The 144,179-nt window shown below is 44.8% G+C and overlaps 2 long non-coding RNA genes, 1 pseudogene and 4 gene segments (V, D, J or C); 5 read left to right on the top strand and 2 right to left on the bottom strand.

Annotated features, from left to right (window-relative positions):
• The first annotated feature begins 14,664 nt into the window (after positions 1-14,664).
• On the top strand, positions 14,665-19,309 carry LOC140588147 (uncharacterized; annotated as a pseudogene).
• A 1,308-nt stretch (positions 19,310-20,617) lies between these two features.
• LOC140588264 (uncharacterized) lies at positions 20,618-22,124 on the bottom strand. The gene is made up of 2 exons (XR_011989625.1): positions 21,932-22,124; positions 20,618-20,935 (listed from the first exon to the last, which is right to left on the bottom strand). It is a non-coding gene; the product is annotated as an uncharacterized lncRNA (long non-coding RNA).
• A 26,274-nt stretch (positions 22,125-48,398) lies between these two features.
• On the top strand, positions 48,399-50,459 carry LOC140588265 (Ig lambda chain C region-like). The segment is given in 2 exon segments: positions 48,399-48,976; positions 49,911-50,459. Coding segments are annotated over 2 exon segments (372 nt in total).
• An 11,824-nt stretch (positions 50,460-62,283) lies between these two features.
• Positions 62,284-78,928, top strand: LOC111851104 (immunoglobulin kappa light chain-like). The segment is given in 3 exon segments: positions 62,284-62,596; positions 76,814-76,849; positions 78,380-78,928. Coding segments are annotated over 3 exon segments (555 nt in total).
• A 16,849-nt stretch (positions 78,929-95,777) lies between these two features.
• Positions 95,778-115,831, top strand: LOC140588259 (Ig kappa chain V-III region MOPC 321-like). The segment is given in 4 exon segments: positions 95,778-95,843; positions 106,393-106,701; positions 114,403-114,444; positions 115,374-115,831. Coding segments are annotated over 4 exon segments (717 nt in total).
• On the bottom strand, positions 101,862-103,189 carry LOC140588262 (uncharacterized). The gene is made up of 3 exons (XR_011989623.1): positions 102,510-103,189; positions 102,097-102,384; positions 101,862-101,958 (listed from the first exon to the last, which is right to left on the bottom strand). It is a non-coding gene; the product is annotated as an uncharacterized lncRNA (long non-coding RNA).
• A 12,288-nt stretch (positions 115,832-128,119) lies between the features above and the next one.
• The window catches only part of LOC140588260 (Ig kappa chain V-V region MOPC 21-like), a 19,910-nt gene continuing 3,850 nt past the window's right edge, over positions 128,120-144,179 (top strand). Inside the window, 3 exon segments of the V gene segment in view lie at positions 128,120-128,191; positions 128,322-128,646; positions 139,294-139,296. Coding sequence covers positions 128,146-128,191; positions 128,322-128,646; positions 139,294-139,296 — 374 coding nt within the window.

The raw sequence follows: 144,179 nt of genomic DNA, 5'->3' as shown, positions 1-144,179 counted from the left end.
AAGGTACTCGTCCAGCAGCTATGGAATAAACAGAGAGATTGGGATGATCCCAACCTCCCCGAAGGACTCTTCGCAGCCTGGCGTACCTGGGAAGATGAGCTTGAGTTCCTACCTCTAATACAACTGCCTAGATGCCACACTCCCGCCGACATGGACCTCTCTGACACTAAGAGAGATATACACATCTTTTGCGATGCTTCCGAAAGATCCTATGGATCGGTTGCTTATCTACGTTCCGAGGGAGCCAGAGGAGCAATCCATGTCACCTTCCTTCTTGCCCATTCCAGAGTTGCACCTAGGAAACAGCTTTCCATACCCAGGTTGGAACTATGCGCAGCAGCAATAGGAGCTCACTTAGCGCAATTGCTGAAAACTGAACTCACCTTCGAGATTCACCAGCTTTGGAGTGACTCAACCACAGTCCTCACGTGGTTACACTCTGAGTCGTGCCACTTTAAAGTTTTTGTGGGTACCAGGGTGGCAGAAATACAGGAGCTCACTGATCCCGGAACCTGGCGATATGTGGACTCCGCTAGCAACCCAGCAGATGATCTTACTAGGGGTAAGACCCTACAAGAGCTAGCAAGACCAAACAGGTGGGATCAGGGGCCAGACTTTCTGCACCTAACACCAGATAAGTGGCCCACTCATCCCTCATCGACCCGCTCTGAGATGGAGGATACCACGGAGCTTAAGCGTTCAGCATTTTGCGGACTGAACACCACCTCTGGTACACCGAGGACAGATAGACCCATCTTTAAGACCTGGGAAGAGCTGGTTGCCTCGCACGCCCAGGAACTACAGAAGGCAGCTGGTCTAGCTGGACCCTTTCCTGCCAGTACATATCAAGCAGCCGAGATGTCAGTGTTTAGGAACGCCCAGCAAGATAGCTTCGCAGAGGAGTATGAGCTCCTTAAGGTGGGTAGTCCAGTAGCACCCAATAGTCGACTACATTGTCTTTCACCTGAATTTGACCTGGCTCATCAGATCATAAGAGTTGGAGGACGTCTCCGTAGGGTTGAGGGAATGGATCCAGCGACAGTACACCCCATTGTACTCGATCCTAGTCACCCCTCAACAAAGTTGTTGATACAAGAGTTCGATGCCAAATTGAGTCACCCAGGACCTGAACGAGTTTTTGCGGAGGTAAGGCGCACTGTATGGATCCTAAGGGGTCGGGAAGCGGTAAAGCGTCACCAACATGGATGCTTTGAATGCCGTAGGTGGAGATCCAAACCAGCTGTTCAGAGGATGGCTGATCTACCACCGCCAAGGCTAAGGTTGTTCAAACCGGCATTCTATTCCTGCGGTATGGACTGCTTTGGTCCATTACTGGTAAAGTTGGGGCGGCGGAGTGAGAAGAGATGGGGTATTATTTTTAAGTGCCTCACCACAAGGTAAGTGTTATCATCGATCAGTCTTGACTCATTTCTGATGGCTCTTCGAAGGTTTATAGCTCGGAGGGGCAAACCAGCAGAGATATATTCGGATCAGGGAACCAATTTCCGAGGAGGTGAGAGGGAGATGAAGGAGGCTTTCTCTAGTTTGGCTATCAGTGTCCAGAAGCAACTTGCTCCACAACAGATTTCCTTCCATTTTAACCCACCTGCTTCACCCCACTTCGGTGGTGTGTGGGAACGGGAAATCCGGTCTGTGAAGGCTGCTTTGTATACCACCATTGGTTCCCAGACAGTAAGCGAAGAGGTGCTCACAACTGTTCTCATTGAAGTTGAGTCTATATTGAATTCTAAACCATTAGGCTACGTGTCAGCGAATGTAGCTGACTTGGATCCAGTCACACCAAATTATCTGCTTATGGGGCGGCCTGACACCTCGTTGCCTCAAGTCATTTATCCCCAATCAGAGATGCTTGGACGTCGGAGGTGGAGACATTCTCAAGTGTTAGCTGATAGGTTTTGGACCGCCTTCGTGAGAAACTATTTGCCCAGCTTGCAAACTAGAGGGAAATGGAGGATCTCTACTCCTAACATAACAGTTGGATCAGTGGTGATGATGGTGGACCCCCAATTACCACGGTCCCTTTGGCAGATTGGGAAGGTGGTGAAGGTCTTCCCAGGTCCTGATCACTGTGTCAGGACAGCAGCTGTGCAGATCAACGACAGAATCTATACTAGGCCCATCGTTCGTCTCATTGTCTTACCCGAGCTCCCTGATGACGAGGTCAGCGAGGAGTGACAATCAAGGGATGGTGGTTGGCCTTTCCAGTCACCCCATTTGGTTTCAAATGGGGGGGGCGGCGATGTTGGAAAGGCCGCCTCTGAAACGGAATGCTGATGCGCATGCGTCTGGAACAGTGTCAGGAGTGTCTTTGGATTTTCGGCGTGCATTGTCCCTTTGTGCCGCACCAGACCATCTTATCCAGAGCCGTGGGATCCTGGCCAGTCAGTTACTATGTTCAGGGGTGCAGTATTGTGCGTCACTGACGAACCGTAAGTGACAGGTTTTGGACTGATTGCATTTGGTGTTGGAATGTTCAGTACGGTTACTTACTAAGTTGTTAGTGTAACTTTGAGGAGATTTGTTACTAATGTATCGCGAGCAGACCCTCTGTATTCTGCGTTCAGTGTTGCTATTGTCTATCCTGTATGTCAAATTTGTTTGTTAATCGGTTCTCGTTAACTGCGAAATATTTAGGAGAGACGGAATAAGATATTAATCAAAGATAGTGGTATCACGGTTATTCGTTATGTACCAATGTTAACCTGTAGATGGCAGTAATGTTATGCGATTGCTGATCGTATACAGTAAGTAGGTATATTTCTGTTATTTAGCTGAGCATATCTCTTATTGTTTCAGTCATTTATATAATTTTGTTTCCTTCTGTAGACCACATGCACACCCTGTGTTCAACTAAATCAGTGCATCTGTAGGCCAATCAGTGCCAACCTGTGAATTTCAATGCAAACCATACTGCCTGATTGAGTGTAGTAAAGTCTGGAATTGCATCCGCCTTCCCTGGTGTTCTTACCGACGCCATCAGAGTGGTACAACCTTACCGGCACCTACCTTATACAGTCCACGCTCTACCAATTTTCAATAGTGCCCATAGCCTATGGGATGGGCTCCGGACCCCCCGCAACCGTAAATAGGACAAGCGGATGGATGGTATTACAAATACTATGCTTTTGTGTCTTTGTACAAAATTTTCACTTTAAGATATTTTACCTATATGTCCCTCTACTGTCACAAAGCCTCAGAAATATCTCTTTCCTCCCAATATTTGGATATAAAGTAATCAGTCTCACTGTCACACTAGTTGAGTGAGGTAAAATGAGATTTACTTACCCAGTGCACATTGGGGGAACCTGGCACAGTGCCAGTTGCAAAAATGTGTAAATGTGTAATAATTACAGTAGAGTTTGGCTTATCCGACATAAACGGGCTGGCAGAACGTCGGATAAGTGAAAATGTTGGATAATGGGACGTGTTAAGACAAAGCCTATTAAACGTCAAACTGTTATAATTTTACACATTACGAACCTAAATAATCATGTTTCACAACAAGATAACAACGTTTGTCAAAATAACACACACAGACACATACGCATGTAACAGACGATAAACCGATCCGCATACAATGATAAACTGCCCTGCACTGAGTAGTGAGTAGTGACAGTGAGAGAATGAGGTTGGGGCGAATGACAGACACATGAGTCAGTCTAGACGGACGTGCCACTGTACAGTCGGGGTAAGTAATTAGCTGCGGTAGAGTCGGGAGCAACATAAAATAGACTACGCTCACGCTCGCAACTTGCTGTTCTTGTTGCCGGTTTTTTGTTTGTTTTTCGCGGTGGGACGTTGGATTATACGGAATGTCGGATAAGGGAATGTCCTATAAGCGAGACTCTACTGTAGTTTTAAATAGTGTGTATTGTGCTGTACTTATAATGTCATGTGTGTGAACTTGTTGTGCTTCATAATTATTGTGCTTGATGGATGTGTTTACATGTCTACCGTATATATGGGGCTAAGGGGGCAAACCCAGTGGGACTGTTGGTTACTGTCACCGGCAAGAGGGTGAAATTCTGGCTTCACTTGCAGCTGATCTCCAGTGCTATGTGTAGCATTGATACCCCAAATATGCCTGCAGAAATCAACCATACTGACCGTGGTGGTGGAGCAAGCAGAAGATGCAGAGGGAATCCTGGCTGTGTCACACTGTGCACCATGGAGTCATGCTTGCATCAGGGAGTGTCCAGAAGTGGAAGACAGGGAGACCGTGGGCACTGCAATCCCAGCAGCTGGACAACGGTGCCACCCCCAGTGGGCACCCTCTGCTATTGCTATGGAGAACCAGAACCATACCACACGCTATCTCAGCCCCTGTGTGGACACACCAGGTGGGCCAACTGGGAGAGAACCATGGGTTATATATCAACTGCCACAGTGAGGACCTGATGGGGGAGCATAGAACCAGCTCAAAAGCCTCCTGAGCTCTTATCAGAACATCATCTCTGCCATGGACAAAGGCTGCTGCCCCACCTCACTCATGCAGCACAGCATCGACATGGGAGGGGCCCTGCCCATCTGCCTGTGACCTCATCGACAAGGACCAGAGCAGTGGATCAAAAAGAGGCTGCAGCGATAGGAGCGATCAAGCCTTCTGACAGCCCATGGGCAGAATCCGCAGTCGTCATCAGAAAGAAGGATGTCCTGGCGTTTCTCTGTTGACTACTGGAGGCTAAACCCTGTCACTCAGAAGGACTCCTACCTGCTGCCACGAATTGATGACGAACTGGATTTCCGGGACAACATGGTTCAACTTCTTGTACCTCTGTATTGGGTACTGGCAGGTCGAATTGGCCCTGAATGCCTGGCCCAAGACCGTCGTCATGATTGGTCAAAGACTGTGGCACTTCTGGCCAATGCCGTTTGGCCTTGCATCCTGTAATGCATCCTGACTCATGTGCCCCGGTCCGAGTGCGTTGTTACCTCGATGACCTGTTGGTGCATTCTGCTGATTTCTCTGGGGCCCTGCAGAACCTGTAGACAGTGTTCACGATGATCCGCAAGGCATGGTTGCAGCTAAATCCCCGGCAGAGCTCTCTTCTCCTACGTAAGGCGGACTTCCAGGGTCATGTCACCAGCAGAGAAGGCATAGCTGCTGATCCCGGAAAAGCAGTGATGGTGACAGACTGACCTCAGTCACCTTGTGTTGTGGAGCTGCACAGTTTCCTGGTGTTTGCTTCATACTACCGGCATTTCCTGCAAAACTTCGGCAGTATCATGAAGCCTCTTCATCATCTTACAGAGAAGGGTTTCGAATGGACGGACGCCTGCACTACAGCTTTCGACCAGCTTCAAGCAGCGCTCAATGACACCATGGTGCTGGTTACCCAGACCCACAGCTCCCTGTTTTAGATGTGCTGGTGGTACAACTTCGAGGTGCAGCACCGTCCCAGGAAACTGCACAGCAATGCGGACGCCCTTGCTGCAGGCGGAAGCTGTCAACTGCCGCCATTGTGGAGGACAGAGGAGAAGGACTGTCTCTACACAGTGGTGGCACCCCCACCGCCCTCGTGTTTGGCCATGAGCTGCGGACCCCGATGGAGCTGCTGTTTGGTTTGTCCCCCTGCACTGAAGCTGCCGGTGCCACCGTGTCCGGACATGTTAACGTGCCCAATGTGCTTGTGGAGGCGAAGGGATGGAAGGAAGATGGCGCATAGAGGATGAGGATCCAAAGAAAGAGCAAAAGCATCATTTGTGTGGAAGCACTTACCATTAAAAGTGAATGTTAAAAGTTAAATATCAGCACAGCACAATGCAATACAACTACATGTTAAAAGAAGATATTCAGGTTTGACAGACGCACCCAATAATGTGAGGTTAGCCATAGATATATGCTAGTTAGCTTCTCGGAGTAGCCTAGCCTGTCTTTGTCATCACTTTGACTTTAATTATTTTACTTAACTTACTTTCTGTAATTGCTGTATATCAAAATAATCACTGAAAACTAAGGTTATTAATTAAAATTCACTCTTTTTTGTGTGAATGTATTGTGTGTTGGGAATGAACAATACTACAAAATGTTCACATTGCGATATTTGTAGTTTTTGTGTTTATTTAGGAGTTGAAAATTAACTATATATAGCCAAATTGAAATTATCTAACAAAGCCTCGCAAAAAAGTCCATGTATCCATGATATAGCTGATATACTGTATGTGATCCAAGCATTTCAGAAACTATGGCTAAATATGACCTTGAATTTGAGGATAAAGAGAAAAGACAAACTAGAACAGGATAAACTTTACTACTGCTGAATATATAATTGCAACAGTATGCATAGTACTGCTGCAGTAAAGCACAAACATTCATTGTTGCTGCACAAACCAGAACAGACAAACAGAAGTCATTTTATTATTTTCTGATCATATGGGTGCCAGTGTCATGCAGGTATTTGAAACTGGCTGGGATGAGAATAGACTGAGTTCCTCAAGAGAACTTTCTGAGTTCTACCCTTGATCAAAATGAAATGCTAAAGTTGAGACTATTTGATGAGATCTCTTCTGAAACTTAAAGGAGGCTGTTATGAGATTGTGTGTGTATTTTTGCTGTGGAAAAAATGAGAGACAGGAGAAACTAATCATAGTCTGATTTTGGTGTCACACAGACCTCATAGTTGTCTAGGAAAAATAAATAATCTCTTTTCTGATTGTCTTTTCCTCAGGGTTGGCATCCTTAGTTTGAAATACTGACACCACCATGTTTATATGAATGTGCAGAAACTAAAATTAAGACATCCCAAGTCAACTTATCAAGCTGATAATCACCTTCATAATTCCATTTTAAGATGAGTGCGACAATCAGGGTTTGTTAACCTGGCTCTGTCAAGTAAAGTCTGTGGATGCAAAACTCACTTCATACTGCTCCACACAGGAGGGTGCACATAATTCAGGGGATTAACTGGAAAGTTTAGGCATGGGGTGCGGTCAGGGATCAAGCCCATCTACACACCTGTGAGCAACTGTTAAGATTATGAAGACAGAGAGAGAGCAGGAGCAGTGGTCCAGTCCTCTGGGGGGCTCCTGATGGATGCTGTCTATGAAGAATTATTGCTGGAGATGAGATCAGCAGTAATCTTACCCAGGGCCAGGAAACCTCAGTCACAGCATCACTGGTGGCCCTTGCTGCAGCCAGTCACAGTGGGTCTACAGTTAGATGTGGCCCCTGTGGACACTGCTGATGGTCAATTCCATCTAACAGTTCAGTTTTATTTTGATTCTCATTATTTCTGTTACCCATGAATTCATGACGATTGTTCAATTTACAACTGTCTTTTTTCAGACATGAAGTTTACACCTTCTGTTAGTAACTACATTTGATCTCCTACAATTATTGTTTTGCATATTTTTGTACATAAATTAAAATTAACTTTATCTCAGGGGAAATTCTTCATAAAATTTATTATGAAATTAGAATATTTTATGCAAGGGAGAGGACAGGAAACATAGATATTCTATACAAGCATCCTCAATATATAATTTACAATGAAATAGATCATATCTGTGTGTATTCAGTCAGTCACACTGGTTTAATCTGCCCTGGGGGACTTTAGTTTAACTTCCCCCTCAGCATCTGCAGTGAGTCCCAGCTGCAGCAGTGCAGTCACTGTGCAGTCTGACTGAGGGAGGTTTTTGTACGGCTCTGTATCACTGTGTGAACAGCCAGCTACCACCAATGTTATGTAAACTCTGACAGTAATAATCTCCTGCATCTTCAGCCTGGACTTCACTGATGGTCAGAGTGAAGTCAGTACTAGATCCGCTGCCAGTGAATCGAGAAGGAGTCCCAGAGTTGCGGTTACTTGCATAATAGATCAAGAGTTTAGGAGCATCTCCAGGTTTCTGTAGATACCAGGCTAAGTAATTATTGCCATGTACAGCTGGACTGACTTTACAGCTCATAGTGACAGTCTGACCAAGGGGAACAGCTTTTACTGCAGGAGTCTGAGTCACAGTGATCTGACCACTAGATTCTGAAAATAAGATTAAAATGTAAACATGTTAGTAAAAAAACAGCAAGTTAAATACTAATAAACCTTGATATTAGCTTTTGCATATCTAAACATGAATGACTATGTATGCAGTCGATCAACTTAAATTATCAATAATAAATGAATAAATGTATTTAACCTGAAAACAGTGAGTTTATTAGTTATATTGACTCGCACATGTAATTTTTGAATTTCTAAACGAGTGACTAAAACTGTAATATATTTCCCAATAAAAAGCACAGAATATTACCTTGAGTGAAAAAAGCAAAGACCACAATGAAGATGCTGATAGACGCCATAGCTGTGTTGGTGTCTGTCGCTGTGAAGTACAGACAGCTGTCAGTCATGAAGTGTTATGAACAGGATTATAAGCACCATCAAGGCACTGAAGCATGTGCTGCTTATGCAAAGTGTCTCCTCTATGCAAATTACCATCCTGGGCCATCAGGCCCATAGAGTGAAAGTTAATGGGCCACGCTGGACCCAATCCAAGCTCAAGTGGATCTGTAATTAATATAATATAATATAATATAATATAATATAATATAATATAATATAATAAAATAAACCATCTCCTTTTTTTACTTTGGCCCAGCGCATCCTCATCAAACATTTCTTGGGTTAGGATTATTGGTATAAAGTGGTATTTAAAGGGCAGTTCAACGGAAAACTGAAAGCGACGCTTTTGTGCTACAGTATGTATCCATCAAGATTGTTCTTCTCTCGAATATAAGCAATGTCTCTTACCAGAATTCATGACCTGGTTAGTCAAGATAATCCACACTTTCTAGTGAGCCGTTTAGTGTAGGAACTATTTTCTTCTAACCTCCACACACCAATCGTATCATTGCACCGAAGACATCGCCGAGGTCTATCTATCAATCAATCAACCAATCAATCAATCAATCAATCAATCAATCAATCAGTCAGTCAGTCATCTATGGCTCTTCCCACATTCAACATCTCCATTATTACATTTTACTCCTGATGCATCTGTAGTTACTAACCTGTAGCAGAGATAACAACTAATGCACTAGGTAACAACATGGGCTCGTAAGTATATGGCTGTTGGACCATAACCTGTAAATACAATATGGTGAAATATGCGATTTAGGATGAAAAAGACTGCCAGCTACTACCACTAGAGGGCAGCAAAAGAACGCATTTTTAGTAATATGTAAACGACAGAAAAATGTCAAACCACTAGAGGGAAATAAAATTGCATTAAAAACATTTTTTTAATTGTTATACAACACAAACCTACATAAATTAATTAATGGCAGAAACAAGGTGTTCACTCTGCAGTCACAATATGGCATAACAATAAAGGTTAATGACATAATTTATCAACACTGTAAATTCTTCTCTTACCACAGATAATGTCTCCAGTTAAATTAAAGAATATTAAATCATAGACAACAAATCACTTAATTAAGCTTTGTGCTGAACTTTGGGGATTTAAAAACTCCGCAGTTGGATTTGCCTTAGCACAATGCTATTTCATGCCATCATAAACAGTGAAAAAAGCTTGGAGATGTAATATTTGCTTGATCCGACACTTGAAGGAGCTGAATATGATAATGGAGCCCTTTTAGAAGGAGCCCTAAAATGAACCCTGTTGTGCATGGTCTCCTGCCAGCTTCATTACCAACCTTTTGCAGACCCAAAAGGCAGCACATTTTATCTGATCTGACACCCATGAAGCAGGGAGAGGGAAGCTGATTGAACCACTGCTTCACAAATATGTGAAGAGCATGTGGGCTCCCAGATGTTCCCAGATCTGCACTACAGCATTCAGGAGATCTGTACAGTTACAGACTTTCTCAGTCTACAGCACAGCCAATAAAAGAACAAAACTTAAAATTAAAATATGCCAATAATACAATGAAACATAAAATGTGCAAATAAAAACCTTATACCTTTGTTTGATAATCAGCAACAATGTGTGGTGGGAAGCAGCCTAAGACATCGGGAAACAGCACAGATAGTCACTGGGGAGCTTTTACTGGCTAACAGCCCATGTGGATATGAACTGTAGCATGTCTGGGGAAGACAGGCTTAGCAGCAGGGAGATGGATGTCGCTCTTCGCAGCGTTAGCCTGCAATAACATCACAATGTCAGAATTTTAAGTTGCTCTTTGAATAAATAAATGTGGGTTTCATTAGTCATTTTTCTCTTGATGATCTCAGATCTTTAGTCTTTCAGAAGAAGAAATGATTTAAAAATGTTGCCTAAAGTTAGGAATGCATGTTATATGCATTGATTGTTTAAACCAGTGTTTCCAAAGCCAGTCCTTGGGGAACCTCGGACAGTCCACGTTTTGGCTTCCACTTAGCTCCCAGCGCACCTGTTCCAGGTATTCAGTGTTCCTGATTGGCTGGGGGCTGGGACCTGGGAGGGAGCAAAAACGTGGACTGTTCAGGGTTCCCTGAGGACTGGCTTGGGAAACACTGGTTTAAAGGAATGCACTACTATTGTTAAGAATTTCCTGCGTTATGTTTAAATATACAGCCATGGGGAAAAACTCTACATATTTAATCAAATCTGCATTTTTAAATCGTGGTCTAACAGTAGGGGGCAGTATGGTGGTGCAGTGGTTAGCACTGTTGCTTCACACCTCTGGGACCTGGGTTCCATGTGTGGACTTTGCATGTTCTCCCTGTGTTGTCGTGGGGTTTCCTCTGGGTGCTTTGATTTTCCCCCACATTTTCCCCCCCTGAGGTTGATTTGAGTTGCCAAATTGCCCATAGGTGTGCCTGTATGATTGAATGGTGTGTGAGTGACTGGTGTGTGACTGTGCCCTGCGATGGGTTGGTGCCCCATCCTGGGTTGTTCCCTGCCTTATGCCCATAGGCTCTGGCCCCCCTGCAACCATAAATAGGATAAATGGATACAGGAAACGGGTGGGTGGCTCCTAGAAGCAGGACTGAACTCCCATTAAGCAAGGAAGACGCCCTTCATTAATAAGAAGCAGAGAAGAACCAGGAGTTTGCAAGAAATGTATATTATTCACAGATGCACAACCACAACCGTCCAACTCTGACTGTCCAGGGTCTCAGTTCTGTATTAAACTGTGTGTGGTTAAAAAACAGCTGTTTTGGGCAACAAACTGCAAATTATCATTAATGCTCTTTTATTAATGGTCACGATCAAGGTCGAGTCTTCAATCTAATATAAAGACATTTGACAGTCAAACAACAATAATTCCATCTACAGGTATCATCCATTCAGCCTTAAGAGGTCTGAGAAGGTCTTCTATAATATTAAAGCACAAAGATTGTAGTTTAATGCATTTGTTCTGCTTGTTTGTCTCTTACACCCATTTCACCTACAGTTCTACTATGGTCATGTTGAGAGGTTTTCATAAATTTAAACAACACAAGTTTCATGTTTCCTCTGTAGTTATGATGTCAGTCAGAAGATACTTTGCATTTTCATGCCTCAGTGCTCTGGGAGGGTTTATATTCCAGGAGGTTTAACACTTCATGACTGACAGCTGCCCTTCATCACAACAGACTCCAAACAAACATGACTTTGATCAGCCTCAGCATCTTGCTCTTCATCCTCACTCACGGTAAAACAGAACAAGCTTGATGATTTAGCAACATATTGCTTGATGAACTTTGCTAGATATTTGAAATAGACATCTTGTTTAGACTGCTGCCCCCACGACCCGTCCCGGAAAAGCGGTAGATGATGGATGGATGGATTCAGTATTAAACATGTTCTTATTTTGTTTTCTTTTTCAGAATCCAGTGGACAAGTGACTGTGACTCAGACTCCAGAGCTGATATCAGCTTCCTCAGGACAGACAGTCACTATAAACTGTAAAACCAGCAGCTCTGTGTATACTTATAGTAATGGCCCCTGCATGGCCTGGTACAAGCAGAGACCTGGAGAAGCTCCTAAACTCTTAATATATCTAGCAAGTACCCGTAGCTCTGGGACTCCGTCTCGATTCAGTGGCAGTGGATCTAGTACTTACTTCACTCTGACCATCAGTGGAGTCCAGGCTGAAGATGCAGGAGATTATTACTGTCAGAGTTACCACTACATCAGTAGTAAAGCTATGTTCATACAGAGCCGTACAAAAACCTCGCTCAGTCAGACTGCACAGTGACTGCACTGCTGCAGCTGGGACTCACTGCAGGTGCTGAGGGGGAAGTTAAACCAGAGCTCTATAAAGTTGACTTTTCAGTGAGTGTAACAGGGTTGAAATATACAGTACCTATAAAAGACATACAGCGAATGGAAAATCAAGAAGATTGCCAGGTATTCTTAGAAAAGTAACCAAAGATTAATTTTTTTTTTTTAGACTCAAACCCAAGAAGGAGGATAGAAAACCAGAGCCTACCCTGCTCCTCCATTTAAGTTTACATTTTAGAACTTAACAGAATACAAAGGCTGTTGCATAAGCACACATGTCCATCACTCATCCACTACATAAGCACACATGTTCATAAATGTGTCCTATTCCCAAATGTCCATCCATATTTTATAACCCACAAGAATGCAAACCTTTCTTTTTGTTTAAATACAACCACGGAAAAAATTACCACAGCACAATTTTTGGAGGGTCTGAGCACTATCTCAATATATGGGTCTGCATCTGTGAATATTTTTTTTCTTTTTGCAAACTGCAGCCTAGTTCTTCTCTGTTTCTCATTTATGAAAAGCTTCTTCCTTGCTTTATGGTATTTCATCCTGCTTCTAGGAGCTTCGTACAAACTGTCCTAGCTGTGCACTTCACACCTGCACTTAATGTTTCCAGTTATTTTTGAAGGTCATTTGATGTCATCCTGCGATTCATGAGAAACTGTCGGATAAGTTAATGGGCATCTCTGGCATTAGAAAGTTGCTTCCACCTTCCACCTGGCTGGATTCTGGTCATTCCCAGTGTCTCCTAATTTCCCTTGTTCTAGGGTACTACTGTTTTAGAAATTTGGAACCAGGAAGCAACCTGCTGCTCAGTATAGCCTTCTGGCAGCAGAAGAACGATTAAGTCAGGATGTAGAAATGCAAATTAGTTTAAAAATATAAAGTGTTCTCTTGATTTTTTCCATGGCTTTATGTAGTGACATCAACAGATCACACATTGCAGCATGTTTATTCATCATTAATGAATCGTAACACATGTTTTATCTCAAGTAGCGACTACATTTGTTCATTTGACCATTTATACTTCAGTAGAAACTGAGTTATTACTAAGTATCTGTGCCCCATCAAGTAAGGTATTACTGTTAACACTTTACTTGAGAGTTAACAAATAGTTACTCAGTTATTATTCAAGAACCAATCATGATCTAATATCATCCCTGCATGAAATACATGAAATGATTGATTAATTATGAATGAACATGGGGATCAGTACGTTTGTGGTGCATTTCTCTTATAAGTAAGATACTTTGCATTATTTCAAACAGAAGTTTATGGAAAATAAAATGTTAATGATAAACAATATGATTATTATATAAAGTTGCATCACAATATCCAGTCGAGAGTAATAATCAGTGATAATAGTTATTATAAATAGTACAGTTTTAGGGTTATATACTTCATGTGTATTTGAAATGTTCATTTCAAAAATCTGTGTAAAAAAGGAAGAAGTTAAGCTGTGATTCAGGACTAAGAGAACATTATTTACTGTAGATTTTGTGAAATGTCTGTTTTATCACATGCAGAAATGATAGATTCAATCGATTCACATAGATTCAATTCACTATGTCATACTGCACTTAGTATATACTGTTATACAGAACTTAAAGTTTGCCCAGAAAGTGAAACTGATAAGTCACCATGTCTATCCTAAGCAGGGTCTTAAATGGGAATAGCTTCTGTGATGGGACATGGAGCCTTATGTCCTGGGGGGACAGTCAGACTCGCTGTCTTGGGTTTTGAAATTAGTAAAATTTTAATTAATTATTATTTAATGCTGATTATTTAATTATTATGCCGAATGGTTGGTTCCTCCATTTTTTAATAAACTCAATTGCGGTGTACCCGTGAGTCTGTTAATGTGAGACTTACATGAGATTCACTAATTACCAGTATCGCTTAGTAACCTGGGTTAGAAGGCTCGTCCACCAAGTTGCATCACCAGGTAATGTAAACGATTGGTAGCGAAGCTCCCCTCACGGCCGATGAGAGAGAGTCTCACGATATTTCAGGCGAGTTTGAGGTTTCAGAGCATGTAGCTAGATCGCACAGAGGAAGGGACTATTGTGAGCACTCAATGAACGGAGGTTGAAGTTGTGTAAAAGACATGCATTTATTCCTAACTAACACTACAACTAACATAAGACTAATGTAACCCAGTAGGAACACCTGTGTTGCATAAAATAGATAAGGGTATATTCATTATTTGGAAGAGGTTTTAGTTTGTGCATAGTTTAAAGTTGTATATTTTTTTATTTCGTTTAGGGGAGCTTTATTGGGTTTTGTTAGTTGGACAGTTTATGTGGCGCGATTCCCTTAAAAAAAACTAAAACACTAGCTCCGCCCCCTTAAGATGAAAAAAACCCAGGGTGAAGCAGGAAAAGAGAGCGCAGAAAAGAAAAGCGGTTTGCTGGCGGGAAAGGAGTATCAGAGTTTTGCGATTTGACTATAGTTTAAGCACATCATTTTATTTATTTTTTTTTTGCAACAAAAATGCTGTGGACGCTTACTTGGAGTCTTGGTGAGTAATTTTTTAGTTAGTAAGTGTACCTAATGCTAGGTAGTAGATTCGTAGCGAGATGCTGATTTATTAGTTTTATCATTTTCGTTTCACTGTAATGGTATATGGTTTATTCATCGTGATTATGCTTTGTTAAAGCCATTCAACTGAGGTTGTTCATCTGTACATGTTATGCAAATCGGGGAGCAATGGAGGTGTAGTTGTTAGCTTACAGGTTAACTGCTGGCCTGGTATTAGGGTGACGTCCTACTTTGTTCGTCACTGTAGTCATTTTTTTTCACGAACAATGTTGTATTTTGGAGTTTTATAATTGAACTAGGGTTAAGAAATCATTGGAGCACATTCTGAGCTGCTGCCCCCGGGCACTTGGAGACGGGCGTTACCGCTGGCGCCATGATCAAGTGCTGCGGGTCATCGCTGAGGTCATCAGTACAGGGATCTCCAGCAGCAAGTACCAACAACCAATATGGCAGCCCATTGCCTTTCTTAGGGCTGGGGAGAAGCCACAACAGCACCGGAGCCAGGCAGGGGGGCTGCTGGCAACAGCTCGGGACTGGCAGCTGAAGGTCGACCTAGGGAGACAGCTCAAGTTCCCAGAGAACATCGTAGTGACCAGACTCAGGCCAGACATAGTCCTGGTCTCTGAAACAACGAGGCAAGTGGTCCTACTGGAGCTGACTGTTCCCTGGGAAGACCGGATGGAGGAGGCCTTTGAGAGGAAAAGGGCCAAGTATGAGGAGCTGGCAGGTGAATGTCAGAGCGCAGGATGGAGAATCCGAGTCAACCCCATTGAGGTCGGGTGTAGAGGCTTCGTCGGCCAGTCTCTCGTCAGGGCACTCAAGTTGTTGGGAGTGAAAGGGTTGTAGAACAAGAAAGCCGTTAGAAACATCTCTGACGCAGCAGAAAAGGCGTCAAGATGGCTGTGGATCAAGCGGGGGGATCCGTGGGCTACACAGGCTACTTAGACACAAGCCGGGGCCTGATCAACCCCGGCTGGGTCACCTGGGCGAGGGTGTCTGTTGTGAGACCCGAAACACCCAATGAACCCAGGATACAACACTGACGATGTGTCTAAGTTGCACCTAGAGTGTAAGTGAGAACTAGTTGATCTGGCTATGCCAGTGACCTCCGGGAACAGGCCGGATGACGACCATGAATAGTATGGCGACTGCTGGAGAGACAGCCGACAACTGGAAAGACAGTAACCGGGGCAGGGAGGGTTAGCAACCCAAACTGCAGCTCCCGTGAGGGGGCACCCACAAGCAAGCTACGGAAAACTCTATTGGATTATACCCCCAGGGGTGCCCGAGAGGGGGGGAGGATGAGCACCCTAACAGGACGGATAAACAGGCAACGAACTAGGCTAACGGAAAAATGACAACGAGGGCAGTCTGTTCATGTGGCAAAGTCTGCAAGAACCAGCATGGCTTGAAGATCCACCAGGCCAAAATGAAATGTCAGATGGGGAAGCAGGTGGAGCATCGCACAGGTCCAGTACCTGGTGAGACGCAGGAGGAGCCCGGCCAGGAGGCAACCCATAGTGCTCAGACCCTCCATGCTCCACAAGCCCCAACCCATGTCAGGCATTCAGAACATCGTCGGGTCTTGTGGCCTGCTGCCAACAAGGAAAGAGAGTGGTCCCAGTTTGATGAGGACCTGGACCAAGTCCTCAAAGCTACTGTAAAGGGAGACGTAGACCAGAAGTTGCGAACAATGGCGGCAATGATCATCAGCATTGAGGTGGAAAGGTTCGGCATGAAGGAAGAAAAGCCAACTAGAGGTCGAGGGGAGCCAAACAGAAGGGAGGTGAAGATGAGCCAGCTTCGACAGGAGCTTAGACTGCTTAGGCGGCAGTTTAAGCAGGCAAGGGAGGAGGAGAAGGCCGGGCTGGCAGAGCTCCGCAGTATCCTCAGGAGAAAACTCACCACCCTCCGTCGAGCCGAGTGGCATAGGAGGAGGGGTAAGGAAAGAGCCAGGAAACGTGCAGCTTTCACCTCAAATCCTTTTGGCTTCACCAAAAAGATCCTTGGCCAGAAAAGAAGTGGCCGTCTTGCCTGTTCTGAAGACGAGGTGAACAAGTACCTCAGTGCCATCTACAGTGACAGTGCAAGAGAGGAACAGCTTGGACCATGCAGGGCTTTGATAACTCCGCCAGAACCCATCGTGGCATTTAACATCAAGGAGCCAACTTTGAAAGAAGTGGAGGAGATTGTCAAAGCTGCTAGAACCAGCTCAGCCCCAGGTCCCAGTGGAGTGCCATATGTCGTCTACAAGAGATGTCCCAGACTCTTGAAGCGACTGTGGGCAATCCTTAAAGTCATCTGGAGAAGGGGGAGGGTAGCACAGCAGTGGAGGCATGCAGAGGGTGTCTGGATTCCAAAGGAGGAGAGCTCCAGTACCATCGAGCAGTTCAGGGTCATCTCGCTCCTCAGTGTAGAGGGCAAGATATTCTTTAGTGTCGTTGCCCGGCGCATGACTGAGTTCCTCCTGAGGAACACCTACATCGACACCTCAGTGCAGAAAGGTGGAGTCCCAAAGGTTCCAGGGTGCATCGAGCATACAGGAGTGGTCACCCAGCTGATCCGGGAGGCACGTGAAGGCAACGGAGACCTGGCAGTCCTGTGGCTCGATCTTGCCAATGCCTACGGGTCGATTCCACACAAGCTGGTGGAAACCTCGCTTGAACGACACCACGTTCCGGGCAAGTTCAGGGACCTCATACTGGACTATTACAGTAGTTTCAGTTTGAGAGTCACCTCCGGAATAGTAACATCTGCATTTCATCGGCTTGAGAAGGGCATTATTACTGGATGTACCATTTCGGTAATACTGTTTGCCTTGGCCATGAATATGGTGGTGAAGTCAGCAGAGGTGGAGTGCAGAGGCCCACTCACCAACTCCGGTATGCGGCAGCCCCCTATCAGAGCATTTATGGATGACCTGACAGTGACTACAACATCAGTCCCGGGCTGCAGATGGATCTTGCAAGGCCTTGAGCGTCTCATCAGCTGGGCACGGATGGTCTTCAAGCCAGCTAAGTCCAGGTTCCTGGTAGTGAGGAAGGGTAAGGTCACAGACCAGTTTTCCTTCACAATAGGAGGCATCCGGATCCCATCTGTGACAGAAAAGCCAGTGAAGAGCCTTGGCAAGATCTACGATTGCACTTTGAAGGACACCGCAGCACTCCAATTAACATCAGAAGAGTTGGAAACCTGGCTGACAGCGGTGGATAAGTCAGGGCTCCCAGGCAAGTACAAAGCCTGGATTTACCAGCACGGCATTTTGCCACGACTCCTCTGGCCACTGCTGGTCTACAACGTGCCATTGACTACCGTTGAGTGCTTCAAGAGGAAGGTCAGCGCTTTCCTTCGGAAGTGGTTGGGCTTACCACGAAGCCTCAGCAGCATCGCCTTGTACGGGAGGAACAACAAACTAAAACTGCCCTTCAGTAGTCTGGCAGAGGAGTTTATGGTAACCCGAGCTAGAGAGGTGCTGCTGTATAGGGACTCCAGCGACAACAAAGTCTCCTCGGCAGGCATAGAAGTAAGAACTGGCAGGAAGTGGAAGGCGCACGAGGCGGTCAATCAGGCTGAGGCACGGCTGCGACACAGCGAGCTGGTGGGAACAGTGGCAGTCGGACGGGCAGGCCTAGGGAGCAATCCAAGACCTCTCTATAGTAAGTCCCAGGGAAAGGAAAGGCGACAGCTGATTCAGGAGGAGGTCCGAGCAGGGGTGGAGGAAGCCCGCTGCAGTAGGACAGTAGGGATGTTACAGCAGGGTGCATGGACTCGATGGGAAGAGGCAGCTGACCGAAAGATCTCGTGGACAGAGCTATGGAGATCTGAGCCACACCGGATCAAGTTCCTCATACAGTCAGTGTATGATGTACTCCCAAGCCCGTCCAACCTCTTCCGCTGGGGCTTAGCCGAGACTCCGTTATGCCCTCTCTGCCAGAAAGCCGGATCATTGGAGCACATTCTGAGCTGCTGCCCCCGGGCACTTGGAGACGGGCGTTACCGCTGGCGCCATGATCAAGTGCTGCGGGTCATCGCTGAGGTCATCAGTACAGGGATCTCTAGCAGCAAGTACCAACAACCAACATGGCAGCCCATTGCCTTTCTTAGGGCTGGGGAGAAGCCACAACAGCACCGGAGCCAGGCAGGGGGGCTGCTGGCAACAGCTCGGGACTGGCAGCTGAAGGTCGACCTAGGGAGACAGCTCAAGTTCCCAGAGAACATCGTAGTGACCAGACTCAGGCCAGACATAGTCCTGGTCTCTGAAACAACGAGGCAAGTGGTCCTACTGGAGCTGACTGTTCCCTGGGAAGACCGGATGGAGGAGGCCTTTGAGAGGAAAAGGGCCAAGTATGAGGAGCTGGCAGGTGAATGTCAGAGTGCAGGATGGAGAATCCGAGTCAACCCCATTGAGGTCGGGTGTAGAGGCTTCGTCGGCCAGTCTCTCGTCAGGGCACTCAAGTTGTTGGGACTGAAAGGGTTGTAGAACAAGAAAGCCGTTAGAAACATCTCTGACGCAGCAGAAAAGGCGTCAAGATGGCTGTGGATCAAGCGGGGGGATCCGTGGGCTACACAGGCTACTTAGACACAAGCCGGGGCCTGATCAACCCCGGCTGGGTCACCTGGGCGAGGGTGTCTGTTGTGAGACCCGAAACACCCAATGAACCCAGGATACAACACTGACGATGTGTCTAAGTTGCACCTAGAGTGTAAGTGAGAACTAGAAACTTTGTGGAATTTACATTGTTAAACTCTGAACCGGTATGTTGGAAGATTGCTAATACGAGTTAAGCAGATAAACCCTGCTAAAATTCAGCCTCATGTTAGAAAAGGGAGTGAGGAAATATCTATATGTATGTATATGTATATATATTTTATGGTTAAGATTATATAATCACAATAAATTATTATAGAGACTTAAAGATCACACTTTATGATCAATGTTTAACATTACTATACATTGAATTTGATGTATGAAAGTATGCTGATGCAGTTATTGTGAGTTTTTGTAATATTAGTCTTGTAAATATGCAGGCTAGGTTTTTTTTGGGATCCGGAAGAGCCCCATAATTTGGATTCTCTCCTTGAGGAAGGAGATGGTGAGCCAACCACCGAGGAATATTTAAAGAGAAGAAGTGCTTGTGGATTCTTCTTACCCCGACCCCGTCGGTCTGGTAGGATTGTGGGTGCCACCCAGACTATTGTGGAAAAAAAAAAAGAGGAAAGAGAGCTCTCGTCTTGACAGTCACACACCAGGACTATTCGACTGGGGTGTTGGTGTTCCATTTTTCCCATTTTATTTTGAAATGCCGGTTTAAATCTAAATTGTGTATGTCTTTGAGTTGCTGAATTATTATTTCTTTGTGTCTTGTGAATATACTATTTGAGGTTAACCAAGACCCTTGCTACTCCCCAGATAGCAAAATTCTTTTGGGCCAGATCTGGCCCACACTATTCATTTTCCTTTGGCCCAGATACCGCAAAGAATGACGGCCCTGTGACGGCCCAGACCTGGATTTTCTGATTTGGGCCATAACAGGCCCAGTGACGGCCCAGACATGGTTCTTCCTGATTTGGGCCATAACAGGCCCAGTGACGGCCCAGACATGGTTCTTCCTGATTTGGGCCATAACAGGCCCAGTGACGGCCCAGACATGGATTTTCTGATTTGGGCCATAACAGGCCCAGTGATGGCCCAGACATGGTTCTACCTGATTTGGGCTACAACAGGCCCAGTGACGGCCCAGACATGGATTTTCTGATTTGGGCCATAACAGGCCCAGTGATGGCCCAGACATGGTTCTACCTGATTTGGGCCATAACAGGCCCAGTGACATCATAAAGCACAATGGATACACAATTGATATCAATAAAGTTTATTTTTACTTTACTATAAACAACATATAAATGCTTTTCAACAAACCACTGATTGATATTTAATTACACTTTACTTTGTAACATCAACAGACAGATGAGGCGTTTAAAGCACTTCACAACATACAAAATATCTAAGAACATGGCCCTGTAAAACTGGTTAATAAAATGTGAAATTTGGGTGGTCAAAAACACACACAAAAAAATCCAAATACAAAACAAGTAAATACATCACAAACAATGGAATTAAGTGTCATTTGCCCTTTTTGCATGTTCCTTCATTCCTCCATCCCTGTCAGGTGCCAACTGAAGCCATCTTTGAATGTTTTTCTCTGCCTCCTGGTCCGTTGCACTCCTAGTTAAGGAATTTTGCAGCCACAACACACAACACAAAACTATTAATGCCACCTGCTTCTAAGGCATAGAACATAAATCATACCATCAAGATCAAGACAGCACCCAACATTTATAGTATAAAACAATTCCAAAACACATACAGTAGTACACAAATAAGGAGATATGAATCATTATGTCCATGACAGAATATCATGAACAAGTAAACAATATTTAAACAGGGTTGTTAATTTCACCATTTAATTCACAACACGTCAAAGTTGTATGCATATATGTATGCAATCTGAAATGTAATATCTGTTCTGATCTGACATAAAAAACACTCATTGCTGAACTGTAACTGTCCAGAAGGCTGCTATATCCAATACTGCACAGAATATATGATTGTTCCATATGAATTTCATCCCTGTTTTTTTTTTACTGTGACTTCAATATGACACACAACTTTACCAACTTATGATCATGCATAACTGATAAATCTGTCGATTGATCAATTAGACGCATATATATATAAGGATATATTTCCATCACTAGGAATTAAATGCACAAAGTCGTAAATTGGAACTTGCGGTGCTCATTTTTAACCAAACAAGTTTCAGATATCACCAGCAACAAAGGAGCAGTGGACTGAAGTGACATGTCCCCCATGAAAAGAAAAAAATAGAAGGTACAGGTTTGGATTAGCTGTGGCGCGAGCTTTATCACTTCTCAGACAGAGAAATGTCGTTTGGCGTGGGAGATTGTTGTGTTAAATGCGTGTGTCCCACACACAATACGTGAGACTTGAGAGCTCTGCAGATGTAATCTAACGTTAAACATCTGATTTAAACTCGAGAGCCCTGTATTTAATATTATGTCAAGGCGTGTGACTTGTTTGAACCGACTTTTTAAAATGAACGATCATTCCCAACATACCGTTCCGACAGAATCTTAAGCTAAAATCTCTGACTAAAAAGGTTAAATGGAACTTTAAAAGTAACTGAAATATTTCACTTACCACAATTCGCTCGTTATTATTCAAACTGAATCAGCCATCTAAAGTCGATCGACGCCGTCAACAGCCTCAAAGTCCGGTGAAGTTGCAGTGACGTCTAAAGGACATTGATTGGTCTAAACTGAAACGTTAACGCCCACTTATTTCAGGATTGGTTGTTCAGCGTAGATGATCAAATACCGAACGGTCAATAGAAAAGCCCTATGCACAAAGTATTCCAAACGGGTTTATATTTTTAAAAGACAAGATTTTAGAGAAGATAAATTAATGTTTTCATTTGTTTTTACTTTTCCTTTTTTAAGTAAACATGTCAGATGAAAAATAATGATTGACGATATACCGTAGTTAACAAAAAATATCCAATAAGTTTTAATGGTTTTCCAATGTTAAACAAAAAAATTATCATATCAGTGGGACTGTACTATATCAACAGCTGGTGCTTGGAGTCTTTTTGTATGTCAGCCATTGGCCCTTTATTGTGTTTCTCATGATCTTTAGTATAGGCTTTATCCCAAACAGACAGTGGTTATGATATAATAGAGAGCAGAGCCTTCAGCCACAATTTTATGCCAGATGAGGGTCAGGTATGGGACAAAGCATTACCAATGCTCGAACAGACCCAGGTGACATCTTGCAGATTTACATATACAACATAATGAAATGAGAACCTCATATATATTGCCTTAGAAAAGGTGCAACGAGAATGATTCCTGGTCTTAGAGGAATGTCTAAGGGCTACCAGTTTGATACATTTTTCTTAAATCATGTATAATAAACGCGTTTTAAATGCTTTCTTTTAGATATTGCCATTTTCAAATCTATATAAATGCAAATGTGATTAAAGAAGAATATCAACAGGATAAAATTTAATTTTAGACGCCATGCTCAATGGTGAGTTGTGCTATTTTTAGAACAGTCACAGTGGGCAACTCATGTGGTCCTTGGGGGCGCCCTGGTGCCCACGGGCACCATGTTGGTGACCCCTCCTATAGACTGTAGTCAGAATGATCTTCCATGTTAAGACTAGTTCTGGTTCGAATTTTTTTGAGAATATTTATCTGACATCAGGCCAGAATTTTACGCCAGGTGAGGTCTAGGTACGACACAAATCATGTTACCAATGCTGAAATGGATGACTGTCAGCCAAAGTCGTCCGACACGCAAAATGCCGACTGTCAGCCAGAAACGCTCGCCGCGCTCAGAACGGTTCTGGCCCAGATTAAAAATGCCGACAGTCAGCCAGAAACGCTCGCCGCGCTCAGAACGGTTCTGGCCCAGATTAAAAATGCCGACAGTCAGCCAGAAACGCTCGCCGCGCTCAGAACGGTTCTGGCCCAGATTAAAAATGCCGACAGTCAGCCAGAAACGCTCGCCGCGCTCAGAACGGTTCTGGCCCAGATTAAAAATGCCGACAGTCAGCCAGAATCGTTCGCCGTGCTCAGAATGGTTCTGGCCCAGATTAAAAATGCCGACAGTCAGCCAGAATCGTCGCCGTGCTAGGCCCACAATCGGCCCGCAATTTTTTACCGTTGCTGACAGTGAACCGAATGTGCCACAACTCAGCGAGAATCGGCCCACATGTGCTTGCTAACTGGGCAGCAGTGCCGGCTTGACGCCAGATCTGGGCCAGACCTGTCTTCTATGTGCCTGGGCCACATAGACCAAACCACAATCGGGCCACATCTGGCATGCCATAATGTAAACAGTGCCATCATTGCCAGACCTGGCCCATATCTGGTTGACATACCACTTGCCATGCCAGAACTCAGCCAGCAATGCCGGCTTGACGCCAGATCTGGGCCAGACCTGTCTGCTATGTGGGATCATTGTGTTTGACGCTCAAATCTTAACCCCTCCCTACAAACCTAGACACTGGTCCACTGTAATCTACCTGCATAATCGGGTTGTTCCCATTGGTAGCGGGTTACACTAACATTACACTTAACACAAACAACAAACACAAAAATAATGGAATAGAAACAGGCAGAATGTTATTATGGAAATGCAATGACCGGATTTAAATGAGTAACCTTAAAAGGGAAATACTGTTCTGCAAAGCAAGCAATGGCTGACCATCCATTGGCAGGCTTTCGGAAGGGTGTCTGTGGCAGTCCTTTTGGATTTATGACCAGACTGATTCCCCTTTACTGATGATTTTCAGTAAGCTGGTGTAAGTTTTGATACATGCACTTTCATGGTAACCACTGGCCAGATTTGGAATCAGGAGTGATTGTCCATCAGTTTGACACCAAACATGCCATACCAGCTTCACAGGTTCACACCTCATACCATGTATTAATTAATTAACAATTACTTATATTATGTATGTTATTGACTCACATCAGTATATGATACAGGTGTTTTGGGTTGCACCTCAATAGATGTTACACTTAGGGTAAATTGTACAGACATTACATTACTTATTCACATTCAAACAGCCTATCTTACCCTTAGATAGGCATGGCCGTCAGTTTGTGGTAATACCAATTTAAATTGCACATCTGGGAACAACATATTTTGGTTGGTGTGGCTTATTCCAATTGGTCTGCTCTCCAGAATGGATAATGAACACCTTAATTCAGTTCTTTTAATGCAGCATTGTGGAGCACAAAGAGCTTTCTAATGGGCCACAAAGATCAGATATGGGCCACAGAGGAATGTAAAAAAAAGGGGGGGGGGTGTTAAACAAAGAAAGAAGAACCTCTGAAAGTTAGGACACACTAAGATACCTGGTTACACTATTTAATTTTGAAGATTCTTCTAGTATAACCATGAGAACATACCTGTATATGCAGTGGTAGCTATACATATTTATTTATTCAAATTTATATAAGTGTTTAAGTGTGAGTGGTAAAATAGGTGATACTCCATGAACATGGTTATAAGGGTGGCACACAAAACACTAAGATTGTCTAAGGACACATACAAACATAACCTATCTGTATATTGAGACTAGTAGTCATGAGTAAATCAATATACAGGGTATACAAAAGCCAAACTTAAATTAAACTTTCTTTAGGGTGTTGGTCTGTTGGGTGAGTGGTATGTAAGGCAGGATGTCTGGGGAGGGGGTTGCGTGCCAAGTCGAGGGACCCCTGTCCTTGAAGTCCACTCTGCTGTCCGTAGGTCCCTAAATGTTTGGGCCATAAAAGTTGGAACGCTGGCTTCCCTTGTTATCTGTGTGTGTGTGTGTGTGTGTGTGTGTGTATATATATATATTTAAGTGTGATTGTGTGTGTGGGGTCACTAACCCCCCTTTTGTGCCTAGGCCAGCAAGTACCTCTTGTACCAAGGTAGGCCTTGTCTCAGGCCACCTGGAATTTAAGCTCTGTCATATGTGCATGTGTGATCCTACAGTGGAGGAGCAGGGGTGACGATGATGTTTGTTGCTGTGTTTTGGTGTGACAGCGGCACATGTGCGGCTTCCCGTATCTGATCGCTCCTCCTGAACCATTCGGCAACTGCGGGGACATCGGTGAGCTCCATCTAGCAGGGGAAGAGTGGAGGCTGGTAACCTTTCACACACTACAGCTGCATTAGGAGCAGAGAGGCATGAAACAAGGAATTCTGAGCATATTCTGCCCACAAGAGACACTGACACCAGTCTGACTGATTATTTGCACATAATGAGTAGTGGAACCAACCGAGGTCTTGATTCAGATGCTCCCATTGTGTCACGTCACAGGTAAGAACGGAAGCGGAGGCAGGCGTGGGGAAATCCGGAAGGGGCTTTATTAAATAAAATTACAGGCAGGGCAAAAGGAAATAGATCACGTGGGGTCAAAACGGAGTAGGGAGGGCACAGGGCACACGAGACACTGGGCACACTGGGGAGCACAGACAGACAGCAACATCAATGACTGGACTAGGGAGCTCGAGACAAGGAGACACTATATACATCACTGATGAAGGAGCAGTATAGGGGTACCTGGGGTGATCCACACAAGGGCTGTAACAATATTTGAGATTAAACAAGTATGGAGAGAATGAAGGGGAAGGGATGCAGTGTGTGACACATTGACTATTGGTTTGTGGGTGGGAGTCAGATGACAAACTCAAGGCAATCCCCATCCTATAACAAAATGTCTTCCAGATTCTTGCGTAAAATGCGGTCCCCACTCGCGTACAACGTCTTCTGGCATACCATAAAGGACAACGATGATGCACTTCTATACAACCATCATCGAGTTCATCTTCACCCGCTCCATCACCCTCTGGTACACTGCTGTCACTGCCATGGACAAGGGCAGGCTGCAGAGAAGGTGATTGGTTGCAATCTGCCATCCCTACAGGACCTACACACCTCCAGACCTCCAACACGGGCAGGTAAGATTGTGGCTGATCCCTCACATCCTGGACATGGACTGTTTAAAAAACTACCTTCTGGCAAGAGACTCAGGCCTATCAGGACCAGAACCACATACTACAAAAACAGCTTCTTCCCTTCAGTAGCTGAACTCATCAACATGCCCCCTGACCATCTCTGACACAGTCTCATGTTCCCTCTGCGGTTATGATGTCAGTCAGAAGATACTTTGCATTTTCAGCTCATGCCTCAGTGCTCTGGGAGGGTTTATATTCCAGGAGGTTTAACACTTCATGACGGACAGCTGCCCTTCATCACAACAGACTCCAAGCAAACATGACTTTGATCAGCCTCAGCATCTTGCTTTTCATCCTCACTCACGGTAAAATGGAACAAGCCGAAAAAATTAGCAACAAATTGCTTGTTGAATTTTGCTAAAGATTTGAAATAGACACCTGGAGCTTCATTGTGTGACTTAATTTTAACTGTTAATTCAGTATTTAACATGTTCTTATTTTGTATTCCTTTTCAGAATCCAGAGGACAAGTGACTGTGACTCAGACTCCAGAGCTGATATCAGCTTCCTGAGGACAGACCGTCACTATAAACTGTAAAACCAGCAGCTCTGTGTATACTGATAGTAATGGCCCCCGCATGGCCTGGTACCAGCAGAAACCGGGAGAAACTCCTAAACTCCTAATATATTTAGCAAATAGACGTAACTCTGGGTCTCGATTCAGTGGCAGCGGATCTAGTACTGACTTCACTCTGACCATCAGTGGAGTCCAGGCTGAAGATGCAGGAGATTATTACTGTCAGAGTTTACATAACATAGGTAGTACTTTCAGTCCTAGCTGGGTGTTCACACTGTGATACAGAGCCGTACAAAAACCTCCCTCAGTCAGACTGCACAGTGACTGCACTGCTGCAGCTGGGACTCACTGCAGGTGCTGAGGGGGAAGTTAAACCAAAGCTCTATTAAGTTCACATTCCTGTAAGTGTAACAGGGTTAAAATGCATGTATACTATATAATTTTCACCAAAATTAACTCTCATTATTTGTATAGGCCTATGCAGGGACGGATTACGGACCGGGCCAGCGGGGCTGCTGCCCAGGGGCCCTTGGGGTGCAGGGGGCCCGTGGGGTACACAGGTGCTTTCAGGGGGCCCCCGGCCCTGCTATAGGAACTTTAAAGGGAAATGGGTGCATGGGAGCCTACTTTTAGAAGGCCCTCTTAGGCCCTCCTATTATGGTCCTGGCTTCTGGCTACCAGGGGGTCCTAGGGAGGATGAGGGCTTTGGGGGCTTTTAGAGGGCCCTCTGATTATGAGGGCCCTACTAGGAGGCCCTAGGGAGGAGGGTGTAGTGTACCTTTAGAGGGCCATTTGATTACAAGGGCCCCTACCATGGGGACCCTGGCTTCTGGGGGGAGGGGAGGGGGTGTGTTAACAGCCTTACAGAAGGCCCTCTGACTAGGGAGCGGTAGCATGGTGGGATGGAGGCGGTTAACCTGCCCGCTGAGTGGCCCCCAGACCAGTGTAGCAGTGTAAGAGTTTGACCAGTGTAATCACTCCCAGGGCTGTAGTGGAGGCTAAACGCAAGTAAGCACGGTTTACCCACCTCTGAAATTTCAGAATTAGAGTTTACCCACTTCTCAATTGATCTAAATGCACATCATAGTATAGTTTATGCACAAAATGTGATCACAGAATTCGTAGTTCACCCACCTCTTATTTTACCACTACACCCCTGATCACTCCGTTCTGTAAGGGGATATGGTACACAGGTGGATTCTGGCATGGTTCAGCTGGACACGGTACGCCACACTAGTTTGGACCCACAAGTGGCATGATGACGTAGCAACTAGCCATCCCAGACAATGCTGGCGTTTTTTTTTCTTTGTTTTTTTTTTTGAGGGGGGGGCCCTCGCGAACGTTTTGCCCAGGGGCCCACACAACCCATAATCCGTCCCTGGGCCTATGCACCTATATTTGGTTCAAATAGAAGCGACATTGATACATCACAACATTGCTGTTACTTACTTTGCTCTTGTAAGTTCGTGCCCCTTTAATTGTTCAGCAGGGAACCCAGATTATCCTGAAGTGGGAAAATCGAGCAGATTGCCAATGACACTGATAAAAATGAAAAGAAACTGAAGATTTTTTTAGAATTAAACCCAAGACAGGATCATGAGCTGAACCAATTCCTCCGGTCTGTCCATTTAGTTTAAATTTTAGAAGATAAAACACGTTACATAAGCACACATGTTCATCTTTTATATAACACATGTTCATCACTTTGTCCTACTTCCAAACAACCATCCATATTTTATAGCTGCAGATCCAGTGCAGGGTCACTCTGGCCTGGATCACATCCCAGGAAGCAGAAGGTACTGGGCAGCAGACACTGTGTATAAGATGCCAGTCCATCACAGGGCACAAGGCCATATTATTATTATTTTTTTTACCAAGGTTGAATGTATTTTTTTTTAATGAATTTTGGTGATAAATATCCAAATCATCCACACATTCACAGCAGAAAAAGAAGATTTTGCAGGTGAACACAAGTGCAGCTTATGATGAGCGATAAATTCAGACTAAATAATCCATCTGAAGGACATCAGGTTTGGGCCTGACCAGTACATGGGTGGGAGACCAACTAGGAAAGCTGGGTTGCTGCTGGAAGCGGTGTTGGTGTGGCCAGCAGGTTAACCCGTCCTGTGGTCAGTGTGGATCCCAATGCCCCAGTGCAGTGACAGGGACTCTGTGCTGTAAAAATGGTGCCGTCCGTCAGATGAGACGTAAAACCAAGCTCTTGATTCTCAGAGGTCCTAAAAAAAACTCCTGGGCATATTTCTGAAGAGTAGGGGTGGTACCTTGATGCCCTGGCTAAATCTGCCCACTGTGGCCCTATCAAATCTGGTCTAATCATCCCCTGTATCTGATTGGTGAATTCTCTCCTGCCCCTTCACCACCTTAGCTACTGTGTGGTGAGCGTACTGCTGCAGAATGGCTGCTGTCGCATAATCCAAGTGGGGGCTACACAGTGGTGGGGGTTGAAGTGGCTCCCCATTGCCTCTGTATTGTCTATAAAGTGTTTTGGGCTAAGAAATGAGGGATTAAAAAAGTGTTGTTAAAAACTGTGACCTCACAGTGTGAATGAGCACCAAGCTTTGCCTTCCCATCACCACAGAAACATGCATCACATGTATTTGCATGAAAGACACACTTTGCATTGGCAGCACGTCCCTCAGTGACATGTGGCAGCTTATAAACCTGTGAGATTAACACTCTGTTACTCACAGCCGTCCTGCAGAGCAACACAGTGCACAGGAACAATGACTTTAATCACCATCTTCATCTGGATCCTCACCCTCTGCATCCAAGGTCAGTCTGAATGCATCATCAATATTCAAATTGAAAATCTCAAGTTCATATACAAACTAGAACTATGGTAATTATATGATCATATTTGTTCAATATTTCAAATAATGTTATTTCTGTTTTTTAGAATCTAGAGGCCAGATTACTGTGACTCAGACACCTGCAGTAAAAGCTGTTACTGTAGGAGAAACTGTGACCATAAGCTGTAAAACCAGCAGTCCTATATCAGGATGCAGCAATTGTGTGTCATGGTATCAACAGAGGACTGGAGAGCCGCCTAAACTCCTCATCTATTATATAAGCAGCCGTACGTCTGGAACTCCAGATCGATTCACTGGAGGTGGATCTAGCTATGGGTCTGACTTCACTCTGACCATCAGTGGAGTCCAGGCTGAAGATGCAGGAGATTATTACTGTCAGAGTTTACATAACATAGGTAGTACTTTCAGTCCTAGCTGGGTGTTCACACAGTGATACAGAGCCGTACAAAAACCTCCATCAGTCAGACTGCACAGTGACTGCACTGCTGCAGCTGGGACTCACTGCAGGTGCTGAGGGGGAAGTTAAACCAGAGCTCTATAAAGTTCATTTTTCAGTGAGTGTAGCAGGGTTAAAATATACCTATAAAAGACATACAGCGATGGGGAAAACAAGCAGATTGCCAGGTATTTTTTAGAAAAGAATCCAAAGATTTTTTTAAATCTTGTTTTTAGATTCAAACCCAAGAAGAAGGATCGAAAACCAGAGCATACCCTGCTCCTCCATCCTGTCCACTTAAGTTACAGTTTTAGAACTTAACTGAACACGAAGACTGTTGCATAAGCACACATGTTCATCACTCGTCCATTACATAAGCACACATGTTCATCACTCGTCCATTACATAAGCACACGTTCATCACTCGTCCATTACATAAGCACACATGTTCATCACTCGTCCATTACATAAGCACACATGTTCAAAAATATCCATCCCATATTTTATAGCTGCTGATCCAGTGTAGGCACAAGGCCCTATTTTTTTTTTTAACAAAGCCCTGTGTATGTCTTGTATAGAGGCTGCTGGGATTGCTGCACTGTGAGGGAGTGGTGTAGACGCTGTGTGCACTTGTGTTGTGCGCCTGTAGAAGCGGTTGATAGGAATTATTTGGAAGTATATTTGAGTGTTTGTGTGCCAGTAGGGTTACGTGGGTGGTTGTTGTTACATTTTTCTTTTCGGTCGGCATGAGTGCTTGTCTGTGTTTGTTAGTAAACAGTGTGAGTGTTACCGACAGCTGCGGGTGTCGCGTGAGCGGCGTTTCTGTCCGCGTACCTTCGCATCAGACCCCCGCGGGGGTAATATCTAATATCGTTAATGTTAACTCGGAAAAGAACAGCTGCTCCTGAGCTTTGCTCAGTCGCCAGTCGGGGCCCGAAGAACGTTTTCCACTTTTTCTCCCCAGTTCAGCAGTACCCTGCTATGAGAATGTTTTTTGTGGTTTTTTTGGCCTCCAAAAGAGCAACTTCGCTTTATTTTATTTAAACATGATTCAGTAGGAAGTTATTCTTGGGTAAGTAATTATTCATTTGGTTATTTTAAAAGTTTAATTTCTAAGGTTATCTCTGACCCTATCGGATACTTTAAAAAGTTCAGTTTTAACGCAAGTCTTAATTTAGTGTTTTATTGTACTCTGCATTTTATTATATTAACTATATGTTAATTAAATCATGTAAAAGTTAAATACGCTATATGAAGATACTGGGCTGAGAATGAAGGCCAGAGAGGTCGAGAGAGCTGGGTGCTCTGCAAGATAAATTTATAGAAGTCGCAGATAAGCTTAGAAGCAGAACGGCTATGGAAGGAAAATTGGACAGAAGGAAGTTGAGAGCTCCCCTAGTGGCTATGGGAGGGCATTTCCATAGAGCAGATATTATGGCTGGCAGCCTCATTGCTTTTAGATCACAAGTTGGGAAATCAATTTGCTCATTTAATGTTTAATTTTTTTTATTAGGCTTGATTTTTGGAAGCCCATATTTTGAAACCCACCACAACTGAAAATGGAATGCCACAGATATTAGTCTGTCCTATCGTATTCTTAAATATGTAGTAGCCTTGAGTGATAGCTCTTAGGCTGGGGATCTGTATCAGTAATCATAATGTTGCTGGTTTAAATCCTGTGAATGCCAAGAGTAATCCTGCTCCGTTTGGTCCTTGAGCAATTTCTCTGTCTTGTGTGTGATGTCAATCATCATCCAGCCTAGTAGGCAAGTTCAACATACAGAGAAAAATGAGGGACGGTAGCAGGATTAACACTCCAGCCACTACACTCATCCATAGGGAAGAGTATAGTTCTTGTGCCTGAGACTGTTTGTTACTGGGAGAGTGCAGAAATATTGATTTTTATTTTTCGTTTTACTCCATTCATATCCATCTTTAGAACTGCCGCCCAACAAGTCCTCTCCAAGGAGCACAAACCAATGGATCCTACTAGGATCCACTACTGTGGCAGCAGCCCCAGTGTGTTGTCTCCGGGGTATTTATACTGTTGCCCTATTCAACACCATCAGGGTTAAAAGTGTCTCCTCTATGCAAATTACCATCCTGGGCCAGCAGTCCCATAGAATGAAGGTTAATGGGCCACCCTGGTCCCAGTCTGATGTATATATATGCAGTCTTCAGTTAGAGAGACACACTCTTCTTTATTGTTAATAAAGCCCCTCATTCCCAAGCTTCAATACATAAGCATGTCACTCTAAAAGAAACCATTCAAAGATCACAAAAGATTAGCCTTTCTCTAGGGCATAAAGAAGTTTAAAAAATAAACTGTCAGTCAGAAGATACTTTGCATTTTCAGTTCATGCCTCAGTGCTCTGGGAGGGTTTATATTCCAGGAGTTTTAACACTTCATGACTGACAGCTGCCCTTCATCACAACAGACACCAAACAAACATGACTTTGATCAGCCTCAGCATCTTGCTCTTCATCCTCACTCATGGTAAAACAGAACAAGCCTGATCATTTAGCAACATATTGCTTAATGAACTTTGCTAGATATTTGAAACAGACAGATAGAAAGCTGGAGCTTCCTTGTGTGACTAAAATTTAACTTTTGATTCTGTTTTAAATTTGTTTTTATTTTGTATTTCTTTTCAGAATCCAGAGGACAGGTGACTGTCACTCAGACTCCTGAAGTGAAATCAGCTTCCTCAGGACAGACAGTCACTATAAACTGTAAAACCAACAGCCCAGTAAATGGTGCTGGAGGCTCTTATCCTGATATGGCCTGGTACCAGCAGAAACATGGAGAAGCTCCTAAACTCTTGATCTATTATGCAAGTACCCTTAACTCTGGGACTCCATCTCGATTCAGTGGCAGTGGATCCAGTACTGACTTCACTCTGACCATCAGTGGAGTCCAGGCTGAAGATGCAGGAGATTATTACTGTCAGAGTTACCATAGTGGTTATGTGTTCACACAGTGATAGAGAGCCATACAAAAACCTCCCTCAGTCAGACTGCACAGTGACTGCACTGCTGCAGCTGGGTCTCACTGCAGGTGCTGAGGGGGAAGAAAATGACTTTAGCCCTTTGCTAAATAGTCAATACATTTCGCGGAACCAGTTGCACCAGCAAAATAAGTTTTTACACCCTGATAGTGCTGCTGATGGTTAGAATAGAATCACCTGGTATTTGGTATATTTAAATATAGTATATATCTTAGCCTTGGGCCCATAGCTTCCAGGAGAGGCTCCGGACCCCCCACAGACCTGAATAGGCAAGTGGGTACAGAAAATAGATGAATGGAGGGAAAATATTTTATAGGTGCAGCACTGTTACCTCACACCTGCAGGGTTGGGGTTCCTATCCTGCCTCATGTCTTTGTGGGGGGGTTTGCTTGCTCCCCCCATGCTGTGTGAGTTTCCTCTGGGGGCTGCAGCTTCCTCAGCCACCCAAAGACATGCAGTTCAGCTCCTTTGCTTCTGTAACCTGCATGTAGTGTTTCAGTGAGAGTGTGTGTGCGGCCTGTGCAGGTGTTACACACGTCACGATGAAGCATTGATTGGCGTGTAACAAGTTGGTTTTATTTCGCCTGTAATCACAGAAAATAACAGTCACTCCTGATCGCTATACGCTGTGCTGACTGCTGTACCAGCTCGCGCTCGAACTGAGCTGCTTCTAAGACTCGCAGTCAGCCTGTCTCTCATGCAGTGTACAATTAAGAAAAACTTGTTCATCTCCATACAAAATAAAGTTGGACCGGACTTGCGAAATTACAAGTATACATTTCCACTCTTATACTTATTTTACCAATGGACCAGTACTTCGATAAACCCGTATCGGATGGACCATGTAATAACATATTTAACATAAGCAACAACCATCTAATTGTTTAACATCTTTAAACACGTTCCCGAACAGTAATTAGCATTAAGGCTAACGGCCGCGAACAGTTACTTCCGACGTACAAAACGATCTAGAAGTACAATCTAGGCCAATTAAACATAGTAATTAAACGTACCAATACTACTATACTACTAATATTACCGTTCTAACGCTTGTGCACTCGCCTCACCTGTAATCACAGAAAATAACAGTCACTCCTGATCGCTATACGCTGTGCTGACTGCTGTACCAGCTCGCGCTCGAACTGAGCTGCTTCTAAGACTCGCAGTCAGCCTGTCTCTCATGCACCACTACTGGCGTAAATCGGTATAGCACCCGAGGTTACTGGTCAATGTCGCGAGTCAATGTGAGGGAGTGCCACACAGCAAAAATCATTTAAACACCAGAAATGAACCGAACAGTTGTTGGGGGGGTGCCTTCTTATGATCAAATAGTCCTGGGTGCCACACCCTCCCCTGCTTATTAAAAGAAAAAAAAACTTTATCAATTTTTTTTTTAAATATCAACCACGCTGTACTATCCAACACAGTGTCCCTTAAGCTTATATGGTGTGTATAAATATATATATATATACACATACACATCCTCCTTCTGGTACCACTGGTAAGAAGTAACTTTTCCCCATACCATATAACACCAAAGGTACTGTAGGAATAACCACATGGAGTTTCTCCCAATGAATAAACAAGTTCACCTTACAGTGATCACTACTTATATCTCTGTAACCAGACACATACACAGCCAACTTTGTCACTCTGTCTGTTACCATATTACCACATTGTTTAAATGGAGACACTGTTGACATAAGTAATATACTCCACTTAGTCTCTATGAATTGCACTTCAGTGTCCTCTGAAACATTAGCATTTCTCATCACAGTCTTATAGAGTGCATATCACTATCTTAGTCTTCCATACGCTGCTTGCATGGTGCTTGATGTCCACGGTCTCCAGAGGCTCTGTGAGCATGGGGGTGGAACACTCACATCGACGCAGTCCATACCCACTGGTCTCCTGGTAGGATGTCCGAGCTGGTCGTAGGAGAGGACCTGGGGCCGCCGCCGCTCTCTCTGTGGGTGGATGTGGGATGAAGATGCTGGCCACGGCACACCATTAGAGTCTCTGTCTCTCTGCTTGGGCGTGTCTCCATCCCGAGGATGGTCGCTGAGCTGCTCCCGATGTGCTTCATCCTCTGCTGCCGGCGGGCCATCTTCGTCTGCTTCCGGGGTCCAGTCATCAAAGTGATGAGTGTCCCCTGCTCGGGGTTGTTCCGGCTGCCGCTCTGGCTCAAACTCGGAAATGTGCCCCTGAGGTCTGCTGTCCTCACGGATCTGTAGGCGAGGAGACCTCCAGACAAGAGCACCTTCCTCATCACTGTCAGTATCTACGGTCTCTTGTAATGTCTCTCTTTGTCTCCGTATGTTTGTTTGTGTCTCCTTCTTCTGGTTGTTTTGCTGTTTGTCATCCGGTCTTTCCACCGGTAAGCCATCACAGGGGAGGAGCAGGTTTCGGTGTACTGTGCGGCTTTTACCCCCTTGTTCTGACTTTATTTCATAAACAGGCATGTCCGGGCTTTTCTGGGCAACTATTACATACACAACATCTTCCCAGTATGAACGGAGTTTACCAGGCCCCCCCCTCTCTTTGAGGTTGCGAAGGAGGACTCTGTTGCCTGGATATAGCCGAACACCATGTGTCTTTTGGTCATAGTAGTGTTTTCCCCTCGAAGCTTCTTTCTGTGCTGTTTTTGAGGCCACCTGGTAGGCCGCTCTCATCTGTGATTGCCACTTTTCCACATACTCCTCATAGCTGACTCGTTGTTCTTGATTGGGCAGGTTGAACAGGATGTCCACTGGGAGTCTAGGAGTGCGGCCGAAAAGCAGATAGTATGGCGAGAACCCAGTGGCTTCACTCTTAGTGCAATTGTAGGCGTGCACCACTTTTGCCAGCGATTCCTTCCAGTCCGCTTTTTCACTGTCTGTGAGTGTTCTCAGCATGGAGAGCAGGGTCCGGTTGAAACGTTCTACCTGCCCATTCCCCTGTGGATGATACGGCGTTGTGTGGGAGCCACGTAGACCACAAACTTTCTGGAGCTGGGCAAACAGTTGGTTTTCAAATTCTCGGCCCATGTCGTGGTGAATTCTCACAGGAAAGCCATACTTCAAAGCAAAGTGGTTAAAGATTTTGTCCACCACTGTCTTCGCTGACTTGTTCTTTGTCGCAAAAGCTTCCGCAAAGCGCGTGAAATGATCCATTACCACCAAGATGTATTCGTACCCATGCTTGCATGTCTCTAAATGCAAAAAATCGATTGAAACCAGTTCAAAGGGGTACGTTGTGGTAATAGACGTTAGTGGAGCTCTGTGGGTTCTATGGGGTCGTTTTCTTTTCAGGCACTCACAGGCATGCATCACAAAATGCTCCACATCTTTTTGCATTCTTGGCCAGTAAAACCTTTCCCTTACCAGTCCCAAAGTTCTTTCCGCCCCCAGGTGTCCCATATCCTTGTGCAGCTCTCTAAAGACAGTACTATGGTGTTCTTTTGGAAGTAGGAGCTGGCCTCTACCCTTGACTCGCCTGTAGAGGACGCCATCCTCATTTACATATAGTTTGTTCCACTGTCTCAGGAGGATTCTAACATCAGGTGGCTCTTTCTTAAAGGCTTGGCCTTTGGGCAGGTACTCACTGTTTTTGTAGTGCAGGACAGGCCCAATAACAGAGTCCTTTTTTTGACTGGCCCTGATTTCAGCTTGTGAAAGGGTCTTGCCTGGGGGTGCCGCCGCATCTTGGACTAACCTGATGGCATTTTCGCTGATGATATAGTTCTCTGGACCAGTGCTCTTTTTCTGCAAGCAAACACTATCAGCAGCTGCTTTAATGGCATCCTGTTCCACTTCAACTGTGCACTGTGCCATGTACTGGTTTATATCAAGAGGTAATCTGGACAGGCCATCTGCATCGGCATTTCTTTTTCCAGGCCTGTATCGTATTGTAAAGTTGAAATCGGCCAATTCCCCTACCCAGCGGTGACCAGTTGCATTCAATTTTGCCGTGGTAAGAATGTACGTTAAGGGGTTATTGTCCGTATACACAACAAAATGAGGGGCATAAAAAAGGTAGTCACGGAAACGCTCACATATCGCCCACTTTAAGGCTAAGAATTCTAACTTCCCAGAATGCATATGATAGTTCTTTTCTGGGGGTGTTAGTGTGCGCGAACCATAGGCTATTACCCTCATTTTGCCCGTTTGATGCTGATACAGTACTGCCCCTAAACCCTCTTGGGAGGCATCACAGTGCAATATGAAGGGCTGCGTGAAATCGGGATACCCTAAGATGGGTGGCTCTGTTAAACAGTCTGTGAGCTTGTTCAAAGTCTCTTGGTGGCTTTCCGTCCATGTTATAGGTGTGCTGGGGGGTGGTCGCCCTTTGTGTTTTGCACTGACCTTTTTATTCTTCGTCTTCAGTGGTGGTGACTTGTCTGCGGGCAGGGTCAGGAGCTGGTAAAGCGGTTTGGCCAGCTTGGAAAAGTTTGGGATGTATGACCGGTAGTATGACAGGAAACCCAGGACTCGGCTCAGCTCACCTACAGTGGCTGGGGGTTTATCTTTGAGTGCCTGGACAGGGGCTATTTCCGCTGGATCCATCGTGTACCCCTGCGCTGACACCATCCGCCCCAGGAACCGGACCTGCCTCTTAAAAACACCACATTTGTGAGGAGTGAGTTTAACACCATGTTTTTGATACCTCTGTAGCACATCACGGATATGTTGGACATGAGTTTCGAATGATGGTGAATGCACTAAGTTGTCATCCAGGTAGGGCTGACAGACGACATCACGCAACCCCTTCAAACAGTCTTCCATACTCCGTTGGAACTCTGCTGGAGCTGAACTGAGACCAAAAGGTATGCGGTTCCACTGGAATAGGCCCCATGGAGTAATGAAAGCTGTCAGTGGGCGGCTCCCCGGATCCAAGAAGCCCTGATGGTATGCTTTGCCCTGATCAAGCACCGAAAACCAGGAGCTGCCGTGCAAAGAGTCCAACATGTCCTGAATTCTCGGGATAGGGTGCCTGTCTGGTACTGATTTCCTGTTGAGTTCTCTGTAGTCACAGCACAGCCTCAATTCACCTGACTTTTTCCTGACACAAACGATCGGCGATGAGTAGGATGACCTTGACTCAGAAACCCACCCCCTGTTTAACAAGTCTTGGAGGTAGTCTTTAACCTCCTGATGCAGGGGTTTTGGGATTGAAATATATGTCTTTTTCACAGGGGTGGTGTCATGGAGTGTGATGTGCATGTTTAAAGAGGGGATACATCCTACATCTTTGTCGTCATACGCAAACGCGTGACACTCCTCTCGTAGCAGTTGCTTCACAACTTTCTGCCGGTCAGGACTGAGATGGTCCAGTTCGACTGGGGGATCCCACTGAGGCGGCTTACTGTGGGATTGGAAGTTACTGGTGACCTCCGTTACCCGGACCTGGATACCACAGTCATTTTCAAGTCTCTTAAATGTGTTTCCAGGGCTTTGGGCTGTGACTGGAGACACCGCTTTTATTTCCTCTAGGTAACCCAAGATAGTGCGAGGGTACAATGTAAGGTCTTGCTTGTTCACATTCCCAATGGAGATCGGAATATATACTGACCTTCCCCGTGGGACAGTGACCAGTCCTTCTTGTATCACCAGACCCTCAGGTAGCTGTGATAGTTCATCTGGAACAAACAGTAAACTTCGGCCTGCATACTGGGCTCCCACATGTGCACGAATGTATGTGGTGCTTATTTGGGCTGCAGGCAAGAAAATCTCCTTCTTTCCTGTGTGAACTGTCCCAACATTTTGATTGTCTTTGCGAGGCTGTAAAATCCTCAGCATGGACTTGGCTATTTTGACAGACACTGAGAATGTCTGACTGATTTTCTGTATGTGCCTTCTTTCCGTGTGTCCTTTGTCCCACTTGCCCACTATTTCTTCTATTACATTAAACCCTATGATAGGCTGTTCCGCCACATTAGGATCACCGGAGACTAAAATGGGAACAAGTAATGTCCTCGTGGGGTGAGTGTCACAGTCCAAGTGAAATTCAGTCTCTATCCAGCCCATGTAGGGTATTTCACTACCATTTGCTGCTAAGGCTACTAGTGGTTCGGATAGAAGTTCTGAAAGGGGCCTTAGTGTGCTGCGAGGGAGGTGTTTCTTTCTCCAGTCATCATTTATTAAGCTTGCCTGGGCCCCGGTGTCCCATAGAGCTTCCACTGGTACTTTGTCAAGTCGACACTGGACAACACATCTTCTTCCAATGAGGCTGATGAGCTTGGTTTGGCGCTGAGAGGGCATGTAACCGTCAGACTGTGGGGGAATCCTCTCTTCGGGCTCGCCTGATGGCTTTAATGAACCTTCAGGGTTGGCCTGTAGGAATGCAATGTCAATGTGGGACCTGGAGAGTGACCGGGCTACTGTTGGTCCCCCCTGAGCAACCCCTTCCCGTTTCCCTGCAAATCCCTCTGTCTGCAGCCACGAGAGAGATGGCCTTCTTGTCCACACCTGAAGCAGTGCCGACAGGTGTCACCAGTCCCCGCTTCTCTACATGTTTGACATCCTTTAGCCCTAGGGGAGGTACGCTTTGGTGTCACAGCCCCAGACTCAGTATACAGTTTCTTAATCTCTTGCACATCGGCTCTGAGGCCCTCAATCAACTTTACAGTCTCTGGATCTGGTCCTCTAGGTTGCACTGGTTTCTTTTTGCTGCTTTTGTCACCTCCTTTACTCTGCCTTTCATCCTGTGTGTCGTTGTCACTGTCTTGTGGTGGATGATTGTGGATGAACTGCCCCTCTGCTTGTATCTCGTTTACTCTGGGTGGTTTGACTGATACATATCTCTTAAGTTTATTTTGTCGCTCTATTTCAAGGCTAGCAGCTTCATTAATTTTTTCAATTAACACCTCATCTGGTACATTTAAGTTGCTCAGGTAAGGTTTTAACTGGAACTTCACTGCTTCATTTAACAAACCGGTCTCGAGTGACCGCAGGAACTTACGTTGGATCAGATTTGAGCTGAACTGTTCCCCCTCATCTTCTTCCCCAGATTTGCAGAGCAGTTTCTCTCTCAGCTCTATTGCTCTGAACAGGAAGGCTTGAGCAGACTCTTTGGGGTCTTGGAATATATTCATGAGCCGGTGCAGCAGGTCTGATGATGAGTCAACTTTGTAGTGTCCTCTTAATATGATTTTAAGTGTGGGGAGCGTGAGGTCCCGCTTCACTTCCAGCAGGTCCCTGAGATGAAGGCCAGGGCTAACGGCCTTGATGACAGCTTCGATTATTTCATCTTCAGAGTATCCCTTCTTAATGCCTGACTCGATCTGGTTATTGAGACTGGTGAAAGAAAGCTTGTCTTTCTGTCCTGCTTCCCCGATCTGGCCCCATATTTTGAAGTCTCTCTTTAATGTGACCTCAGGCACTCTGTGTGTTATAGGTGGACTCACCTCTCTTTCACTAGTTACTGCCGTGCCGCTCAATCTCGCTTTCAAAGCTCCCATCTTCTCCTCCAGGATGCGGCATTCGTCTGCCTGAGCCTGCCGAAGTTGCTCATATTCCTGCTTGAGTCTTTCTAGGGCGACAACTTCTGATTTTTGTGATTCTGGTTCAGCTTTTTCATGTGCTTTAAGCGTCTGGACAACTGACTGGAGTTCGCTAGCAAACTGCTGGAACACCTGGGGGTCCTCACCATCTTCTATTTCGGCAATTGTGGTTTCCACCCTCTTCATCAGGGCGCGGCGGGTCTGTCCATTGAACCCTTCACCTGCCGGTTCGTTGCACTTGAGATGCTGGCACACTTTGATGAGCTCTGGCTTCCCCAAAGTCCACAGCGCTGCAATGATCTCATCCAGTACTTGCTCCATGTTAGCTCTTTTGTCACGTCTAGGTTCGGCTCACAGGTAGGTTGTCTCAGGATGCTTATTTTTTTTAGCTCCTGGCTGGCTCGCCAAGATTATGTTACACACGTCACGATGAAGCATTGATTGGCGTGTAACAAGTTGGTTTTATTTCGCCTGTAATCACAGAAAATAACAGTCACTCCTGATCGCTATACGCTGTGCTGACTGCTGTACCAGCTCGCGCTCGAACTGAGCTGCTTCTAAGACTCGCAGTCAGCCTGTCTCTCATGCAGTGTACAATTAAGAAAAACTTGTTCATCTCCATACAAAATAAAGTTGGACCGGACTTGCGAAATTACAAGTATACATTTCCACTCTTATACTTATTTTACCAATGGACCAGTACTTCGATAAACCCGTATCGGATGGACCATGTAATAACACATTTAACATAAGCAACAACCATCTAATTGTTTAACATCTTTAAACACGTTCCCGAACAGTAATTAGCATTAAGGCTAACGGCCGCGAACAGTTACTTCCGACGTACAAAACGATCTAGAAGTACAATCTAGGCCAATTAAACATAGTAATTAAACGTACCAATACTACTATACTACTAATATTACCGTTCTAACGCTTGTGCACTCGCCTCACCTGTAATCACAGAAAATAACAGTCACTCCTGATCGCTATACGCTGTGCTGACTGCTGTACCAGCTCGCGCTCGAACTGAGCTGCTTCTAAGACTCGCAGTCAGCCTGTCTCTCATGCACCACTACTGGCGTAAATCGGTATAGCACCCGAGGTTACTGCTCAATGTCGCGAGTCAATGTGAGGGAGTGCCACACAGCAAAAATCATTTAAACACCAGAAATGAACCGAACAGTTGTTGGGGGGGTGCCTTCTTATGATCAAATAGTCCTGGGTGCCACACAGGGTGCACCCCCCCCGGGTCCATTAATGCCTGGGATAGCCCCCAAACCCCCCAAACCCTGCTCCCCCCACCCCGTCAGTGACCCTTTCCTGATAAGATGGACTGAAAGACGGACGGACGGATATTATGGGGAAGACGGAACAGATTAAGGACGTATACCGAGGTACCACTGTAATATTACTTTAACCATTTTCCCAGTTATTAAAGGAGAAAGCCAAAGCTACATTTATATACCCACAGCAAAAAGCTAATGTAGGCTATAATTATACTCGGTCAATAAGTTAACAGAACATTAGGTGAAGTGCAATAGTTTTCTGGTGCGCTGAAATTATTTTATTATTATGATTACAGTTATTACTACTACTACAATTGAGCATGTGCTTCTTAACCTTTCTCTGAACTAAATGTGAATTACATTTATAATAAATTTAAATCAAACATTCTGTTACTGATGGCTGTTTTCAAAGGTAAACTCAATGTAGAAGGATAGGGTTTGCAATATCACAGCTGTGTGTGCGTTTCCCAATCGTACGTATAGTATGATGCATCGTTAATGCTAACTTCCGTCGTTGTTTGGGAAACGCACCCCGTAGCAACAACGCAGCCGGTGTGGACAAATGCGGGGCTTTGCACCGCAGCAGAACACATGCCACGCATGCAGTGTGACCCGGGCCTGACTCCGCCTCTCGTGGTTCACTTCGAACTCTTAGCTGCTCACGGCCTGGATCCTGTGATTTCTGCATTACGAGTGGATTCTAGGCAGAAGATACAGAAGATCATTATTATGAGGAGTGATTTGTTCAGACATTGTTACTGAGCTGGAAGGGGAACATCAGATTTCACCATTAAGACGGCAGATAAATGCTGTGATACATTAATTCCTGAAGTGTTACATTTGGCAGACAGAGGCGACCCAGGGAGCTTAAGGTCGGTACAGGCAGGTGTGTCACTGAGCCGGCGGCCAGCAGCAGTGTGTGGGTGTTTTTGTGCAGTGACAGCCAGTGACTGTCGTGTAGTGGGTCCACACAATAAACACTGCCTTCAGCTTCGGTAAATATCTTTACTGAGCACCTCCTAAGACGTATGCAAAAACCCCGAACATCCGGTTACATCCCGGTCCCGCCAATAATGCCCCTGACCCCCCGTGACATCATCGGGTCAAATGGCAACAGGTTACATTACACCACATCCCCCTTTCTTCAAAGACAGGTGAACATTAACTAGTTTCTGTTCATTATAATTTCCCTGAAACCATTACTGTAAACGTTTTACTAACTTAACACATGCTTATGTGTACTTCAAACACTGAACTCAACATTTCGTTTTATATATATATATATCTTCTCACAGATTTAGTCAGTGTGGTTTTATTACTTCTCTGCCTGATCTTGTCTTTATGACACTGGGCGTGCTGTGAGATTTCACCTCTGGGAACAGAGTCTCTGATTTTGTCCCTGTAGAGGGGTCCCCCTCTGGTGGGCCGACGGGTTGGTCCTCGTTGTGTGACTGAAGCACAGGTATAGGCACAAGGTGGCGGCGGTTCCTCCTCAGTGTCCCTGATGGTCCGCTGATCAGATAGGACCGTGGGCTATGGTGCAGCGATGTCACTGTGCCCTGTGCTCTTGTGTCAGAGATCCAAACTTGGTCCCCAGGTACCAGCTGTGACAAATCCCTCGCTCTGTGTCTCCGATTAAAGTTTTTGACTGCCATCTGTCTCTCTTCCCCCTCCTTGTGGCGAATTCGCACCCGGTCAGGGAGAGACGGTCGCAGGTTCTCGGAAAGGGCAGGAACAGAGGTGCGAAGGTGACGTCCCATCAGCAGTTGGTCAGGGCTGTAGCCATTGCTCAGTGGTGTGGCACCGTCAGCCAATAAGGCACGGTATGGATCTCTAGCCTTCTTCAGCAGGTTTTTAATTGTTTGGACAGTGCGCTCAGCCTCTCTGTTACTCTGGGCGTATCTAGGGCTACTGGTCACGTGGACAAATCCATAGTCTGCTGCAAAGATCTGCATCTCGCGCCCTGAGAACTGCGGGCCATTGTCGCTTAGGAGGATCTCAGGGATGCCATGTCGAGCGAACATCGACTTCAGGTGAACGATCACATCCATGGACCTTGTTGGGTTGAGCTGTGCTATTTCTATATACCTAGAAAAGTAATCAACTACCAACAGGTAAACCTTGTCTTTAAGGGTGAACAGGTCTGCACCCAGCTTTTGCCAGGGTCTTTCTGGAAGTTCGGTTGGCATGAGGGGTTCTTTACAGCTTGATCTCTCTTTGATGCATGCTCTGCATTTGAGGACAAGCTCCTCTATCTGACTGCTTAGGCCAGGCCACCACACAGTCTGATTGGCACGTTCTCGGCACTTTACCACCCTCTGATGCCCTTCGTGTATTTTCTCCAATACATCATTCCTCATGGTAGCAGGTATAACTAACCTTGTGCCCCGCAGCAGAAGTCCGTCATGCACGCTCAGAACTGCTGGTTCTTGCCAGTACTGCCTGACTGGTCCTTGCAGTTGGTTCCTGTTTGGCCAACCTTCCAGACAGAATTTCATGACCTGTGCACAAACGCTGTCTGCACACAACTGCTCGCGAAGCTTGGTTTGGTACCTGTCGCTTGACGGGAGGTTGTCTAACACACATTCAACATATATATTAGTATCTTCCATCAGGTCGGTGTCTGCGTGTGTAATGCAGTTCCGGAGTGGGGAGCGTGAGAGCGTGTCGGCTGTTGTGAGGCTCTTACCCGGTGTGTGTATAATGGTATAGGAGTACCTCATCAAGTGCATCCTGAACCTCTGTATCCGTGGTAGCAGAGAGTCCAGAGCCCGTCCTCCCAGCAAACTCACGAGTGGCTTATGATCTGTTTCAAGGTCGATATGCACACCCAGGATAAAGTCACTGAACCTTTCACAGGCCCAGGTGAGAGCTAGCGCTTCTTTTTCCAGCTGGGCATAGCGCTGCTCTGTTGCTGTCAGTGACCTGGAGGCATAAGCAACCGGAGCCCATATCTCACCCTGTTTTTGTAGCATCACTGCCCCCAGCCCGTAGGATGAGGCATCAGCTGATAATTTGAGGGGCTTATTAGGGTCGTATAATTGAAGAACGGGTGCGGACGAAAGCTCATGTTTGAGGCTGCTGAACGCCTGCTGCTGTTCATGACTCCAATGCCACAGATTCATTTTGGAAAGCAAGTCTCTTAGAGACTTGTCCTTCTCCGCCAGGTTTGGTATGAACTTCCCCAGCTGATTTACCATTCCGAGGAAGCTCCTAAGCTCGTTCACATTCGTTGGCTCTTTCATGTCCAACACTGCTCTGGTTTTGTCTGGATCCGGCCTCATGCCATTTGCAGAGACAATATAGCCGAGAAACTTCACCTCACTTTTCCCAAACTCGCACTTAGACATGTTGAGTGTGACTCCCACCTTTTCGATCCGCTCCAAGACAGCATGCACTCTCTCGTCGTGCTGCTCCTGGGTGGACCCCCAGATGATAATGTCGTCCATGTGGCACCTGCAATAACCTCAGACACCATCACATTCATGTTCTGGGGCAGAGGAAATGCCAAAGGGCAGACGATTAAAGTGGTAGCGCCCAAATGGCGTAATGAAGGTGGTATAGAGAGCTGACTCTTCTGACAGTGGTATCTGCCAGAAGCCCATGTTTGCATCCAGTTTGGTGAAGTGCCGCGCTCCTGCGAGCATGCCAAGGGTTTGATCGACAGACGGGAGGATGAACTTTTCGCGTCACACAGACTCATTTAAAGGAGTCAAATCAATGCAGATACGGACTTCTGCTTTGTCTTTTTTCGGGGCCACCACCATGCCGCAACACCAGGCTGTTGGTGCCTCTACACGACTTATGACCCCTAGTCTCTCCATCCTCTCCAATTCGTTTTTTACCTTGCCCATGAGTGGCAATGGGACCCTCCTTGGCTTAAGGACAATGGCGTAGGGCTTTTGAACGTGCCCAAGTCCTTCGTAGAGTTTGGGGTAGGCCTTTTTAACACCATCTTGGTCTATAGTGTCAAGTCTGGTTATAAGCCGAAGTTTCACTGAAGCTGGTCTGCTTAACAGCGCCACCTGCAGATTTCTGACTATAAAGATTGTCTCTGCGGTGCTCCTCTCCTTGTATGACAGCGTTTCGATAGCTGACCCCACAACGTTTAGTTTCATACCGCCCGGCCCGTAAAGTGGTTTCTGTGGCTTTTGTAGCTGTTTATCACTTTGTGTAATTAGTTGATAAACATGTTCAGGGACAGCTGTAACATCGGCTCCAGTATCGATTTTAAATGTTACCTCACGGTCTCTTATATTGATGTCAGCCATCCATGGATCATCTCCGGAAATCACCTCTCCGAGGAACAGCTCATCCATGTCCTCAGCAACCTCGTTCACGGTGCAGTTTGACCTGCAGACCTTAACATAATGTCCCCTTTTACCACATTAGTGGCATTCTGTGCTCTTAGCAGGACACTCATATGCTGGGTGAAATGGTGATTTACCACATTTACTACATGTTTTATGTCCCATCGCGCTCTGCGCAGTTCTCGTGCCTTTTACTTGTCCTAGTGTCTGTTTTTTGAATTTATCCTTGTGCTGCTGTGCTCTCTTAACCCGAACTGTGTCGATGGCTATTTTAGTTGCACCCATTCCCCCTCTCAGGTCAGTCTGTTGCCTTTTTATTTCCTCTGACTGTCTTGCCATTGTAATGGCTTTCGTCAGGGTAAGGTCTCTATCCAGTTGCATCCGCTCCGACAATGATGAATCCCTAAGACCCACCACTAATCTGTCCCTGAGTAGTTCATCATGTAATGCGCCATATTCACAATTCTCAGCCAATGCATAAAGAGCCGTGAGAAATGAGTCCACCGATTCCAAGTTTTCCTGCACCCTCTTATTGAACTTGGCCCGTTCACATATCACGTTTTTCTTTGGGACAAAGTACGTGTCAAACCCTCTCTTAACTGCATTGTACTGCTGGCGCTGCTCGCCGGTTAAATCGAGCCCCTGTAGCACATCGTCAGCCTCGTCACCCATGCAGTATACCAATGTATTTACCTGATTGGCTTCAGAGGAATTAGCCAGGTTACTTGCCAGTCTGAAGCGCTCGAATCTCCGGATCCACTTCTCCCATTCCTGCGGTTTCGAAAAATCGAACGGTTCCAGAGGTTTTATTGTGAAGGTCGCCGTCGGCGGTGCCGCTAGACCAGGGGTCTCCAACTCCGGTCCTGGAGAGCTACTACCCAGTCGGTTTTCTATCCTACCCGGCTTCTGATGAGCCACACCTGTTCTCAGGTAAATACCAGGAGCAGGTGTGGCTCATCAGAAGCCGGGTAGGATTGAAAACCGACTGGGTAGTAGCTCTCCAGGACCGGAGTTGGAGACCTCTGCGCTAGACCCAGCTGCACCGGCTCGTCCACCATGTCTGCTCGCGCACCTGCTCTTTTTTTTTTTCCCACCGTTTTCCTTTCGCACCGTCACCGCCGGTCCTCCAGCCCGATGCTCAAAGCAGCTCCACTTCTGACACCATGTCGTGTAGTGGGTCCACACAATAAACACTGCCTTCAGCTTCGGTAAATATCTTTACTGAGCACCTCCTAAGACGTATGCAAAAACCCCGAACATCCGGTTACATCCCGGTCCCGCCAATAACGCCCCTGACCCCCCGTGACATCATCCGGTCAAATGGCAACAGGTTACATTACACCACAGTGACCAGGGCTGGTGGGTAATAAGCTTGATTGTCTGACAGATTTTATACCTGTCACTCAGGTGGAAGATACATTTTAAGAGTGACAGGTGTATCTTAGTAGTTTATAATTATTATTCCAAATGTTTTTTTATCCAAATGAAAAATACAGCAATTACAGTTTTATATGTATATCAGGGTATAAACACAAATAAAAACCATGTTGTTGTGGGCGCGGTTTTTATCCTCATGAGCGCGTGCCCCGGAGTACTGCGCAATTGCGCAAACGCGGAGCTTAAAGGGAACATTGATCACAAACCATAACAAGGAAAACCTCAAGGCTGCTGGCTGAGCCACTCAAACACGTGATTCCATTACAATACAATATCGTTTCTATGCAAATATTCCGTCTGGTTACAGTAGGTTCCTGTACATAGTTTCTCATTATGAAGACGATGCTGTGATCTTAATTGACATTTGGGAACCCTGTAATTCTAAAGCTTTGCAGTTTCTGTCATCTGGGTCGAAATTCACACATTATGTTTACAACACACTGGATCATTTTGAAGGAGATTATGAAGAACTACCGGAAAACCTGGAACTTCGCAAATCTACGGCATTTAACAGAATCACAGGCAGAATTTACTGTTATTTCTGCAGAGCGATGCTGCATTTTACAGCCAGAATGCTATAAATTTAAGTGATTCTTTATCTTATCAATTGTTGGTGTAATTAGCTAGGAATTAACCGTCCATTAATGTATTTACTGCAACAAGAAACGCGGCTGTAGCGCTGGGAGGTTTTTGTACGGCGTGTCAACCGGTTTCAATCACTGTGGTGGACTTTCGGCGGCGGGACCAGACTGGATGTTGGTAGTAAGTATCCAGCTTTTAATCTTAATATGCACGTAGAAATATTTAATACACACTTCAGTTTCGTTATTACTGCAAATGACAGAATTTCTTGTTTCATCGTGAAGATCCATTCCTTCAATAAGAACAAGGATCTCAAGTTTCATCCAAAGTTTGGCGTGAGATCACGTCTGTTACGGGCGAAACGTGTCTCACGATCAATGCGTCAAACTTCGGAGCCCTGATAAGAATATGAATTGGATGAGTCAATGCAAGATATAGATATTTAAACCATCCATTTTATATCCAATTAGGTCAAATAATATATAAATTGTAATTTGTTAGCCTAATCGTTAATAATATAAAATAGTCGCCAAGTTGAAGGCTATAGATTTGATTAGATTGTGTAGATATCAAACAGCACATTTCTACTTTAAGCGACAGAAAATACTATTTTTGACTTATTAGTTTTATACCCATAAACAAATGTTAGGTATATATACTTAAAGCTGTTTGCTAGTTGCCTGTACTGCGCTGCTGTGAGGTTTTTGTACGGCGGCTGATGCGCCGTGAATCACTGTGGTACACTTTCGGCGGCGGTACCAGGCTGGACGTTGGAAGTAAGTGCGTCTCTCTGTGTTACTGTATATTCTGATCTTGTTCGGGGGGAATAAAGCAATCAACTCATTATACCGGTAACACTTTATTTGACGGGGCACAAATAAGTAGTATTATGATTTTACTTATGTATTATTTAACCACTAAGTCTTAGTTACATAGCCTACTGATCCCATGCTTGTTCTTCATTAAAGAACCATGACGCATCTTTTACCTCAAGCAGTTACTATATTTCGTACTATATCTATTAATTCTCCAAATCTTTCTTAACTACTGAAGGAATAAATAATGACTAACAGAAGTGAAATACTGATGTCATGTTTGTTTATCATTTCTGAATCGTGACATTTTTTTATTTAAAGTAGCAACTATATTTGTTAATAATTTGTTCACAATTTGTAATGCAGTAGTAACAGAGTTATTACTAAGTATTTGTGTAAGTGTTACCATTGTGATTAATAACGATGATCGTTGTTCTGTAGGCACAGCTTTGTAGTTTAACATTTGCGATGCATTTTTCATAGCGTATAGGACTTTGTTCAGTAGGAACTTCACATTATTTTACCCTGTTTTTAAGTGAGTAAATAATGGATCCTACATGGAAAATAGATCTTAATCTTTATAAACAATTTGGTTATTATATAAAGTTGGATTATTATAACCAGTTGAACATTATAATCAGTGATACACATTTACATACCTCACATGTGTTTAAAACGTTCATTTGAAAGACCTACGTAAAGATGAATACACTGTGATACAGTAAGAAGGCAACATTATTTACTTTAGATTTTATGGAAATGTCTGTCTTATCATATGAAGAAATATTCATGAAGTCATAGACACAGTCAACTATGTCATACTGCAGTTAGTATATGTTGTTATACTTAAAGTTTGCCTTGGACTCTGACCTAACGTCCTTTTGGTGTCTCCTAGGTAACACAGCCCCCACCCTGACGGTCCTGCCCCCCTCCAGTGTGGAGGTGTCCAGCAAGAACACGGCCACCCTGATGTGCCTGGCCAACAAGGGCTTCCCCTCTGACTGGAAGCTGAGCTGGAAGGTGGACGGTAACAGCAAAGCCGCGGAGACGAGCCGCGGGCTCCTGGAGAAGGACGGCCTGTACAGCTGGAGCAGCAGCCTGAGCCTCACTGCGGACGAGTGGAAGAAGGCGGTCTCAGTGGTCTGTGTGGCCAATCAGGGCTCACAGGCTGCTGTCACTCAAACGCTGAAGAGGGCCGACTGTTCATAGTAGATGAACTCAGCGTCACCTGTGATGAGCGGCTGATTACTGTGTTTTTACTGTGCTGTGCTACACGCTTCTGATTTACTGATTACATAGAGATAATAATGTGCTTTGCTTGATCCATGAGTGAAAATCATTACTAATGTTTTATAGGCTTTTGTGTCTCCTTGTATTATCTTGTGTGTTTTATTCCTGAATGCTGCAGAGATAAATAAATATTTCATTCTGTCTGACAAACAAACTGCCATCAATGCTGGTTATTTTAACATGGACACAGTGATGCCATCATGACACTGTTGTGAGGTCATGATCCTGAACCTTTCAATGCCTTTAATGATTTTTAAAGACTGAATATAAACACAGTTCTGTTTTTATAACAAAAGTACAAAATGATCCCATTGAGGTTTAGGTTTGAAAAGGTTCATACTGAGCAGTTCCTCTATATTAAGTTTATAAACCACATCATCGCCTCATTCTTCACAAAATGGAGGAAAAACTATTCTAATTAAACTCATTTAATCAATCATCATTATGTTAAATGGACAGAATATTGTCTCATGAAATACATCATTGTCACAATGTAACTAAAATACATGAAACTGTTAACCCCATTGAATACAGTCAGTTATCATATGAGACAATCTGCAGCTCTCTGACACAGGCTGAGCCCCCACCTCACTCTAACCCCAGGGGGACTGGGGGACATTTGCCTGCTCTATTCTGGGGGCAGCAGATCCGTTTCTGCTCAGTTTATGCAAATATGAGTTTCGCTCCAACGGCTGAGAGTTTAGTTTCAGGTCTTAAAACAGGCTGGACTGGGGCAGCTGTGAGGGGGAGGGACTGAGCCCATTTCTGATCAGGGGACAGGAAGCTGAAGTGTCAGGTACTCACTGGGATCATCAGTACTTTTTAAATGATTTAATATGAACAATTTTTTTTTCTAAGATCAGTCCCACAATGCAGTTCACTTGTTACCTGCAGTAGTCCCCCTCCCCACCATGGACACGCCCACCTCCAGAGGATACTATTGTTTAATTATGCATACATGAAATCAGTGTATTTTTTAAGCTAAATCAAACCCTAATGCTGTCTATGCTTTCTGGGTTTTATATCTATTCATTGTTAGTTGTATCACTCCTTTTGTGATCTGGATTTCTTTGATCATGCAGCTCTGATTTCTACTAGGGGTGCAAGTATTAAATATTTTGATATTTGATTCGCCTAATAATTCTTTCAGGAAGTGCATTGTTGAAAAAAGGCTTCTTTTCAAGACAAAACATCAACACTGAAAAGTAGGTACTCTTACTGTGCTAAACATGACTTTCAATTAAGCTAACTGAAATAATCTCACAGAATTCGCCGAAGCACCTGGACGCTTCTGTTTCAAACGCTCTTTCATGCACATCCTGGTGTTATGTCAAGCCGGTTTATTTTTGCATATTTCACAACACATGTGACCACTCCACAGCTATGTGAAAAACTCCAGACCACTCACTGTCTGCCATTTTTGACCGCATTAATTTCCCTGCCTTTCCTCTCCGTTTGAGGTGACCTGCCACTAGGTGACACCCCGTGTTTATAGTACAGACTGTCACCATTAAACATTATTGGATTTCATTCGAATCATTTTAATTTTTAAATTTATCAAAAGTATGAATATTTGCTTCAGCCCAAGTTTTATTTTTTGGTTCATTTTTTGATTTAATATTTAATTGTTTTCATATTCTAAATATATTTTATATAAGTATTATAAATACCTACGATGGGTTTGACACCCCACTCTGGGTTGCTCTCTGCCTTAATTGTGCCCATAGCCTCTGGGATAGGCTCCGGACCCCCCGCAACCGTAAATAGGACAAGCAGTTATAGAAAGTGGATGGATGGTATTACAAATACTATGTTTTTGTGTCTTTGTACAAAATAATCACGTTAAGATATTTCTGCTGTCACAAAAGCCTCAGAAATATCTCTTTCCACTCAATATTGCAGACTCCAGTCCTGGGGGGCCGGAACCCTGTGTGTCTCAGTTCTTTCCCTGTTCCACCATAAATGATTCAGCTCAAGAGCTGTGTGGTAATTAGCACAAGGAGTTTAATCAGGTGTGTTAAATGAGGGTGAACCAAAAACTGTGCAGGGCTCCAACCCTCCAGGACTGGAGTTTGACATCCCTGCAATATTGGATATAAAGTAGTCAGTCTCACTGTTGCACTAGCTGAGTGGTTAGATGAGATTTACTTCTAACTTGACTGCAAACCTCACTTTTAAATGGGACATATTCCTGTGGTAATTAACTCTGCACAACTACCCTGCTTGGAATATGTTTAAATGCAGGGTTCTGGATTAAAAATGGCGTAGATCCCTTTCATTCACCAAAAACGTATTGTGGTGCCGTGCAGGGCTTGGGGAACACCCAGTGCACATTGGGGGAACCTGGCCCAGTGCCAGTTGCAAATATGTGTAATAATTATTTGTAAATTGTGCTGTAATTATGTCATGTGTGTGAACTTGTTGTGCCTCATAATTATTGTGCTTGATGGATGTGTTTACATGCCCACCGTGTATGTGGGGCTAAGGGGGCTAACCCAGTGGGACTGTTGGTTACTGTCACCGGCAAGAGGGTGACATTCTGACTTCACTTGCAGCTGATCTCCAGGGCTATGTGCAGCAGGGCTACCCCAAGTCCTCCTGTGCAGTGCAGAAAGTTCTCAGTGCTTTTCTGCAGACACTCTTCCCTGAGAAACTACACCAGCACACTTGCAGAAATCAGCCACACTGCCTGAGGTGGTGGAGCAAGCAGAAGATGCAGAGGGAATCCTGGCTGTGTCACACTGTGCACCATGGAGTCATGCTGGCATCAGAGAGTGTCCAGAAGTGGAAGACAGGGAGACCGTGGGCACTGCAATCCCAGCAGCTGGACAATGGCACCACCCCCAGTGGGCACCCTCTGCTATTGCTATGGAGAACCAGAACACACACCCTTTGACTGTCCCGTCCGGCTCCACGGCCATGCCCTGCACAGCAGCCAGGAAACACAAGTGGGTGGTGCTGTGAAGGGGGTGTTCCCCATAACTCCCCCCCCCCACACACACACACACACACACAAACACACTCAATCTCAGCCCCTGTGTAGACACACCAGGTGGCCCAACTTGGAGAGTCCCAGGGGTTCACGTGGGCTGCATGTGGCTCAGTGGACTAAGCCTGTGTACCTGCAATCAGAAGGTTGCTGGTTCAAACCCAGCCTCAGCAGGTCCTTGAGCAAGGCCCTTAACATCCAGCTTCCTGGGCGCTGCTATAGGTGGCTGCTCTTCACAGACAGCTTACTCTGCAAAAAATAAAAAGAGCAAGTTGAGAGACATGTAAAGACAATTTCCCCATGGCAATCAATAAAGTATTGATTATTATTATATATCGACTGCCTAGTGGAAGACATCCCCTGCTGAGCCCTGGTACCCACAGGGTCCATCATTACCTGGATTTGTCCAGAAGAGAGTGGTCCCAGTTCCCAAGAGAAGACGCCACCTGTTTCCCTTTCCCCCAAAATGCCAGGACCCCCCAGCAGTGCAGCAGCAGCTTCGCCCAAAAGGGGGCCAGACAGCAGCACAGCCATGGGACCGTCTCCCAAGACAGTGCAGGCTGCCCACCAGCTGTGGCAGAGGAGCAGTGAGGACCTGATGGTGCAGCTGCAGAACCAGCTCAAAAGCCTCCTGAGCTCTTATCAGGACATCATCTCTGCCAGGGACAAAGGCTGCTGCCCCACCTCACTCATGCAGCACAGCATCGACATGGGAGGGGCCCTGCCCATCTGCCTGTGACCTCATCAACAAGGACTAGAGCAGTGGATCAAAAAGAGGCTGCAGCGATAGGAGCGATCAAGCCTTCTGACAGCCCATGGGCAGAACCCGCAGTCCTCGTCAGGAAGAAGGATGTCCTGGCATTTGTGTGTTGACTACAGGAGTCTAAATGTTGTCACATGCTGTGAATAGATGATGAGCTGGATTACATCACTGGGACAACATGGTTCAGCTCCTTGGACCTCCTGGTTGGGTAATGGCAAGTCAAACTGGCCTCGGATACCTGGCCCAAGACCGTCTTCATGATCGGTCAAAGACTGTGTCACTTCCGGTCAATGCCGTTTAGCCTTTGTAATGCATCCGGACTCATGTACCCTGGTCCCAGTGCATCGTGTACCTCGGGATGATCGATACTGGTGTAACCATGTGGTACTAGGTCAAAGTGTACATAGGAGACCAGACTGCACCACCTAAGGCCCTGTCCCTTAAGATGTATGATTACTGTTACCCTCTGGATTCCCCAGGCACAGCTACGTCGCATAAACGACACAGACTCATATCCCAGTAACTAGGCAATGCTAATTAACACAATAAAGCTTATGAAAGGCTATAAATATAATAACTTAACAAAGTATTAAAACATAGCTAATACCACAGATCACAAGCCAGGAAGGGGAGGTTCGGTTACAAAACCCAGAGTACTGGCCGTCCAATTCTACAGTATATGCAAATCTAAGCCATTCTGCAGGCCAGTGAGAGTGGTTACCTGGAGAGAGAAAGGAAGGGAAGGGAAGGGAAGTACAGCACAGCAAACACACCAAGAGCTCAAGTATCGAGGTGATAGTCACTAACACACACACCAAGTCACACAGCAAACCACAGCATAGGGTGAGTGCTCATTGATTCACACCTTAAATCACTCCATGCAGTGCAGAAAAGGCCACACCAAACACCCCCAAGACACCAGGACCACGTTCTCCGACTCTATAGATCGAAAGAGGTTAAAGGATAAATACCCTCAGGACTCTGCAATTAGACCATTCAGTACTCCATAGCTAAACGTAGTAGTTGCCACTTAATCATTCACAACAACCACAAAACATACCAGAAAAACAACAACGGAAACAGAAGGGGGGGGGGGTCGCAGGTGGGACTGGGGGGCTCGCTGTCTGTCCCCCCTCTGCGGGCTTTTATTTTTTTTGTTGGGTGGGGTGTCAAACCCATCGTAGGTATTTATAATACTTATATAAAATATATTTAGAATATGAAAACAATTAAATATTAAATCAAAAAATGAACCAAAAAATAAAACTTTTTATTTTTTTGGGGGTTGGCACCCCCTTAGTCCCTCGCGGGCTCCCTCTCGGGTTGGGCGGGTGGTTGTCTCGGGGACGCGTGGCTGTCGGTCCTAATGCCGGGGGGGCGGCATCAACTACCAGCATATACAATGATAAATCAGTTCACACCTACACTTGCACACACAAAAATGTGCGCATACGAGGTTGGCGATCGATATCATTATTTTTATAACTTTTTAGAGAGGTTGATAGATATAGAATTGAAATATACGTGTATATGTGTATGTTACATATACACTCACCTAAAGGATTATTAGGAACACCATACTAATACGGTGTTTGACCCCCTTTCGCCTTCAGAACTGCCTTAATTCTACGTGGCATTGATTCAACAAGGTGCTGAAAGCATTCCTTAGAAATGTTGGCCCATAGTGATAGGATAGCATCTTGCAGTTGATGGAGATTTGTGGGATGCACATCCAGGGCACGAAGCTCCCGTTCCACCACATCCCAAAGATGCTCTATTGGGTTGAGATCTGGTGACTGTGGGGGCCATTGTAGTACAGTGAACTCATTGTCATGTTCAAGAAACCAATTTGAAATGATTCGAGCTTTGTGACATGGTGCATTATCCTGCTGGAAGTAGCCATCAGAGGATGGGTACATGGTGGTCATAAAATGATGGACATGGTCAGAAACAATGCTCAGGTAGGCCGTGGCATTTAAACGATGCCCAATTGGCACTAAGGGGCCTAAAATGTGCCAAGAAAACATCCCCCACACCATTACACCACCACCACCAGCCTGCACAGTGGTAACAAGGCATGATGGATCCATGTTCTCATTCTGTTTACGCCAAATTCTGACTGCCATTTGAATGTCTCAACAGAAATCGAGACTCATCAGACCAGGAAACATTTTTCCAGTCTTCAACTGTCCAATTTTGGTGAGCTCGTGCAAATTGTAGCCTCTTTTTCCTATTTGTAGTGGAGATGAGTGGTACCCGGTGTGGTCTTCTGCTGTTGTAGCCCATCCGCCTCAAGGTTGTGCGTGTTGTGGCTTCACAAATGCTTTGCTGCATACCTCGGTTGTAACGAGTGGTTATTTCAGTCAAAGTTGCTCTTCTATCAGCTTGAATCAGTCGGCCCATTCTCCTCTGACCTCTAGCATCAACAAGGCATTTTCGCCCACAGGACTGCCGCATACTGGATGTTTTTCCCTTTGCACACCATTCTTTGTAAACCCTAGAAATGGTTGTGCATGAAAATCCCAGTAACTGAGCAGATTGTAAAATACTCAGACCAGCCGTCTGGCACCAACATCCATGCCACGCTCAAAATTGCTTAAATCACCTTTCTTTCCCATTCTGACATTCAGTTTGGAGTTCAGGAGATGGAGACCAGGACCACACCCCTAAATGCATTGAAGCAACTGCCATGTGATTGGTTGATTAGATAATTGCATTAATGAGAAATTGAACAGGTGTTCCTAATAATCCTTTAGGTGAGTGTATATAATACCTATTTGTAACATTATTTCAGACACGGGTAGCCAATCTTATCCAGAAAGGGCCATTAGTAAATAAGTAGTAATCTAAATAATTAGATTACTAATTACTGGACTGATTTGCTGGAGAGATCTCTCACCAGGGTTTGAACAGCTGACCTAAAGGTTATCCCAAAAACCTGCAAACATTCGGGACCTTTATTATTTAACAACAGAGTCTAGCAAATAAGTTGCCGGTGCCTTGAGTTGTGCCAGCAGGCACAAAGGAAACCTCACAGCATCACTGGTGGCCCTTGCTGCAGTTAGATGTGTCTACAGTTAGATGATGGCCAGTTGCATCGCACTGTTAGGTTGAGTATGATCCTGATTCTCATTATTCCTGTTCCTGTTATTTTTCCCAGAGGGAAATTCTTTAATTTTTGAAGAGATTAGATATTTTATGTAAGGTACAGGACCGGGAAAGTGAACATACAAATACTACCCAAGCATTCTCAGTATGCAATTCACAATGAAAGAGATCATATCTATGTGTTTTCAGTCAGTCAGACTAGTTCAATCTACTCTGGTTTAACTTCCCCCTCAGCACCTGCAGTGAGTCCCAGCTGCAGCAGTGCAGTCACTGTGCAGCCTGACTGAGGGAGGTTTTTGTACGGCTCTGTATCACTGTGTGAACACAGCTTTACTACTGATCTCGTGGTAACTCTGACAGTAATAATCTCCTGCATCTTCAGCCTGGACTCCACTGATGGTCAGAGTGAAGTCAGAACTAGATCCGCTGCCACTGAATCGAGAAGGAGTCCCAGAGTTACGTCTATTTGCTAAATATATTAGGAATTTAGGAGCTTCTCCAGGTTTCTGTTGGTACCAGGCTAAAAAATTATTGTTATACACAGCTGGACTGACTTTACAGCTCATAGTGACAGTCTGTCCATGGAGAACAGCCTTTACTGCAGGAGTCTGAGTCACAGTGATCTGACCACTTGATTCTGAGAATAAGATCAAAACAAATATACAATTAGTAAAAAAAAAAAAAATACAGCAGTTCAAATAATAATAAACCCTGATTGTGAATGACTCCCTATGCAGTAGATCAACTTAAATTATCAACAATAAATGAATGAATGTATTTGTCCAGAAAACAGTGAGTTTATTAGTGATACTGACTCGCACGTGTAATTATTGAATTTCTGATTGAGTGACTAAAACTGTAATATATTTCCCAATAAAAAGCACAGAATATTACCTTGAGAGAAAAAGGCAAAGACCACAATGAAGATGCTGATAGACGCCATAGCTGTGTGGGTGTCTGTCGCTGTGAAGTACAGACAGCTGTCAGTCATGAAGTGTTATGAACAGGATTATAAGCACCATCAAGGCACTGAAGCATGTGCTGCTTATGCAAAGTGTCTCCAATATGCAAATTACCATCCTGGGCCATCAGACCCATAGAGTGAAGGTTAATGGGCCACACTGGACCCAATCGGATCTGTAATTAATATTATATTATATTATATTATATTATATTATATTATATTTATTATATTATAAACATCACCCTTTTTGACTTAGCTAGTCCACATCGAACATTTCTTGGGTAATGGTTAAATTTATGGTGTAAAGTGGAATTAAAAGGGCAGTTCACCGCAAAACTGAAAAATATGCGATTTAGTGCTATCTATCCGTCAAGCTTGTTCTGCTGGGAGTTGCCAAATTTTGCTGATATCGGCACTGAATTGTCGTTCTTATGTCGAATATATTGGTACCGAATGGCATTCTTTCAAATACATTTTGAAAAATTCAACAGCGATGTCTCTTGCCAGAATTCATGGCCCGCGGTATCTATCAATCTATCTTATCTATCTATCGCTGGCTCTTCCCACATTCAGTATCTCCATTATTACATTTTACTCCTGATGCACCTGTAGTTACTAACCTGTAGCAGAGATAACAACTAATGCTCTAGGTAACAACATGGGCTCGTAAGTAAATGGCTGTTGGACCATAACCTGTAAATACAATATGGTGAAATATGCGATTTAAGATGAAAAAGACTGCCAGCTACTACCACTAGAGGGCAGCAAAAGAACACATTTTTAGTAATATGTAAATAACAGAAAAATGTCGAAAGAGTGCTAACTGCAACCACTAGAGGGAAATAAAATTGCATTGAAAACAATTTTTTAATTGTTATACAACACAAACCTACATAAATTAATTAATGGCAGAAACAAGGTGTTCACTTTGCAGTCACAATATGGCATAACAATAAAGGTTAACGAGATAATTTATCAACACACTGTAAATTCTTCTATTACCAGTGAGATTAAGTCTCAGCACAGATAATGTCTCTAGTTAAATTAAAGAATATTAAATCATAGACAACAAATCACTTAATTAAGCTTTGTGCTGCACTTTGGGGATTTAAAAACTCCTCAGTTGGATTTGCCTTAGCACAATGCTATTTCATGCCATCATAAACAGTGAAAAAAGCTTGGAGATGTAATATTTGCTGGATCCGATACTTGAAGGAGCTGAATATGAGAATGGAGCCCTTTTACCAACCTTTTGCAGATCCAAAAGGCAGCACATCCCCTCTGATCCGGCACCCATGAAGCAGGGAGAGAGAAGCTGATTGAAACACTGCTTCACAAATATGTGAAGAGCATGTGTGCTCTGAGATTCCCAGATCTGCACTACAGCATTAAGGAGATCTGTACAGTTACACACTTGCTCATTCAACAGCACAGCACAGAATTAGAATAGAAATAGAACTAGAAACAGCACGGCCAATAAAAGAACAAAATCTAAAATATGCCAATAAAACAATGAAACATAAAATGTGCAAATAAAAATCTTATACCTTTGTTCTTCTTATACAGACAAAACAGCCTAAGACAAAACAGCACAGATAGTCACTGGGGAGCTTTTACTGGCTAACAGCCCATGTGGATATGAACTGTAGCATGTCTGGGGAAGACAGGCTTCACAGCAGGGAGATGGATGTCGCTCTTCGCAGCGTTAGCCTGCAATAACATCACAATGTCAGAATTTTAAGTTGCTCTTTGAATGAATAAATGTGGTTTTCATTAGTCACTTTTCTCTTGAGGATTTCAGATCTTTCAGAAGAAAAAATTATTTAAAATGTTGGATAAAGTTAGGAATGCACGTTATTTGCATTGATTGTTTAAACAAATACACTGCAATTGTTAGGAATTCCCTGCTTTATGTTTAAATATACATGTAGTGGGTTGAAATGGGATGCATGTGTGAGCCTCACTGGTGAATATGCAGAATATGGGTGTAGATCTTTGATTGAATATGGGTGTAGATCTTATCCACAAAGGGCCAGTGTGTATGCAGGCTTTTGGGTTAACCTGTAGTTCAACTGTTCAAACCCAGGTGTGAGGACTCTTCAGCCAATCAGTCCTCTAATTGCTAATCTAATTAGGGAGTTGCAGCAAAAACCCGCATACACACTGGCCCTTTGCGGATAAGAGAGTTCACTCATTAGTTAATTCCTAGGTGGTAGCAATCCCCTAGGTGGCATAGTTAACAAATTCCAATCTTTACCCTCAGTCGTGGGAAAAATGAGATCACTCTACATATTTAAACAAATCTTCATTTTTAAAATCTAACAGTAGGGGGCAGTATGGTGGTGCAGTGGTTAGCACTGTTGCCTCACACCTCTGGGACCTGGGTTCCATGTGTGGACTGAGGTTGATTGGAGTTGCCAAATTGTCCATAGATGTGATTGAATGGTGTGTGAGTGTGCCCTGCGATGGGTTGGTGCCCCATTCTGGGTTGTTCCTAGGGTTGCCAACCATCCCGAATTGTCCGGGACATCCTGAAATATGGGTGATTTTGATTTGTCCCTTCAGAGGCAGCTCCAGTCCTGTATTCCAATAACAGCCTCGTCGGCTAATAATAGACTACTGTAAGCATGGCAAAACTCATGCAAACGTTGCTATGAGACACGGTTGTTGGTGTGCGTGTGTGCATTGGCCACTAGTGGCTTGTCCTTTTACACTGTGAAATGTGTAGATTTATAGTATGAAACCTTGCGATTTCCATTATTGTTGGTCAGCTGCTCTGCGTGCGCACCTGCAAGAAAGTGTCCCTCATTTGGGGTTGAGAAAGTTGGCAACCCTAGTTGTTCCCTGCTTTGTGCCCATAGGTTCTGTACCCCCTGCAACCATAAATAGGACAAGTGGATCCAGGAAACGGGTGGGTGGCTCCTAGAAGCAGAACTGAAGTCCCATTAAGCAAGGAAGACACCCTTTGTAACGGCTCCTAATGTTTTTCTTCTGTCAGAAATTAGATCACGATTCAACTGATGTTCAGCACGATATTTTTAATTTTTCCTTCCATCGACGTGACAAATCAAACACCGTGAAACACCGTGAAAAACTGAAATAAAAGAATATTACCATTACAACTCCATTTTTACAAAATTGTTTCGCTATTATACATACAATAATCATTCGCGGGCCTTAAGTAAACAATCTACATGTTTATACTGTGTTTACAATACAGCACAAAATTACGAACATACATATAAAAACAAGAAAAGGCAAAACAGTAACATATCGTCTGCTCTTTCTGATCAGAATTAGGACACATTACTGCATTATGACATCTTTCATTCAATCCTTTTTGATTTTCTTTTCTTGGCTATTTTTCATTCCGCTTGCTAACCATAAGCAACCAATTTCCTGGCAACATCTACACCCGTCATTAATAAGAAGCAGAGAAGAACCAGGAGTTTGCAAAAAATGTATATTATTCACAGATGAACAACCACAACCTTCTAACTCTGACTGTCCAGGGTCTCAGTTCTGTTTTAAACTCTGTGGTTAAACAGCTGTTTTGGGCAGCAAACGGCAAATTATCATTAATGCTCATTTATTAATGGTCGCAATCAAGGTCGAGTCTTCAATCTAAAATAAAGACATTTGATGGTCAAACAACAATAATTCCATCTACAGGTATCATCCATTCAGCCTTAAGAGGTCTGAGAAGGTCTTCTGTAATATTAAAGCAGAGACTGTAGTTTAATGCATTTGTTCTGCTTGTTTCGCATACAGTTCTACTGTATTCATGTTGAGACATTTTTCATAAATTCAAGCACAAGTTTCCTGTTTCCTCTGCAGTTATGATGTCAGAAGATACTTTGCATTTTCAGCTCATGCCTCAGTGCTCTGGGAGGGTTTATATTCCAGGAGGTTTAACACTTCATGACTGACAGCTGCCCTTCATCACAACAGACTCCAAACAAACATGACTTTGATCAGCCTCAGCATCTTGCTCTTCATCCTCACTCACGGTAAAACAGAACAAGCTTGTCTGTTTTGCAACAAATTGCTTGAGTTGTGAAACATTAAACACCTTGGTGTCACTTAATATTGTATGTTAATTCAACTTTAAATATGTTTTTATTTTGTATTTCATTTCAGAATCCAGAGGACAGGTGACTGTCACTCAGACTCCTGAGGTGAAATCAGCTTCCTCAGGACAGACAGTCACTATAAACTGTAAAACCAGCAGCCCAGTAAATGGTGCTGGAGGCTCTATTCCTCGCATGGCCTGGTACCAGCAGAAACCAGGAGAAGCTCCTAAACTCTTGATCTATTATGCAAGTACCATTAACTCTGGGACTCCGTCGCGAATCAGTGGCAGCGGATCCAGTACTGACTTCACTCTGACCATCAGTGGAGTCCAGGCTGAAGATGCAGGAGATTATTACTGTCAGAGTGAACACTACATCAGTAATAGCTATGTGTTCACACAGTGATACAGAGCCGTACAAAAACCTCCCTCAGTATGAATGTACAGTGACTGCACTGCTGCAGCTGGGACTCACTGCAAGTGCTGAGGGGGAAGTTAAACCAAAGCTCTGTAAAGTTCACTTTCCTGTAAGTGTAACAGGGTTAAAATGCATCTATAAAATATAATTTTCACCAAAATGAACCCTCATTATTTGAATAGGCCTACGCACCTTTCATTTTGTTTATATAGATATAGCGACATTGATACATCACAACATTGCCGTTACTTACTTTGCTCTTGTACGTTCGTGCCCCTTTAATTGTTCAGCAGGGAACCCAGATTATCCTCAAGTGGGAAAATCGAGCAGATTGCCAATGACACTGATAAAAATGAAAAGAAACTGAAGATTTTTAGAATCAAACCCAAGACAGGATCAAGAGCTGAACCAATTCCTTCAGTCTGTCCATTTAGTTTAAATTTTAGAAGATAAAACACGTTACATAAGCAAACATGTTCATCTTTTATATAACACATGTTCATCACTCTGTCCTACTTCCAAACAACCATCCATATTTTATAGCTTCAGATCCAGTGCAGGGTCACTCTGGCCTGGATCACATCCCAGGAAGCAGAGGGTACTGGACAGCAGACACTGTATATAAGATGCCAGTCCATCACAGGGCACAAGGCCATATTTTTAATTTTTTTTTACCAAGGTTGAATGTATTTTTAAAAATGAATTTTGGTGATAAATATCCAAATCATCCACACATTCACAGCAGAAAAAGAAGATTTTGCAGGTGAACACAAGTGCAGCTCATGAAGGGCAAGAAGTTCAGACTAAATAATCCATCTGAAGCAAAGCAGGTTTGGGCCTGGCCAGTACATGGGTGGGAGACCAACTAGGAAAGTTGGGTTGGTGCTGGAAGCGGTGTTGGTGTGGCCACCAGGTTAACCCATCCTGTGGTCAGTGTGGATCCCAATGTCCCAGTGCAGTGACAGGGACACTGTGTTGTAAAAATGGTGCCGTCCGTCAGATGAGACATAAAACCAAGCTCTTGATTCTCAGAGGTCCTAAAAAAGTCTCCTGGGCATATTTCTGAAGAGTAGGGGTGGTACCCTGATGTCCTGGCTAAATCTGCCCACTGTGGCCCTATCAAATCTGGTCTAATCATCCCCTGTATCTGATTGGTGAATTCTCTCCAGCCCCTTCACCACCTTAGCTACTGTGTGGTGAGCGTACTGCTGCAGAATGGCTGCTGTCGCATCATCCAGGTGGGGGCTACACAGTGGTGGGGGTTGAAGTGGCTCCTCATTGCCTCTGTAAAGTGCTTTGGGCTAAGAAAAGAGGGATTAAAATAGTGATGTTAAAAACTGTGACCTCACAGCATGAATATGCACCAAAGTTTGCTTTCCTATCGCCATGGAAACAGATGCATCACATGTATTTGCATGAAAGACACACTTTGCATTGGCAGCACGTCCCTCAGTGACCTGTGGCAGTTTATAAACCTGTGAGATTAACACTCTGTTACTCACAGCCGTCCTGCAGAGCAACACAGTCCACAGGAACAATGACTTTAATCACCATCTTCATCTGGACGCTCACCCTCTGCATCCAAGGTCTGAAAGCATCATCAATATTCACACTGAAAATCAGGTGTTTTCATAGAACCTACAACTATGGTAATTATATGATCATATTTGTTCAATATTTCAAATAATGTTATTTCTGTTTTTTAGAATCTAGAGGCCAGATCACTGTGACTCAGACACCTGCAGTAAAAGCTGTTACTGTAGGAGAAACTGTGACCATGAGCTGTAAAACCAGCAGTCCTATATCAGGATGCAGCAATTGTGTGTCATGGTACCGACAGACGACTGGAGAGCCGCCTAAACTCCTCATCTATGGCATAAGCAGCCGTCAGTCTGAGACTCCAGAACGATTCACTGGAGGTGGATCTAGCTATGGGTCTGACTTCACTCTGACCATCAGTGGAGTCCAGGCTGAAGATGCAGGAGATTATTACTGTAAGAGTTTCCACAACCCTAATAGTCAATACGTGTTCACACAGTGATAGAGAGCCGTACAAAAACCTCGCTCAGTCAGGCTGCACAGTGACTGCACTGCTGCAGCTGGGACTCACTGCAGGTGCTGAGGGGGAAGTTAAACCAGAGCTCTATAAAGTTCACTTTTCAGCGAGTGTAGCAGGGTTAAAATATACCTATAAAAGACATACAGCGATGGGAAAATCAAGCAGATTGCCAGGTATTTTTAGAAAAGCATCCAAATTTTTTTATTTATTTTGTTTTTACATTCAAACCCAAGAAGAAGGATCGAAAACCAGAGCATACCCTGCTCCTCCATCCTGTCCACTTAAGTTACAGTTTTAGAACTTAACTGAACACGACGACTGTTGCATAAGCACACATGTTCATCACTCGTCCATTACATAAGCACACATGTTCATCACTCGTCCATTACATAAGCACACATGTTCATCACTCGTCCATTACATAAGCACACATGTTTAAAAATATCAATCCATATTTTATAGCTGCTGATCCAGTGTAGGCACAAGGCCATATATATATTTTTTTTTTAACAAAGCCCTGTGTATGTCTTGTATAGAGGCTGCTGGGATTGCTGCACTGTGAGGGAGTGGTGTAGACGCTGTGTACACTTCTGTTGAGCGCCTGTAGAAGCGGTTGATAGGAATTATTTGGAAGTATGTGTGAGTGTTTGTGTGTCAGTAGGGTTACGTGGGTGGTTGTTGTTACATTTTTCTTTTCGATCGGCGTGAGTGCTTGTCTGTGTTTGTTAGTAAACAGTGCGAGTGTTACCGACAGCTGCGGGTGTCGCGTGAGCGGCGTTTCTGTCCGCGTACCATCGCATCAGACCCCCGCGAGGGGTAATATCTAATATCGTTAACGTTAACTCGTAAAAGAACAGCTGCTCCTGAGTTTTCCTCGGTCGCCAGTCGGGGCCCGAAGGACGTTTTCCACTTTTTCTCCCCAGTCCAGCAGTACCCTGCTATGAGAGGGTTTTTTTGTGGGTTTTTTGGCCTCCAAAAGAGCAACTTTGCTTTATTTTGTTTAAACATGATTCAGTAGGAAGTTATTCTTGGGTAAGTAATTATTCATTTGGTTTTTCTAAAAGTTTAATTTCTAAGGTTATCTCTGACCCTATCGGATACTTTAAAAAGTTCAGTTTTAACGCAAGTCTTAATTTAGTGTTTTATTGTACTCTGCATTTTATTATATTAACTATATGTTAATTAAATCAAGTAAAAGTTAAATACGCTATATGAAGATACTGGGCTGAGAATGAAGGTCAGAGAGGTCGAGAGAGCTGGGTGCTCTGCAAGATAAATTTATAGAAGTCGCAGATAAGCTTAGAAGCATTTCCTGTGGAAGGAAAATTGGACATTGGTAGCCCTGAGAGGAGAGGCATAGTGGGTCTGTTATGTCTTAGGCTTTAGGCAAGAAGAGATTGTTTTGAATACTGTGTGACCTCGCTTCGTGATAGCTGCCTGCGGTTAGTTCCGCAGACCCAGAAGAGAGATCAGACCTTGGAGAGGCAGACAGCGGAGCAAAGGGGGGAGAAACCACCTGCAGGAAGAGACTCGAAGCTGCCCCAACTGGTGCACAAAGAATTATAGCTTAATAAAATAGTCGCAGCAGACAATATACAATATGTTACGTGGTAGTGCAAATGTCTAAGTTGTTGTTTCATTAATCATATTAATCACATGTTAACCATGTATTTGCAGTAATTCAATGACAATACATCAATGTATTTGTTATGTGCGGTAAGCGGGCTGGCGATGAAGCAGGAGATCGGAGCCGTAGATACGGACAAACGGGTTTATTCCACACAAGGCAGGAAGGACAACCAGGGCAGACTACCACACGGAACAATACATTAATGACGGATCTGGGGACGACTGACTCAGACACGGACTAAATACAAAAGACAAGCCGAAATAACAAGGAACAGCTGGGCACGATCGGGAAAGCACACGTGGATAATGAGGGGGCGTGGCACACATCGGGATCGAACGGAGCGGATCGTGACAGAACCCCCCCCCAAAGGCGCGCACACCGGGCGCGCCTGAGAGGAGGCGACGTACGAGACCGGGGAACAGGACCTGGAAGACAAAAGCAAAACATCAACGAGACACCGGAAACAGGACAGAGACACAGAACAGGAACAAGGACCAGAAAAACGACAAGACCTGACAGAGGACAGGGAACGCGGACAGGCAGACAAAGAAAGGAGACAGAGAGGGGACAGAAAATGGAGGAACAAAAGGGCCGGGAGTGAACACGGGAGGCACAGAGGGACGAGCAGCAAAACCCGGAGGGACAAAGGGACCAGGAGGGGACGGAGGAGACACAGAGGGACGAGGAACCGAGACAGGAGGAACAAAGGGACGAGGAGACGGAACAAAGGGAGGAGGAAGAACAGGGCGAGCTCGAGGGAACCCAGGCGGGCGAGGGAAGGCAGCCGCAGGGGCCACAGGCGGAAGGGAGGCCGGAGCAGGAGGGGACCACACAGGGGACAAGGAGACAGACGTAGGGACCGACAAAGGAAACAAGGAGGGAGCAGGAGGGAACACTGGTGCAGGCAGGCAGGAGGGGGAAGCCGCAGCAGCCGGAGCCAGGGAAGGCGCCGTCCGACGTCCAGCCGAAGCGGGGGGACGACGGAGGCGGCAGCCGAGCCGGAGCCGCAGGACCCGCAGGCAGCCACCGAGCCACGGCCAGGGGGCGCACGGGCGAGCCAGGGGTTAGGGCAGGTGGGACCAGGACCCGACGCCTGTGTCCCCGTCCCTTACGGGAAACGGACATGCGCGGTCCTGGGGTGTGTCGGCCTTGCTGAGGCAAGGGTGAGGGAGTCAAGAGGGAGGTCGGTGCTGGGCGGACAGAAATCAAGGCCTCTAAAGAGGCAACAGGCTGGGCAGCCAGAGCCGCGGGCGTGGCCGCAGGTGGGGCAGTTGAAGCCGCGGGCGTGGCCGCAGGCGGGGCAGCCAGAGCCGCGGGCGTGGCCACAGGCGGGGCAGCCAGAGCGGTGGGCAGGACAGCCAGAGCGGCGGCCTCAGGCGGGGCCGCGGGCGGAGCGGCGGCCTCAGGCGGGGCCGCGGGCAGGACAGGAACGGCGGCCTCAGGCGGGGCCGCGGGCAGGACAGGAACGGCGGCCGGCTGGACAGGCGAGCAGGGCTGGGCCGGCTGGACAGGCGAGCAGGGCGGGGCCGGCTCGGCGGGCGTGGGTGCAGGCGGAGGCAGCGACGGGACCTCAAACGCAGCCGCAGGCACCACCAGCACGTGGCCAACAGGGGGCGCCGTGGCAGGCCCCACCAGCACGTGACCAGCAGGGGGCGCCTCGGCAGGTACCCCCATCGTGCAGCCAGCAGGGGGCGCCTCAGCGGGCGCGGGAGTCACCGGGGGTGCCTCAGCGGGCGCGGGAGTCACCGGGGGCGCCTCGGGCGTGCGGCCAGCAGGGGGCGCCTCGGGCGTGCGGCCAGCAGGGGGCGCCTCGGGCGTGCGGCCAGCAGGGGGCGCCTCGGGCGTGCGGCCAGCAGGGGGCGCCTCGGGCGTGCGGCCAGCAGGGGGCGCCTCGGGCGTGCGGCCAGCAGCAGGAGACTGAGCTGCGAGCTCAGGCACTGGAGTCACGGGGAGCACTGGAGTCTGCACAGGGGACTGGGCAGGGACCACCCACTCCAGGCCAGCAGGGGGTAGTGCCGCTGGAGCAGGCAGCACAGGAACCTTGGAGGGCGCTGCAGGCGCCTCAGGAACCTCGGGGGGAGCTGCAGGCGCCTCAGGAACCTCGGGGGGAGCTGCAGGCGCCTCAGGAACCTCGGGGGGAGCTGCAGGCGCCTCAGGAACCTCGGGGGGCGCTGCAGCCGCCTCAGGAACCACGGGGGGCGCTGCAGCCGCCTCAGGAACCACGGGGGGCTTTGCCCGCGTCCGAAATCGCGGAACTAGCGGGATAGCGTCCCTAATGGACCTTGCCCCTTTAAGGGCTAGGCGCGTCCCGAAGAAGGGGCCGGCGGCTGGCTCAGGCAGAGAAGCGGCGGGCAGACGGGCTTCGGGCGTAACCGTGGCCACCTCAGGAGGGTCAGGCGCCGGCAGGACCGGCGAGACAGGCAGGACAGGAGCCGGCGAGACAGGCAGGACAGGAGCCGGCGAGACAGGCAGGACAGGAGCCGGCGAGACAGGCAGTTCAGGAGCCGGCGAGACAGGCAGTTCAGGAGCCGGCGAGACAGGCAGTTCAGGAGCCGGCGATACAGGCAGTTCAGGAGCCGGCGATACAGGCAGTTCAGGAGCCGGCAGGACAGGCAAAACAGGCAGTTCAGAAACAAGCAGGACAGGCAAGACAGGCAGTTCAGGTGCCGGCAGGACGGGCGCCACCGTCACATGGCCAGCAGGGGGCGCCTCGTCGGGCGCCGCAGTCACTTGGCCCGCAGGGGGCGCCGCAGCGGGCGCCGCCAGCACGCGGCCAGCAGGGGGCGTCGCAGCGGGCGCCGCCGTCACGCGGCCAGCAGGGGGCGTCGCAGCGGGCGCCGCCGTCACGCGGCCAGCAGGGGGCGCCGTCGCGGGCGCCGCCGTCACACGGCCAGCAGGGGGCGCCGCGGCGGGTGCCGCAGTCAGAGTGGTGGCAGCTGCAGGGACTGCAGGCAGAGCAGGAAGGACAGGCGGGTCAGGCAGGACAGGCGGTGCTGCTGGCAAAGCGGCAGCAGGCGGTGCCGCTGACAAAGTGGCGGCAGCTGCAGCAGGCAGGACAGGCAGGACGGGCGGGTCAGGCAGGACAGGCGGGTCAGGCAGTGCTGCTGGCAAAGCGGCAGCAGGCAGTGCCGCTGGCAAAGCGGCAGGAGCTGCAGCAGGCGGTGCCGCGGGCAGAGCGGCGACGGCAGCAGCAGCAGGCGGTGCCGCGGGCAGATCGGCGACGGCAGCAGCAGCAGGCGGTGCCGCGGGCAGATCGGCGACGGCAGCAGCAGCAGGCGGTGCCGCGGGCAGATCCGGATCAGCCTGGTCCGGAGCAGGCAGGAGGGGTGCCGAGCGCGTTGGCGCTGTCCCTTTAAGGGCTTTGGGCACCCGGGGAACAGCGTCCCACACGGCGCGTATCCCGCCTAGACCCAGGCGCGCCGGCCGGTAAAAGTAAGCCTCCAAAGGAGGCGGCTTCTCCGGGTGGAGGCTCACCAGGCGGGCAGCGGCGATGTCGTCCCAGGCAGGGAGAAGAGAGCAGGCGCCCAAGAAGAGAGTCGGGGTCTCCTCCTGCTGCACCTCAGCCCTCTTCTTTCCCCGCTTCTTTCCCCGCGGAGCCGTCGCGAACACGTTGCCCAGGCTACGGGCAACGCGTTTGTCTCTCTGCAGTGAGAGACGCTCACGCAGGCGGCGTAGGCACTTGCGTGCACGCTCGAGCGGGTACTGCTGTCCGTGCGGGCGCTCCTTTGTGAGGAGGTCCGCGCCCCGGGTGGCCAGCTCCAGGGCGATGGGGTCTTCGAGTACCTCAGGTTGGGAGCGCCAGTACACAGCCTCCTGCAGCAGACCGAGCCTCTGGTGCTCGGTCTGCCGCGCTGTGTTTTCGAGGAGATCCGTCATTCTGTTATGTCCGGTAAGCGGGCTGGCGATGAAGCAGGAGATCGGAGCCGTAGATACGGACAAACGGGTTTATTCCACACAAGGCAGGAAGGACAACCAGGGCAGACTACCACACGGAACAATACATTAATGACGGATCTGGGGACGACTGACTCAGACACGGACTAAATACAAAAGACAAGCCGAAATAACAAGGAACAGCTGGGCACGATCGGGAAAGCACACGTGGATAATGAGGGGGCGTGGCACACATCGGGATCGAACGGAGCGGATCGTGACAGTATTAATCATTAATCAATGGAACACCCAAACATTAACAGTGATTCAATGTCACATAATCAATATCTATATAAATATCTGAAGTAGAGTCTATAAGTCGAGACAGATTCCGGTAAATTGAGCAATAAGGCTGGATTTTACCTTGCTACCAAGGTGAACCAATAGAGCAGGAGAATTGTGTTTGTTATACGTTTGAGCTTGGTTTGTGGGTGTTTTGTGACCAATCAGGTCTTAGAAACCATTATAGGGAATTGGGAGTTATGGTTTATCAACTGCTTGCTCTTTGTGCTTGGGGTTACTTGGTACCGAGTGCCAGAGTATGATGGGAGCGCTTTGCTGGATTGCTTGAATAAAAGAGATAACTTTGCTCACCAAACTGAGAGATCCAGATTTTTATTCAAAGTGGCTCAACTAGAGTTACCAGAGAGGTTGATTTATAATTTTTCTACCACAGTATATTATACAGCTTGCATTGCTCTGCACTATTTTACTCCTGTATTCTATTATGTTATTTCTACTTACCTACACTGTAAAAAAAAATCCGTCAAAAAACAGAAAATGTACTGGCTGGAAATTACCAGCACATTTTCCGTTAACGGACTCTTCCTTCAAGTCTCAAGGAAAATACTGTAAATTCAGTTTTACACAGTTGTTCCAAGGAATATTTCTTAACTAATAGTTGATTTTCATTTTTAATTTTACATTCTGCCAATGCAGAATTGTTTGTTTAATAAACGGTGTTGTTCACAAAACTACAAAAGTAATTTGAGGGTATAGTAATTCACTTTAGTCATTATTTTTCATGGCTCAAGGGCCCATAAGCATGCAGTTAACTAGCAAAAGCTGGATTTGAACCAGCAACCTGTGGATTACAAGACCAAATACTTAGGCTACTTAGCCACACACTTACACTGACACTGTTCAAGTTGTAACTTTTCAAGTGGAATGAATTGCAACATAATTTAGCAGGACTGAAAGAAGGTGAGAGCTCCCCTAGTGGCTATGGGAGGGCATTTCCATAGAGCAGATATTATGGGTGGCAGCCTCATTGCTTTTAGATCACAAGTTGGGATAGAAGAACAAATCAAATCAATATGCTCATTTAATGTTTAACTTTTTTTATTAGGCTTGATTTTTGGAAGCCCATGTTTTGAAAACCCACCGCAACTGAAAATGGAATGCCACAGATATTAGTCTCTCCTATCATATTATTAAATATGTAGTAACCTGGAGTGATAGCTCTTAGGCTGGGGATCTGTATCAGTAATCATAATGTTGCTGGTTTAAATCCTGTGAATGCCAAGAGTAATCCTGCTCCGTTTGGTCCTTGAGCAATTTCTCTGTCTTGGGTGTGATGTCAATCATCATCCAGCCTAGTAGGCAAGTTCAACATACAGAGAAAAATGAGGGACGGTAGCAGGATTAACACTCCAGCCACTAGAAATAAACCCACACTCATCCATAGGGAAGAGTATAGTTCTTGTGCCTGAGACTGTTTGTTACTGGGAGAGTGCAGAAATATTGATTTTTATTTTTCGTTTTACTCCATTCATATCCATCTTTAGAACTGCCGCCCAACAAGTCCTCTCCAAGGAGCACAAACCAATGGATCCTACTAGGATCCACTACTGTGGCAGCAGCCCCAGTGTGTTGTCTCCGGGGTATTTATACTGTTGCCCTATTCAACACCATCAGGGTTAAAAGTGTCTCCTCTATGCAAATTACCATCCTGGGCCATCAGGCCCATAGAGTGAAGGTTAATGGGCCACCCTGGTCCCAGTCTGATGTATATATATGCAGTTAATTACCCTAGAGATAATCACTAAGTGATGCTGACTTATGAAAATAGTTCAAATAGGCGAAATGCATGTCTTCACAAACATTAGTGCTTTAAATACCTGGGGGTCCACATGAACAGCAGCCTGGACTGGGCAGACACACAGAGAGCAGACCCGACTGTCTGAGGAAGCTCTGATCTTTCAGTGTGTGCAGTCTAGAGTGGCCAGTGTACTTTTCTACATCTACGTTCTGGGGGATAGTAGCTGACAGGCGTGTGTTTCTCTGTGTAACACAGACCCCCCCAAAGAGGCTGCCTGTGAAAGGACCCCTGTTACTGCCCCCCCCCCCCCCCCTCAGGCTGACTGGGACACCAGGGCCCCGTCCCAAGTCCAGCACTGTCCTCAAGCAGCCTGTCTTCATTTAGAGCACCACACTCTTCTATATTGTTAATAAAGCCCCTCATTCCCAAGCTTCAATACATAAACATGTCACTATAAAAGAAACAATTTAAAGATCACAAAAGATTAGCCTTTCTCTAGGGCATAAAGAAGTTTAAAAAAAAAACTGTCAGTCAGAAGATACTTTGCATTTCCAGCTCATGCCTCAGTGCTCTGGGAGGGTTTATATTCCAGGAGGTTTAACACTTCATGACTGACAGCTGCCCTTCATCACAACAGACTCCAAACAAACATGACTTTGATCAGCCTCAGCATATTGCTCTTCATCCTCACTCATGGTAAAACAGAACAAGCCTGATGATTTAGCAACATATTGCTTAATGAACTTTGCTAGATATTTGAAATAGACGGATAGAAACCTGGAGCTTCCTTGTGTGACTAAAATTTAACTTTTGATTCTGTTTTAAATTTGTTTTTATTTTGTATTTCTTTTCAGAATCCAGAGGACAGGTGACTGTCACTCAGACTCCTGAGGTGAAATCAGCTTCCTCAGGACAGACAGTCACTATAAACTGTAAAACCAACAGCCCAGTAAATGGTGCTGGAGGCTCTTATCCTGATATGGCCTGGTACCAACAGAAACCAGGAGAAGCTCCTAAACTCTTAATTTATGGTGCAACACACGGTAGCTCTGGGACTCCGTCTCGATTCAGTGGCAGCGGATCTAGTTCTGACTTCACTCTGACCATCAATGGAGTCCAGGCTGAAGATGCAGGAGATTATTACTGTCAGAGTTACCATAGTGGTGGTGTGTTCACACAGTGATACAGAGCCGTACAAAAACCTCCCTCAGTCAGGCTGCACAGTGACTGCACTGCTGCAGCCGGGACTCACTGCAGGTGCTGAGGGGGAAGAAAATGACTTTAGCCCTTTGCTAAATAGTCAATACATTTCGCAGAACCAGTTGCACCAGTAAAATAAGTTTTTACACCCTGATAGTGATGCTGATGGTTAGAATAGAATCACCTGGTATTTGGTATATTTAAATATAGTATATATCTTAGCCTTGCGCCCATAGCTTCCCCGATAGGCTCCGGACCCCCCACAGCCCTGAATAGGCAAGTGGGCACAGAAAATACATGAATGGAGGGAATATATTTTATCTATTGTGTGAAAGGGGGGGCAGCTCAGTGTGTAGCACTGTTACCTCACACCTGCAGGGTTGGGGTTCCTATCCTGCCTCATGTCTTTGTGGGGGGGGTTTGCTTGCTCCCCCCCATGCTGTGTGAGTTTCCTCTGGGGGCTGCAGCTTCCTCAGCCACCCAAAGACATGCAGTTCCGCTCATTTGCTTCTGTAACCTGCATGTAGTGTTTCAGTGAGAGTGTGTGTGCGGCCTGTGCAGGGTGTACCCCCCCGGGTCCATTAATGCCTGGGATAGCCCCCAAACCCACCACACCCCACTCCCCCCACCCCGTCAGTGACCCTTTCCTGATAAGATGGACTGAAAGACGGACGGATGGATATTATGGGGAAGACGGAACAGATTAAGGACGTATACCGAGGTACCACTGTAATATTACTTTAACCATTTTCCCAGTTATTAAAGGAGAAAGCGAAGGCTACATTTATACAACCACAGCAAAAAGCTACCCACACGGAAATAACCTATATAAACATATATGTTTTAATATAGGTTTTGATATAGGTTTTTAATATATGTGACATATATAAAATTGGCCGTTTTCCTATATTATATGTACATATATGCACATATATGTTCACCTATTATTAAATTATTATTAAATTATTATTACTAAAATGATTAAAATCCATAGCTGCTAGACAACATAAATAAAAGCCCAAAATGTAGAAATTTAAATTTTTTATTTACATTTAGCAAGTGTCTTGTCACACAACGACAGTCTGCACCTGCAGGAGCCGGGATTCAAACTCCCCACCTTCAGATCATGGGACGACCCGCTCTCCCATCTGTGCCACTGTTGCCGTTAAACTGCTTTTTCTTTTTCCTCTGTTTCTCCCTCTCCCTCCGAAGGTTGGCGTGAAAAAGAAATGTTGTTCTAAATACAACTGCATAGTAAATGTTTCATGGGACTGCATAGTAAATGTTTCAGGAAAACGTGTAAACATCATAGCTTTCCATCTCCTCTCACTTATTTGCCATAGTTAAATTCCAAAACATGCCAATTGCATGTGATACCAATTTCACGTGTTCGCACATAAGTTTTTTTTTTTTTTTAGTTAGTTAGTTCTTAGTTATTGCCTTGATAATAGAAAATATGAGCTAGGCATCATGTATGACAGTTGCCAAAGTGAGATATGAGCTAAAATGACCAGATCCTGCCATGAGCTATATAGGAGACATATCTTGTATGTACATATAGGGCTTATATGTGGATATAAAGAAGAAATACAGGAGACCTATATGGCCTGTATATGCACATATATGCACCTCAATTTTGCCTATATGTGGCATATATACCATATATGCAGCATATATATTATCATATATATGCATATATACTGCATATAGGTTTCATATATGCGCATATATCCTCATATAGGTTCTTTCCATGTGGGTAATGTAGGCTATAATTATACTCGGTCAATAAGTTAACAGAACATTAGGTGAAGTGCAATAGTTTTCTATTGCGCTGAAATTATTTTATTATTATGATTACAGTTATTACTACTACTACAATTGAGCATGTGCTTCTTAACCTTTGTCTGAACTAAATGTGAATTACATTCATAATGAATTGAAATCAAACATTCTGTTACTGATGGCTGTTTTCAAAGGTAAACTCAATGTAGAAGGACAGGGTTTGCAATATCACAGCTGTGTGTGCGTTTCCCAATCGCACGTATAGTATGATGCATCGTTAATGGTAACTTCCGTCATTGTTTGGGAAACGCACCCCGTAGCAACAACGCAGCCGGTGTGGACAAATGCGTGGCTTTGCACCGCAGCGGCTCCGTACCGCACATACCACGCATGCAGTGTGACCCTGGCCTGACTCCGCCTCTCGTGGTTCATTTCTAACTCTTAGCTGCTCACGGCCTGGATCCTGTGATTTCTGCATTACGAGTGGATTCTAGGCAGAAGATACAGAAGATCATTATTATGAGGAGTGATTTGTTCAGACATTGTTATTGAGCTGGAAGGGGAATATCAGATTTCACCATTAAGACGGCAGATAAATGCTGTGATACATTAATTCCTGAAGTGTTACATTTGGCAGACAGAGGCGACCCAGGAAGCTTAAGGTCGGTACAGGCAGGTGTGTCACTCAGCCGGCGGCCAGCAGCAGTGTGTGGGTGTTTCTGTGCAGTGACAGCCAGTGACCAGGACTGGTGGGTAATAAGCTTGATTTTCTGACAGATTTTATACCTGTCACTCAGGTGGAAAGATACATTTTAAGAGTGACAGGTGTATCTTAGTAGTTTATAATTATTATTCCAAATGTTTTTTTATCCAAATGCAAAATACAGCAATTACAATTTTAAATGTATATCAGGGTATAAACACAAATAAAAACCATGTTGTTGTGGGCGCGGTTTTTATCCTCCTGAGCGCGTGCCCCCGAGTACTGAAAACGCGGAGCTTAAAGGGAACATTGATCACAAACCATAACAGGGAAAACCTCAAGCCTGCTGGCTGAGCCACTCAAACACGTGATTCCATTACAATACAATATCGTTTCTATGCAAATACTCCGTCTGGTTACAGTAGGTTCCTGTACATACTGTAGTTTCTCATTATGAAGACGATGCTGTGATCTTAATTGACATTTGGGAACCCTGTAATTCTAAAGCTTTGCAGTTTCTGTCATCTGGGTCGAAATTCACACATTATGTTTACAACACACTGGATCATTTTGAAGGAGATTATGAAGAAATACCGGAAAACCTGGAACTTCGCAAATCTACGGCATTTAACAGAATCACAGGCAGAATTTACTGTTATTTCTGCAGAGCGATGCTGCATTTTACAGCCAGAATGATATAAATTGAAGTGATTCTTTATCTTATCAATTGTTGGTGTAATTAGCTAGGAATTAACCGTCCATTAATATATTTACTACAACAAGAAACGCGGCTGTAGCGCTGGGAGGTTTTTGTACGGCGTGTCAACCGGTTTCAATCACTGTGGTGGACTTTCGGCGGCGGGACGAGACTGGATGTTGGTAGTAAGTATCCAGCTTTTAATCTATAATATGCAAGTAAAATAGAAATATTTAATACACACTTCAGTTTCGTTATTACTGCAAATGACAGAATTTCTTGTTTCATCGTGAAGATCCATTCCTTCAATAAGAACAAGGATCTCAAGTTTCATCCAAAGTTTGGCGTGAGATCACGTCTGTTACGGGCGAAACGTGTCTCACGGTTAATGCGTCAGACTTGGGAGCCCTGATAGGAATATGAACTGGATGAGTCAATGCAAGATATAGATATTTAAACCATCCATTGTATATCCAATTAGGTCAAATAATATATAAATTGTAATTTGTTAGCCTAATCGTTAATAATATAAAATAGTCGCCAAGTTGAAGGCTATAGATTTGATTAGATTGTGTAGATATCAAACAGCACATTTCTACTTTAAGCGACAGAAAATACTATTTTTGACTTATTAGTTTTATACCCATAAACAAATGTTAGGTATATATACTTAAAGCTGTTTGCTAGTTGCCTGTACTGCGCTGCCGTGAGGTTTTTGTACGGCGGCTGATGCGCCGTGAATCACTGTGGTTAACTTTCGGCGGCGGTACCAGGCTGGACGTTGGAAGTAAGTGCGTCTCTCTGTGTTATATTCTGATCTTGTTCGGGGGGAAAAAAGCAATCAACTCATTATACCGGTAACACTTTATTTGACGGGGCACAAATAAATAGTATTATGATTTTACTTATGTATTATTTAACCACTAAGTCTTAGTTACATACTGATCTCATGCTTGTTCGTCATTATAGAATCATGACGCATCTTTTACCCCAAGCAGTTACTATATTTCGTACTATATCTATTAATTCTCCAAATCTTTCTTAACTACTGAAGGAATAAATAATGACTAACAGAAGTGAAATACTGATGCCATGTTTGTTTATCATTTCTGAATCGTGACATTTCTTTTATTTAAAGTAGTAACTATATTTGTTAATAATTTGTTCACAATTTGTAATGCAGTAGTAACAGGGTTATTACTAAGTATTTGTGTGTGTAACCATTGTGATTAATAACGATGATCGTTGTTCTGTAGACACAGCTTTGTAGTTTAACATTTGCGATGCATTTTTCATAGCGTATAGGACTTTGTTCAGTAGGAACTTCACATTATTTCACCCTGTTTTTAAGTGAGTAAATAAAGGATCCTACATGGAAAATAGATCTTAATCTTTATAAACAATTTGGTTATTATATAAAGTTGGATTATTATAACCAGTTGAACATAATAATCAGTGATACACATTTACATACCTCACATGTGTTTAAAACCTTCATTTGAAAGACCCAGGTAAAGATGAATACACTGTGATACAGTAGGAAGGCAAGATTATTTACTTTAGATTTTATGGAAATGTCTGTCTTATCATATGAAGAAATATTAATGAAGTCATAGACACAGTCAACTATGTCATACTGCAGTTAGTATATGTTGTTATACAGTACTTAAAGTTTGCCTTGGACTCTGACCTAACGTCCTTTTGGTGTCCCCTAGGTAACACAGCCCCCACCCTGACGGTCCTGCCCCCCTCCAGTGTGGAGGTGTCCAGCAAGAACACGGCCACCCTGATGTGTCTGGCCAACAAGGGCTTCCCCTCCGACTGGAAGCTGAGCTGGAAGGTGGACGGTAGCAGCAAAGCCGCGGAGACGAGCCGCGGGCTCCTGGAGAAGGACGGCCTGTACAGCTGGAGCAGCAGCCTGAGCCTCACTGCGGACGAGTGGAAGAAGGCGGGCTCAGTGGTCTGTGTGGCCAATCAGGGCTCCCAGGCTGCTGTCACTCAAATGCTGAAGAGGGCCGACTGTTCAGAGTAGATGAACTCAGCGTCACCTGTGATGAGCGGCTGATTACTGTGTTTTTACTGTGCTGTGCTACACGCTTCAGATTTACTGATTACATAGAGATAATAATGTGCTTTGCTTGATCCAAGAGTGAAAATCATTACTAATGTTTTATAGGCTTTTGTGTCTCCTTGTATTATCTTGTGTGTTTTATTCCTGAATGCTGCAGAGATAAATAAATTTTTCATTCTGTCTGACAAACAAACTGCCATCAATGCTGGTTATTTTAACAAGCACACAGTGATGCCATCATGACACTGTTGTGAGGTCATGATCCTGAACCTTTCAATGCCTTTAATGATTTTTAAAGACTGAATATAAACACAGTTCTGTTTTTATAACAAAAGTACAAAATGATCCCATTGAGGTTTAGGTTTGAAAAGGTTCATACTGAGCAGTTCCTCTATATTAAGTTTATAAACCACATCATCGCCTCATTCTTCACAAAATGGAGGAAAAACTATTCTAATTAAACTCATTTAATCAATCATCATTATGTTAAATGGACAGAATATTGTCTCATGAAATACATCATTGTCACAATGTAATTAAAATACATTAAACTGTTAACCCCATTGAATACAGTCAGTTATCATATGAGACAATCTGCTGCTCTCTGACACAGGGTGAGCCCCCACCTCACTCTAACCCCAGGGGGACTGGGGGACATTTGCCTGCTCTATTCTGGGGGCAGCAGATCCGTTTCTGCTCAGTTTCTGCAAATATGAGTTTCGCTCCAACGGCTGAGAGTTTAGTTTCAGGTCTTAAAACAGGTTGGACTGGGGCAGCTGTGAGGGGGAGGGACTGACCCCATTTCTGATCAGGGGACAGGAAGCTGAAATGTCAGGTACTCACTGGGTACATCAGTACTTTTTAAATGATTTAATATGAACAATTTTTTTTTCTAAGATCAGTCCCACAATGCAGTTCACTAGTTACCTGCAGTAGTCCCCCTCCCCACCATGGACACGCCCACCTCCAGAGGATACTATTGTTTAATTATGCATACATGAAATCAGTGTATTTTTTAAGCTAAATCAAACCCTAATGCTGTCTATGCTTTCTGGGTTTTATATCTATTCATTGTTAGTTGTATCACTCCTTTTGTGATCTGGATTTCTTTGATCATGCAACTCTGATTTCTACTAGGGGTGCAAGTATTAAATATTTTGATATTTGATTCGCCTAATAATTCTTTCAGGAAGTGCATTGTTGAAAAAAGGCTTCTTTTCAAGACAAAACATCAACACTGAAAAGTAGGTACTCTTACTGTGACTTTCAATTAAGCTAACCGAAATAATCTCACAGAATTCGCCGAAGCACCTGGACGCTTCTGTTTCAAACATTCTTTCATGCACATCCTGCTGTTATGTCAAGCCGGTTTATTTTTGCATATTTCACAACACGTGACCACTCCACAGCTATGTGAAAAACTCCAGACCACTCACTGTCTGCCATTTTTGACTGCATTAATTTCCCTGCCTTTCCTCTCCGTTTGAGGTGACCTGCGACTAGGTGACACCCCGTGTTAATAGTACAGACTGTCACCATTAAACATTATTGGATTTCATTCCAAGACAGTGCAGGCTGCCCACCAGCTGTGGCAGAGGAGCAGTGAGGACCTGATGGTGCAGCTGCAGAACCAGCTCAAAAGCCTCCTGAGCTCTTATCAGGACATCATCTCTGCCAGGGACAAAGGCTGCTGCCCCACCTCACTGGTGCAGCACAGCATCGACATGGGAGGGGCCCTGCCCATCTGCCTGTGACCTCATCGACAAGGACTAGAGCAGTGGATCAAAAAGAGGCTGCAGCGATAGGAGCAATCAAGCCTTCTGACAGCCCATGGGCAGAACCCGCAGTCCTCGTCAGGAAGAAGGATGTCCTGGCATTTGTGTGTTGACTACAGGAGGCTAAATGTTGTCACTTGGAAGGACTCCTCACATGCTGTGAATAGATGATGAGCTGGATTACATCACTGGGACAACATGGTTCAGCTCCTTGGACCTCCTGGTTGGGTAATGGCAAGTCAAACTGGCCTCGGATACCTGGCCCAAGACCGTCTTCATGATCGGTCAAAGACTGTGTCACTTCCGGTCAATGCCGTTTAGCCTTTGTAATGCATCCGGACTCATGTACCCTGGTCCCAGTGCATCGTGTACCTCGGGATGATCGATACTGGTGTAACCATGTGGTACTAGGTCAAAGTGTACATAGGAGACCAGACTGCACCACCTAAGGCCCTGTCCCTTAAGATGTATGATTACTGTTACCCTCTGGATTCCCCAGGCACAGCTACGTCGCATAAACGACACAGACTCATATCCCAGTAACTAGGCAATGCTAATTAACACAATAAAGCTTATGAAAGGCTATAAATATAATAAATTTACAAAGTATTAAAACATAGCTAATACCACAGATCACAAGCCAGGAAGGGGAGGTTCGGTTACAAAACCCAGAGTACTGGCCGTCCAATTCTATATGCAAATCTAAGCCATTCTGCAGGCCAGTGAGAGTGGTTACCTGGAGAAAGAAGGGAAGGGAAGGGAAGGGAAGGGAAGTACACCACAGCAAACACAGCAAGAGCTCAAGTATCGAGGTGATAGTCACTAACACACACACCAAGTCTCACAGCAAACCACAGCATAGGGTGAGTGCTCATTGATTCACACCTTAAATCACTCCATGCAGTGCAGAAAAGGCCACACCAAACACCCCTAAGACACCAGGACCACGTTCTCCGACTATAGATCGAAAGAGGTTAAAGGATAAATACCCTCAGGACAAGTGACGCAGGAATTAGATCACTCAGTACTGCATAGCTAAACGTAGTAGTAGCCACTTAATCGTTCACAACAACCACAAAACATACCAGAAAAACAACAAACCACATCACCTTATAGCAAACAGAAGGGGGGGGGGGTCACGGGTGGGACTGGGGGGCTCGCTGTCTGTCCCCCCTCTGCGGGCCTCCTTATATGGGGGTTGGCACCCCCTTAGTCCCTCGCGGGCTCCCTCTCGGGTTGGGCGGGTGGTTGTCTCGGGGGCGCGTGGCTGTGGGCCCTTATGCCGGGGGTGCGGCGGTGTGGCCTCGGTTGCCTGGTTCTCCCTGCCTTCGCCTTGGGCCCGGGGGGGGGGGCACTGTCACGCCCCCCGACGGCATCAACTACCAGCACATACAATGACAAATCAGTTCACACCTACACTTGCACACACAAAAATGTGCGCATACGAGGTTGAGCGATCGATATCATTATTATTATAACTTTTTAGAGAGGTTGATAGATATAGGAATTGAAATATACGTGTATATGTGTATGTTACATATATATAAAACCTATTTGTAACATTATTTCGGACACGGGTAGCCAATTTTATTCAGAAAGGGCCATTAGTAAATAAGTAGTAATCTAAATAATTCGATTACTAATTATTGGACTGATTTGCTGGAGAGATCTCTCACCAGGGTTTGAACAGCTGACCTAAAGGTTATCCCAAAAACCTGCAAACATTCTGGACCTTTATTATTGAACAACAGAGTCTAGCAAATAAGTTGCCGGTGCCTTGAGTTGTGCCAGCAGACACAAAGGAAACCTCACAGCATCACTGGTGGCCCTTGCTGCAGTTAGATGTGTCTACAGTTAGATGATGGCCAGTTGCATCGCACTGTTAGGTTGAGTATGATTCTGATTCTCATTAATCCTGTTACCCATGAATTCATTAGGATTATTCAATTTATGACTGTCTTTTTCAACATTAAGAAGCTTCCCAGCAAACAATATGACGTTGAAATGACGTCTTTTAGACGTCTTGGACTACCGTAGAAAAGACGTCTTCAGAGGGTGCAGAATGAAAGTTTTTATGACGTCTTTTTTAGACGTCCTCAGGATGTTCAGTTATGACAACTATAAGACGTCTGTATAAGGTGAAAAAACAGTCCGGAAATGGTCGGTGTAGACGTCGTTTTAACGTCACACATAGACTTACTTTAGACGTAATTTATGTATTTACAGCTTTATTCATTACAAAATAATCCCCACTATATATTCTAATACCATATTATGTTTCACCCCAATAACCTAGTATCACTAAGCAAATTCAGTACAAAAAGTCTCACACAGCATTCTTAATACATTTTTATTGGGAGTATCAGATCAGATAACACACCTCCCCCTCTCCTTGTGTCTTACAACATCACAGCAAAAATAAATACATTTAAACCAAAAACTAAGTGAATTTAAACATCAATAATTCACTCAATACACATAGTTACTGTGATGTTGCGCTGCTTTATTTGGTTTAATCGTCCAGTCTGAGAAGGCATTCAAGTAAGAATTGTATTGTACTGAGTACATGACAATAGTAACTTTGAATCCTTGAAATACATGTATTTGATAATTTTCCTGGCAGCTATCTTTTTACACAGAGCCACAATACACAATAATTTTATTATTAATTTCACTGCTAACAGTTTGTATCAGGAGTTGGTTATTGTAAAAGAAGTAATGTGCGTGCAGGTGATTTTTGTATAGATTTATCTACACCCTTCTGGTAGTGCTGCCATTGCAGTCAGGCGTCACAGACTACGAGGAGTATAAGTAGTCCGACTTGGCTGCAGTCAGTTTATACTCCACCCTTGCAGCCGCCGGCAGATCGCGTTCCACGTCGCGTCAGCTGCAGACAGACCTAAGCCCAAGTAGAATGCACCCATTGATTATTTTTTGGCTGTTTTGCTAGCGTTCAGTAAACCTCTGCTCGATAGGCCATCAAGTTGTCTGTCTCAGCGCATTCTATAAAACGGAGCCAACTTGGTTGATCGAGTTTTATAGTCTGTGTGTATCATCGTGATCATCCTCATTTTTTTATCGATAAAAAAAATCGAGATCGTTTTATCGCCTAGCACTACTTCTTATTGTGTATATATTCTTATGTATATATATTTTTTCAAAATCAGTATTTATTTCATAATGCCGTTTTTCATCATTTCATGATGCCTTATTTCATCATTTCATGACGCTGAATGATGAAATACTTTACTTTTCCCGCTTTACTGCAAAATGGAAGTCGTTCTGTGCTCACAAGAGCGCTAAAAATATATGAAATCATATTTCACAATAAGTAAATTTATATAACAGAATGCAATATATTTCACAATAATGAGCTGTATTTCATAATACTTTTGAACACTTTGGAGTTCCATATGTACAGATGTGTCTTACCTTCAGATTAATTATGTGGACATATTGGTTTGCAAAAAAGCAATTTTAAATACTACTTACCTTAAACTTTAAACTTCTCCACAACGACGTGCAGTTTCTCACAACCGTTTTACTGCAAAAGACGGTGTCGGCTTTTTTTTAAAAAAATTTTAGCGCTACGGCAACAGAACTTGGCCAAACCACACACCGGACGTGCATCGGCAAATTGTGATTATGGGATTTGCTTACGTGTAGCAGTTGATTTTTGGACATTTTAAAACATTAAAATTACAACAGCATGAGCTACAATAGGCACCAGAATTGACGCTGACAATGTTTACATGGAATTGACGATCTGTCTACAAATTTTCAAAAGTCGCCTACCTAGACGTTCAGCTTGAACTACATATCTACGCCCAAGAGGGGTCAGAGTTAGACGTGCAGATACTGCACCTGATTTGCACGTTGTGTAGACGTCCAGATATGGTTCTGGACCGACCGACTCCATCTAGACATGATCTGCACGTCTGATGGACGTCTCATGTTTGGTGGGTTCCACCTTCTGCTAGTACCTGATTGTCACGCCCCGCTCCGTCCGCTCCCGATGTGTGCCACGCCCACCTCGTTACCTCGTGTTCAGCCCTAAATGTGATCGCCTGTGTCCTATTAAGTCTAGCTTGTCTTGTGTATTTAGTCCTCGTCTGAGTCAGTCTTCCCCAGACTTGTCATTGTAGTGTTACCCTTTGTTTGCCGTCCTGCTTCCCCAGTCCTGTCCTGCCCTGCCCTGCCCAATAAATCCCCGCTTTACCCGACTCCCTGGCTCCGTTTCCCTGCTTCCCCGAGCGACGGCACGCCGCACCGTGACATAATGACAAGTCTCCGTAATAAGCTCAGCGCCACCGGGGAAGTCCTCCCCATGGAGGACGAGGTGATTCGATGGACGAATCAGCTCGATCGCCACCCGGATCCTGTAGCCCGCCGGCTGGTGGAGAGCTGCTGGGACCTCCTTGATAGGAGGTTCCGTACCGGCGAGGAACAGCTGCTCCAGCAGGTGAGCGAACACTTGCAGCAGCTGAGGGAGAGAGCGGCTGTTTGGCTACCCCACCCGGGGTGTGCCACCCGGGAACCGCCCCCCGACTCGCTACCAGCCACCTTCCCAGTCGCACAAAGGGCTGGCAAGAAGACGTGCAACCCTGAGCTTCACGCGGCTACGGCCGCTCTGCTTCCCCGCTGCGGGGAGCTGCCCTGGGTCCCAGAAGGCTCCGCTTCCCCGCTGCGGGGAGCTGCCCTGGGTCCCAGAAGGCTCCGCTCTTCCCCGCCCAAAAAAGAGACGCCGGGGAAAAGGGAGGAATATCCACCCGACGACGCTCTTCTTGGGAGCGTGCTCCCTTCTCCCCGCCGTGGAGGACGTCCGTAGGACCGAGGAGCCCCACAACGGGGAGGACCAACTCCCTGTAGAGGCTGGGGATGACCGGCCAGAGCACTCTCCCAGAAGAGGTATCAGCGCTGTGAGGGACGCTATTCCCAGCGTCTCAAGAGCCCTTAAAGGAACAGCGCCGACGTGCTCGGCATCCCTCCTGCCGGCTCCGGACCTGCCCGCGGCTGCGCTGCCTGCTGCCGCCGCCGATCTGCCGGCGGCTGCGCTGCCTGCTGCCGCCGCCGATCTGCCTGCAGCACCGCCTGCAGCACCAGCTGCTTCTGCTGCCGCCGCTCTGCCCGCGGCACCGCCTGCTGCTGCCGCCGCTCTGCCCGCGGCACCGCCTGCTGCTGCCGCCGCTCTGCCCGCGGCACCACCTGCTGCTGCGGCTGCCGCTGCTCTGCCCGCGGCACCGCCTGCTGCAGCCTCCGCCGCTCTGCCCGCGGCACCGCCTGCTGCAGCCTCCGCCGCTCTGCCCGCGGCACCGCCTGCTGCAGCTCCTGCCGCTTTGCCAGCGGCACCGCCCGTCCTGCCTGTCCTGCCTGCTGCAGCTGCCGCCGCTTTGCCAGCGGCACCGCCTGCTACCGCTTTGCCAGCAGCACCGCCTGACCCGCCTGTTCTGCCTGACCCCCCTGTTCTGCCTGACCCGCCTGTCCGGCCTGACCCGCCTGTCCGACCTGACCCGCCTGCCCAGACAGCGGCTATACCTGCTGCTGCGGCCGCCGCTTTGCCTGCAGCTCTGCCCGAGGTGGCCGTGGTTGCGCCCCCTGTTGGCCGCGTGATGGCGGCGCACGCCGAGGCGCCCCCTGCTGGCCGCGTGACGGAGGCGCACGCCGAGGCACCCCCTGCTGGCCGCACGATGGAGGTGCCCGATGAGGCGCCTCCTACTGGCCGCACGACGAAGGAGCATCCCGAGGTGCCCCTTGCTGGCCACGTGAAGGCGGCGCCCGTCCTGCCGGCACCTGAACTGCCTGTCTTGCCTGTCCTGCCGGCACCCGAACTGCTTGTCTCGCCTGTCCTGCCGGCACCCGAACTGCCTGAGGTGGCTGTGGTTGCGCTCCCTGCTGGTCGCGTGCTGGCGGCGCCCGCCGAGGCGCCCCCTGCTGACCGGAAGCCCGAGGCGCCTGCCCAGGCGGTCCCTGCTGGTCGCACGCCTGCCGCTGCCTCCGCTCTTCCTGAGGTGCCCGCCGAGGCGCCTCCTGCTGGCTACACGCCCACGGCCCCGTCTGAGGCCGCCTCTCCCGTTCTGCCCGCGGCCCTGCCTGAGGCCGCATCTCCCGTCCTGCCCATGGCCCTGTCCGAGGCCGCATCTCCCGTCCTGCCCGTGGCCCTGTCCGAGGCCGCCTCTCCCGACCTGCCCGAGGTGGCCGCTCTGCCTGCGGCATCACCTGCAGATCCGGCTGCCGCTCAGCCCAAGGTGCCTGCCGGGGCGCCCCCTGTTAGCCACGTGCTGGTGGTGCCTGCGGCTGCGCTTGAGGTCCCGTCGCTGCCTCCGCCTGCACCCACGCCCGCCGAGCTTTGCTCGCCGGTCCTGCCCGTCTCGCTTGTCCTGTCCGGCCGGCCCTGCTCGCCTGTCCAGCAGGCCACCGTTCCTGTCCTGCCCGCGGCCCCGCCTGAGGCCGCCGTTCCTGTCCTGCCCGCGGCGCCGCCTGAGGCCGCCGTTCCTGTCCTGCCCGCGGCGCCGCCTGAGGCCGCCGTTCCTGTCCTGCCCGCGGCGCCGCCTGAGGCCGCCGTTCCTGTCCTGCCCGCGGCCCCGCCTGAGGCCGCCGTTCCTGTCCTGCCCGCGGCCCCGCCTGAGGCCGCCGTTCCTGTCCTGCCCGCGGCCCCGCCTGAGGCCGCCGCTGTGCCCGCGGCCCCGCCTGAGGCCGCCGCTCTAGCTGTCCTGCCCGCGGCTCTGGCTGCCCCGCCTGCGGCCACGCCTGCGGCTCCGGCTGCCCCGCCTGTTGCCTCTTTAGAGGCCTTGACTTCTGTCCGCCCCTCACCGACCTCCCTCTTGACTCCCTCACCCTTGCCTCAGCAAGGCCGACACACCCCAGGACCGCGCCTGTCCGTTTCCCGTAAGGGACGGGGACACAGGCGTCGGGTCCTGGTCCCGCCTGCCCTAACTCCTGGCTCACCCGTGCGCCCCCTGGCCATGGTTCAGTGGCTGCCTGCGGCTTCCCCCTCCTGCCTGCCTGCGCCAGTGTTCCCTCCTGTTCCCTCCTTGTTTCCTTTGTCGGTCCCTACGTCTGTCTCCTTGTCCCCTGTGTGGTCCCCTCCTGCTCCGGCCTCCCTTCCGCCTGTGGCCCCTGCGGCTGCCTTCCCTCGCCCGCCTGGGTTCCCTCGAGCTCGCTCTGTTCTTCCTCGTCCCTTTGTTCCGTCTCCTCGTCCCTTTGTTCCTCCTGTCTCGGTTCCTCGTCCCTCTGTGTCTCCTCCGTTCCCTTCTGGGCCCTTTTTCCCTCCTGTCTTTGCTCCTCGTCCCTCGGTGTTTCCTGTGTTCACTCCTCGCCCTGTTGTTCCTCCATTTTCTGTCCCCTCTGTGTCTCCTTTCTCTGTCTGCCTGTCTGCGTTTCCTGTTCTTTGTCAGGTCCTGTCTTTCTGTTGGTCCTTGTTCCTGGTCTGTATCTCTGTCCTGTTTCCAGTGTCTCGTTGATGGTTTTGCTTTTGTCCTCCAGGTCCTGTTCCCCGGTTCCGTCTCGTCCGTCGCCTCCTCTCGGGCGCGCCCGGTGTGCGCGCCTTTGGGGGGGGGTTATGTCACGCCCCGCTCCGTCCGCTCCCGATGTGTGCCACGCCCACCTCGTTACCTCGTGTTCAGCCCTAAATGTGATCGCCTGTGTCCTATTAAGTCTAGCTTGTCTTGTGTATTTAGTCCTCGTCTGAGTCAGTCTTCCCCAGACTTGTCATTGTAGTGTTACCCTTTGTTTGCCGTCCTGCTTCCCCAGTCCTGTCCTGCCCTGCCCAATAAATCCCCGCTTTACCCGACTCCCTGGCTCCGTTTCCCTGCTTCCCCGAGCGACGGCACGCCGCACCGTGACACTGATGTTATATTCTGTTAATTATTAGCACAACACTGTGATGTTCAAATCACTGTCCTACTCAAATGATACATGAAAAACTAACAGCTTCATACAAACACTTGTGCAAAACCTCTGTAAACACCAAAATGGAACAACGACTTCAAAATGTCATTCCAGATGGTTTGGTTCCATTGGACTCCTACAGAAGGGATCCTATATTCAGTTAACTACATTTGATCTCCTATTATTATATGTCCAAATTATTGTTTTGCATATTTTTGTAAGTAAGTGAAGATTAACTTAATTTTTCCCAGAGGGAGATTCTTTAATTTTTGAAGAGATTAGATGTTTTATGTAAGGTACAGGACCGGGAAAGTGAACATACAAATATTACCCAAGCATTCTCAGTATGCAATTCACAATGAAAGACATCATATCTATGTGTTTTCTGTCAGTCAGACTAGTTCAATCTACTCTGGTTTAACTTCCCCCTCAGCACCTGCAGTGAGTCCCAGCTGCAGCAGTGCAGTCACTGTGCAGCCTGACTGAGGGAGGTTTTTGTACGGCTCTGTATCACCGTGTGAACACCCAGCTATTACTGATGTAGTGAGCACTCTGACAGTAATAATCTCCTGCATCTTCACCCTGGACTCCACTGATGGTCAGAGTGAAGTCAGAACTAGATCCGCTGCCACTGAATCGAGACGGAGTCCCAGAGTTAAGGGTATTTGCATAATTGATCAAGAGTTTAGGAGCTTCTCCAGGTTTCTGTTGGTACCAGGCTAAGTAATTATTGTTATACACAGCCGGACTGACTTTACAGCTCATAGTGACAGTCTGTCCATGGAGAACAGCCTTTACTGCAGGAGTCTGAGTCACAGTGATCTGACCACTTGATTCTGAGAATAAGATCAAAACAAATATACAATTAGTAAAAAAAAAAAATTACATCAGTTCAAATAATAATAAACCCTGATGTGAATGACTCCCTATGTAGTAGATCAACTTAAATTATCAACAATAAATGAATGAATAAATGTATTTGTCCAGAAAACAGTGAGTTTACTAGTTATATTTACCTGTACCTGTACTTTTTGAATTTCTAAATGAGTAACTAAAACTGTAATATATTTCCCAATATAAAGTAGAGAATATTACCTTGAGAGAAAAAGGCAAAGACCACAATGAAGATGCTGATAGACGCCATAGCTGTGTTGGTGTCTGTCGCTGTGAAGTACAGACAGCTGTCAGTCATGAAGTGTTATGAACAGGATTATAAGCACCATCAAGGCACTGAAGCATGTGCTGCTTATGCAAAGTGTCTCCTCTATGCAAATTACCATCCTGGGCCATCAGGCCCATAGAGTGAAGGTTAATGGGCCATGCTGGACCCAATCGGCTCTGTAATTAATATTATATTATATTATATTATATTATATTATATTTATTATATTATATTATATTATATTATATTATATTATATTATAAACATCACCCTTTAACACATTTTTAGTAATATGTAAAGGACAGAAAAATGTCGAAAATTTATAAGAAGAGAAATAAAATTGCATTAAAAACATTTTTTTTATTGTTATACAACACAAACCTACATAAATTAATTAATGGCAGAAACAAGGTGTTCACTCTGCAGTCACAATATGGCATAACAATAAAGGTTAATGACATAATTTATCAACACACTGTAAATTCTTCTCTTACCACAGATAATGTCTCCAGTTAAATTAAAGAATATTAAATCATAGACAACAAATCACTTTATTAAGCTTTGTGCTGCACTTTGGGGATATAGAAACTCCTCAGTTGGATTTGCCTTAGCACAATGCTATTTCATGCCATCATAAACAGTGAAAAAAGCTTAGAGATGTAATATTTGCTTGATCCGACACTTGAAGGAGCTGAATATGAGAATGGAGCCCTTTTAGAAGGAGTCATAAAATGAACCCTATTGTGCATGGTCTCCTGCCAGCTTCATTACCAACCTTTTGCAGATCTAAAAGGCAGCACATTTTATCTGATCTGACACCCATGAAGCAGGGAGAGGGAAGCTGGTTGAACCACTGCTTCACAAATATGTGAAGACCATGTGGGCTCCCAGATGTTCCCAGATCTGCACTACAGCATTCAGGAGATCTGTACAGTTACAGACTTTCTCAGTCTACAGCATAGCCAATCAAAGAACAAAACTTAAAATTAAAATATGCCAATAATACAATGAAACATAAAATGTGCAAATAAAAACCTTATACCTTTGTTTGATAATCAGCAACAATGTGAGGTGGGAAGCAGCCTAAGACATCGGGAAACAGCACAGATAGTCACTGGGGAGCTTTTACTGGCTAACAGCCCATGTGGATATGAACTGTAGCATGTCTGGGGAAGACAGGCTTAGCAGCAGGGAGATGGATGTCGCTCTTCGCAGCGTTAGCCTGCAATAACATCACAATGTCAGAATTTTAAGTTGCTCTTTGAATAAATAAATGTGGGTTTCATTAGTCATTTTTCTCTTGATGATCTCAGATCTTTAGTCTTTCAGAAGAAGAAATGATTTAAAAATGTTGCCTAAAGTTAGGAATGCATGTTATATGCATTGATTGTTTAAACCAGTGTTTCCCAAGCCAGTCCTTGGGGAACCCCAGACAGTCCACGTTTTGGCTTCCACTTAGCTCCCAGCGCACCTGTTCCAGGTTTTCAGTGTTCCTGATTGGCTGGGAGCTGGGAGGGAGCAAAAACGTGGACTGTCCAGGGTTCCCCGAGGACTGGCTTGGGAAACACTGGTATAAACTAATGTACTACTATTGCTAAGAAATTCCTGCGTTATGTTTAAATATACAGCCATGGAAAAAACATGAGACCACTCTACATATTTAAACAAAACTACATTTTGAAATCGTGGTCTAACAGTAGGTGGCAGCAGTGGCGTGCACAGACATTTTGGGGGGCAAGTGCTCCAGGGGGCAAAAAGGGCACTTTTTGCATATGTGGAAAACCTTTTCTTTTTATAATAAAAAAAACGCACAGGTTAAATGCAATTTGACTTTTATTTCAAAACAAGAACAGGGCAGAATGGTCGTTTTCACGGGCAATTGGGAACTGCCTATTTTTCCTTTAGCAAATTAATGTGTTAATGTTGCCAATATGTTACACCAAAAAAAATTAACATGTCTAACCAGTGCTCTTCAAAACTTTTAACATGCACCCCCAACACCGTACCCTTCAAACTACCAATAACAACGTCACTGTTCTGTCACAATCAGGTCACAACACAGTGCGTAAATGTCTGCGAGCATCGCTGAGTCAGTAACAACCAGTTAGGCTAAAGACTGCATCTTTAGACAGTTGGACGGTGTTCTAACTTTCTCACAGGAGACACCTACTAAAGACAGTCAAAGACATTAATTTCAATCTTACCAAAGTAGGACAGTAGTTGACGTTAGTTATGGAAAGGCTAATCCACAAAAACGGAGAAACGTCCATAATTCTATTATTCATAATCATGTTGTCACGGTTCGCGGGTGAGCGAGTAGGGAAGCAGGCGAGCAAGCCAGGACTTCAGGTAAAGCTGGGTTTAATCCACAAGACACAGACATCGACGGACAATACACCAGACATGCCACGGAGAACGAGCCACAGGTGAGAACAATCAGGGTGAAAACAGGAGGTAATGAGGTGGGCGTGGCACACATCGGGAGCGGACGGAGCGGGGCGTGACACATGTCAAGGTTTTAGGTTTTTCTGCAGTTCCATCTCTAAAAAGTGTGATGTCTTCCCGTCACTGACTTCAGTTTGAAAACTTTGTATTTATTCACAGATTTCCGTGAGATCATCCTAAAATTTGTAACGAAAAATGGGCTCAAAAGAGCCCTCTGCCTAACGGCATGTAGCCTATAGCATAACGTGATATTTTCAATAGTGTATGCAAAAAGGTCGGAATTGATGGAGAGTGGGGTTGCCTAAATGGTTTAGGTTACATTTTAAATGTGTCGTTTTTTTGTTTATCCATATGGATGGATGGAGGGGGCAAGCTGGCAAAGTTTGTCATGTGCAGTTTCTGACAGGCTACTTCACAACAAAACAATTGCAGGTTGGTCTTAGAGGGCAAACAGAATAATTTCACTCGATTCATGGGTTACCTGACTGGTTGGGAAGGGAAAGAGCTGCCGTGTTGTCCGCCGTGGCTCCCAGTCGCTATAGTTAGCCTACTATGCCTACTCCAAGTAGTCCTATGTCATGCCGCTGCTACACGCCTCACAACAAATGAACTGCAAGCGTGTTCACGTGACACGGTGACAGTGAAAAAGCGACAGGGTTCGGGTGTCTTTGAAGAAGGGGCACAAATCAAGCCATTATTTTCACACCTTTTTAAATCGCGCAGCTTTAAAAAAAAAAAAAAAAATCACGTCTTTCAAAAGGGCACTTTTTTGGACTGAGGGCAAAAGGGCAAGTGCTTCAGCACCACCTCGTCTCTATCTGTGCACGCCAGTGGGTGGCAGTATGGTGGTGCAGTGGTTACCACTGTTGCCTCACACCTCTGGGACCTGGGTTCCATGTGTGGACTTTGCATGTTCTCCCTGTGTTGTCGTGGGGTTTCCTCTGGGTGCTCTGATTTTCCCCCACATTTTCCCCCCCTGAGGCTGATTGGAGTTGCCAAATTGCCCGTACGTGTGCCTGTATGATTGAATGGTGTGTGAGTGAATGGTGTGTGAGTGAATGGTGTGTGAGTGAATGGTGTGTGAGTGTATGGTGTGTGAGTGTATGGCGTGTGAGTGTATGGTGTGTGAGTGAATGGTGTGTGAGTGTATGGTGTGTGAGTGACTGGTGTGTGAGTGAATGGTGTGTGAGTGAATGGTGTGTGAGTGAATGGTGTGTGAGTGTATGGTGTGTGAGTGTATGGCGTGTGAGTGAATGGTGTGTGAGTGACTGGTGTGTGACTGTGCCCTGCGATGGGTTGGTGCCCCATCCTGGGTTGTTCCCTTCCTTATGCCCATAGGCTCTGGCCCCCCTGCAACCATAAATAGGATAAATGGATACAGGAAACGGGTGGGTGGCTCCTAGAAGCAGGACTGAAGTCCCATTAAGCAAGGAAGACGCCCTTCATTAATAAGAAGCAGAGAAGAACCAGGAGTTTGCAAGAAATGTATATTATTCACAGATGCACAACCACAACCTTCTATCTCTGACTGTCCAGGGTCTCAGTTCTGTTTTAAACTCTGCGGTTAAACAGCTGTTTTGGGCAACAAACGGCAAATTATCATTAATGCTCATTTATTAATGGTCACGAACAAGGTCGAGTCTTCAATCTAATATAAAGACATTTGACAGTCAAACAACAATAATTCCATCTACAGGTATCATCCATTCAGCCTTAAGAGGTCTGAGAAGGTCTTCTATAATATTAAAGCACAAAGACCGTAGTTTAATGCATTTGTTCTGCTTGTTTGTCTCTTACACCCATTTCACCTACAGTTCTACTATGGTCAAATTGAGAGGTTTTCATAAATTTAAACAACACAAGTTTCATGTTTCCTCTGTAGTTATGATGTCAGTCAGAAGATACTTTGCATTTTCAGCTCATGCCTCAGTGCTCTGGGAGGGTTTATATTCCAGGAGGTTTAACACTTCATGACTGACAGCTGCCCTTCATCACAACAGACTCCAAACAAACATGACTTTGATCAGCCTCAGCATCTTGCTCTTCATCCTCACTCACGGTAAAGCAGAACAAGCCTGAAGATTTAGCAACATATTGCTTAATGAACTTTGCTAGATATTTGAAATAAACAGATAGAAACCTGGAGCTTCCTTGTGTGACTTAAATTTAACTTTTGATTCTGTTTTAAATTTGTTTTTATTTTGTATTTCTTTTCAGAATCCAGAGGACAGGTGACTGTCACTCAGACTCCTGAGGTGAAATCAGCTTCCTCAGGACAGACAGTCACTATAAACTGTAAAACTAGCAGCCCAGTGCATAATGCTGGGACCTCTTATACTTGCATGGCCTGGTACCAGCAGAAACCTGGAGAAGCTCCTAAACTCTTGATCTATTATGCAAGTACCCTTAACTCTGGGACTCCGTCTCGATTCAGTGGCAGCGGATCTAGTACTGACTTCACTCTGACCATCAGTGGAGTCCAGGCTGAAGATGCAGGAGATTATTACTGTCAGAGTTACCATAGTGGTTATGTGTTCACACAGTGATACAGAGCCGTACAAAAACCTCCCTCAGTCAGGCTGCACAGTGACTGCACTGCTGCAGCTGGGACTCACTGCAGGTGCTGAGGGGGAAGTTAAACCAAAGCTCTATTAAGTTCACTTTCCTGTAAGTGTAACAGGATTAAAATACATCTATAAAATATAATTTTCACCAAAATTAACTCTCATTATTTATATAGGCCTATGCACCTTTCATTTTGTTCAAATAGAAGCGACATTGATACATCACAACATTGCCGTTACTTACTTTGCTCTTGTAAGTTCGTGCCCCTTTAATTGTTTAGCAAGGAACCCAGATTGTCCTCAAGTGGGAAAATCGAGCAGATTGCCAATGACACTGATAGAAAAGAAAAGAAACTGAAGATTTTTAGAATCAAACCCAAGACAGGATCAAGAGCTGAACCAATTCCTCCAGTCTGTCCATTTAGTTTAATTTTTAGAATATAAAACACGTTACATAAGCACACATGTTCATCTTTTATATAACACATGTTCATCACTTTGTCCTATTTCCAAACAACCATCCATATTTTATAACTGCAGATCCAGTGTAGAGTCACTCTGACCTGGATCACATCCCAGGAAGCAGAGGGTACTGGGCAGCAGACACTGTGTATAAGATGCCCGTCCATCACAGGGCACAAGGCCATATTTTTAAATTTTTTTATTTTTTAACCAAAGTTGAGTGTATATAAAAAATGGAAATAGCCCCATGTATGTTTTGTATATAGCCCTTATATTTGTTAGTATAAATACTTGTGCTGTGTATCTGGTTGTCACCTGTACCTTATATATGTTAATACTCGATCCTTGCCGGATCCTGACGTGTCTTAGCCATTGTGTAATTACCCGTGTGTGTGCCTTACCGTCTTCAGTGTAACGTCCCTGTGTTTCCCTGCCATTCACTGTCTTGCTGTGTGTATCTTCATAGTTACAATAAAGAAGAATTTGCAAGTGAACACAGGTGCAGTTTATGACCAGCAAGAATTAAAAATGATAAAAGAATAATTAAAACAGTGTTAATAAAAACTGTGACCTCACAGTGTGAATGTGCACCAAAGTTTGCCTTCCCATCGCCATGGAAACAAATGCATCACATGTATTTGCATGAAAGACACCCTTTGCATTGGCAGCACGTCCCTCAGTGACCTGTGGCAGCTTATAAACCTGTGAGATTAACACTCTGTTACTCACAGCCGTCCTGCAGAGCAACACAGTCCACAGGGACAATGACTTTAATCACCATCTTCATCTGGACGCTCACCCTCTGCATCCAAGGTCAGTCTGAATGCATCATAAATATTCAAATTGAAAATCTCAAGTTCATATACAAACTAGAACTATGGTAATTATATGATCATATTTGTTCAATATTTCAAATAATGTTATTTCTGTTTTTTAGAATCTAGAGGCCAGATCACTGTGACTCAGACACCTGCAGTAAAAGCTGTTACTGTAGGAGAAACTGTGACCATAAGCTGTAAAACCAGCAGTCTTATATCAGGATGCAGCGATTGTGTCTCATGGTACCATCAGAGGACTGGAGAGCCGCCTAAACTCCTCATCTACTATATAAATAACCGTGAGTCTGGGACTCCAGGACGATTCACTGGAGGTGGATCTAGGTATGGGTCTGACTTCACTCTGACCATCAGTGGAATCCAGGCTGAAGATACAGGAGATTATTACTGTCAGAGTGCTCACTACATCAGTTCTAGCTGGTTGTTCACACAGTGATACAGAGCATGTACAGAAACTTCTCTCAGTCAGCTGGGACTCACTACAGGTGCTGAGGGGGAAGTTACACCAAAGTTCTATAAAGTTCACTTTTCAGTGAGTGTAACAGGGTTGAAATATACAGTACCTATAAAAGACAGACAGCGAATGGAAAATCAAGCAGATCGCCAGGTATTTTTAGAAAAGTAACCAAAGATTAATTTTTTTTTTTTTAAGACTCAAACCCAAGAAGAAGGATCGAAAACCAGAGCCTACCCTGCTCCTCCATTTAAGTTTACAATTTAGAACTTAACAGAACACAAAGGCTGTTGCATAAGCTCACATGTCCATCACTCATCCACTACATAAGCACACATAATCATAAATGTGTCCTATTCCCAAATGTCCATCCATATTTTATAACCCACAAGAATGCAAACCTTTCTTTTTGTTTAAATACAACCACGGAAAAAATTACCACAGCACATTTTTTTTGTTTCACCCATCTCAATATATGGGTCTGCATCTGTGAATATTTTTTTTCTTTTTGCAAACTGCAGCCTGGTTCTTCTGTGTTTCTCCTTAATGAAAAGCTTCTTCCTTGCTTTATGGTATTTCATCCTGCTTCTAGGAGCTTCGTACAAACTGTCCTAGCTGTGCACTTCACACCTGCACTTAATGTTTCCCGTTCTTTTTGAAGGTCATTTGATGTCATCCTGCGATTCATGATAAACTGTCGGATAAGTTAATGGGCATCTCTGGCATTAGAAAGTTGCTTCCACCCTCTACCTGGCTGGATTCTGGTCATTCCCAGTGTCTCCTAATTCGCCTTGTTCTAGGGTACTACTGTTTTAGAAATTTGGAACCAGGAAGCAACCTGCTGCTCAGTATAGCCTTCTGGCAGCAGAAGAACGATTCAGGATGTAGAAATGCAAATTAGTTTAAAAATATAAAGTGTTCTCTTGATTTTTTCCATGGCTTAATGTAGTGACATCAACAGATCACACATTGCAGCATGTTTGTTCATCATTAATGAATCGTAACACATGTTTTATCTCAAGTAGCGACTACATTTGTTCATTTGACCATTTATACTTCAGTAGAAACTGAGTTATTACTAAGTATGTGTGCCCCATCAAGTAAGGTATTACTGGTAACACTTTACTTGAGAGTTAACAAATAGTTACTCAGTTATTATTCAAGAACCAATCATGATCTAATATCATCCCTGCATGAAATACATGAAATGATTGATTAATTATGAACGAACATGGGATCAGTACGTTGTGGTGCATTTCTCTTATAAGATACTTTGCATTATTTCAAACAGAAGTTTATGGAAAATAAAATGTTAATGATAAACAATATGATTATTATATAAAGTTGCATCACAATATCCAGTCGAGAATAATAATCAGTGATAATAGTTATTATAAATAGTACAATTTTAGGGTTATATACTTCATGTGTATTTGAAATGTTCATTTCAAAAATCTGTATAAAAAAGGAAGGAGTTAAGCTGTGATTCAGGACTAAGGGAATATCATTTACTGTAGATTTTGTGAAATGTCTGTTTTATCACATGCAGAAATGATAGATTCAATCGATTCACATAGATTCAATTCACTATGTCATACTGCACTTAGTATATACTGTTATACAGAACTTAAAGTTTGCCCAGAAAGTGCAACTGATAAGTCACCATGTCTATCCTAAGCAGGGTCTTAAATGGGAAAAGCTTCTGTGATGGGACAGGGTTTTGAAATTAATTACATTTTAATTAATTATTATTTAATGCTGATTATTTAATTATTATGCCGAATGGTTGGTTCCTCCATTTTTTAATAAACTCAAATACGGTGTAGTCTGTTAATGTGAGACTTACATGAGATTCACTAATTACCAGTATCACCAGTATCAGTAACCTGGGTTAGAAGGCTCGTCCAGCAAGCTGCATCACCAGGTAATGTAAACGATTGGTAGCAAAGCTCCCCTCACTGCCAATGAGAGAGAGTCTCACGATATTTCAGGCGAGTTTGAGGTTTCAGAGCGTGTAGCCAGATCACACAGAGGAAGGGACTATTGTGAGCACTCAATGACGGAGGCTGAAGTTGTGTAAAAGACATGCATTTATTCCTAGCTAACACTACAACTAACATAAGACTAACATTACACTTAACACAAACAACAAACACAAAATAACGGAATAGAAACAGACAGAATGTAATTATGGAAATGCAATGACCGGATTTAAATGAGTAACCTTAAAAGGGAAATACTGTTCTGCTAAGCAAGCCCCGTTTGTGGAAACAGAACCCTACAATTGTATAGCAGGTTAACAGAACATCTTAGGTTGTGAGAATGAAAGGAAGTTGGTTTACTTGGTCGCAGAGTGTGGGGGGGGGGGGTCTTGGCAGTTGGTGGCAGAGGCTGATGAGCTGATGGGATGATGGCACTCAGGAAGGCATGGCGTTTGGAGCAGTGGAGTGGAGCCCCTTGGATTCTCTCTCCTTGTGAAGCTTTAAGGTGAAAGGCTTTGTCTTGGTTGCAGTTCTCTGTTGGGTAGCAGGCCTTCACCGGCAGGCTTCAGGAGGGCTTCTTGTGGGCTTCTCTTCTCCTGGGCTGATGTTCTCTGTCTCTCTTTGGGCTGATGTTCTTTCTTGCTCTCCCCCAGCTTTGTTCTGAGGTGCCAGGTTTTTATGGTCTAAAGTTCATGAATAGGGATGACCAGGAATTCGAAACCTGAACCAATGGCTGACCATCCATTTGGCGGGCTTTCGGAGGGGTGTCTGTGGCAGTCCTTTTGGGATTTATGACCAAACTGATTCCCCTTTACTGATGATTTTCAGTAAGCTGGTGTAAGTTTTGATACATACACTTTCATGGTATCCACTGCCCTGATTTGGAATCAGGAGTGATTGTCCATCAGTTTGACACCAAACATGCCATACCAGCTTCACAGTTTCACACCTCATACCATGTATTAATTAATTAACAATTACTTATATTATGTATGTTACTGACTCACATCAGTATATGATACAGGTGTTTTGGGTTGCACCTCAATAGATGTTACACTTAGGGTAAATTGTACAGACATTACATTACTTATTCACATTCAAACAGCCCATCTTACCCTTAGATAGGCATGGCCGTCAGTTTGTGGTAATACCAATTTAAATTGCACATCTAGGAACAACATATTTTGGTTGGTGTGGCTTATTCCAATTGGTCTGCTCTCCAGAATGGATAATGAACACCTTAATTCAGTTCTTTTAATGCAGCATTGTGGAGCACAAAGAGCTTTCTAACGGGCCACAAAGATCAGATAAGGGCCACGGAGGAATGTAAAAAAGGGGGGGGGGGTTGTTAAACAAAGAAAGAAGAACCTCTGAAAGTTAGGACACACTAAGATATCTTGGTTACACTATTTAATTTTGAAGATTCTTCTAGTATAACCATGAGAACATATATGCAGTGGTAGCTATACATATTTATTTATTCAAATTTATATAAGTGTTTAAGTGTAAAGGGGTAAAATAGGTGATACTCCGTGAACATGGTTATAAGGGTGGCACACAAAACATTAAAATTGTCTAAGGACACATACAAACATAACCTATCTGAATATTGAGACTAGTAGTCGTGAGTAAATCAGTATACAGGGTATACAAAAGCCAAACTTAAATGAAACTTTCTTTAGGGTGTTCGTCTGTTGGGTGAGTGATATGTAAGGCAGAATGTATGGGGAGGGGGTTGTGTGCCAAGTCGAGGGACCCCTGTCCATTAGGTCCACTCTGCTTGTCTGTAGGTCCCTAAATCTTTGGGGAATAAAAGTTGGAGTGCTGGCCTCCCTTGTTATCTGTGTGTGTGTGTGTGTGTGTGTATTTAAGTGTGTTTGTGCACTGAAAAAAATGACTTGTAGGATTTACTTAATAAAATCCTCGTAACAATTTGCACTAGTACTTCTAAGTAGATTTTACTGCTGTAAAATGAAGTACAACTCACATGCCAGTATCAATGTAAATTTACTTAGTACTGAACATAACATTTATGAAGATAATAAGTAAATGTTACATAATTATATTTACGTAGCAAGTTTTATTTACTTAAATTAAGTAAAATCAATTAAAAATCAAGTTTATAGAGAAGAAAATTGCTATAAAAATATTAAGTAAATCTTACTTAAACTAATATAATAAATATTACTTACTGCTATTATATAAATAAATATTTTTTATTATGTTTTCACTATTGGACTCTTTCAGTTACTTAATTGTATTAAGTTAAATTACTCAATATAATTATGAAAATCTTGCAAATTCTATCCTGATAAATGTTACCAAATGAATGATTTTTTTTCTCTGCATTGAATACAATTTTATATCAGACCACACAACTAAAATGCATTACAATTAAACTGTTTATTGTCAAACATTATCAACACAGTTATCACAAATCAGTATAAAACATTTCAAACTAAAACATACAAACACACTCTCTCTCTCTCTCTCACACACGTGTATTACAGTTTTTCTCAAATGCTAAAACACATTTCACAAACGTTTCCTCCATGTTCCCCAATGTCTAAACACAACACCCTTTTCTAAAGCTACATAAACACAACCACACCTTCTCACTTCAAAACTCAAACTTTCACACCAAAAGAGCAGCTCGAAGCTTTCAAAAATGTAAACACTATACACATCATTACACACTACAGCAAAACAATTGAAAACACAATGCTCAATTTGTGAGAAGGTTCTTTGTTTCATAATTGCCAATGCATATTTTTAGAAACTTTACAGTAACGGATCTTCTTAGATCTCTGCAGAGGATTAGGCATTTAGATTTGTGAGTTTCATATGAAGAGTATAAATCTATAGAAAATTCTGCATGTACACTACTGTAACACATCTCAATGCAAAAACAGAATCTATTGCACACAACAGTACTCTTGAAAACATGATCAGGGTGTGAAGTTTTTTATTTACTTTATTCACACCACAATCACTGTGCGGCATCATGTCGCTGAGCTGCATCGGGCCACATCACCTCATCCACATAGCAGGCTATATTGTCTCTTGCCAGGCACCGCGGGAAAAACGCCCTGGAATGGCGAATCCATCCTTGGAAGGCCTCCACTGGGATGTCAACACAGGCCAGCTCCATTGCCCTTAGGAGGTTCTCTCTAGTGTATGGTTGTCTGTCATAAACCTTCCATCTCCACGATGAGAAGAACTCCTCTATAGGGTTCAGGAAAGGGGAGTAGGGTGGCAGACAGACGTTTAAAGAGTGGTTACTGTTGGTGGTGAACCACTCTCTGATTTGGTTTGTTCTGTGGAAGCGGACATTGTCCCAAATGATCACATAAATGTGATGTGCGGGCCCAGGATGGTGTTGTTGGCGGTCCAGGAGGATGTCTTTTAGCTCCTCTAGGAAGGTGAGGAGACGTTGGGTGTTGTAAGACCCAAGGACAGCATGCCGGTGGACAAGCCCCTCCGAACCCATGGTCACACAAAGAGTAATATTACACCCCCGTTGGCCAGGAACCTCAGTGATGGGTCTTTGGCCAATGATGTTACGGCCTCTTTGCCTTCGTTTCTGCAGGTTGAAGCCAGCCTCATCCAGGAAGAGGTACTCATGAGGTCTGGCCATCGCGTCCAACTGTAATATCCTCAATGAAAAAGTGAAAGTGCACAGGTGTTCAGAACAACAGTCAATCAGGTAGCACAGTATTGTCCAGAAGTAATGTAGGCCACTGAGCAACACAGTATGTCCACTAACTGTACTGTGAACATGGATGTATACTTACTTGCACATACTCGTAACGTAGGTCTTTGTGTCGCGCAGAGTTGCACTCAAAGGGAACCCTATACTGTAGACCTGTTTCATCCGCATCTTTTGGCGCCGGAGAACTCGGTCTATTGTGGCCAAGCTGACATCATCAATGCTCTCAAAGTTGACATTATCGGCAATGACTTTGTCTCTGATCTCCCGGAGTCTGATGAGGTTGTTCTCACGAACCATATCCACAATGAGGGTTTCTTGTGCCGCTGTAAATATGGCAACCCTCCCACCTCTATGTGGCATTCTTTCAACTCTAAAGAAAGAAACATGTGTTGTCAATTGACATGTTTTGCAATAACAACTGATTTGAAACCAACAGACTACTTTCACAGGCTTGTAAAACTGTATTGTGACAAAGACAGCAATAGAGTACAATACCTGTTGTGTTGTCTGAATGCCCTGATAATGGTGGCCACGGTGAACCTACTCAGGTTTGGACGGACTCTTAGTCCTGCTTCAGCCATTGTCATGCCATGGACAATGACATGGTCAATGACTGTTGCTCGCATCTCGTCCGTAATGATGGTGCGAGGTTGTCTTGCTCTCCCTCCTGGACCTTCTCCTCTCCCTTGTTGGCCTCCTCCTCTTCCTCGTTGGCCTGCTCCTCTTCTTCCATGGCCAGCTCTTCTCCCTCCTCTGACTCGAATTCCTCTTCCCCTGACTCTGCCTTCATCCATTGTGTTTGTTTGGAATCTTCAGCAAACTGTGCACTCTGAACTTGCTTTTATACATGTGGTCACAGCATTAGCAACAAGTGTCTTCAATTTTGAGTCGTTGTGTGTAATGAATGACGCCAGGTGTGTTCATTGTGTTCAAATATTGCTGACTGTGGCAAGCATTTTGTATCACATGAGCTTTCATTTGAGAATATGAGCAGAGTTCTTTTGCAACTTGTATTTTAGCAAGGAAAAATGTGTTTAGATTTATGAGAACGGAGGATTGTGTTTTGTGAATTGTGTCTTCATGTGAAATGTGTTTATGATATTGGAAAATGATGGCTAGATTTAGTAAATGTGTTTAGACAACTGGTCATTTGGTTTAGAGGATTGGCTTTTGTGTTTTAGCATTTCAGAAAAACTGTAATATGAGGCCTACTGTTTCTCCCTGATGACACCTGCCTTGAAACCTGTCCTCCCTAGACCTCAACTGTCCTGTCCAATGAGTAAGGCCACCCTGTAAATGAAAAACAATTTGTGATATTAAAACCACAAAACATTTAATCACAATTATATGCTATGTTATGCAGTTAAGAATAAGGAAACATATAGGAAATCTATGTATAGATTCATACTTACACAAATGAAGCTAATGTTGAACGTTAGACAAATCAAATTACACACCACTGGCTTATCCTGCAGCCTATCCTGGCTTGACACAATAACAACCCGCTGCTGTGCTGTTCTGGTCCTGTTGATAAAACCATGCATATACTTTAACATTTATTTTAAAAAACACTTATTGAGTAATAAAAATGACTGAATTGACTTGCATGACGGGCCTTCCACTTGGTTGACTGCTCAATTAAGTTAAATATAATATGAAAAGCAGCAAAATAAAGGAAATACTTAGTAGAAAATTGTATACTGTAAATAGTTGTGCTTTAGGTGGCATATTAGGTTAGCAAGACGAATTTTACTTAAACATTTTCTTTAAACCCATCAATAGTTTTTCTATACTGCTGTAGGAACATGGTGGACTTTGGGTAACAGGACCCGCTCGTTATGAGGATATGAAAGGCTCATTCTAAGCTTAAAAAAGACACACGATTCTTAATTCCAGGTTATTGTATAGTATATTCTGATTATGAAATTTAGATTCGTTTTCTGATAAATCCCCTTAAATCCCACACACTGGATATTTAAGTAATGAAAATTATTTTGCACTGCTATCTGGTACGACGTGGTTTTAAAACGTTGATTTTACGTACAGGTTATGTCCAACAGTTAGACCTACTCGCTGCACCGATTAGTTTTAACAAAAGCAGGAACGGCCGCACCGTGTTTAATATAGGTGGCATACATCAGCCTAGCAAAATTTACATTATGTTTAGCAGCACATATTTAAATCATCACGAGCTAAATTACCGGACGACTTTCCGCAAAAACGCGGCTACACATTAACCACTTTTCCACCCCATTGCTTTTGACGATACTTTTACTATATTCAAACCATCAAAATGCAGACGGGCACAAATATTATTCTTAAATAAAAGGTAATCACTTAAGCAGGAGATAGTCCAGGCACGCTACTCCTTCTAACAGATTCGCCCACCAAACTTCAGATTTGAGCTGAAAACGCGAGTATCTAAACCGCACACCGCGTTTTAATCCTCATATGCGTATTTGGACGTCAAAATTGCGCATGTGCCGATTCAAATGCGGTATTCTTTTTTAAGATTACAATTTACTTAGTATTTCTGTGTTTATTTACAGTGACAATAAAATAATTAAACAGTATGAACATATATATAGTAAAGCTTATTATTTGCATACAGTTCACTTATTAAGTGAATAAAATGTGTACATATTCAAAATTTTACTTCAGAAATTCTAGTTCTCACTGAAACTTAATTTTACAATGTAGAAATTAAACAGTTAATTTAATAAATTTTACTACACCACAAAGTTCTTTTTTTCAGTGTGTGTGTAGGGTCACTAACCCCCCTTTTGTGCCTAGGACAGCAAGTACCTCTTGTACCAAGGTAGGCCTTGTCTCAGGCCACCTGGAATTTAAGCTCTGTCATATGTGCATGTGTGATCCTACAGTGGAGGAGCAGGGGTGACGATGACGGTCGCCGGCTGATGTTTGTTGCTGTGTCTTGGTGTGACAGCGGCACATGTGCGGCTTCCCGTATCTGATCGCTCCTCCTGAACCATTCGGCAACTGCGGGGACATCGGTGAGCTCCATCTAGCAGGGGTCGAGTGGAGGCTGGTAACCTTTCACACACTACAGCTGCATTAGGAGCAGAGAGGCATGAAAGAAGGAATTCTGAGCATATTCTGCCCACAAGAGACACTGACATCAGTCTGACTGATTATTTGCACATAATGAGTAGTGGAACCAACCGAGGTCTTGATTCAGATGCTCCCATTGTGTCACGTCACAGGTAAGAACAGAAGCGAAGGCAGGCGTGGGGAAATCCGGAAGGGGCTTTATTAAATAAAATTACAGGCAGGGCAAAAGGAAATAGATCACGAGGGGTCAAAACGGAGTAGGGAGGGCACAGGGCACACGAGACACTGGGCACACTGGGGAGCACAGACAGACAGCAACATCAATGACTGGACTAGGGAGCTCGAGACAAGGAGACACTATATACATCACTGATGAAGGAGCAGTATAGGGGTACCTGGGGTGATCCACACAAGGGCTGTAACGATATTTGAGATTAACACAAGTATGGAGAGAACGAAGGGGAAGGGATGCAGTGTGTGACACATTGACTATTGGTTTGTGGGTGGGAGTCAGATGACAAACTCAAGGCAATCCCCATCCTATGACAAAATGTCTTTCAGATTCTTGCGTAAAATGTGGTCCCCACTCGCATACGACGTCTTCTGGCATACCATAAAGGACAACGATGATGCACTTCTACACAACCATCATCGAGTTCCTCTTCACCGGTTCCATCACCCTCTGGAACACTGCTGTCACTGCCATGGACAAGGGCAGACTGCAGAGAAGGTGATTGGTTGCAATCTGCCATCCCTACAGGACCTACACTCCTCCAGACCTCCAACACGGGCAGGTAAGATTGTGGCCGATCCCTCACATCCTGGACATGGATTGTTCAAAAAACTACCTTCTGGCAAGAGACTCAGGTCTATCAGGACCAGAACCACATACTACAAAAACAGCTTCTTCCCTTCAGTAGCTGAACTCATCAACATGCCCCCTGACCATCTCTGACACAGTCTCATGTTCCCTCTGCAGTTATGATATCAGTCAGAAGATACTTTGCATTTTCAGCTCATGCCTGAGTGCTCTGGGAGGGTTTATATTCCAGGAGGTTTAACACTTCATGACTGACAGCTGCCCTTCATCACAACAGACGCCAAACAAACATGACTTTGATCAGCCTCAGCATCTTGCTCTTCATCCTCACTCACGGTAAAATGGAACAAGCCGAAAAATTTTGCAACAAATTGCTCGTTGAATTTTGCTAAATATTTGAAATAGACACCTGGAGCTTCATTGTGTGACTTAATTTTAACTGTTAATTCAGTATTTAACATGTTCTTATTTTGTATTCCTTTTCAGAATCAAGAGGACAAGTGACTGTGACTCAGACTCCAGAGCTGATATCAGCTTCCTCAGGACAGACAGTCACTATAAACTGTAAAACCAGCAGCCCAGTGTATGTTTATAATAATAACCACCTCATAACCTGGTACCAACAGAAACTTGGAGAAGCTCCTAAACTCCGAATATATCGGGCAACTACCCGTAACTCTGGGACTCCGTCTCGATTCAGTGGCAGCGGATCTAGTTCTGACTTCACATTGACCATCAGTGGAGTCCAGGCTGAAGATGCAGGAGATTATTACTGTCTGAGTTACCATGAGATCAATAGTAAAGTTGTGTTCACACAGTGATACAGAGCCGTACAAAAACCTCCCTGAGTCAGACTGCACAGTGACTGCACTGCTGCAGCTGGGACTCACTGCAGGTGCTGAGGGGGAGGATAATGATTTTAGCACTTTGCTAAGTGTTTCATTCATTTCACAGAACCAGTTGTACCAGTAAAATAAGTTTTTACACCCTGATAGTGATGCTGATGGTTAGAATAGAATCACCTGGTATTTGGTATATTTAAATATAGTATATATCTTAGCCTTGGGCCCATAGCTTCCCCGATAGGCTCCGGACCCCCCACAGCCCTGAATAGGCAAGTGGGTACAGAAAATACATGAATGGAGGGAAAATATTTTATATTTGAAAAATCTATTGTGTGAAGGGGGGGGGGGCAGCTCAGTGTGCAGCACTGTTACCTCACACCTGCAGGGTTGGGGTTCCTATCCTGCCTCATGTCTTTGTGGGGGGAGTTTGCTTGCTCCCCCCATGCTGTGTGAGTTTCCTCTGGGGGCTGCAGCTTCCTCAGCCACCCAAAGACATGCAGTTCAGCTCCTCTGCTTCTGTAACCTGCATGTAGTGTTTCAATGAGAGTGTGTATGCGGCCTGTGCAGGGTGTACCCCCCCGGGTCCATTAATGCCTGGGATAGCCTCCAAACCCACCAAACCCCACTCCCCCCACCCCTGTCAGTGACCCTTTCCTGATAAGATGGACTGAAAGACGGACGGACGGATATTATGGGGAAGACGGAACAGATTAAGGACGTATACCGAGGTACCACTGTAATATTACTTTAACCATTTTCCCAGTTATTAAAGGAGAAAGCCAAAGCTACATTTATATAACCACAGCAAAAAGCTAATGTAGGCTATAATTATACTCGGTCAATAAGTTAACAGAACATTAGGTGAAGTGCAATAGTTTTCTGGTGCGCTGAAATTATTTTATTATTATGATTACAGTTATTACTACTACTACAATTGAGCATGTGCATCTTAACCTTTCTCTGAACTAAATGTGAATTACATTCATAATGAATTGAAATCAAACATTCTGTTACTGATGGCTGTTTTCAAAGGTAAACTCAATGTAGAAGGATAGGGTTTGCAATATCACAGCTGTGTGTGCGTTTCCCAAACGCACGTATAGTATGATGCATCGTTAATGGTAACTTCCGTCGTTGTTTGGGAAACGCACCCCGTAGCAACAACGCAGCCGGTGTGAACAAATGCGTGGCTTTGCACCGCAGCGGGTCCGTACCGCACATACCACGCATTCAGTGTGACCCGGGCCTGACTCCGCCTCTCGTGGTTCACTTCGAACTCTTAGCTGCTCACGGCCTGGATCCTGTGATTTCTGCATTACGAGTGGATTCTAGGCAGAAGATACAGAAGATCATTAGTATGAGGAGTGATTTGTTCTGACATTGTTACTGAGCTGGAAGAGGAATATCAGATTTCACCATTAAGACGGCAGTTAAATGCTGTGATACATTAATTCCTGAAGTGTTACATTTGGCAGACAGAGGCGACCCAGGGAGCTTAAGGTCGGTACAGGCAGGTGTGTCACTGAGCCGGCGGCCAGCAGCAGTGTGTGGGTGTTTCTGAGCAGTGGCAGCCAGTGACTGTCGTGTAGTGGGTCCACACAATAAACACTGCCTTCAGCTTCGGTAAATATCTTTACTGAGCACCTCCTAAGACGTATGCAAAAACCCCGAACATCCGGTTACATCCCGGTCACGCCAATAATGCCCCTGACCCCCCGTGACATCATCGGGTCAAATGGCAACAGGTTACATTACACCACATCCCCCTTTCTAAAAAGACAGGTGAACATTAACTAGTTTCTGTTCATTATAATTTCCCTGAAATCGTTACGGTAAACGTTTTACTAACTTAACACATGCTTATGTGTACTTCAAACACTGAACTCAACATTTCGTTTTATATATATATATGGGAGCCTCTGATCTTGTCCCTGTAGAGGGGTCCCCCTCTGGTGGGCCGACGGGTTGGTCCTCGTTGTGTGACTGAAGCACAGGTATAGGCACAAGGTGGCGCCGGTTCCTCCTCAGTGTCCCTGATGGTCCGCTGATCAGATAGGACCGTGGGCTATGGTGCAGCGATGTCACTGTGCCCTGTGCTCTTGTGTCAGAGATCCAAACTTGGTCCCCAGGTACCAGCTGTGACAAATCCCTCGCTCTGTGTCTCCGATTAAAGTGTTTGACTGCCATCTGTCTCTGTTCCTCCTCCTTGTGGCGAATTTCTACCCGGTCAGGGAGAGACGGTCGCAGGTTCTCGGAAAGGGTAGGAACAGTGGTGCGAAGGTGACGTCCCATCAGCAGTTGGTCAGGGCTGTAGCCGTTGCTCATTGGTGTGGCACCGTCAGCCAATAAGGCACGATATGGATCTATAGCCTTCTTCGGCAGGTTTTTAATTGTTTGGACAGCGCGCTCAGCCTCACCGTTACTCTGGGCGTATCTAGGGCTACTGGTCACGTGGACAAATCCATAGTCTGCTGCAAAGATCTGCATCTCGCGCCCTGAGAACTGCGGGCCATTGTCGCTTAGGAGGATCTCAGGGATGCCATGTCGAGCGAACATCGACTTCAGGTGAACGATCACATCCATGGACCTTGTTGGGTTGAGCTGTGCTATTTCTATATACCTAGAAAAGTAATCAACTACCAACAGGTAAACCTTGTCTTTAAGGGTGAACAGGTCTGCACCCAGCTTTTGCCAGGGTCTTTCTGGAAGTTCGGTTGGCATGAGGGGTTCTTTACAGCTTGATCTCTCTGCATGCATGCTCTGCATTTGAGGACAAGCTCCTCTATCTGACTGCTTAGGCCAGGCCACCACACAGTCTGATTGGCACGTTCTTGGCACTTTACCACCCCCTGATGCCCTTCGTGTATTTTCTCCAATACATCATTCCTCATGGTAGCAGGTATAACTAACCTTGTGCCCCGCAGCAGAAGTCCGTCATGCACGCTCAGAACCGCTTGTTCTTGCCAGTACTGCCTGACTGGTCCTTGCAGTTGGTTCCTGTCTGGCCAACCTTCCAGACAGAATTTCATGACCTGTGCGCAAACGCTGTCTGCACACAACTGCTCGCGAAGCTTGGTTTGGTACCTGTCGCTTGACGGGAGGTTGTCTAACACACATTCAACATATATATTAGTATCTTCCATCAGGTCGGTGTCTGCGTGTGTAATGCAGTTCCGGAGTGGGGAGCGTGAGAGCGTGTCGGCTGTTGTGAGGCTCTTACCCGGTGTGTGTATAATGGTATAGGAGTACTTCATCAAGCGCATCCTGAACCTCTGTATCCGTGGTGGCAGAGAGTCCAGAGCCCGTCCTCCCAGCAAACTCACGACTGGCTTATGATCTGTTTCAAGGTCGATATGCACACCCAGGATAAAGTCACTGAACCTTTCACAGGCCCAGGTGAGAGCTAGCGCTTCTTTTTCCAGCTGGGCATAGCGCTGCTCTGTTGCTGTCAGTGACCTGGAGGCATAAGCAACTGGAGCCCATATCTCACCCTGTTTTTGTAGCATCACTGCCCCCAGCCCGTAGGATGAGGCATCAGCTGATAATTTGAGGGGCTTATTAGGGTCGTATAATTGAAGAACGGGTGCGGACGAAAGCTCATGTTTGAGGCTGCTGAACGCCTGCTGCTGTTCATGACTCCAATGCCACAGATTCATTTTGGAAAGCAAGTCTCTTAGAGACTTGTCCTTCTCCGCCAGGTTTGGTATGAACTTCCCCAGCTGATTTACCATTCCGAGGAAGCTCCTAAGCTCGCTCACATTCGTTGGCTCTTTTTCATGTCCAACACTGCTCTGGTTTTGTCTGGATCCGGCCTCATGCCATTTGCAGAGACAATATAGCCGAGAAACTTCACCTCACTTTTCCCAAACTCGCACTTAGACATGTTGAGTGTGACTCCCACCTTTTCGATCCGCTCCAAGACAGCATGCACTCTCTCGTCGTGCTGCTCCTGGGTGGACCCCCAGATGATAATGTCGTCCATGTGGCAGACAACCCCTTCCAGACCTGCAATAACCTCAGACACCATCATATTCTGGAAATGTTCTGGGGCAGAGGAAATGCCAAAGGGCAGACGATTAAAGTGGTAGCGCCCAAATGGCGTAATGAAGGTGGTATAGAGAGCTGACTCTTCTGACAGTGGTATCTGCCAGAAGCCCATGTTTGCATCCAGTTTGGTGAAGTGCCGCGCTCCTGCGAGCATGCCAAGGGTTTGATCGACAGACGGGAGGATGAACTTTTCGCGACACACAGACTCATTTAAAGGAGTCAAATCAACGCAGATACGGACTTCTGCTTTGTCTTTTTTTGGGGCCACCACCATGCCACAACACCAGTCTGTTGGTGCCTCTACAAGACTTATGACCCCTAGTCTCTCCATCCTCTCCAATTCGTTTTTTACCTTGCCCATGAGTGGCAATGGGACCCACCTTGGCACTTTAAGGGAAAAGGGCTTGGCGTTAGGCTTAAGGACAATGGTGTAGGGCTTTTGAACGCGCCCAAGTCCTTCGCAGAGCTTGGGGTAGGCCTTTTTAACATCATCTTGGTCTATAGTGTCAAGTCTGGCTACAAGCCGAAGTTTCACTGAAGCTGGTCTGCTTAACAGCGCCACCTGCAGATTTCTGACTATAAAGATTGTCTCTGCGGTGCTCCTCTCCTTCTATGACAGCGTTTCGATAGCTGACCCCACAACGTTTAGTTCCATACCGCCCGGCCCGTAAAGTGGTTTCTGTGGCTTTTGTAGCTGTTTATCACCTTGTGTAATTAGTTGATAAACATGTTCAGGGACAGCTGTAACATCGGCTCCAGCATCGATTTTAAATGTTACCTCACGGTCTCTTATATTGATGTCAGCCATCCATGGATCATCTCCGGAAATCACCTCTCCGAGAAACAGCTCATCCATATCCTCAGCAACCTCGTTCACGGTGCAGTTTGACCTGCAGACCTTAGCATAATGTCCCCTTTTACCACATTAGTGGCATTCTGTGCTCTTAGCAGGACACTCATATGCTGGGTGAAATGGTGATTTACCACATTTACTACATGTTTTATGTCCCGTCACGCTCTGCGCAGTTCTTTTACTTTTACTTTTACTTGTCCTAGTGTCTGGTTTTTGAATGTATCCTTGTGCTGCTGTGCTCTTAACCCGAACTGTGTCGATGGCTATTTTAGTTGCACCCATCTCCCCTCTCAGGTCAGTCTGTTGCCTTTTTATTTCCTCTGACTGTCTTGCCATTGTAATGGCTTTCGTCAGGGTAAGGTCTCTATCCAGTTGCATCTGCTCCGACAATGATGAATCCCTAAGACCCACCACTAATCTGTCCCTGAGTAGTTCATCATGTAATGCGCCATATTCACAATTCTCAGCCAATGCATAAAGAGCCGTGATAAATGAGTCCACCGATTCCGAGTTTCCCTGCACCCTTTTATTGAACTTGGCCCGTTCATATATCACGTTTTTCTTTGGGACAAAGTACGTGTCAAACCCTCTCTTAACTGCATTGTACTGCTGGCGCTGCTCGCCGGTTAAATCGAGCCCCTGTAGCACGTCGTCAGCCTCGTCACCCATGCAGTATACCAATGTATTTACCTGATTGGCTTCAGAGGAATTAGCCAGGTTACTTGCCAGTCTGAAGCGCTCGAATCTCTGGATCCACTTCTCCCATTCCTGTGGTTTCGAAAAATCGAACGGTTCCAGAGGTTTTATTGTGAAGGTCGCCGTCGGCGGTGCCGCTAGACCAGGGGTCTCCAACTCCGGTCCTGGAGAGCTACTACCCAGTCGGTTTTCTATCCTACCCGGCTTCTGATGAGCCACACCTGTTCTCAGGTAAATACCAGGAGCAGGTGTGGCTCATCAGAAGCCGGGTAGGATTGAAAACCGACTGGGTAGTAGCTCTCCAGGACCGGAGTTGGAGACCTCTGCGCTAGACCCAGCTGCACCGGCTCGTCCACCATGTCTGCTCGCGCACCTGCTCTTTTTTTTTTTCCGACCGTTTTCGTTTCGCACCGTCACCGCCGGTCCTCCAGCCCGATGCTCAAAGCAGCTCCACTTCTGACACCATGTCGTGTAGTGGGTCCACACAATAAACACTGCCTTCAGCTTCGGTAAATATCTTTATTGAGCACCTCCTAAGACGTATGCAAAAACCCCGAACATCCGGTTATATCCCGGTCCCGCCAATAACGCCCCTGACCCCCCGTGACATCATCCGGTCAAATGGCAACAGGTTACATTACACCACAGTGACCAGGGCTGGTGGGTAATAAGCTTGATTGTCTGACAGATTTTATACCTGTCACTCAGGTGGAAGATACATTTTAAGAGTGACAGGTGTATCTTAGTAGTTTATAATTATTGTTCCAAATGTTTTTTTATCCAAATGCAAAATACAGCAATTACAGTTTTAAATGTATATCAGAGTATAAACACAAATAAAAACCATGTTGTTGTGGGCGCGGTTTTTATCCTCATGAGCGCGTGCCCCGGAGTACTGCGCAATTGCGCAAACGCGGAGCTTAAAGGGAACATTGATCACAAACCATAACAGGGAAAACCTCAAGGCTGCTGGCTGAGCCACTCAAACACGTGATTCCATTACAATACAATATCGTTTCTATGCAAATATTCCGTCTGGTTACAGTAGGTTCCTGTACATAGTTTCTCATTATGAAGACGATGCTGTGATCTTAATTGACATTTGGGAACCCTGTAATTCTAAAGCTTTGCAGTTTCTGTCATCTGGGTCGAAATTCACACATTATGTTTACAACACACTGGATCATTTTGAAGGAGATTATGAAGAACTACCGGAAAACCTGGAACTTCGCAAATCTACGGCATTTAACAGAATCACAGGCAGAATTTACTGTTATTTCTGCAGAGCGATGCTGCATTTTACAGCCAGAATGCTATAAATTGAAGTGATTCTTTATCTTATCAATTGTTGGTGTAATTAGCTAGGAATTAACCGCCCATTAATGTATTTACTGCAACAAGAAACGCGGCTGTAGCGCTGGGAGGTTTTTGTACGGCGTGTCAACCGGTTTCAATCACTGTGGTGGACTTTCGGCGGCGGGACTAGACTGGATGTTGGTAGTAAGTATCCAGCTTTTAATCTATAATATGCACGTAGAAATATTTAATACACACTTCAGTTTCGTTATTACTGCAAATGACATAATTTCTTGTTTCATCGTGAAGATCCATTCCTTCAATAAGAACAAGGATCTCAAGTTTCATCCAAAGTTTGGCGTGAGATCACGTCTGTTACGGGCGAAACGTGTCTCACGATCAATGCGTCAGACTTGGGAGCCCTGATAAGAATATGAACTGGATGAGTCAATGCAAGATATAGATATTTAAACCATCCATTTTATATCCAATTAGGTCAAATAATATATAAATTGTAATTTGTTAGCCTAATCGTTAATAATATAAAATAGTCGCCAAGTTGAAGGCTATAGATTTGATTAGATTGTGTAGATATCAAACAGCACATTTCTACTTTAAGCGACAGACAATACTATTTTTGACTTATTAGTTTTATACCCATAAACAAATGTTAGGTATATATACTTAAAGCTGTTTGCTAGTTGCCTGTACTGCGCTGCTGTGAGGTTTTTGTACGGCTGTTGATGCGCCGTGAATCACTGTGGTACACTTTCGGCGGCGGTACCAGGCTGGACGTTGGAAGTAAGTGCGTCTCTCTGTATTATATTCTGATCTTGTTCGGGGGGAAAAAAGCAATCAACTCATTATACCGGTAACACTTTATTTGACGGGGCACAAATAAATAGTATTATGATTTTACTTATGTATTATTTAACCACTAAGTCTTAGTTACATAGCCTACTGATCTCATGCTTGTTCTTCATTAAAGAACCATGACGCATCTTTTACCTCAAGCAGTTACTATATTTCGTACTATATCTATTAATTCTCCAAATCTTTCTTAACTACTGAAGGAATAAATAATGACTAACAGAAGTGAAATACTGATGTCATGTTTGTTTATCATTTCTGAATCGTGACATTTTTTTATTTAAAGTAGCAACTATATTTGTTAATAATTTGTTCACAATTTGTAATGCAGTAGTAACAGAGTTATTACTAAGTATTTGTGTAAGTGTTACCATTGTGATTAATAACGATGATCGTTGTTCTGTAGGCACAGCTTTGTAGTTTAACATTTGCGATGCATTTTTCATAGCGTATAGGACTTTGTTCAGTAGGAACTTCACATTATTTCACCCTGTTTTTAAGTGAGTAAATAATGGATCCTACATGGAAAATAGATCTTAATCTTTATAAACAATTTGGTTATTATATAAAGTTGGATTATTATAACCAGTTGAACATTATAATCAGTGATACACATTTACATACCTCACATGTGTTTAAAACGTTCATTTGAAAGACCCACGTAAAGATGAATACACTGTGATACAGTAGGAAGGCAAGATTATTTACTTTAGATTTTATGGAAATGTCTGTCTTATCATATGAAGAAATATTCATGAAGTCATAGACACAGTCAACTATGTCATACTGCAGTTAGTATATGTTGTTATACTTAATGTTTGCCTTGGACTCTGACCTAAAGTCCCTTTGGTGTCCCCTAGGTAACACAGCCCCCACCCTGACGGTCCTGCCCCCCTCCAGTGTGGAGGTGTCCAGCAAGAACTCGGCCACCCTGATGTGTCTGGCCAACAAGGGCTTCCCCTCCGACTGGAAGCTGAGCTGGAAGGTGGACGGTAACAGCAAAGCTGCGGAGACGAGCCGCGGGCTCCTGGAGAAGGACGGCCTGTACAGCTGGAGCAGCAGCCTGAGCCTCACTGCGGACGAGTGGAAGAAGGCGGTCTCAGTGGTCTGTGTGGCCAATCAGGGCTCCCAGGCTGCTGTCACTCAAACGCTGAAGAGGGCCGACTGTTCAGAGTAGATGAACTCAGCGTCACCTGTGATGAGCGGCTGATTACTGTGTTTTTACTGTGCTGTGCTACACGCTTCTGATTTACTGATTACATAGAGATAATAATGTGCTTTGCTTGATCCATGAGTGAAAATCATTACTAATATTTTATAGGCTTTTGTGTCTCCTTGTATTATCTTGTGTGTTTTATTCCTGAATGCTGCAGAGATAAATAAATTTTTCATTCTGTCTGACAAACAAACTGCCATCAATGCTGGTTATTTTAACATGGACACAGTGATGCCATCATGACACTGTTGTGAGGACATGATCCTGAACCATTCAATGCCTTTGATGATTTTTAAAGTCTGAATTTAAACACAGTTCTGTTTTTATAACAAAAGTACAAAATGATCCCATTGAGGTTTAGGTTTGAAAAGGTTCATACTGAGCAGTTCCTCAATATTAAGTTTATAAACCACATCATCGCCTCATTCTTCACAAAATGGAGGAGAAACTATTCTAATTAAACTCATTTAATCAATCATCATTATGTTAAATGGACAGAATATTGTCTCATGAAATACATCATTGTCACAATGTAACTAAAATACATGAAACTGTTAACCCCATTGAATACAGTCAGTTATCATATGAGACAATCTGCAGCTCTCTGACACAGGCTGAGCCCCCACCTCACTCTAACCCCAGGGGGACTGGGGGACATTTGCCTGCTCTATTCTGGGGGCAGCAGATCCGTTTCTGCTCAGTTTATGCAAATATGAGTTTCGCTCCAACGGCTGAGAGTTTAGTTTCAGGTCTTAAAACAGGCTGGACTGGGGCAGCTGTGAGGGGGAGGGACTGAGCCCATTTCTGATCAGGGGACAGGAAGCTGAAGTGTCAGGTACTCACTGGGATCATCAGTACTTTTTAAATGATTTAATATGAACAATTTTTTTTTCTAAGATCAGTCCCACAATGCAGTTCACTTGTTACCTGCAGTAGTCCCCCTCCCCACCATGGACACGCCCACCTCCAGAGGATACTATTGTTTAATTATGCATACATGAAATCAGTGTATTTTTTAAGCTAAATCAAACCCTAATGCTGTCTATGCTTTCTGGGTTTTATATCTATTCATTGTTAGTTGTATCACTCCTTTTGTGATCTGGATTTCTTTGATCATGCAGCTCTGATTTCTACTAGGGGTGCAAGTATTAAATATTTTGATATTTGATTCGCCTAATAATTCTTTCAGGAAGTGCATTGTTGAAAAAAGGCTTCTTTTCAAGACAAAACATCAACACTGAAAAGTAGGTACTCTTACTGTGCTAAACATGACTTTCAATTAAGCTAACTGAAATAATCTCACAGAATTCGCCGAAGCACCTGGACGCTTCTGTTTCAAACACTCTTTCACAACACTTGACCACTCCCCAGCTATGTGGAAAACTCCAGACCACTCACTGTCTGCCATTTTTGACCGCATTAATTTCCCTGCCTTTCCTCTCCGTTTGAGGTGACCTGCCACTAGGTGACACCCTGTGTTTATAGTACAGACTGTCACCATTAAACATTATTGGATTTCATTCGAATCATTTTAATTTTTAAATTTATCAAAAGTATGAATATTTGCTTCAGCCCAAGTTTTATTTTTTGGTTCATTTTTTGATTTAATATTTAATTGTTTTCATATTCTAAATATATTTTATATAAGTATTATAAATACCTACGATGGGTTTGACACCCCACTCTGGGTTGCTCTCTGCCTTAATTGTGCCCATAGCCTCTGGGATAGGCTCCGGACCCCCCGCAACCGTAAATAGGACAAGCAGTTATAGAAAGTGGATGGATGGTATTACAAATACTATGTTTTTGTGTCTTTGTACAAAATAATCACGTTAAGATATTTCTGCTGTCACAAAAGCCTCAGAAATATCTCTTTCCACTCAATATTGCAGACTCCAGTCCTGGGGGGGCGGAACCCTGTGTGTCTCAGTTCTTTCCCTGTTCCACCATAAATGATTCAGCTCAAGAGCTGTGTGGAAATTAGCACAAGGAGTTTAATCAGGTGTGTTAAATGAGGGTGAACCAAAAACTGTGCAGGGCTCCAACCCTCCAGGACTGGAGTTTGACATCCCTGCAATATTGGATATAAAGTAGTCAGTCTCACTGTTGCACTAGCTGAGTGAGGTTAGAAGAGATTTAATTCTAACTTGACTGCAAACCTCACTTTTAAATGGGACATATTCCTGTGGTAATTAACTCTGCACAACTACCCTGCTTGGAATATGTTTAAATGCAGGGTTCTGGATTAAAAATGGCGTAGATCCCTTTCATTCACCAAAAACGTATTGTGGTGCCATGCAGGGCTTGAGGAACACCCAGTGCACATTGGGGGAACCTGGCCCAGTGCCAGTTGCAAATATGTGTAATAATTATTTGTAAATTGTGCTGTAATTATGTCATGTGTGTGAACTTGTTGTGCCTCATAATTATTGTGCTTGATGGATGTGTTTACATGCCCACCGTATATGTGGGGCTAAGGGGGCTAACCCAGTGGGACTGTTGGTTACTGTCTCAGGCAAGAGGGTGAAATTCTGGCTTCACTTGCAGCTGATCTCCAGGGCTATGTGCAGCAGGGCTACCCCAAGTCCTCCTGTGCAGTGCAGAAAGTTCTCAGTGCTTTTCTGCAGACACTCTTCCATGAGAAACTACACCAGCACACTTGCAGAAATCAGCCACACTGCCTGAGGTGGTGGAGCAAGCAGAAGATGCAGAGGGAATCCTGGCTGTGTCACACTGTGCACCATGGAGTCATGCTTGCATCAGAGAGTGTCCAGAAGTGGAAGACAGGGAGACTGTGGGCACTGCAATCCCAGCAGCTGGACAACGGCGCCACCCCCAGTGGGCACCCTCTGCTATTGCTATGGAGAACCAGAACACACGGAGAACCAGAACACACACCCCTTGACTGTCCCATGCCCTGCACAGCAGTCAGGAAACACAAGTGGGAGGTGCTGTGAAGGGGGTGTCCCCCATAACCCCCCCCCCCCGACACACACACACACACATACACACACACACACACACACTCAATCGCAGCCCCTGTGTAGACACACCAGGTGGCCCAACTTGGAGAGTCCCATGGGTTCACGTGGGCTGCATGTGGCTCAGTGGACTAAGCCTGTGTACCTGCAATCAGAAGGTTGCTGGTTCAAACCCAGCCTCAGCAGGTCCTTGAGCAAGACCCTTAACATCCAGCTTCCTGGGCGCTGCTATAGGTGGCTGCTCTTCACAGACAGCTTACTCTGCAAAAAATAAAAAGAGCAAGTTGAGAGACGTGTAAAGACAATTTCCCCATGGGAATCAATAAAGTATTGATTATTATTATATATCGACTGCCTAGTGGAAGACATCCCCTGCTGAGCCCTGGTACCCACAGGGTCCATCATTACCTGGATTTGTCCAGATGAGAGTGGTCCCAGTTCCCAAGAGAAGACGCCACCTGTTTCCGTTTCCCCCAAAATGCCAGGACCCCCCAGCAGTGCAGCAGCAGCTTCACCCAAAAGGGGGCCAAACAGCAGCACAGCCATGGGACCGTCTCCCAAGACAGTGCAGGCTGCCCACCAGCTGTGGCAGAGGAGCAGTGAGGACCTGATGGTGCAGCTGCAGAACCAGCTCAAAACCCTCCTGAGCTCTTATCAGGACATCATCTCTGCCAGGGACAAAGGCTGCTGCCCCACCTCACTCATGCAGCACAGCATCGACATGGGAGGGGCCCTGCCCATCTGCCTGTGACCTCATCGACAAGGACTAGAGCAGTGGATCAAAAAGAGGCTGCAGCGATAGGAGCGACCAAGCCTTCTGACAGCCCATGGGCAGAACCCGCAGTCCTCGTCAGGAAGAAGGATGTCCTGGCATTTGTGTGTTGACTACAGGAGGCTAAATGTTGTCACATGCTGTGAATAGATGATGAGCTGGATTACATCACTGGGACAACATGGTTCAGCTCCTTGGACCTCCTGGTTGGATAATGGCAAGTCAAACTGGCCTCGGATACCTGGCCCAAGACCGTCTTCATGATCGGTCAAAGACTGTGTCACTTCCGGTCAATGCCGTTTAGCCTTTGTAATGCATCCGGACTCATGTACCCTGGTCCCAGTGCATCGTGTACCTCGAGATGATCGATACTGGTGTAACCATGTGGTACTAGGTCAAAGTGTACATAGGAGACCAGACTGCACCACCTAAGGCCCTGTCCCTTAAGATGTATGATTACTGTTACCCTCTGGATTTCCCAGGCACAGCTACGTCGCATAAACGACACAGACTCATATCCCAGTAACTAGGCAATGCTAATTAACACAATAAAGCTTATGAAAGGCTATAAATATAATAAATTAACAAAGTATTAAAACATAGCTAATACCACAGATCACAAGCCAGGAAGGGGAGGTTCGGTTACAAAACCCAGAGTACTGGCCGTCCAATTCTACAGTATATGCAAATCTAAGCCATTCTGCAGGCCAGTGAGAGTGGTTACCTGGAGAAAGAAAGGAAGTGAGGGAAGGGAAGTACAGCACAGCAAACACACCAAGAGCTCAAGTATCGAGGTGATAGTCACTAACACACACACCAAGTCTCACAGCAAACCACAGCATAGGGTGAGTGCTCATTGATTCACACCTTAAATCACTCCATGCAGTGCAGAAAAGGCCACAGCAAACACCCCCAAGACACCAGGACCACGTTCTCCGACTCTATAGATCGAAAGAGGTTAAAGGATAAATACCCTCAGGACTCTGCAATTAGACCATTCAGTACTCCATAGCTAAACGTAGTAGTTGCCACTTAATCATTCACAACAACCACAAAACATACCAGAAAAACAACAAACCACATCACCTTATCGCAAACAGAAGGGGGGGGGGGGTCGCAGGTGGGACTGGGGGGCTCGCTGTCTGTCCCCCCTCTGCGGGCCTCCTTATATGGGGGTTGGCACCCCCTTAGTCCCTCGCGGGCTCCCTCTCAGGTTGGGCGGGTGGTTGTCTCAGGGACGCGTGGCTGTCGGTCCTTATGCCGGGGGGGCGGCATCAACTACCAGCACATACAATGATAAATCAGTTCACACCTACACTTGCACACACAAAAATGTGCGCGTACGAGGTTGAGCGATCGATATCATTATTATTATAACTTTTTAGAGAGGCTGATAGTTAAAGGAATTGAAATATATGTGTATATGTGTATGTTACATATATATAATACCTATTTGTAACATTATTTCAGACACGGGTAGCCAATCTTATCCAGAAAGGGCCATTAGTAAATAAGTAGTAATCTAAATAATTAGATTACTAATTACTGGACTGATTTGCTGGAGAGATCTCTGACCAGGGTTTGAACAGCTGACCTAAAGGTTATCCAAAAAACCTGCAAACATTCTGGACCTTTATTATTTAACAACAGAGTCTAGCAAATAAGTTGCCGGTGCCTTGAGTTGTGCCAGCAGACACAAAGGAAACCTCACAGCATCACTGGTGGCCCTTGCTGCAGTTAGATATGTCTGTTATTTTTCCCAGAGGGAGATTCTTTAATTTTTGAAGAGATTAGATGTTTTATGTAAGGTACAGGACCGGGAAAGTGAACATACAAATACTACCCAAGCATTCTCAGTATGCAATTCACAATGAAAGAGATCATATCTATGTGTTTTCAGTCAGTCAGACTAGTTCAATCTACTCTGGTTTAACTTCCCTCTCAGCACCTGCAGTGAGTCCCAGCTGCAGCAGTGCAGTCACTGTGCAGCCTGACTGAGGGAGGTTTTTGTACGGCTCTGTATCACTGTGTGAACACAGCTTTACTACTGATCTCGTGGTAACTCTGACAGTAATAATCTCCTGCATCTTCAGCCTGGACTCCAATGATGGTCAGAGTAAAGTCAGAACTAGATCCGCTGCCACTGAATCGAGAAGGAGTCCCAGAGTTACGTCTATTTGCTAAATATATTAGGAATTTAGGAGCTTCTCCAGGTTTCTGTTGGTACCAGGCTAAGTAATTATTGTTATACACAGCCGGACTGACTTTACAGCTCATAGTGACAGTCTGTCCATGGAGAACAGCCTTTACTGCAGGAGTCTGAGTCACAGTGATCTGACCACTTGATTCTGAGAATAAGATCAAAACAAATATACAATTAGTAAAAAAAAAAAAATACAGCAGTTCAAATAATAATAAACCCTGATTGTGAATGACTCCCTATGTAGTAGATCAACTTAAATTATCAACAATAAATGAATGAATGTATTTGTCCAGAAAACAGTGAGTTTACTAGTTATATTTACCTGTACCTGTACTTTTTGAATTTCTAAATGAGTAACTAAAACTGTAATATATTTGCCAATAAAAAGTACAGAATATTACCTTGAGAGAAAAAGGCAAAGACCACAATGAAGATGCTGATAGACGCCATAGCTGTGTTGGTGTCTGTCGCTGTGAAGTACAGACAGCTGTCAGTCATGAAGTGTTATGAACAGGATTATAAGCACCATCAAGGCACTGAAGCATGTGCTGCTTATGCAAAGTGTCTCCTCTATGCAAATTACCATCCTGGGCATTCAAGCCCATAGAGTGAAGGTTAATGGGCCACGCTGGACCCAATCCAAGCTCAAGTGGATCTGTATTTAATATAATGTAATATAATATAATATAATAAAATAAACCACCTCCTTTTTTTACTTTGGCCCAGCGCATCCTCATCAAACATTTCTTGGGTTAGGATTATTGGTATAAAGTGGTATTTAAAGGGCAGTTCAACACAAAACTGAAAGCGACGCTTTTGTGCTATGTATCCGTCAAGATTGTGCTTCTCTCGAATATAAGCAATGTCTCTTACCAGAATTCATGACCTGGTTAGTCAAGATAATCCACACTTTCTAGTGAGCCGTTTAGTGTAGGAACCATTTTCTTCTAACCTCCACACACCAATCGTATCATTGCACCGAAGACATCGCCGAGGTCTATCAATCAATCAATCAATCAAGTCAGTCATCTATGGCTCTTCCCACATTCAACATCTCCATTATTACATTTTACTCCTGATGCACCTGTAGTTACTAACCTGTAGCAGAGATAACAACTAATGCTCTAGGTAACAACATGGGCTCGTAAGTAAATGGCTGTTGGACCATAACCTGTAAATACAATATGGTGAAATATGCGATTTTGGATGAAAAAGCTGCCAGCTACTACCACTAGAGGGCAGCAAAAGAACACATTTTTAGTAATATGTAAACGACAGAAAAATGTCGAAAGACTGCTAACTGCAACCACTAGAGGGAAATAAAATTGAATTAAAAACATTTTTTTAATTGTTATACAACACAAACCTACATAAATTAATTAATGGCAGAAACAAGGTGTTCACTCTGCAGTCACAATATGGCATAACAATAAAGGTTAATCACATAATTTATGAACACACTGTAAATTCTTCTATTACCACAGATAATGTCTCCAGTTAAATTAAAGAATATTAAATCATAGACAACAAATCACTTCATTAAGCTTTGTGCTGCACTTTGGGGATTTAAAAATTCCTCAGTTGGATTTGCCTTAGCACAATGCTATTTCATGCCATCATAAACAGTGAAATAAGCTTGGAGATGTAATATTTGCTTGATCCGACACTTGAAGGAGCTGAATATGAGAATGGAGCCCTTTTACCAACCTTTTGCAGATCCAAAAGGCAGCACATTTTATCTGATCTGGGACCCATGAAGCAGGGAGAGGGAAGCTGATTGAAACACTGCTTCACAAATACGTGAAGAGCATGTGTGCATGGGCGTAAATCCCGGGGGGGACGGAGGGGACATGTCCCCCCCTATCCGAGGGTTGTCCCCCCCAAAAAAATTATAAAAAAATTAAAAATCGCACTATCTATTGTGAAAAATATATGTATGTATACCTAAAATAATTCGATCTGTAAGTAGAAAAAAAACAAACGCAAAAAATGCATTTAGAAACAGTTGAATTCCCCCTCCCTTTCCTCACAGTGGTTTGGCCAACTGCCTGCTTTCCCAGGTCATCTCACCTACTCTACACACACGAATCAGGTGTGTGGCTGCGGTTCAATTATTGTTGAACTGCAGTAAGTAGGATATTTTATTCACTTTAAATAAAGCGATTCTCTTTAATGTAGTTGATGCAGACTCATTCATAAATTAGTTGCGGCAAAAATGCTGATTACCGATGTAATTTTCCATGAATCTGCTATATTAGCGATTAAAATATTACTTAGCTAGTTAACGTTAGCTTGTTTACAATAGCTTGTTGCATAGTGCACTGCAACTAACACGCCAAAGCCATTTCCCATGCATTGTTTTATTTGTGACGACTTGGCATAATGTAACTTAACATTAACGGCCACAATTAGCATATTGTTTAGCTGTGCATTTACTAAATGAGCACTGTGCTACGTCCGAACTGACCCCACTGTATTTTTTTGTATAATCAATTTCTATTATGCATTTAAACAGTCGTTTAAATTTTATTGTATGTTGATAGCTTGACTGTAAACAACATAACAAACAATGCAATAAATAGTTTTGAAGAAAAATCTGCTTTGTCATTGAACCTGAGAAAAACTTTGAAAATAACCATAATGACGCAGTCTCCATGTGTGACGTTCCCGGTCCCGGAGGGGCGGAACTCGACAGGTGTAACGAATCTGACTTCATCAGCATAGATATAAAGGGAAGCAGGATCCACACCATAGTGCGAAGTATTGAGCCAATGTTCTTATTGTGCCTTACCGAGCAGCTTCTTGTCTCCCGTCTCCCCGCTTGCCCCGTGTCTGTAAGTCTTACCTTGGTCCAGCGCCTTTCGTTCTTACCTTCTCTCTCCAGCCCAGCTCCCGTTCCTGATCCGCCTGCCCTGCTCCGTCCAGTGTCCTGTTTTGCCTTCCCCATCGGTGTCTTGTCTACGTCCCTGTTCGTCGGACTGACTTCCCGGACTTCGATCTCCTCGCCTGCCCCCCGACTCCGATTCTTGCCTCTCGTTTGGGACACTTCTGCCGCTCTGTCAAGGCTGGTTAATAAACCCTGCTTGCCTTGCATACCTGGGTCCGACTCTCTGTCACGGAACGTCACACCATGCTACAATAATAATGATAAAAGCAAAATTTTTCATTGTGGGGACATATCTTTATAAGTACAATTTGACTGTATTATTTGTGTCCCCTTCAAAAATTGCTCATGAGAAATTTTATATTTATTGTCCCCCCCTAATGTTAAATGAAATTTACGCCCATGCATGTGTGCTTTGAGATTCTGCACTACAGCATTCAGGAGATCTGTACAGTTACACACTTGCTCATTCAACAGCACAGCCAATAAAAGAACAAAATCTAAAATATGCCAATAAAACAATGAAACATAAAATGTGCAAATAAAAATCTTATACCTTTGTTCTTCTTATACAGGCAAAACAGCCTAAGACAAAACAGCACAGATACTCACTGGGGAGCTTTTACTGGCTAACAGCCCATGTGGATATGAACTGTAGCATGTCTGGGGAAGACAGGCTTCACAGCAGGGAGATGGATGTCGCTCTTCGCAGAGTTAGCCTGCAATAACATCACAATGTCAGAATTTTAAGTTGCTCTTTGAATGAATAAATGTGGTTTTCATTAGTCACTTTTCTCTTGAGGATTTCAGATTTTTAGTCTTTCAGAAGAAAAAATAATTTAAAATGTTGGCTAAAGTTAGGAATGCACGTTATTTGCATTGATTGTTTAAACAAATACACTGCAATTGTTAGGAATTCCCTGCTTTATGTTTAAATATACATGTAGTGGCTAGTTTGTCGCAATGTTTCCCTTAACACTTCCTGTGCTTATTACTTGAGTGCCTTGTGTGTATGTGTAGTGAGGTATTGCTGTGCTTGGTGGGACTACAATATTACCTGTGTGATTTTATTTGTACTTGCCCGGCTTGAGTTGCTGGCCAAACTGGTGTGTTTCGTGTTAATTAGGTTAATTCTGGTTAGGGGTGGGATCCAATAGTGGGTTGGTGTTGGCCATTGGAAATGAAGTAGAGGAGCTATTTAGTTATAGTTTCTTGGTTCCCTGTCTTTCTGTCCCTGTTGGATACAGTGTGAAAACGAGATTAAATTTTTATAGAATCCTGTCTCTGTTTCATGGTGGCAATGAACCTGTGAGCCTCACCGGTGCATATGCAGAATATGGGTGTAGATCAGGGGTGGCCAATCTTATCCACAAAGGGCCGTTGTGTATGCAGGCTTTTGGGTTAACCTGTAGGTCAGCTGTTCAAACCCAGGTGTGAGGACTCTTCAGCCAATCAGTCCTCTAATTGCTAATCTAATTAGGGAGTTGCAGCGAAGACCCGCATACACACTGGCCCTTTGCGGATAAGAGAGTTCACTCGTTAGTTAATTCCTAGGTGGTAGCCATCCCCTAGGTGGCATAGTTGACAAATTCCAATCTTTACCCTCAGTTGTGGAAAAAATGAGACCACTCTACATATTTAAACAAATCTGCATTTTTAAATCTAACAGTAGGGGGCAGTATGGTGGTGCAGTGGTTAGCACTGTTGCCTCACACCTCTGGGACCTGGGTTCCATGTGTGGACTTTGCATGTTCTCCCTGTGTTGTCGTGGGGTTTCCTCTGGGTGCTCTGGTTCTCTCCCCCCCCATATTCCAAAAACATCCTGAGGTTGATTGGAGTTGCCAAATTGTCCATAGATGTGATTGAATGGTGTGTGAGTGTGCCCTGTGATGGGTTGGTGCCCCATCCTGGGTTGTTCCTAGGGTTGCCAACCATCCCGAATTGTCCGGGACATCCCAAAATATGGGTGATTTTGATTTGTCCCTTCAGGGGCAGTTCCAGTCCTGTATTCCAATCACAGCCTCGTCGGCCAATAATAGACTACTGTAAGCATGGCAAAACTCATGCAAACGTTGCTATGAGACACGGTTGTTGGTGTGCGTGTGTGCATTGGCCACTAGTGGCTTGTCCTTTTACACTGTGAAATGTGTAGATTTATAGTATGAAACCTTGCGATTTGCATTATTGTTGGTCAGCTGCTCTGCGTATGCACCTGCAAGAAAGTGTCCCTCATTTGGGGTTGGCAACCCTAGTTGTTCCCTGCCTTGTGTCCATAGGTTCTGTACCTCCTGCAACCATAAATAGGACAAGTGAATACAGGAAACGAGTGGATGGCTCCTAGAAGCAGAACTGAAGTCCCATTAAGCAAGGAAGACACCCTTTGTAACGGCTCCTAATGTTTTTCTTCTGTCAGAAATTAGATCACGATTCAACTGATGTTCAGCACAATATTTTTAATTTTTCCTTCCATCGACGTGACAAATCAAACACCGTGAAAAACTGAAATAAAAGAATATTACCATTACAACTCCATTTTTACAAAATTGTTTCGCCATTATACATACAATAATCATTCGCGGGTCTTAAGTAAACAATCTACATGTTTATACTGTGTTTACAATACAGCACAAAATTACGAACAAACATATAAAAACAACAAAAGGCAAAACAGTAACATATCGTCTGCTCCTTCTGACCAGAATTAGGAGACATTACTGCATTATGACATCTTTCATTTAATCCTTTTTGATTTTCTTTTCTTGGCTATTTTTCATTCCGCTTGCTAACCTTGCCTACCTTCCGCTGTTCATTACGCTAGGTCATGTGATTACGTAAATATCGCTCTTTCCGCTGAACAGTAGGAGGCACTGTTACAAGAAACACTCTAAATTAAACCTCTTACAAATAGTATTGCAAATAATGGCATGTTGCCAACAAAATGAAACAAAATACATTCACTGAACAAAATACAAATAAAAATTAAATAAATGCATAAGCAACCAATTTCCTGGCAACAGCTACACCCTTCATTAATAAGAAGCAGAGAAGAACCAGGAGTTTGCAAAAAATATATTTTATTCATAGATGAACAACCACAACCTTCTAACTCTGACTGTCCAGGGTCTCAGTTCTGTTTTAAACTCTGTGGTTAAACAGCTGTTTTGGGCAACAAACGGCAAATTATCATTAATGCTCATTTATTAATGGTCGCAATCAAGGTCAAGTCTTCAATCTAAAGTAAAGACATTTGATGGTCAAACAACAATAATTCCATCTACAGGTATCATCCATTCAGCCTTAAGAGGTCTGAGAAGGTCTTCTATAATATTAAAGCAGAGACTGTAGTTTAATGCATTTGTTCTGCTTGTTTCGCATACAGTTCTACTGTGTTCATGTTGACACATTTTTCATAAATTCAAACACAAGATTCCTGTTTCCTCTGCAGTTATGATGTCAGTCAGAAGATACTTTGCATTTTCAGCTCATGCCTCAGTGCCCTGGGAGGGTTTATATTCCAGGAGGTTTAACACTTCATGACTGACAGCTGCCCTTCATCACAACAGACTCCAAACAAACATGACTTTGATCAGCCTCAGCATCTTGCTTTTCATCCTCACTCACGGTAAAACAGATCAAGCTTGTCTGTTTTGCAACAAATTGCTTGAGTTGTGAAACATTAGACACCTTGGTGTCACTTAATATTGTATGTTAATTCAACTTTAAATATGTTTTTATTTTGTATTCCTTTTCAGAATCCAGAGGACAGGTGACTGTCACTCAGACTCCTGAGGTGAAATCAGCTTCCTCAGGACAGACAGTCACTATAAACTGTAAAACCAACAGCCCAGTAAATGGTGCTGGGAGCTCTATTCCTCGCATGGCCTGGTACCAGCAGAAACCTGGAGAAGCTCCTAAACTCTTGATCTATTATGCAAGTACCCTTAACTCTGGGACTCCGTCGCGATTCAGTGGCAGCGGATCCAGTACTGACTTCACTCTGACCATCAGTGGAGTCCAGGCTGAAGATGCAGGAGATTATTACTGTCAGAGTGAACACTACATCAGTAGTAAATATGTGTTCACACAGTGATACAGAACCGTACAAAAACCTCCCTCAGTCAGGCTGCACAGTGACTGCACTGCTGCAGCTGGGACTCACTGCAGGTGCTGAGGGGGAAGTTAAACCAAAGCTCTATTAAGTTCACTTTCCTGTAAGTGTAACAGGGTTAAAATGCATCTATAAAATATCATTTTCACCAAAATTAACTTTCATTGTTTATACAGGCCTATACACCTTTCATTTTGTTCAAATAGAAGCGACATTGATACATCACAAAATTGCTGTTACTTACTTTGCTCTTGTAAGTTCGTGCCCGTTTAATTGTTCAGCAGGGAACCCAGATTGTCCTCAAGTGGGAAAATCGAGCAGATTGCCAATGACACTGATAGAAAAGAAAAGAAACTAAAGATTTTTAGAATCAAACCCAAGACAGGATCAAGAGCTGAACCAATTCCTCCAGTCTGTCCATTTAGTTTAAATTTTAGAAGATAAAACACGTTACATAAGCACACATGTTCATCTTTTATATAACACATATTCATCACTTTGTCCTACTTCCAAACAACCATCCATATTTTATAGCTGCAGATCCAGTGCAGGGTCACTCTGGCCTGGATCACATCCCAGGAAGCAGAGGGTACTGGGCAGGAGACACTGTGTATAAGATGCCCGTCCATCACAGGGCACAAGGCCATATTTTTTCACTAAAGTTGAATGTATTTTTAAAAATTAATTTTGGTGATAAATATCCAAATCATCCACACATTCACAGCAGAAAAAGAAGATTTTGCAGGTGAACACAAGTGCAGCTCATGAAGGGCAAGAAATTCAGACTAAATAATCCATCTGAAGCAAAGCAGGTTTGGGCCTGACCAGTACATGGGTGGGAGACCAACTAGAAAAGCTGGGTTGCTGCTGGAAGAGGTGTTGGTGTGGCCAGCAGGTTAATTCTCTCCTGCCCCTTCACCTCCTTAGCTACTGTGTGGTGAGTGTACTGGTGCAGAATGGCTACTGTCGCATCATCCAGGTGGGGGCTACACAGTGGTGGGGGTTGAAGTGGCTCCCCACTGCCTTTGTAAAGTGCTTTGGGCTAAGAAAAGAGGGATTAAAATAGTGTTGTTAAAAACTGTGACCTCACAGCATGAATGTGCACCAAAGTTTGCTTTCCTATCACTATGGAAACAGATGCATCACATGTATTTGCATGAAAGACACACTTTGCATTGGCAGCACGTCCCTCAGTGACGTGTGGCAGTTTATAAGCCTGTGAGATTAACACTCTGTTACTAATACATTGATGTATTTTCATTGAATTACTGCAAATACATGGTTAACATATTATTAATATGATTAATGTAACAACTACTTAGACATTTGCACTACCACGTAACATATTGTATATTGTCTGCTGCGACTATTTTATTAAGCTATAATTCTTTGTGCACCAGTTGGGGCAGCTTCAAATCTCTTCCTGCAGGTGGTCTCTCCCCCCTTTTCTCTGCTGTCTGCCTCTCCAAGGTCTGATCTCTCTTCTGGGTCTGCGGAACTAACCGCAGGCAGCTATCACGAAGCGAGGTCACACAGTATTCAAAACAATCTCTTCTTGCCTAAAGCCTAAGACATAACAGACCCAAAATGCCTCCCCTCTCAGGCCTACCAATGTCCAATTTTCCTTCCACAGCCATTCTGCTTCTAAGCTTATCTGCGACTTCTATAAATTTATCTAGAGATGTAATATTTGCTTGATCCGACACTTGAAGGAGCTGAATATGAGAATAGAGCCCTTTTAGAAGGAGCCCTAAAATGAACCCTGTTTTGCATGGTCTCCTGCCAGCTTCGTTACCAACCTTTTATAAACCGCAGATCCAAAAGGCAGCACATCCCCTCTGATCCGGCACCCATGAAGCAGGGAGAGGGAAGCTGATTGAAACACTGCTTCACAAATATGTGAAGAGCATGTGGGCTCCCAGATGTTCCCAGATCTGCACTACAGCATTAAGGAGATCTGTACAGTTACAGACTTTCTCAGTCTACAGCACAGCCAATAAAAGAACAAAACTTAAAATTAAAATATGCCAATAATACAATGAAACATAAAATGAGCAAATAAAAACCTTACACCTTTGTTCGATATTCAGTAACAATGTGAGGTGGGAAGCAGCCTAAGACACTGGAAAACAGCACAGATACTCACTGGGGAGCTTTTACTGGCTAACAGCCCATGCGGATATGAACTGTAGCAGGTCTGGGGAAGACAGGCTTCACAGCAGGGAGATGGATGTCGCTCTTCGCAGCGTTAGCCTGCAATAACATCACAATGTCAGAATTTTAAGTTGCTCTTTGAATAAATAAATGTGGGTTTCATTAGTCACTTTTCTCTTGATGATCTCAGATCTTTAGTCTTTCAGAAGAAGAAATGATTTAAAAATGTTGCCTAAAGTTAGGAATGCATGTTATATGCATTGATTGTTTAAACCAGTGTTTCCCAAGCCAGTCCTTGGGGAACCTGGGACAGTCCACGTTTTGGCTTCCACTTAGCTCCCAGCGCACCTGTTCCAGGTATTCAGTGTTCCTGATTGGCTGGGGGCTGGGAGCTGGGAGGGAGCAAAAACGTGGACTGTCCAGGGTTCCCCGAGGACTGGCTTGGGAAACACTGGTTTAAACGAATGCACTACTATTGTTAAGAATTTCCTGCGTTATGTTTAAATATGCAGCCATGGAAAAAAAATGAGACCACTCTACATATTTAAACAAATCTGCATTTTTAAATTGTGGTCTAACAGTAGGGGGCAGTATGGTGGTGCAGTGGTTAGCACTGTTGCCTCACACCTCTGGGACCTGGGTTCCATGTCTGGACTTTGCATGTTCTCCCTGTGTTGTCGTGGGGTTTCCTCTGGGTGCTCTGATTTTCCCCCACATTCCAAAAACATCCTGAGGCTGATTGGAGTTGCCAAATTGCCCGTACGTGTGCCTGTATCATTGAATGGTGTGTGAGTGACTGGTGTGTGACTGTGCCCTGCGATGGGTTGGTGCCCCATCCTGGGTTGTTCCCTGCCTTATGCCCATAGGCTCTGGCCCCCCTGCAACCATAAATAGGATAAATGGATACAGGAAACGGGTGGGTGGCTCCTAGAAGCAGGACTGAAGTCCCATTAAGCAAGGAAGACGCCCTTCATTAATAAGAAGCAGAGAAGAACCAGGAGTTTGCAAAAAATGTATATTATTCACAGATGAACAACCACAACCTTCCAACTCTGACTGTCCATGGTCTCAGTTCTGTTTTAATCTCTGTGGTTAGACAGCTGTTTTGGGCAACAAACGGCAAATTATCATTAATGCTCATTTATTAATGGTCGCAATCAAGGTCGAGTCTTCAATCTAAAATAAAGACATTTGATGGTCAAACAACAATAATTCCATCTACAGGTATCATCCATTCAGCCTTAAGAGGTCTGAGAAGGTCTTCTATAATATTAAAGCAGAGACTGTAGTTTAATGCATTTGTTCTGCTTGTTTCGCATACAGTTCTACAGTACTGTGTTCATGTTGAGACATTTTTCATAAATTCAAACACAATTTTCCTGTTTCCTCTGCAGTCATGATGTCAGTCAGAAGATACTTTGCATTTTCAGCTCATGCCTCAGTGCTCTGGGAGGGTTTATATTCCAGGAGGTTTAACACTTCATCACTGACAGCTGCCCTTCATCACAACAGACTCCAAACAAACATGACTTTGATCAGCCTCAGCATCTTGCTCTTCATCCTCACTCACGGTAAAACAGAACAAGCCTGATGATTTAGCAACATATTGCTTAATGAACTTTGCTAGATATTTGAAATAGACAGATAGAAACCTGGAGCTTCCTTGTGTGACTAAAATTTAACTTTTGATTCTGTTTTAAATTTGTTTTTATTTTGTATTTCATTTCAGAATCCAGAGGACAGGTGACTGTCACTCAGACTCCTGAGGTGAAATCAGCTTCCTCAGGACAGACAGTCACTATAAACTGTAAAGCCAACAGCCCAGTATATGATGCTGGAGGCTCTTATCCTCGCATGGCCTGGTACCAACAGAAACCTGGAGAAGCTCCTAAACTCTTGATCTATTATGCAAGTACCCTTAACTCTGGGACTCCGTCGCGATTCAGTGGCAGCGGATCCAGTACTGACTTCACTCTGACCATCAGTGGAGTCCAGGCTGAAGATGCAGGAGATTATTACTGTCAGAGTTACCATAGTGGTTATGTGTTCACACAGTGATACAGAGCCGTACAAAAACCTCCCTCAGTCAGACTGCACAGTGACTGCACTGCTGCAGCTGGGTCTCACTGCAGGTGCTGAGGGGGAAGAAAATGACTTTAGCCCTTTGCTAAATAGTCAATACATTTCGCGGAACCAGTTGCACCAGCAAAATAAGTTTTTACACCCTGATAGTGCTGCTGATGGTTAGAATAGAATCACCTGGTATTTGGTATATTTAAATATAGTATATATCTTAGCCTTGGGTCCACAGCTTCCAGGAGAGGCTCCGGACCCCCACAGCCCTGAATAGGCAAGTGGGCACAGAAAATACATGAATGGAGGGAAAATATTTTATAGGTGCAGCACTGTTACCTCACACCTGCAGGGTTGGGGTTCCTATCCTGCCTCATGTCTTTGTGGGGGGGGGGTTTGCTTGCTCCCCCCATGCTGTGTGAGTTTCCTCTGGGGGCTGCAGCTTCCTCAGCCACCCAAAGACATGCAGTTCAGCTCCTCTGCTTCTGTAACCTGCATGTAGTGTTTCAGTCAAAGTGTGTATGCGACCTGTGCAGGGTGTACCCCCCCGGGTCCATTAATGCCTGGGATAGCCCCCAAACCCACCACACCCCACTCCCCCCACCCCGTCAGTGACCCTTTCCTGATAAGATGGACTGAAAGACGGACGGATGGATATTATGGGGAAGATGGAACAGATTAAGGACGTATACCGAGGTACCACTGTAATATTACTTTAACCATTTTCCCAGTTATTAAAGGAGAAAGCCAAAGCTACATTTATATAACCACAGCAAAAAGCTAATTTAGGCTATAATTATACTCGGTCAATAAGTTAACAGAACATTAGGTGAAGTGCAATAGTTTTCTATTGCGCTGAAATTATTTTATTATTATGATTACAGTTATTACTAATACTACAATTGAGCATGTGCTTCTTAACCTTTGTCTGAACTAAATGTGAATTACATTTATAATAAATTTAAATCAAACATTCTGTTACTGATGGCTGTTTTCAAAGGTAAACTCAATGTAGAAGGATAGGGTTTGCAATATCACAGCTGTGTGTGCGTTTCCCAACCGTACGTATAGTATGATGCATCGTTAATGCTAACTTCCGTCGTTGTTTGGGAAACGCACCCCGTAGCAACAACGCAGGAGGTGTGAACAAATGCGTGGCTTCGCACCGCAGTGGCTCCGTACCGCACATACCACGCATGCAGTGTGACGCTGGCCTGACTCCGCCTCTCGTGGTTCACTTCGAACTCTTAGCTGCTCACGGCCTGGATCCTGTGATTTCTGCATTACGAGTGGATTCTAGGCAGAAGATACAGAAGATCATTATTATGAGGAGTGATTTGTTCAGACATTGTTACTGAGCTGGAAGGGGAACATCAGATTTCACCATTAAGACGGCAGATAAATGCTGTGATACATTAATTCCTGAAGTGTTACATTTGGCAGACAGAGGCGACCCAGGGAGCTTAAGGTCGGTACAGGCAGGTGTGTCACTGAGCCGGCGGCCAGCAGCAGTGTGTGGGTGTTTCTGTGCAGTGACAGCCAGTGACTGTCGTGTAGTGGGTCCACACAATAAACACTGCCTTCAGCTTCGGTAAATATCTTTACTGAGCACCTCCTAAGACGTATGCAAAAACCCCGAACATCCGGTTACATCCCGGTCCCGCCAATAATGCCCCTGACCCCCCGTGACATCATCGGGTCAAATGGCAACAGGTTACATTACACCACATCCCCCTTTCTTCAAAGACAGGTGAACATTAACTAGTTTCTGTTCATTATAATTTCCCTGAAACCATTACTGTAAACGTTTTACTAACTTAACACATGCTTATGTGTACTTCAAACACTGAACTCAACATTTCGTTTTATATATATATATATCTTCTCACAGATTTAGTCAGTGTGGTTTTATTACTTCTCTGCCTGATCTTGTCTTTATGACACTGGGCGTGCTGTGAGATTTCACCTCTGGGAACAGAGTCTCTGATCTTGTCCCTGTAGAGGGGTCCCCCTCTGGTGGGCCGACGGGTTGGTCCTCGTTGTGTGACTGAAGCACAGGTATAGGCACAAGGTGGCGCCGGTTCCTCCTCAGTGTCCCTGATGGTCCGCTGATCAGATAGGACCGTGGGCTATGGTGCAGCGATGTCACTGTGCCCTGTGCTCTTGTGTCAGAGATCCAAACTTGGTCCCCAGGTACCAGCTGTGACAAATCCCTCGCTCTGTGTCTCCGATTAAAGTGTTTGACTGCCATCTGTCTCTGTTCCTCCTCCTTGTGGTGAATTCGCACCCGGTCAGGGAGAGACGGTCGCAGGTTCTCGGAAAGGGTAGGAACAGAGGTGCGAAGGTGACGTCCCATCAGCAGTTGGGCAGGGCTGTAGCCGTTGCTCATTGGTGTGGCACCGTCAGCCAATAAGGCACGGTATGGATCTCTAGCCTTCTTCAGCAGGTTTTTAATTGTTTGGACAGCGCGCTCAGCCTCACCGTTACTCTGGGCGTATCTAGGGCTACTGGTCACGTGGACAAATCCATAGTCTGCTGCAAAGATCTGCATCTCGCGCCCTGAGAACTGCGGGCCATTGTCGCTTAGGAGGATCTCAGGGATGCCATGTCGAGCGAACATCGACTTCAGGTGAACGATCACATCCATGGACCTTGTTGGGTTGAGCTGTGCTATTTCTATATACCTAGAAAAGTAATCAACTACCAACAGGTAAACCTTGTCTTTAAGGGTGAACAGGTCTGCACCCAGCTTTTGCCAGGGTCTTTCTGGAAGTTCGGTTGGCATGAGGGGTTCTTTACAGCTTGATCTCTCTTTGATGCATGCTCTGCATTTGAGGACAAGCTCCTCTATCTGACTGCTTAGGTCAGGCCACCACACAGTCTGATTGGCACGTTCTCGGCACTTTACCACCCCCTGATGCCCTTCGTGTATTTTCTCCAATACATCATTCCTCATGGTAGCAGGTATAACTAACCTTGTGCCCCGCAGCAGAAGTCCGTCATGCACGCTCAGAACCGCTCGTTCTTGCCAGTACTGCCTGACTGGTCCTTGCAGTTGGTTCCTGTCTGGCCAACCTTCCAGACAGAATTTCATGACCTGTGCGCAAACGCTGTCTGCACACATAAGAACATAAGAACATAAGAAATTTACAAACGAGATTAGGCCATTCGGCCCATCAAGCTCGTTTGGGGAGAACTTAGCTAATAGCTCAGAGTTGTTAAAATCTTATCTAGCTCTGATTTAAAGGAACCCATGGTTTTAGCTTCCACTACAATAGCAGGAAGACTATTCCATACTCTGACTACACGCTGTGTAAAGAAGTGCTTCCTCAAATTTGTTTTAAAATGTTCTCCCGCTAATTTCCACTTATGGCCACGAGTTCTAGTATTTAGACTAATATTGAAATAGTCATTTGGCTGAACAGCATCCAGACCCGTTAGAATCTTATAGACCTGAATCATATCCCCCCTTAGTCTCCTTTGCTCAAGGCTGAACAGATTCAGTTCCGCTAACCTCTCCTCGTAAGACATTCCTCTAAGACCAGGAATCATTCTCGTAGCTCTTCGTTGCACCTTTTCTAAGGCAGCAATGTCCTTCTTGAGGTATGGTGACCAAACCTGCACACAGTATTCTAGGTGGGGTCTTACCAAGGAATTATATAAGTGTAACATCACCTCCCTTGACTTAAACTCCACACATCTAGAGATATAACCCAACATTCTGTTCGCCTTTTTTATTGCTTCCCCACATTGGCGAGAGTGGGACATGGAAGCACCCAGATAGCAGCGGACTGCGGGGCGGATCCGCCCTCAAGTCGGCAGATCCGCCCGACAGTCGCATTCATTTTTATTAACCTGCTAGAGTGAGGCCCCGCCCACAGATAACACCCAGTCCAAACACGGACTCGTTACAGAGGCTGGGCGGATCGACACACCTAACGCGCGTTTTTCATTTTGAAGCTTCGCTGAAGATTCATCTGCAGGCACAAACGCAGTGAAGTAAATGCCGTTAAATATACTTAAAGTTACTTAATTATTACTTAAATAACTTAACTAAACGTAACATCAACTTCATACAAATACATTTTAAAAGCTCAAATTGTTAAACGGGCCGCTACATTATCAGACAGGTACGTTAACGCTAACATAATTGGCTAAGGGGGGGTAGCTGAATCTCTGTGAGGAGGAATTGGGTATCGTGACCGCTCCGAAACTGCATGGGATCAGCCACAGATTGTGGCGGTAATAATTAAACAACTGAACGCGACTTTTTGCTTTAAAATTTGTTTAAAAATGTAAGTTAATTTACGTACAGTGTGGTAAACTGGTCGTGATTTAGCACATTAGCCTGAAATATATCAAACGGTGCTGCCAGCATTCCTTGACGTACAACATGAACATGTCTTTTGTGTTGTATTTCTTTTAGATAAAATGAATAGGAAGACTGTGCCTGTGTCCCGCTCCACATTAAGACGAAGGACCCGTATAGACGTAGATAAACGACTTAAACAAATTAGGGGTGACTGCGCAAATTTGACTAACGTCCAAAAGACTATGGAGATTTCAAGCCATGCCATAAAATGGTTTAACCTTGCTGCTGATAGGAGCACTGGGAGGCGTGGCAGCGTTCCTCAAAATGTCTGAGTGCCCAGTGATTGTTTTTGTTGTTAAAATAAAGCTATGTTATATAAGTTTAAATATGAAGTTCTGATTCTTAAATAAATTATGTTTGTACAATTTGAAGTCTCATTTTTTAAATGAATCAATATATTGGCGGATATGGGGCGAGTCTGTACCGGATCCGGTTTGAATCCGTGATTTTTAGCTGTTCCGGATCCGTCCCGTTGTGCAAGTGGACTCTGTTCCGGACCTGTTGTGCGGATCTGTTCCGGAGCTCGTGATACGTCTGGCGCGGATCCGGCGCGGAGTCATTTTGCTATCTGGGCATCAACATACATACCGAGATCTTTCTCGTAATCAGCTACCTTTATTTCAGTGGAACCCATAAAATATCTGTACTGTATATTTCTGCTCCCTGCATGGATTACCTTACATTTATCTGTGTTAAATTTCATCTGCCCATTCGCTAATTAAATCCAGATCCCGTTGAAGCCTCTCTGCTGCTAGATTAGTATCTGCTACCCCGCCCACCTTAGTGTCGTCTGCAAATTTAACCAGTTTACTGTATGTATTCGTGTCAATATCATTAATGTAAATTAGGAACAATAGTGGTCCTAAAATTGAACCCTGCGGTACCCCACTATAAACGGAGGCCCACTGTGACATAGTGCCTCTAATAACTACTCGCTGCTTCCTATCAGCTAGCCAGTTTTTGATCCAAGCTGCCACAGTTCCTAAAATTCCTGCAGCTTTTTAAGCTTTAACAAGAGCCATTTGTGGGGGACAACATCAAAGGCTTTCTGGAAATCTAAGTAAATCACATCATAGGCCTTTTTGTGATCAATTTCACTTGTAGCTTCCTCAAAGAACTCAAGCAGATTCGTTAAGCAGGATCTACCTCTCCTAAATCCATGTTGGCTATCCTTTATAATGTTATTTGCATCTAGGTAATCTACCATTTTCACTTGAATTATAGCTTCCATTATTTTTCCAGTAATGCTAGTTAAACTGATTGGCCTATAGTTTGCTGGATTACTTCTATCGCCTTTTTTGAATATGGGTGTTATATTAGCATGCTTCCAATCTGATGGTACCACACCCGCAGATAACGATTTCTGGAATATTAAAGTCAAAGGTTGGCTAATAATATCCCTCATCTCTTTCAAGACTAAAGGTAAGATGCCATCAGGCCCCTGCGATTTATTTATTTTGAGTTTAGCTAGACTTAGTATCACGTCAACCTCAGTTATACATATATTGGTCATAGACGATGCTGTATTCGTATTAATTGGTGGTAAGTTACTTGTGTTCTCTATTGTGAACACCCTTGAAAAATAATCATTAAACTCGTTTACCATATCAATTTCGTTATCAATTATAAGGCCCTTACTATCCTGCAAATTAGTGATTTCAGCTTTTAGTGCTCTCTTGGAGTTAAAATATTGGAAGAAACCTTTACTGTCATGCTTAGCCTCCAATGCAATTTTTCTTTCTACATCCCTCTTTGATAGCCTAATGTCATTTTTTAACTCTGCCTGTAGACTTAGATACTCCTGCTTGATTTTGAAATCATTAGTTATTTTCCAGTTGTGGAACAGAGCCCTTTTCCTCCTGACTTTATTCTTAAGTCACACAACTGCTCGTGAAGCTTGGTTTGGTACCTGTCGCTTGACGGGAGGTTGTCTAACACACATTCAACATATATATTAGTATCTTCCATCAGGTCGGTGTCTGCGTGTGTAATGCAGTTCCGGAGTGGGGAGCGTGAGAGCGTGTCGGCTGTTGTGAGGCTCTTACCCGGTGTGTGTATAATGGTATAGGAGTACCTCATCAAGCGCATCCTGAACCTCTGTATCCGTGGTGGCAGAGAGTCCAGAGCCCGTCCTCCCAGCAAACTCACGACTGGCTTATGATCTGTTTCAAGGTCGATATGCACACCCAGGATAAAGTCACTGAACCTTTCACAGGCCCAGGTGAGAGCTAGCGCTTCTTTTTCCAGCTGGGCATAGCGCTGCTCTGTTGCTGTCAGTGACCTGGAGGCATAAGCAACCGGAGCCCACATCTCACCCTGTTTTTGTAGCATCACTGCCCCCAGCCCATAGGATGAGGCATCAGCTGATAATTTGAGGGGCTTATTAGGGTCGTATAATTGAAGAACGGGTGCAGACGAAAGCTCATGTTTGAGGCTGCTGAACGCCTGCTGCTGTTCATGACTCCAATGCCACAGATTCTTTTTGGAAAGCAAGTCTCTTAGAGGCTTGTCCTTCTCCGCCAGGTTTGGTATGAACTTCCCCAGCTGATTTACCATTCCGAGGAAGCTCCTAAGCTCGCTCACATTCGTTGGCTCTTTCATGTCCAACACTGCTCTGGTTTTGTCTGGATCCGGCCTCATGCCATTTGCAGAGACAATATAGCCGAGAAACTTCACCTCACTTTTCCCAAACTCGCACTTAGACATGTTGAGTGTGACTCCCACCTTTTCGATCCGCTCCAAGACAGCATGCACTCTCTCGTCGTGCTGCTCCTGGGTGGACCCCCAGATGATAATGTCGTCCATGTGGCAGACAACCCCTTCCAGACCTGCAATAACCTCAGACACCATCATATTCTGGAAATGTTCTGGGGCAGAGGAAATGCCAAAGGGCAGACGATTAAAGTGGTAGTGCCCAAATGGCGTAATGAAGGTGGTATAGAGAGCTGACTCTTCTGACAGTGTTATCTGCCAGAAGCCCATGTTTGCATCCAGTTTGGTGAAGTGCCGCGCTCCTGCGAGCATGCCAAGGGTTTGATCGACAGACGGGAGGATGAACTTTTCGCGACACACAGACTCATTTAAAGGAGTCAAATCAACGCAGATACGGACTTCTGCTTTGTCTTTTTTCGGGGTCACCACCATGCCGCAACACCAGTCTGTTGGTGCCTCTACACGACTTATGACCCCTAGTCTCTCCATCCTCTCCAATTCGTTTTTTACCTTGCCCATGAGTGGCAATGGGACCCTCCTTGGCACTTTAAGGGAAAAGGGCTTGGCGTTAGGCTTAAGGACAATGGTGTAGGGCTTTTGAACGCGCCCAAGTCCTTTGCAGAGCTTGGGGTAGGCCTTTTTAACATCATCTTGGTCTATAGTGTCAAGTCTGGCTACAAGCCGAAGTTTCACTGAAGCTGGTCTGCTTAACAGCGCCACCTGCAGATTTCTGACTATAAAGATTGTCTCTGCGGTGCTCCTCTCCTTGTATGACAGCGTTTCGATAGCTGACCCCACAACGTTTAGTTTCATACCGCCCGGCCCGTAAAGTGGTTTCTGTGGCTTTTGTAGCTGTTTATCACTTTGTGTAATTAGTTGATAAACATGTTCAGGGACAGCTGTAACATCGGCTCCAGTATCGATTTTAAATGTTACCTCACGGTCTCTTATATTGATGTCAGCCATCCATGGATCATCTCCGGAAATCACCTCTCCGAGAAACAGCTCATCCATGTCCTCAGCAACCTTGTTCACGGTGCAGTTTGACCTGCAGACCTTAGCATAATGTCCCCTTTTACCACATTAGTGGCATTCTGTGCTCTTAGCAAGACACTCATATGCTGGGTGAAATGGTGATTTACCACATTTACTACATGTTTTATGTCCCATCGCGCTCTGCGCAGTTCTCGTGCCTTTTACTTGTCCTAGTGTCTGTTTTTTGAATTTATCCTTGTGCTGCTGTGCTCTCTTAACCCGAACTGTGTCGATGGCTATTTTAGTTGCACCCATCTCCCCTCTCAGGTCAGTCTGTTGCCTTTTTATTTCCTCTGACTGTCTTGCCATTGTAATGGCTTTCGTCAGGGTAAGGTCTCTATCCAGTTGCATCCGCTCCGACAATGATGAATCCCTAAGACCCACCACTAATCTGTCCCTGAGAAGTTCATCATGTAATGCGCCATATTCACAATTCTCAGCCAATGCATAAAGAGCCGTGAGAAATGAGTCCACCGATTCCGAGTTTTCCTGCACCCTCTTATTGAACTTGGCCCGTTCATATATCACGTTTTTCTTTGGGACAAAGTACGTGTCAAACCCTCTCTTAACTGCATTGTACTGCTGGCGCTGCTCGCCGGTTAAATCGAGCCCCTGTAGCACGTCGTCAGCCTCGTCACCCATGCAGTATACCAATGTATTTACCTGATTGGCTTCAGAGGAATTAGCCAGGTTACTTGCCAGTCTGAAGCGCTCGAATCTCCGGATCCACTTCTCCCATTCCTGCGGTTTCGAAAAATCGAACGGTTCCAGAGGTTTTATTGTGAAGGTCGCCGTCGGCGGTGCCGCTAGACCAGGGGTCTCCAACTCCGGTCCTGGAGAGCTACTACCCAGTCGGTTTTCTATCCTACCCGGCTTCTGATGAGCCACACCTGTTCTCAGGTAAATACCAGGAGCAGGTGTGGCTCATCAGAAGCCGGGTAGGATTGAAAACCGACTGGGTAGTAGCTCTCCAGGACCGGAGTTGGAGACCTCTGCGCTAGACCCAGCTGCACCGGCTCGTCCACCATGTCTGCTCGCGCACCTGCTCTTTTTTTTTTTCCGACCGTTTTCGTTTCGCACCGTCACCGCCGGTCCTCCAGCCCGATGCTCAAAGCAGCTCCACTTCTGACACCATGTCGTGTAGTGGGTCCACACAATAAACACTGCCTTCAGCTTCGGTAAATATCTTTACTGAGCACCTCCTAAGACGTATGCAAAAACCCCGAACATCCGGTTACATCCCGGTCCCGCCAATAACGCCCCTGACCCCCCGTGACATCATCCGGTCAAATGGCAACAGGTTACATTACACCACAGTGACCAGGGGGGTATTCCAGAAAGCAGGTTATGTGACATACCCGGGTAAGTTTAAGGGTAAGTTAGTGGATAACCTCAACTTTCGGTTCCAAAAACGGAGGTTAACTTTCTGGGTATGTACGTAACCATAGCAGCTTACTCTCTGAAGATAACCTGCTACTGAGCAGGTTATGTTCCAGGGTAAGTTTGTTGCAGAAGGTTACTGAGCATGGCGTGCCCTTTTGATGACGATCCTGTGAACGTGGAGGCATAAATTATACAAGGTTTTTTTCGCCGGGAGAGAGTTATAAGACCGCGTATTGATGTCTTGTCATTTCCTAATGATTATTTGAAAAAGCGTTATCAGTTTTCAAAAGAATCGTTCATTTACTTAACATCTCTTGAAACCGCATATTGCAAATGTCACAAACCCAAACCGCGGGTCTGCGATTAGCACAGAAAACATTCTGTACATAGCGCTTCGGTTTTTTGCGTCAGGGCATTTTTTGTACAATATGGGCGACGCAGAGCATATAGGAAAGGCAACTGTGTGTAGAGCCGTTCGCACAGTATGTCTGGTACTTAACGCTTCTTACACACGTTTATACAGTTCCCTGTCCATAAAGCTCTGCGTGTTATTAAAGAGGAATTCCACAGAGTGGTAGGTTTGTCCTTTGTAGTAAAATCTATGATGCATATTTAATATATAGTCATACTATTTATATCTATAGCCTACATGTATTCATCCTGCACACACACACACTTGATACTTCCCTATATGACTTTCTATTTCAGGGTTTCCAAATGTAATTTGGAATACATGTAATACATGTATAGTGACAATAAAAGGCATTCATTCATTCATTCATAATTGGGTGCATTGATGGCACCTACATTCCTATTAAAGCTCCTTTAATAAATGAGGGAGACTATGTTAGATAGATAGATAGATAGATAGATAGATAGATAGATAGATAGATATAGATAGATGTCTTTATTGTCACTATACAAGTACAGCGAGATAGCGGAGGAAATCTATTCATAGTATCAATGTGCAGGTAACTTGATTTTGTATCCTTAATTTTTTGCCTTGTTAAAATCATCAAACTCATTACTTTTTTCCACTAACTATAGGTAATCATTACAGGACAGTACAATGCTGGTTACCACTGGTTGCCCTCAGATGGGGTGAGGGGAGGTGGTGGTGGGCCCCCGCCAGTTAGACGGGCTTCAGCCTTCTTTCTATTAGCTACATGACAGAAAGAATATACTAAATCGTGTTTAATAAATAGTTCAGTGATCGTGTAATCAAATATTACCTTTTTGCGGAATGTTTTTGTGTTTCATTTTGACTTGGCTCAAAGTTCTTCTGGCTCCAGAAGGATTACACCTTATTAAATAAGAAACCATATATTCCTAGTCGATACACATTGTTATTTTAACCTAAAGAAATGAATGGCAGGAAAAGTAAATGCTTTCATAGTGATTTAACAGTCAAAAGGATGCGGAGGGGTACGTGTTTAATTATTTTGCATTATAATAAAAGGGGAGGCGATGTCAAATTTGCAATTTAATACACACGCATTTACTCTGTCCGTTATTTTTTGCCAAGCCAACTCTCTTTCTTTAGCCGATGCAGCCGTATTGCTTTTTTTCATTATTATTGGCTTGAATTCCTCATATGCGTGCATTAAAACGTCCAACTCCGCCTCTGTGAAGTATGCCGCTCTCTTTTTTTCACTTTGATTTTCCATTTTGACTCGTGAAATCGGCGATCAATTGAAAACGTCTTTATGTATGCACGGTGCACGCGCATTAACTCTGGGTAACCAATAGGAGGTTGATTGAACTTACTCTTCT

The sequence above is a fragment of the Paramormyrops kingsleyae genome, chromosome 3 (assembly GCF_048594095.1).
Source record: "Paramormyrops kingsleyae isolate MSU_618 chromosome 3, PKINGS_0.4, whole genome shotgun sequence".
Taxonomy (NCBI): Eukaryota; Metazoa; Chordata; class Actinopteri; order Osteoglossiformes; family Mormyridae; genus Paramormyrops; species Paramormyrops kingsleyae.
This window is presented reverse-complemented; position numbering and strand designations above follow the sequence as displayed.